The sequence below is a fragment of the Parus major genome, chromosome 4 (assembly GCF_001522545.3).
Source record: "Parus major isolate Abel chromosome 4, Parus_major1.1, whole genome shotgun sequence".
In the NCBI taxonomy this organism is placed as follows: Eukaryota; Metazoa; Chordata; class Aves; order Passeriformes; family Paridae; genus Parus; species Parus major.
Window position 1 is genome coordinate 7488450 of NC_031771.1, and position 144179 is coordinate 7632628.

The 144179-nt window shown below is 37.8% G+C and overlaps 3 protein-coding genes and 1 long non-coding RNA gene across 42 annotated transcripts in view; 3 read left to right on the forward strand and 1 right to left on the reverse strand.

Moving 5' to 3' along the window:
• The window catches only part of JADE1 (jade family PHD finger 1), a 114878-nt gene extending 100042 nt beyond the window's left edge, over positions 1-14836 (forward strand). For 12 of the 13 annotated variants that reach the window (XM_015623808.3, XM_033513936.1, XM_033513937.1 and 9 more), the window contains 7 exons: positions 1262-1449; positions 4573-4784; positions 5467-5634; positions 6166-6282; positions 8553-9083; positions 10634-10751; positions 11261-14836. In XM_015623808.3, the coding sequence (XP_015479294.1) occupies positions 1262-1449; positions 4573-4784; positions 5467-5634; positions 6166-6282; positions 8553-9083; positions 10634-10751; positions 11261-12162 (2236 nt within the window). In that variant the 3' untranslated portion in view covers positions 12163-14836. Of the gene's footprint in view, positions 1179-1261; positions 1450-4572; positions 4785-5466; positions 5635-6165; positions 6283-8552; positions 9084-10633; positions 10752-11260 lie in introns of all 13 variants that reach the window. The other variant, XM_033513940.1, reaches the window with a different exon arrangement.
• A 2035-nt stretch (positions 14837-16871) lies between these two features.
• SCLT1 (sodium channel and clathrin linker 1) lies at positions 16872-47004 on the reverse strand. 3 transcript variants are annotated; one of them, XM_019006240.2, is made up of 21 exons: positions 46735-47004; positions 44888-44955; positions 44192-44244; positions 43265-43334; positions 42362-42417; positions 41871-42003; positions 40999-41121; positions 39158-39223; positions 37300-37370; positions 34764-34854; positions 34502-34593; positions 33729-33906; positions 32662-32760; positions 32060-32131; positions 31303-31377; positions 30667-30812; positions 30196-30388; positions 28654-28850; positions 20469-20547; positions 19201-19375; positions 16872-17400 (listed from the first exon to the last, which is right to left on the reverse strand). In XM_019006240.2, the coding sequence occupies exons 2-20, from the start codon at positions 44939-44941 to the stop codon at positions 19208-19210; spliced, it is 2016 nt and encodes a 671-aa protein (XP_018861785.1). In that variant the 5' UTR covers positions 44942-44955; positions 46735-47004; the 3' UTR covers positions 16872-17400; positions 19201-19207. The 3 variants fall into 3 exon arrangements, with proteins under 3 accessions (XP_018861785.1, XP_015479304.1, XP_033369832.1); XM_015623818.3 differs by having other exon boundaries at positions 16877-17400; positions 19280-19375; positions 46735-46998; XM_033513941.1 differs by lacking the exon at positions 40999-41121 and having other exon boundaries at positions 16877-17400; positions 19280-19375; positions 46735-46998.
• On the forward strand, positions 25418-28833 carry LOC117244323. The gene is made up of 2 exons (XR_004497175.1): positions 25418-25586; positions 28587-28833. It is a non-coding gene; the product is annotated as an uncharacterized LOC117244323 (long non-coding RNA).
• A 39-nt stretch (positions 47005-47043) lies between the features above and the next one.
• On the forward strand, positions 47044-102596 carry C4H4orf33 (chromosome 4 C4orf33 homolog). 25 transcript variants are annotated; one of them, XM_033513943.1, is made up of 20 exons: positions 47061-47372; positions 47944-48133; positions 49460-49520; positions 49710-49761; positions 49882-50081; positions 51093-51678; positions 52527-52626; positions 53913-54060; positions 60374-67598; positions 68955-69076; positions 70607-70685; positions 72983-73194; positions 84384-84561; positions 85960-86090; positions 86381-86486; positions 87738-99147; positions 99529-99751; positions 99927-100010; positions 100861-100934; positions 101501-102572. In XM_033513943.1, the coding sequence occupies exons 2-6, from the start codon at positions 47953-47955 to the stop codon at positions 51190-51192; spliced, it is 594 nt and encodes a 197-aa protein (XP_033369834.1). In that variant the 5' UTR covers positions 47061-47372; positions 47944-47952; the 3' UTR covers positions 51193-51678; positions 52527-52626; positions 53913-54060; positions 60374-67598; positions 68955-69076; positions 70607-70685; positions 72983-73194; positions 84384-84561; positions 85960-86090; positions 86381-86486; positions 87738-99147; positions 99529-99751; positions 99927-100010; positions 100861-100934; positions 101501-102572. The 25 variants fall into 25 exon arrangements, 5 of the variants coding, with proteins under 5 accessions (XP_033369836.1, XP_015479306.1, XP_033369834.1 ...); XM_033513942.1 differs by having other exon boundaries at positions 52527-54060; XM_033513944.1 differs by lacking the exon at positions 52527-52626.
• Positions 102597-144179: the final 41583 nt, after the last annotated feature.

Genomic DNA, 144179 nt, shown 5'->3' on the forward strand with positions numbered 1-144179 from the left:
TTCAGTGTCTAGTAAGGGTTGCCTTTTTTTTACTTCTTTCTAGCACTTAAATAAAGCCAGGACAGGGAGTTGTTTGAGGTCAGAGTCACTGTGCTTTTTTCTTCTGTGCCACTACTGTGGCAAGGTGCTGCCCAGAGGTTATGATTTCCACAGGGAGGTACTCCGGAAGGAATTTATGATAAAGAAGATTTGGAGAGCAGTGCCCAGTTTAAAATACGTTCTCTGTGAAGATGCAGTAGTCTGTAACATTTGAACACTGTGCAGTATGACCAGAATCAGTTTGGGCAGAACAGTTAGGCTGGCAAGGTCATTCACATTTGTATTTTTCACAGCACCTCAGAAGCTCCAAATTCAGCATTTGGCTCTTGCTCGCTTTTTCTCATTGTCTGAAATAAGCTAGAATAGGGGAAGCTTTAGGGATGTACAAGACTGAAATAGATGGAGGATTTACAGAGATCTCTTTGTGCAAATACAGCAGTGGCAGATCAGGGTTTCTGCTAGGAATTAACATGTTGGACCTCAGATGGGGAAGAATAGAGTGGGGTATGGAGGTTGTCCTGCTCCTTGTGGAGCTTAGGCTGTTCCCAGCAGAGACTTGTGGCAGCACAGAGTGTTGCAGTCTCCTCCCTTGTACCACTAGCACCCCAAAAAATCATCTCCAGTGGTAGTGCAGGAGGCAGGCATTTGGCAGCATGGCCTGTTGCTTGTGGAGGTACCAGGGTTGTGTTGTGAAGTGGGTTTCATGCAAGCTCAATTTCAGTGTGTGCTGTTAACTAAGAGAAAGGGCAATGTCCTCTACTGAGACAGCTGGAAATACTTCTTTTCTTCTTGAATGTCCTTGTGGTCAGTATTTTAGTTAAGCAGATTGATTTTAAAAAAGTCTTAGACCAGAGTTTAACGTGTATATATGGCAGCTGCTATGTAAATACAGCGTCCCTGCTTCGGCTTTAAACAAGGGTGAGTTTCAGGTAAGAGTAAGCACAGCTCTGTCCTCTAATATTTAATTTTATTTAGAATTCTGGCAGTGAATTGGATTTCTAGACAACTCCAGTTAAGTTCTTACAATACCACCAATCAGTTATGGCAGTGCATGGAACTGTTTTCCCATCTCAGTGGTGCCAGGTGATTGCCAGGATTGTTAGGTGGCTGCTGCTGGTGGTTGTTAGTCACATTTAAAAGTGAGTAAATTGTTTAGAATTCTCAAGAGCTGAGCCTCTTGGCAGCCTGGCACTCCTCATGCCTGCCTGCCTGTCTGTTTCAGAGTCGTGTCCGAGACAAAAGCCGTCACCTTCACGCGTCCCAGGAAATACATCGTTTCCTCGGGCGCGGAGCCTCCGGAGCTGGGCTACGTGGACATTCGAACCCTGGCAGACAGCATGTGCCGCTATGACCTCAATGATGTGGATGTAGCATGGCTGCAACTTGCCAATGAAGAATTCAAAGAAATGGGTGAGCATGAGTTATTTGTTGCCTTTTTTTTTTTCTTTTTTCTCTTTTCAAAGCTGGCAATCTTATGAACAATTTCAGGGAGAGCAGCAGTGAGAAGAAATAGTAGCGGTATGAGGAGATAAGTAATCATATGAGTTGGGGTAGCCATGGGAAAGCAGACCTGGATGTGATTAAGCCCTATGATAAATACCTTCATAACTCCTGTGTTGTATCTGCTTAGACTTGGTCAGAATCTGGTTTTGTTTTGTTTTTTTTCTCTGCTTTCCATCTCACAAAGTTCTCAGTTTGCCATCTTGGTTCTCAAAGGGAACATCAGAGACTAGTTTTTCCAGGCAGTCCTATTTATTTATTTTTTGATTAATCACAAATGTCTGTCATCAGCTCATGGTGTTCAGTGCAGAGAAGGCAAGACAGTTGTTTGGCAGGTTCAGAGAATCTGTGCCAGCTGAGTGGTGCAGGGAATGGGACAGTAAGGAATTCCTGCTCTGATTTATTGGAGGGAGCTCCCAAGTCTAACTGTGACTGTGTGCTGTAGTTCCAAAGCAGGAGGAAGAGCTGTCACAAGGGGAACTTTTCTGCAGGGTGGGTTGTGTGTGGGAAAGGATGGGGAGAGGGGTGAACTGGAATGTTTTCTGCGTAAAATGAGTGCTTCAGGAGAGGGCTTCAGTGGAACTGAATGGGATGTAAGTCAGCACAGAACTTGTACCACTTTGTTTGGCTGAGGGAAAATGCTGTGCCAGATGGAAGAGGTGTGGACAGGTTGGTGAACACTTTTGGTTTTTGTTTTGGTGCTGTGGCAGTTCCCTGCTTGGGGTTGCAGTTCAGTCAAACATGTTTTACCTGGCAGTAGCCCATAGGTGGCACGGCTGAAGAACTGGTAAACCTCAAAATGACCATTTAACTCTATTCCTCCTTTCTAAACCAACACATGAAAGAAACAGATGATGTCTTGGCCTGGTCTCTTATCCAGGCCTTTTTTCCAGATCTCACATTAGCTCTGCTCAGGTTTAGTGTTGGGCTTAGAGGATTTCAGTTTATGATTCCAGAGTTTAGATTACCTGTCCAGTTATCTTCAGGAGAACAGCAGCAGGAAGTTCCCTTGGATTTCCTCAAGGGGGAAAATATACTTTTTTATTGTTTGGTATCCTTCTATCCAGTCTGTCTTTTTCCAAAACCAGATGAGGGCTCCTACAGTGGGGTGTGAGCAGCACAAGAGGGGCAGATTTGTACCTCTGCAGGGAGCCCCATTCTGCTACACCAGCATAACCTTTAAAGGTACATGCTGCACATGGCACAGTGAACAGCTAGAATTTGTTGGCTCTTACGTTTTGGTGTAGTTTCTTGCAGTTTGTTTGCTCTAAATCGTTACCCACTCAGTTGTGCTTTATGCAGAGGGAAGGAAATGCTCCTGTTAGTACAAGGCAGTGTATTTGGGGTCTTGGAACATGCACATGGGTGCTTGGTCAGACACTGCACACTACAGATATTACAAATGGGCATTTGAAAAGTGAGCTACTTCCTGATCTGTACCCGGAGCACTTCCTTATGGCATCCCTGCAGCCATGAATTCCCTGTGTTTTCTTTGATCCCTGTAGGACTGCTTCAGGTACTGAGAACATACAGTGCTTCTGTAAAAGAATGACTGAACAGGAGCTGCAGCCCCGCTTCCCTTTCTCTAACCCTTGCAAAGGCACAGGCAGTCACATCTCTAAGGGCCGCTTACAAAGTGAGAGCAGATAGAATCCAGTTTCAAGCTGGTGTAAAACCTGTCATCATCTGCTTTGCTGTTGCAGCAATTCTGGGTTGCAGGGTAAAATCCTTTCATCAGCAGGATTTTGGATGTTCCCTCTTGCTACTTTTCAGCTGCTCAGTTTGGGTAGCATGGGATGCACTGATCCCTGCTGCAGGGATTTACCTGTCAGTAAGGGAATCTGGAAGTACTTTTGTGGAGTGTTTATCTTCTGATCTGGAGGAGCTAGAAAGGTTTTTTTTATTCTTTGTTTTGTGGCATTTTTGGCTCAGTTTTTCACAGGGAGAGCTGAAAGGAGAGTTTACTTGTTAAAACATCCATCCTGAGGTTGCCATCTCCTCTCTGTCTCTCCTGGTTTCAGCAAGGATAGAGCTAATTCCTTCTCAGTAGTGGTTACAAGTGCTGTGTTTTGGATTTGTAATGAGAATGGTATTGATAACACACTGGTATTTTGGAGTCTGTGGTTATCCTAAGTCAAGGGCTTTTTTTTCCCTGTGTCATGCTCTGTCAGTGAGGAGGTGAGCAAAAGGGAGGGGGCATAGGCAAGAGAGGTGACCCAAACTGGCCAAAGTGATACTCTACATGATGGAAGGTCATACCCAGGATATAAACTGGGGGACTTACCTGAAAAGGGAGGCCTTTCTATTTCAAAACAAATCTGAATTATAAAATACCACAACATAATGGGTCTGTAGCTGTGTGTCATGAATAATTTTCTGATGGATGCTATTGGAAATGAGAAAATTTCAGATTAGATACTACATTTAGTTATTGTCCCAGCTTTGATGTTGCGTTTATTACAGCTATGTTTTTCACTTTTAAAAATAAATTAATTGAATGTTGTAGCAGGGTCTGATGGAGACCTCAGTTGGGATTGGATCCTTTTGGGTTGGAACTTGTGATAAATCAAAAACTGTTGCTAGAAACTGCAGATTTGCTCCAAGTATCACAGCAGATTTTGTCATTGATTTTCTCCCTGTGTCCCATCACTTTGGGTTCAAAATACTTTCAAATCTTTCATCAAAGGGTTAACATCTGGGTGGCAAAATTGGAGCAAAAGCCATAGCTGGTGCTGTCCCTGAAGGAGAAATGAGAACAGGACCAGGAAGCCAGAATCAGTCTTGGAAAATTTTTCTTATGATTTGAATGATTTGAACACTCCACTTCTGTTAGTTTAATAGAGTTATAAAACAACTTTGCCATTTTTTTAGTTTCCCTGGTTTATGCTGGAACAGGCATGATGGTCTAGGAATGAAATGTGTCTGTGTGAGGATTGGCTGTGTCTCCTCAGCTGTTAAGAAAGAAGGTGGAGCTGTTTGTGGTGATGGTTGTCACTCTTTTCTTTAACTACATGGACAACTCCTGTTTTCCAGGGATGCTGGAGCTGGATGAGTACACCATGGAAAGGGTGATGGAGGAGTTTGAGCAGCGCTGCTACGATAACATGAACCACGCCATCGAGACGGAAGAAGGGCTGGGGATTGAATACGATGAGGATGTCGTCTGTGACGTCTGTCAGTCTCCAGACGGAGAGGACGGCAATGAAATGGTGTTCTGTGACAAATGCAATATTTGTGTGCACCAGGTATGGCAGCAGCAGCATCTTGGGTGTTAGCAGAAACTTTTCCAAAAGGGCAATCAGTAGGAACACAGGTGGGGTTCATTCCAGGTAATTTAACAGAGAACCTACTGAGCCATGCTAAGGAAGCACTACTGTGTGTCACCTTTCTGTGCTAGTTCAGAAGTTTTCCTAACATAAAAGAGGAGATACAATTTTAGCCTGTTTCCATGGATGCTTCTTACTCTGGCAGGTGCCTTCCCACCAGCCTGTCCTTCCTTCCCAGCTCTAACAAGTTTCTGTTGTCACTCAGTGTTTGGAAAAACTTCTCTGCTGAGCAGGAAACATATTTTCTGGCATGTGTTACTTAGCTGCTTTTGTACTAATGATAAAGGACTAGGCCTGTGACAGCTGTAAATACAAGTGACTATCCCACAAAATACACAGAGTAAAGTTGGTATTTCCAGACCTGTAGGGTTTCTCTGGTCACATCAAACCCACAACCTAGGTGTATTAAAGCTGATAGTGATTGGGATAGAGGGCTCTGTAAAGATGCAATCTTCTGAAAAACGTGCTCCTAATTAGTTGCCATCCTGCACTTTTCCCTCACAACCCTTTGAGGGTTGTGAGAGGCTGTGTGTGTAATCTGCCAAGAAACAACGCGGTGTTTGCTTTGTTCTCTTTTCCCCTGCTGCCCGTGGGGACGCAGGCGTGCTACGGGATCCTGAAGGTGCCCGAGGGCAGCTGGCTGTGCCGGACCTGCGCGCTGGGCGTCCAGCCCAAGTGCCTGCTGTGCCCCAAAAAGGGCGGCGCCATGAAGCCCACCCGGAGCGGCACCAAGTGGGTGCACGTCAGCTGTGCTCTCTGGATTCCAGAGGTGGGTGCTGCTCCTGGGATTCTGGGAAATAAACCTCCTTAACGCATTGTTCAGCTTAGAAATGGAGCATAAAAGCTTCTTGGTTAGGTGAAAAAAGTCTGGCAGGGATGATGCTTTACCTGTAAGGAAAGTAATTAAATCCCCTTTGTCAATCAGAATTAAGCCTTGGAAAATGAGGCCTTTGCTGCTGGCAAAGCTCATTTAACAAGGACACCAGATACCATTTCACTTTGTAAACGGAATGTTTCAATCTGACAGAATTCCTTTGGGTTCTCATAGTCAAAGTGTTCATCCTGCATGATAATCTTAAATCGGTGGCCTTCACCTTGAAACTGGTTTGTCTGTTCACAAAAGGAGAAACTGATTGTTTTCTTAAAAGAGAACTTTAGATCCTTATGTAAACTGAGGAATTTTGGGACACACTAAGTTGCATACACACACACAAGGAATTTGTCTTCTTTAATAAAATTGTTTCTCTTTTCAGTTAACGCTGTCATAGTCACTCCAATGCTTTGATGATTTTTCTCTTAGGTGAGCATCGGAAGCCCTGAAAAAATGGAGCCCATCACAAAAGTTTCCCACATTCCCAGCAGTAGGTGGGCACTGGTGTGCAGCCTGTGTAATGAAAAGGTTGGAGCTTCTATACAGGTAATTTCACCACACAAATATCCACGTGCTTTCTTTTGTCTGTTTATAGTAGATAGGAAAATGTGTTACTGGTTGTTACTATGGACTTGAATGACCTGATCTGCAGCAGAGCATTTTAGACTGGGCAGTGTTGTTTTACATGCATTCAACCAGAATTTGTATTGCATTGTTAGCTGTAAGGCACCTGTAGATCCTTTGCAGTGGAAAACCACTCAGAAATATTAAATAATCCTTTTCAGAATCATTTTAAACTCTAGAAAGACTGAGAAAACATATTACCAAACCTCAGAATTTTGAAAGAGGAGACACTGGGACATCAGTCCAGAGTTTGATCTCCTTTACTTGAGAATAAATGATGAGGGAGTGTGAGGACAAGTGACCCATTTGGGGCAGGGTTGTGCTTGTGTAGAAAAAGACAGTAAGACGTAGCTTAGCAATTGTGGTGATGTTTCTCATCCTCAGAGCACTTCCAGCAGCAAAACAATCCTCAGGAAGCTCCCTGAGACAGAGAGGGATGATACTACAGTCTCCTAAGGAGGTTGAAGTAGTGCTTTTTCTTCTGGGGCTGGCCTGGCGTTGCAGGCTCCACGGTGGTCAGACCAGCATTAAGACACAAAAATTGCTCAAGTCCTGCACTACTTTTAAATTAGTTTATATCCATTTCCCTTTTCTCCTCTGCCCCAAGTTATTTGATTGAGGCTGCCAGGAAGAGCTGTAAACCAGAAACTCAGCAGTAGTTCCGGTGAAACCTGTCACAGTCCAATTCCATGTGAGGAATGCATGAAATAGTTAAGTGTTAACTAGAGAAAATAAATCTGTCCACAGCATATAAATTTTCAGCCATAATCCCTCCTTGCAGAGCCATCCCCTTCCTCTTGGCTGCTGTTACGTAGCTGAAGCTGTTTTTGTCTGTTCTCCAGGCCACCTTCTGATATGTGCACAACAATTAGGAAAAGTGGCAGCTGGAAGTGTGTGTCAGGCTGGTCAGGGAGCAGCTGCACTAAACTGGGAAAAAAAAGTCTGTGTATTCCCCCAGGTTCAGCAGATTTCCTCCCAGTGAGACAGGCTTTCCCCTCTTCTCCCAATAAAACATGAGCTGCAGTAAGAGCTAATTACGGCTAAAGCACTTCTCTGTACTACCCTGTATTCCAGTTGGGATGCTCCTGGCCTGTTTGTGTTAGTTGGAGAGGAAAGGGCAAAAGATGCTTTAGTATTTTTTAATTCCTTTTATATGTTGCTTTTATTAAAGATTGCTCATTTGAAACCTTTGCAGTTTAAACACTGCCATACCTTTATAAGCCATCTGGCTGCTGAGTCAACCTGAGCAGGAAAACCCAGAGGAGATTTGGCTTCTTTACAAAGCACTGTATAAACATCCCAGTGCACTGTGTTGCTCTTTCAGGGTCGGTGGCTTGGCTTAAGCATAGTTTTGTTTCCTAGTTAGGAGCACCAATGCTCCTTTCCATTTTAAATCCTGTTCACCAGAGGTGTGAGTGGGTCTAAACACATATGTATGTGTGTTTGTGTATATAGATATATTTATATGTATTTAAACCTTTCAGCTGGTGGCTGGTGGTATGATAGCATTTTGTAAAAGGAAATTAAATATCATGGAAATGAAGTGCTAAATCAGCTGAACTAGTGCCCATCACTCTGTGATGGCTGGGTTCACTGAATAGGAAGAAAAATGACAACATTTGAATTTCCTGTTCTCCTTCTCTCCAAGGTGAAGTGACGGCTGCACTCAGTGAAGTAATGGTTGACAGTGATTTAATATTTGACATTATAAAATTAGGATAACAGGGGAAAAATTCCCTTTGGTTGAGGCCTTTTGGATAGCATGGGTCCAGGTGCTGGGAAAGATTAATTAAAGCCTCAGACTGGCCTGGAGCCACCACAATGTTTTTTTCTCCCCCCCTCATGCCGGCACAGTCCGAAGGCTTTACTTCGGGTAACAGTGCTGTACACAAGTGGCTCTGGTGTCAGTAGGAGTGTTCCTCTTGTGGCTTTCTGTGCATGGAATAGCGTGGTGGGGCTGGAGGGGGAGGTGAAACACTCCAGTCCCTCTGGGCCACTTGATCCTTGCCTGGCCTGAAAGCGCTAAGTCATAACCCTAATTAAAGAGAGCAAGGAGAAGCACATGCAGCTTAGAATTGGAGAGTGGTGACAGTCTTCTTCTTCCAAAGCAGCCCTGACTTCTCCAGTAATTTTAGGCAGTGTAGCTTCGTAACTTTATATTTATTTGGTTAATTGTAGTTTGTTTTCTCTAGTGTTCAGTGAAAAACTGCAGAACAGCGTTTCACGTCACCTGCGCGTTTGACCGCGGCTTGGAGATGAAGACCATCTTGGCAGAGAACGACGAGGTGAAGTTCAAGTCGTACTGTCCCAAGCACAGCTCCACCAAGAAAGCAGATGCTGAGACTTCGAGTGACAGCCCAGGGCAGGAGAACAGGAATGGGATTCAGGACACCTCTCTTCCTGCCCACATGGACCCTTTCCACAGCATGGATCAAAACCAGGAGGAGGCCCACAGGGTCAGCCTCCGCAAGCAGAAGCTCCAGCAGCTGGAGGATGAGTTCTACACGTTCGTCGAATCTTTGGAAGTGGCCAAAGTGCTGCGGCTGCCTGAGGAGCCGGTGGAATTCCTTTACCAGTACTGGAAACTGAAGAGGAAATCCAATTTCAATAAGCCTTTGATTACCCCAAAGAAGGATGAGGAGGACAATCTGGCTAAACGGGAGCAGGATGTTCTGTTCAGGAGGCTGCAGCTCTTCACGCACCTCCGGCAGGACCTGGAGCGGGTAAGCCCGGCACTGCCTGTGCTGGCCACAGTTAGCTGAGTTCCCAAGCTATGCTCACCCCGAGCTCAGCTCAGAGCTGTGCTGTCAGGCAAGACCATGAGCACTAAATTTCTCCAGAGCACAGCAGTTGCCCTTTGTACACAGAGGTCAGTCACGGGGCCAGCGGGTCTTGGTGTGTGGCATTCAATCACCTGTGACTGGACTGTCGTGTTTTCGCTTGTGCTTTTTTACTGATTAACCCTGATGGCTGTACTGCAGGCCCCGGCTGAAGCCTTCTCAGCCTTTAAGGGCTTTCCATGCTCCTTTCTTCCGGTGAAAAGGATGATGAAACTTAGCTTGATTTGCAGCAGATCTGTTTTTCATTGGCATACCAGTGTAGGATGTTTCCCTGGACTATCTGTGTAGGTTTGGGACGTAAATGATGTTTGATTCATTTAGGTTTTGAATGTTTGGAGAACAGTTCAGTAGGATCAGTTTGATGTTTCAGTAAGTACATCTGATCCTGAATTCATTTCTTTTTGGGGATAATTTAAGAGCTCTTAGAGCCAGAAAGAAGGCTGAAATTAGTTTTTCATGTCCCTACAGCACGTGGCTCATTTAGGCCATGGACGAAAGCTGGCTCAGGAGGTCCTACCTCAGTAACCTGTAGGTGAACCAGAGCCTTTCTTTCATAATATTATCTAATCTTTAAATCAGGACAGCAGGTTGTCATGGACATACTGCATCTCTTGTTAAGGATCCTGATGCCTAATTACTCTTATAATGAATTGCTGTAGTTTTTCTTTTGAGTTTTCTCCTAGTTTCAACTCCAGCCCATGGTCCTTTTGTAGCTGTTCAGATGGCCCAGATCTTGGCTGTTACCTGGGATCTTTTGTTCCTGCTCCATGTACTCAAGCATTCTTGTCATCTTCTCTTTCATCAGCTAAATCATTAGAGTTTGTAACTATGTTCCCTAGATCTTAAATTACTCTGTGCGTGTCCTTTCCATTTCTAAATGTGATGTCGAAACAGGATACGTGATTTTTGTAGTATTTTTAACGTTTTACTACTCTGTTCCCACTGATTGTTACATTCAAGATAATTTGGATTTTTAAAAAAGGGCCTTTGCAAAAGCAAACACACTTGTTAGGTTTCTCCAGATCAGGCCACAAGGGCACCACCTTGTACTGAGAGGGAGGAGTGCATCCACCTGCACTTCTCAGTGATTCCCTCATCTGGGAATTATTTAATATTAAATACATTCAAGGATTTCCAACATTTCCCTAGTTTTTGTGTGTGACTCGGGTGTTTGTAGAAGTTACTTCTGAGCTGTGGTTCTCCAAATCAGAAGGAATAATCTGTCAATTAAATTGTGCCTGTCAATTCAGCAGATGATTTGTCAGTTAAATAGACTGTTCTCTGAGGATGGCGTTGAAGGTGGTTAAATTTAAATACGCTACTAACTCGTTTAAATGGTGTATAGTTCTCCAGCTGAATTAATTCAAAGCACATATAGGGAAATATCCTGGGAATACAATTCCTGTAAAACACATCCCCTTGCTGTCTTCCAGGTGCGAAACCTCACTTACATGGTGACGCGGAGAGAGAAAATCAAGAGATCTGTTTGCAAAGTTCAGGAGCAGATATTTAACAGCTACACAAAGCAGTTGGAACAAGAAAGAGTTTCAGGTATGCCTCAGTGTTTCCTTCCTCATGTTAGACCACAGGGACAAGGTTTGCTTACAGGCTGTGAAGGACAAACAGGGCCTCATTTGTTCTCATTTTATTCCTCAGGAAGATGAATATCTTCAAAATTACTGCAGTGGCCAGATTATCCTTTAACTGTTGAGTAACTAAAAAACAATGTTTTAGATGGCATCGGTGAGATCCACTTGCTGGTTGCTTTTTGCCTCTGTCTCTGAGGAGTGTCTGTCTTAGTGGACAGAGTAGTGCTAGGACTTGTCTTTGCTACAAGCATGATTAGGTGCAGGTAGAGGAAAATAAAAACCACACAAGCAGGATGTTGTGAAATCATGACAGCCACAGAGCTGTGACCTAAAAGTGCAGGACAAGCAGCCAAATGCCCATTTCTGATGTGAACATGTCAGGCACGAGGAGGAGAGTTCAAAGAGGTGCATTGCAAACTGGTTATTTACACAGCTACGGAATTGCTTGACTTGAGCTATGCTTCCATGCAGGTGTGCCTTCCTCCTTCGCCTCCATGGAGAACACGGTGTTGTTCAACAGCCCGTCGCTGGGCCCCAACGCCCCCAAGATCGAGGACCTGAAGTGGCACTCTGCGTTCTTCAGGAAGCAGATGGGCACATCTCTGGCCCGCTCCTTGAAAAAACCGCTCAAGAGAGACAGGGTAAGAGACAGGTCTGGGAACGACAGCAGATCCCTGCTGAGGCAGCCCAGCCCGAGGGAAGGAGGTGCAGATCCAGGCAGCTTTTTAAATTTTGACAAGACCTTTGCTGAGACACGGATTGTATCGGCACAGCAGAAAAACGGCGTCGTCATACCAGAGCACAGGAAGAGAAGAGACAATCGCCCGCAGTGCGAGGTGGCGAAGGCAGAGCTGAAGGAAAAGACTTCTAAACACAACCACAAACTTCTGAGACCCACAGAACTCTCTCAGAGGCAATTGGAAAACAAAAGGGCTGTGCACCACTCCGGTGGTAGGTCAGCGCCTGGCACTCGGAGGGATATAGTGCCTAAATGTAACGGGGGTCTGGTCAAAGTAAACTCTAATCAGACAGTAGTTAAAGTGCCTACCACGCCCACGAGCCCAGGGAAAAACTGGGGCGGATTCCGAATTCCAAAGAAGGGGGAGAGGCAGCAGCAGGGGGAGAGCCTGGAGGAGGCCTGCCGCCAGAACTCCGGCTACCCCTACCTGGGCGTGGGCAGAGTTCCAGCCAAGGAGCGGACAAAAAGCAAGTTAAAGCCTGACAGCGAGAACGATGGCTATGTCCCCGACGCCGAAATGAGCGACTCGGAGACGGAAGTGGCTGAAAAGAAGTGCAGGCAGCAGAGGCTCAGTCCCAACAGCAGCATCGGCAGGAGGACAGACATTATCCGGAGGAGCATCCTGGCGACCTGACTGGGCAGAGGGACGGGGTCAGTAGAGTCACTGCCTACAAGCCAACTCCACCTTACTCATCGGTGTGAGAGAGGAGCATTCTTAGACTGAGATACAGACTGACAAACTGAAAGCCCATATTTTTCTGAGTTGTATAAATATGTTTACACGCACTTAAAGCTGTTTTAAGCTCTTTTGTTGTTTTTTTTTTGTTGGTTTTTTTTTTTCCCTCCTCTGCCCCCTCCACACCCCCTAACCCATTCCATTTCTGTGAGAAGTTTGAGTCTCCCTTATTTGCAACTTTCCTGAGTAAGCAGAGAAGTGACGTCATTAGTAAAACAGGAGTTGGGATGCACACAACTCACAAAAATCTTTTAAAAGGGGCTAGGGTGGGTAGGAGGAATCGGGCTGTGTTCATCCTTTCTAGCTAAAAGGCACTGGAAGTTTTACTCCCTTCCCCTGACTTCTGGAAAAGCACAAGCTCTTAATTTAACTCATGTGTATTGAATGGAGGATGGTTGTTAGACCATGCTGCAATGCACTGCACTGCTGAATCCCATTACAAATGCTCCCCATCCCTGGGCAGGGGCAGCTCTTTCTCCTCTCTTTGCAGAATGTGTTCTGTTGTGTTCAGTTTGAGCGCAGGTGGCAGCTCAAACCCTCCCTGTGCTCCAGAGTTTACATGTGAATGATGACCAGGCACAGGCACGATGTTGCACTTGAGGAGGAGGAGGAGGAAGGGATAGGGCAGGGCTTGAAGGACTGGGACTGACACAGAGGATGTTCCCAAATGGCTCAGTTCTGAGCAAGGGGCAGGTGTGGGGGTTCCAGCACTCCATGGAATAACCTGTCACCCATAGTCAGGCACCTGCCTTGGGGAGTGTGATGACAATGCCAGACAGAAGTTTTCTATGGCACTAGGCAGGAGGAATTCCCAAAGGCCACCACAGATGCACTAATGATATGTACTGAGAGAGTCAGGCTTATGACACTAAAAGGTTGCTTTAAATGGAATGAATATATATTTTTAAATACGATAAAATGCAAAGGCAATACATTGTGATTAGCTCTTTACAGTCAAGCAAAGAAAAAACTATTTCATTCTATTATGGACTAGATTTGATGGAAAAGGGAACTCGTATTCTGATTGTGTACTTTTTTAATAATTGCAAGTGGCAATAATGAGTAAGATGTAAGCAATAATATGAACAGGTTGTGAGATACCGTTTTGTACCGAGTGGAGCGCACGCATCACCGTGGAGCGTTAGGAGCCTGTACATTTTGGAATTTTTCATAAATGTAGGAGAGGTATGTACTGGTGAAAAAGTTTTGGCAGCAATGTGGTAACAGAGAGACAGGCATAAAGAACCTCCTTCTCCTTCCCTTTCCCACTCCCAGCCTGCTGTTAGGGCATCCACTCACCTTGGAATGTCTGACCCTTGCTCCCCGAGGTGGGAACACTTGACAACACAGAATTCCCCTGCAGCAGGACTGAGGATTCAATCAGAAAATAAAAAAAAAGGCTTAACACCCTATCTTGCTATGCAAGTTAACATTATCAATTAAATATTTCACCAGAATGCATCCCTGTTTTAAAACTCAGAAGTCGTAACCTTTTGAGGAAGGGGAATTTTATGTAAGATAATACACTTTCAAAATCCTCTTGCTGGTCCCAAAAAGTCAGAGTAATTGGCATGACTTAGAGAGGTGAAAGGCAGGGCACTGGTGACTGAGGTTACATAGTCACTCTTGGGGTGTGTTCAAAGTATAAACAGCAGACAGACAAAAGGTAAAAGCCAGCAAGTTCTACTCAACATCTAGCAACATTCTCCAGACAGGCACTGGTATTTTCCTGAAGAAAGAAGCTCATGACCACACAGGAATTGTCAAGCCATAGTTGGAATACCCTAAATTTGGATTCTGAGTAGTAAACCTTTAACCTCACACCCCCTGGACAGAGGTACCTTGTTAATTTGCACTATTATGAACACTAACGTTGTGCAGAGTGAATGCCTTAGCTGCTTTGTCCCCTGGCACTGAGGGCGAAAAGCTTTGTGAGGTTTCCAGTGGAGCTGACCCCAAACCAAAAAGGCTGCGGTACGACCAGCTCTGTAGGTTAGTTTTGTCCTTGTGCTTAGCCCTCAGCAGGAGGTGTTGTAGGTACTGCAGTGACAAACCCACCCCCATGTTTTACTGGGATTTGCTGGATTTCTGTTTCCAAGCGTGACCTTTCCTTGTGCTGACTGACCAAGAGATCTTTGATATGATCCGTGTGTTCTGTCCAACCGTAGGCTAGTTGAACGTCTGTAGAGTTGCCTGGAATGCCATTTGTTAGGTTATAAACTCACACAGATCTAAATGAAGGGTTCATGTTGTGTACAAATCTTGATTTCAGAAGTTCGAGACAATTGTGATGACATTTGTAAAACTTGTACAGATTTTTCACTATGTGCCTAGCTTTGGTGTCCATTCAGCTGAAATTAAAAAAAAAAAGGTGCATGAAGAGAAACAGAAATAAAAAAGTATATGTAGAGATGACTATTTTATATTACATGGCCCAATCCTGTATTTATTTTCTCCCTTTTTTGAAGTATTTCTAAAGACCTAGTTGAAACAGCTGTATTTTTTGTTAAAATATTCCGTAGAATTGTGCCTTTTGTCTGTATGTGAATAAATGCTGTACATTTTTGCAGTATCCTTGCCAGCAGTGGTTTAGATGTCCCCTTGTATTTGGGTTCCTACAAAAACTTCACTGCAATGATCTGAACAGCTTCCATGGATTATAGTACAGGCATCACCATGCACACCACAGCTCCAAGGTTTTGTATGTTTTTAAGGTTTTTTAAACTGCTTGTTACTGACAGCTGTGCCCATCCCATCAACAGCACACTGTGGTTTTCCCCTTGGCATCCTCAAAACATTTCCATTGGTAGACAGAGGATGTCCTTGCAAAGTCCATGATCTCTGTACATTCCTGGAAAAGGAACATGAGGTTTGAATGCCTGGATCTTTGGGATAATTAATCTCAAAGTTTGTTCACACTCAGAACTGGCTGGGGTCATGCAGCACTTGGAGGAAATTTGCTTCTATAGCAGGATTTCCAGGAGATGAGGATTCCTCTGAACTCCAGATGCAGAAATACAGAATGGACTTGGTGCTGAGCTAGAAAAGGCAAGGCAAGGCTATGAAAGGAGACACTGAGCAATCCATCTTGAAAAAAACAGATCTCCCAATTTGGGAGCAACATGGCAGCAGCCTCCTCTGGATGCCCCAGGGAAATCAAAGGAGCTGGTGGGTGTATGATGAGCTTCATGTGACCAAATTCTGTTTGTGGTGCCATGAGGCACACCAGGACAGAAAGAAACCTTTTCCTTTCCTGTTTCATCTCAAATTGCTCTCCTGTCCCTTCCCTTCACCATGAGGTGCTTGTGTCATGCCTGCAGTTCCTGTTCTGGCAAACAGCCACTGGGTAGGAGCTGCACCCCAAGGTGAAATGAATATACCCATAATTAACAGGGAAGCATGCAGGTGCCCTTCTGTGCCTCCAGGAACAAATACTCAAATACTGGGAGCTGCCTGCCCCTTTCCAGCCAGGTTTCACTTCACAGCCAGAGCCTGCCTTTGAGGAGTGAAGGGGATTAATGGCTCACACAAAATCTTCCAGGTGGCCTGTCATCATCTCAGCTGTGCATTATGCAAATGGCAACAAGGTGCCTGGTACTTGCCTGCCTCTGTGTCACACTGCTGACTGATGAAAATCTCACCCAAACAGACACTTGGAGCTTCTGAAAAATGTATCCACGTTGTTTTGGAGAATCTTCGACATCTTTTAACTAAAATTGAGATTTACAGAGTGCAGTGGATACAGGCATCTATCACTAAGAGAAAGCAACCTCTGTAGGAATGAGTGGCTTTCCCTGCAGCAAGCAGGAATTGTTTCTGAGGGTGTATCCATCTTGCAGGCTCTACCTGAGCAGCCAGATTTCAGCAGGCAGCACAAAGTCTTGCTTCCACAGGGGGAATCAGCCCTAGCCCTGCTCTGTCCTCTAAAATGCAAATATGGTGAAGATCCACTGCCATGGACACACAGGTTTATTAATCCAGATGAGATATTTCCATCAAGCACTGGGCAAGCACTACCCAGCAGCTGAATGAGAGGTTAGAAACCAGAATTAGACTCTTCACATTTAAGCGGAAGGACAAGCAATTATGTCAGTTAAGGCCAAGATGTGAGCACTTCAGGATCAGTTAAAGGCCTATCAAATGCTTGTAATACATGCTAAAAGAAAAAAATGGCTTTTGGCTCTAATTGTAGAATAGCTATGACATGTCTCAACTGTCAAAAAAGCCCCATGTTTGTGAGGATTCCCTCATGCTGGCAGCTGTAGAATTGAAACCTGCTATTTCAAAAGGCATAAGGGGCTGGATGACTTCACATTTGTGCAAGTTGAAGTAAGAGAATGAAGTTCCCAGATATGTCCAAACCAAGGGAGCAGACCAAGAGAACAGCAAGGAAGTGTAAAATAATTATAAAATTAATAGTACATTAGGAAGAAAAAGCACAACTGCAGGAAGATTACAGAGCTTAGAAATGAGCTGAGTAGCCATAGCAGCATTTCCATTATTACCTGTACCTTAGGGGCATCAAACCAAACTGAACCAAATTCTTTACACTGGAAGGCAACGGAGGCATCATGCAGCTCAAACACTGACCATCAAAAGAGCAACTCTGACGTTCATGATATAATGAGTTTAATTACAATTCATAAAGGATCTTCAAATTGTTCCCAAGTTACCTGCACCATAAAGCAAAATTAAAGATACTGACTGCATGTGAGCAAAGCAGAGATGAATTTCAGTTTGAGTGCTGCCTACTCCCTTCCCTGTACACAATCTTGTCACAGTTGGAGCTGGAGGATTTTAAACCTAAAAACCCTGAATGTGCCCTCAGCACTGTGTGAGATTTTTTCATTTGCTACATTAAAGGACTTGAATGACAATATTTTGCAGTCTTCTTCCAATCTTTATTGTGCATACAGAGACAGGATCTTCATCTCCTACATTTCTTACTGGAATAAACCAGAATTTGTTTTAAGTTTTACAAGCTTTTCTGTTCTTTTGACTGTAGTGCTCCAATATGAAGTTTCTCCAGCAACCCTCCTAACTCCCAACGTGGTGAATGATAAAAACACATGTTTAAATATTTTCCAGATCCTTCAGGGAAACAGCTTTTTTATTCTGTGTAGATACCAGGCTGAGCTGTAATGAAACACAAACAGATGATAGCTCCTTAATAATTCTTTGTAGGATCAAAGTAACAGTACAACTTTCATACTGAATGTGTCATGGAGGAGAGGGAACAAGCAGAGGCAGTGTGAATTTGGGATGAACAGCAGAATTTACAATGTACTCTGTGGATGACTACTGCTTTTGTCTTATTTCAGATCCCAGAGAATACAAGATGATAGGTAGCAGGAATACACTTTAAAAGACACCTACAGGATAGATGTTTTAAACTTGTGCAAACATTATCCTGTAGTTTTTAGGTTTCTTACTGAATCACTATTATATCAGAATAAGCTAAGATTTAGTCATTGAAGTGACCACAACAAAAGTGTAATTTCTGGGCTCCCTACTAGTCCATCTCTAGTCTATATTTGATAAAATTTTACAGTGAAGGTGGAATATGCAGTGAGAACACACAAGTCAGAAAGCAGCCCTCATATTAGGAATAGAGAGAATTGTCACTCTGAATCTGACAGAATTCACACATGAACCTTCTGGGGCCTAGGAGAGAATAAATACCCAGAGTCAGAAGAGGGGACATCCTTGCAGCACTGGAGACCTTTAACAGGGACACTGCCTGTGTGTGTTTTATTTGGGGTGGAGAGAAAAAGGAAGGGGCTTGGCACAGCAGTTCTGAAGTCACTACAGAGCGGCCAAGCCTCTGCAGTAACCTCTGACACGAGGGCAAGGCAGTTCTGAAGACTGGCAACAAGATCTGGGCAGCATTTGGGCTGCACAACATCAACAACATCTCTGTTATCTTTCAGAGAGAGAAAGATGTTCCTGGTGAGGAACAGCCAATTACCAATGTTTTCAGGAACAGCAAGACCTCTTCCTCTATAGGCACTGAAGCCACGAGTTAATTCCCTTGAAATGTGACATAAGCATGTTTGGGTTTTTATGGGAAGACAGCATCTCAGAAGCATTAAAGCTAAACAGGTCCACATAACAAACAGGAGGTTAAAAAAAATAAATTCCTCTTTCAGAACAAATCTTCAGCAGCTGAATAGACCTTGTCATGACAGAGAGCATTTAGAGCCAGGAACCACAGCTTATGTTATGACAGCTTGGCAGCTATGCCCATTTATTCACTGCTGTTGGGAAAAAAAATGCCATTTGTCCTAACTGAGCAATTTAGGTCAGCCAAACATTTCCCCTCTGCAGCTCACTGGGGTCACCCACACTTACAAGCTGTAATTTGAAAATGGTTTTCCTAAATCACTGTAAAAAAAGCAGGAGGCAGAAATACCATCTTTAATTAATAGGAGGTCAACCTGAGTAATGAACTTCTTGGCAAAAAAATGAACTCAGTGTATAAACCCCCATGGAATTTCCTTGAAGTTGTACAGCTTGAACACTATGGAAAAACTGAATACTGAGAGGGATACACTCTCTCTCCTTTAGCTCTCCAATGGCCTGGAAGGAAAGAAATAAGCATTTCCTACCCTGCCTGCACAACTTTTGCCATTGCAGGAGCTGCTGCAGCCACTGGTAACTGCAGCAAGTGCACTCCAACAGACCTGCTCTGTGCAAACAGGAGCTGCAGTTAAATTTAAGGGTTTTGTTTTTTTGTCTTTGCTAACTTGTCATTTCTAAAGCTGGAAGTGCCTGTACACCTTCATTCACACATTTTGAACCATGCAGGTTTAATTCATATCAAACTGGTTCCCACAAACCTCAGCTGTCAAATATAAACATCCTTTTGGAAGGTGACGTGTCCAAAATCCAAGCTCGTTAAAATCGTGTGGGTAATAATGCTCATAGAATGATCACCTCTGCCTCAGGAATGATGTAAAGTGAGTACTTCTGCATATTCCATGTGCTTGGATAACACTTTCTGTGAGGTGGGTACCTGTTGGGATGCTGTGGCTGCTCTCTGTTCTGCCTGGCTCAGCCGCCTCTGAAGCCTGTCAATGTATTCCCGATATTCCATCATCAGCGTCTCATCCTGTGGAAATGGAACCTCTCATCACAATGCCAAATTCTTTTTTACTGAATCCACTCATTCTGTAGCAAGAAAGAGCTTAACACAAGAGGAACACCAGAAGTGGAACCGTTTTCCCCTTACAATAAAAGCCTGAGGACAAACTGCTGACACCTTAGAGAATTTCCAGCTCAAATGTGACATCATCTGACTTTTCCAATCAATCCAAAGGGGAAGTTTTAGTCATTTCACCATTTTGAAACAAGATACATAAAGGCTGACATTTTAATTCAGGTTATTTAATCCACAGAACCTGACAATGTAAATGTTTTAGCTATGCTCAGAAGGAAGAGGAATACAGTAGATAAAACATATGGGATGATAAACCTGCTAGAGAGCGCCTCTGTTCCCTTCAAAGGGTCTGTAAAAAGCCTTTCTTAACCAGCCTTTACTCACAGAAATCTGTTCTTGCATCATTTTTCTCCTCTAAATAACACCACAAAAAACACAAGACAGAAGGACTTATCCTGGATAGAACTGGATGTTATCCCAGATTTATAAGGCTGACAGGAAAGCCTTTTCTAAAGTGGCCATTAATTATTGAACAATGCACATTCCAAAACAACCCTGCCTTTAATCTTCAATGGATAAAGCTTTTAGCCAGATGCATATGTGGATACAGAATGTAAATTCTGCATGCACAAAGCATATGGAGAACTTGGTGTCCCTGTGTATGTCACATTATCCGTAATCCCAGTGTGCCTGCTCCTGTTTAGAGGATTCCAGGGATTCACAGGCAGAAGTAAGTTCAGAAAGATTTCCTGAAATTTGTCCAGACTTTCTAGATTAGTCACTTAGAAAGACAGAAAGATGATTCCTCCTTTCACTTTTGTAATGTGAGAGTAAAGTTCATTTGTCTTATTGCCATTGGAACATGTCAGTCAGCAGGGAACAGTGAGGTTTCCCAATTGCTACTGACTATCCCTGTCAAAAATCCTTAATCCTTAATTTTCTCTAACCAGTGTCATAACTCACCTAAATAGTTTTCTGCTAAGATTTTAGTGTATGCACATCAGGTTGTAACTGAAAGTAGCTGTCACATCAGTCATTATCTTACCTCAGTTACCTTCTCATTTGCTATTTCCAGCTGGGAAATGAGCTCCTGGCTACGGAGTTTTTGTTGATGCAGCTCACTTCTGGGAATCAGAAGAAAAGATGCTGATTAGCAAACAGTAGTATTTCAGTCATTGGAATGTAATTTCATAGATAGTTCTGTGAATTGTGAGGCTTATGGTGGGTTTTAATTACAGGGTTACTCTTAAAACACCCATTTCAAAAGCACCACACAGCACTTCTTCATGCTGTGCATTCAAAACTGTGATGGCAGAGGAACAAGATGTATTTGTTGGAATCAGCAAGACCTTGTCAAGAGCACTTGACATTTCACAGGGATTTTTTTCCTGTTTATTGAATCTTATTTTGAAGGCAGGGTATCTAGTATACAATAAGTATAAGCTGCATTTTGCACAGTAAGTTCAATATTGAGATTAAAATTCTAATTAGTGTTCTATAACCAGACCTCAGTGTAGGCGTTTTTAAAGGTGCTTTGAAGTACCTAAAAATAAATCATTCTATACTTGTGAGACAGACAACAATGTGACACTTATAAGGAAAAGGAAAACACCACCTACTTCAAAGCAGTCTTTTTACTTTTATACTGAATGAGTTTTAGTGATCCTCAATTTACACAGTATTGAAGACAAAAAACATCTGGGTTATGACAGACAATCTCTGAGCTAGTGACCAAAGGAAACAGTCCTTGCCTCCTGTCGTCACAAGAAGAGGGATGACTAAAGACACAACTCCAGTAATTTTGGCCAGAGAAAGGTACAAATCTAAGTGAGCTGCTCTAACCTCTGAGCAGTCTCTACCACCTCACCTTAAATGCTCTACCTGTTGCTGAAACTGCAAGCACTGCAAGGGAAGCTATAAAGCCTTTACTCTTTTAGAGGAAACGGAGATAAGGGAGGAGATTAACCTCAGATCTTAAACTCTGCCATTTTAATGATGACATTTAGTTCTCAACAATAATTCACTGTTGTAAACTCAGTAATTTGATTTTATAAACTTTTAAACTTAGTACTTCATAGAAGTTTGAAAACTGATATATGGCACTTGAAATACAAGGCTGCAATGCATCTGTAACATCAGGTCACCACTACATCTGGTGAGGAGTTTTCACTCACCTGTTCTCAACCCACCTTCTTAACCTCTTTCACCAGTCCCATGTAGATATTTACAAACACAGTTCAACAACTTTGAACTTTCATAGAAATGAAAGTACATGGGCAGATATTTCAATGATGTTAAACAGTTAAAATCATAGATTTTAAATATAAAATATAGATCATACCTGTTATCACATGTGAACACTTTTATATAAAGAAAGAATTAAAGATGGATTAAGATTGCAGGATCAAGACAGTATGTTAGTATGTAACACTATTTTTGTAATTTATCCTCTGTAATTAGTATTAAGCACCAAATGTGGCATTTTCAGTATAGGAGACCAATTTTTAGGTGCCCTAAAAATCCTCAGTTGCTAAAAGAAGCCTGTCTGCTGTGCTTGTGCTGAGGTGTGGAATTAGCATGCTTTGCAGCACAGACCATAAACAGAGTTTAGGGGCTCATACACAGCTGTGATCAAGAAGTTATTTTTATAATGAGATCACACTGAACACATATTTAAAAGGAAACAGTTTAACCTTGTAAGCATAAGGAAATGTGATGGCTATTGAGCTAGACAGTTGATTCATTCTGAGTGTTAACCCTCCCCCCAAACACAACTTATGAGATCTCAATATTAGAACTGAGCAATAACCCCAAACTGCTGGACAATTAAATCAGCCCCCACTGCACATTGTCTTTGCTAAGTGAGTAGGAAACAAAAGGTGAGCTCCTAGCATTTCAGCAGACGGGTGATAAATCCACCAGCTGCAGCAAGTACTTTCTGCAAAGCTCTTATGACAAATATAGCATGTGCCAGCTGTTTTTTTGGTTGAATTATACTATAATATGCTTCAGTTACTCTTAGTAATTATGAATTTTGTATACTGCCAGTACCTGCAGCTGTCTCTCATCCTGTTAATTTATTTTTTTTTTAATGAACATCTTAAAATAAGCAGCTTTGGCTGCCAAACATTACACAAGTGCAGCCAAGAATAATGTTTCAGAAAAAGAGGCAACTTCTTAATCTCAAGATGCCACACAATTCACTGCATGTACTGTACAGGATGTAGGGAAAAGGAGAAAGCATTCATGGCCAACACTTCATATATATTGCTGCCAAAAAAGGCCATTCCTCAGAGGCAGACTCTTTTCAATCACAGAAAAGATAAAAAACTGAGAACTCCAAATCCCACACATGCCTACTGATGAGTCAGGGACTCTTAACTATGACAAAGAAGTGTGTCAGAGGGAAAAACTGGAACAAAGACACCCAAAATAGCTGCAGTCAGATGGCTTAAGCTAAGCAAAGTCTTTAAATATAAAAACAATATATCAAGGATTCCCTTTTGTTAACTACTGACAATTATAATGCAAATGACTATTAAGGAAATGAAGCCATTCTGTATAGTTACTCAAATAAATGGGTTTATGCTACAAGTGTTTTTTACTCCCCCCAAAAGTTTTATCTTGCTACTAGACAATAATGACAGATGAATAGGATTATTAATTTATTAGTTTGTTCATACTGTGTATTGTTACTGCACTTTATTACATCAGTAATTAAAGAGTTCAGGTTTTAAAGCTCCTCAAATGCAATGTTTCATGGAAGCAAACTTACCCTCATCATTTAAGCTGATGTTTACAAATTGTTTCATGCTTTCATTGTTTAGCAGAAGAACAAGGCTGTGTATACCTATTTCTACCCCTATTCAAGCTAAACTGTACCTAAACTGAGCAATCATCCATGTGTCTGACAGGCCAAAGCAATATCCGTGCCAAAGTGAGAGAACCATCCATTTCCTGTCAGGCTTTCAAGTCAGAGGATCGACCTTTTTCCCTGTCTGCAGTTCTCCAGATCTACTCCACTGAAGGGCATTCAGTCATTTGATTCAACATAAAACTTGGATTATCCGTGTCAATCTTATTCTGTTCTCTGCTCCAACCAGAATTGTGTTCAACAAAAAATAAGCTCTTGGTGTTAGCCACTGGTGCAGAGTCTGGCAAGGGTTTATCTGCTTACCTGCAAAATTCTCTGTTTACCCCAACTCCTCATTTCAGGATAAGGACATAAAAATCTACAGAAAATACTGATATGCTAATGAGATGGGAGTAACCATCTTTTGTATTCGTGCATTCATCTACAGACCTGTAAAGGTGGGCTTTACAGAACAAATGAATCATCTGCCCTTATTTTTAAAACTTGCATACAGTCTGTCACTTCCATTTTATCTGAGCAGATGCTGGCAGATTGAGTTACCTTGGTTTTCCCTGAATTCTGCTGTCAGAACTGTCTCTCTCAACCCTTCCCATTATACCCTCTGTTCTGTTTTTACTGAAGTTTGTTTCCTTCCAATTTACAAATTTCCTAAACATTCTTTTGGTATTGCTGATTCCACTTTCTATGAGCTGTCATTTATTCTTCTCAGCTGAAGTCTGAAGAACTGCAGAGCTTTACACTGATGCTGTAAGGTAGCAACAGCAGTCTCAGCCAGTCTCTTCCCCCACATGTGGCCAGAGGAACCATTCTTCTGGATTACAGTGCTTCAGTAAAAGCAAGAGCCTTTACAAACTTGCCCATTCTTTCCTCACTTCTTTCAAAAGTAAATTCCTTCAAATGAAGACAAGAAAAGTAAAAAGCTGGAAGCACTTGATACTGATTTTTCTTACCACAGATGTCAAAGACATCTTAAAATTGAATGTCCCTTAAGTTTTTGGGACATTCACACTGAGAGCCAAGAGCTTTACAACTGCAAGCTCTACGCCCTGTAGGTCAGCAACAACAGCAATATGGATTGCTTCTAGTTCTCACCAAATTCTACACGCACTTGTGGAGAAGTGACACGGGAGATTAAAACAGCTTTTTCAACATTAAATCTTGATTTGGTTACTTGTAATTGGACAACATTCCCCATATACAGGAAAAGGGGGAAAAAATCAATTGGTAACTCAGTATCAGTTAAACTAATGAACATAAAATACTTAAATTATTCACCAAGACTTAAAAGCTCTTTTCATATCATGAAAGGTTACATTTTGAAATAAGTTTGACAGTTTTATAAAATTTCTACACTTCTGTGTTCCAATTAAACCCCTATAAAGAATGTGAAAGATGATTTTGTTTTTTACAACTTTTTATAGTGATCACTCACTTTATGCCCTTTTACTACTATTTTAAAATCGTTGCTGTTTAAGTTCACTTCAGTACATATCATTAGAACTCAAAGTACACTTAAAACGGATTCAATCAGGGGTCAGCAGAGCAGTTTGGTTTCTGACTCTGCCAGAGTAGAAGCTGTGGGAATAAAGGGAATAAATTTGGCATTGAGTTGTTAGCCATGCTGCCAAGGGCAAGGTTTGTGTTTGGTATGGTGACCCATGTCACAAGGAGCACTGACCTCCTCAGTTGCCTTCAGGCTTGACTGGCACAAGGACAGTGAAGCAAAACTGGCTCCTTGCCCTTCTGCAAGGCAAAGATGAGGTCTGTTACCAGTAAATTCTCCTTGGGATGCATGCAGCACCTTAAGATGCTCAGAGGGAGGACAGCTTTTCTCATAAATGAAGACTGCAATAGATTTTTATGAAGAAAATGGTGTAATTTAGTCTACAAGTAGGCACTGCTTCTGAATTCCAAGTTCAGTTTTATCAGCAACAGTTACATGTTTAACTTGAATAAGATACAAAGGTCCTGAAATGCACAGAACCATTTTCAATGAAGCCTGGAAGTATTAATTTCGTTATCAACACTTCTATCTACAGGGATCTACTAGACTCTTATGTTATTTCCATTACATGCTTTACCATTACAGGTTGCAAAATTTACTTCTTCATTTTTTTCAGATCAAAATTCCCCTGACATTCACTGTTGCTTCATTCCTGAGAATTATTTAATGCTTCCTTCGTGCATATGGATGGATACCACCTCACCAACAAAACACTGACTTAAAAAAAGACTTAGAACATGACAAATGAGCAGCACAGAATGTGGAAAAGTTAGCAGCTGCTGCTGGTAAGTTTAACAAAGAAGCCAAAATGTTTTAGGCACCTTCACATGGAGAATGAAAGCAATGAGGACAGAACTGAAAAACCATCATGACTTTCAGACAAAGGAATGGGAAACACCTACACTAACAAATGGGACACTGAGTCAGTGTTTACAGGAGCTGCACTAACAGCAACCTCCTGGTGAAATGCAATCTGAAACCCTTCCCCCATACATATGGATAGGACTTGGTCAGGAAGTTTGTAACTTCCTAAAAACACTCAGCTATAAAACACATTGGCATGCTGCAAGAGTAATGATTCTGGTTACAAACTGTATTTTTGTAAAAAATTAAATTCTGCTAATTGTCACCAACACGTCCTATGCATTTGCTCACGTATTTACATGGATCCTCCTTTCTCTTGGACCCCACCAGAAGGCTTGGTGAGACTATTTCCTGCATTAGCCTCAAGAAACCTTCCAAACAGAGCTTTTAATTAACAATAGATTAATTATTCTGATACCAGCATCAGTCTGTTATTTTGTGTTACTGAATTTTCCCTGATAAATGCATTTGCTGGAAAATTTTTCTGCTTTTTCAATAATCAGCAACTTGATTTTAGTTCCCAACACAGTAAGAAGCGATTTGCTGCACTGTACTTGCACTCAAAATGTTATTGTGAGAGATGAAAAGAAATATGATAATTATTCATTTATAGCATAAGCAAGGACTTTTGTGCTCAATAACTACTATTACAATGTAAATTCTGGAGCTAATTTTCATACCAACTGCATTCTGCACTACACTGCTGAGTGGCAATGCATATAAGGTGAAAAATAAGCTGGCTTTAAAATTTCCAGATAATACTGATAAGGATCAGTTAGAATACCTGTCACCATGATATCAGAGCATCACTGCACAGATTTAACAACAAATTCCTGATGTCAGTCTAAATTACAGCCTTCCTGTTTCTATTGCCAGCTTCCTTGCCAGGTAGAGCAAATGCTTTGTAAAGACTTCTATTTCTAGCTTATACAGTATGAAAAAGCATAAATACACAAAAAACCATATCATAAAGTAGCTGACTTAGCTTTTAGACTTGCACCAAAATATCTACTGAAGTCACATAAATAGGGACATTTTCAAAATTTACTACCCATTTTTCATCCAGGTTCACAAAGCAGACTTCCTTCTATTTTCTGTCAGCATTTTGCTGTGGATAAATAAGGTCTAAATCTTTTGGTCTTCTGTAACAACATTTTAACACTGAACAGTAAAGGTTTTAGAGGGAAAACAGCTGTTTCACAGACAGCTTTAATTATTTTGGAAGTCTGCAATTTTCCCCTTTTAATTGGAACTTGCTGAACCACATCCAGGATCTAGTGATGAACCTAGATGCTCAGCTGTGAGGTTTTGCATTTTGATTTACATAAAAAAACCTACGACTTTTAGAGCTAAAATTTACCTTAGCATGAAAGATTGCAAAATAATTTTCTTCTCCAGTTACAGCATTTACAGAAGAAGCTAAAGAATTATCAGTAAGAGCCAGCTAATTACACAAAGTGAAGCTGTACCACTGAAACTGTCTGTAAATCAGCACATCCTCCAGTGTCTCACAAAGATGCTCAGTATCGATGTTTTCTGAAAGAGACTTTTCCCTTATTTTAAAGAACTGTTCAATAATAATCTTTGCAAAATGCAGTATGTTTTAAGGGAGAATAGAGCCAGCCTGTATCTGAAGAGATAAGGTAAAAAACCCAAAAAACTGTAACTGTTTACTTAGGGAAGGTAAAGATGAGCACATACTTCACTGCAAAGATGGACATCCAGGTTAAGAGTAGTGGCACGGTAGATTTTCCTGCCTTCTGTTTAGAGAGCTGGCTTCTAATTCCATTCACACCACTGGAATTCTGACAGCCAAGAAATGCCAAGTTATGCTTCAGAAACTGGAACTACAGAAATTGCATGGGATACTGGAAATATGATTGAAGCTGAGAATATGTAAGGCATTACATTAATAATAAAACATGAAAAAACCCCAAGACTACCCCAAAGGAAATGAAAGGTAGGATTCACTGCTTCCCAATTTTAAGAGGGAAAAGCTTTGCTTCCATGTTAACATGACAGTAAAACAACTTCTAAAATCAGTCTGAGCAAAGAGCCACCTGAGTGCATCACTAAGTGATTAAAGGTTGCTTCAAATTTATCAAGTTAACAGAGCTGCACAACCTGAATTTTTGTTCTCAAACCCACTGAAAGACAATGCAGTGTTATATTCCTTTCTAACTACTTTAATTTTAAATAAATCAGACTTATGAAATCAGGCTTCCTGTTTTAGCAGTTATTGTTGACCAGTGTGTCAATCTCCTCCAATTTTCATCCAGTTTTGAAGAGGAGATCTTGAGGACAAACTTCTTTGCAGTTCTATAAAATACCAGGCTAATTTAATCTCAAATTAATAGTATACTTGAGCTAACTGACAGTGTTTCCTGAGCCTAGAAATGAAATAAAGCATAGGGGAAGCTTGCAAAACTGAAAATATTCTTATATTCTGCACTGCAAAATACAAGTATCAGCCTAGAAATATGGATGAATTAATGGTATTTTTTCTTAGGAGAATCACACAACCCATTTTTATCTTCATTTATAACAGCAGCTGCTCAGAAGAGAACATTAGATGTACATTCCAAGAGGTTTTAGTCCAGTTTATATTAGACATTTGGAGACTCACTCCACAACTGATGTTATGGCTTTTCTGAAGAGTACAGAAGTTCTTATAATTCACAGTTAAAACTGTCTAAATTGAGTGTGCTGTATCTTGAAAGAGAAAATCCAAAGTAATGTATTCCACTTTTTGTCATTACAAAACCTCATGCATTATCAACAAGGTAATGAAACAGTGAAAGCTTTATTTCAGTGCTAACTTCACAGAGAACATCACAGGTTCTTTTTAGATGATTCTTTGTTTTGCTGCAAGCACATCTTTGGAGTCTGGATGGTTTGATCTTCATGGTATTTCACCACAGGTCTACTGTGACACACCAAACAGTACCTGAACCACACTTGGCAGAAGGGGAACAAAACTGCACTTACTTCAGCTTGCTGATCCTGGCTTCTGCAGTTTCAGTGAGTTTTTTTGTTTCTTCTTTCCACCGGTTTGTTGCTTTTTGCTGAGCTACTAAGAGACGTCTGAGCTCAGCAGTGGATTTGTGACTGGTGTCCTCCATCTCCTTGAGTCGAGCTTCATAGCCATGCTCTTTCACTGCATGCTCATGCTCCATTGTACTTATCTAAAAAAAAAAACCCAAATCCAGTACAATCAAATCTCTCATATTTTACCTTTTTTTTTAAAATTTGTTTTACAATGCCCGAGTTAAATTTATAAACATTTGCATGTAACATACAATAATTAAACCTCTCATTATATACTCAGAGATACGTGTTCCCAAAGCCAATTTAAGCAAATAGGACAACTGACAATAAGGGATAATGAGCTGTGTATGCTTATTTTTGTAAGTAATCTTTATTCTTCTCCCTTGTGTTTCCTCCACAGAAACAAGTTTGTTCTTTTTCATCTAGCTAAATGTGTTAGGAGTTTCTTAACTGTATCTGCAATCCTTTGTACATCAGAGGGAAATGAAATCAAGCAGTGAATCTTATCGTGACTATAAGGGAAGCCTGTCTGATTAAAAATGAGACAGGCAAAGATTTAGTAAATGCTTTCTATGCTTCATATCCACTACCTCTCTGTTACAAGATTCTGATCCTTTGTTTTAGCAAAAGGTTCTGGACTTGGTCGAGTCCCTGTTCAATTTGACAGCTTTCTTTATCTTGCAGTGCTAAGTGGAAGCCAGATTTGTGCTGGTCCCCATTCACACCCTGTAAAACTGCCTACTGAGGTTGTCTTCATTGCTCCAGAACCTTAAATCCCCTTTTTTTGGTACCTTCACACTGCAGAGGGGAGAGTACCAACTTTCTATGCTCAGAAATCACATCAAGGATTAAAGCTGTTCCTCCCTCCAGAAGTCAGTGGTACCATGAATTTGCAGAGGTTACTACTGATTCCTTATCTGACCTGCAGCCTGCTCAGAGGCATTTAATGGAACACGTTCACAAAGAACAAACCAGCTTTCAGTTAATAATCTTGTTTGCAGCTAAGCTTAGAGAAGGACTTCCTCTGTCCAGAAAATAAGAGCCAATGCTTGACAGCCACACTATTAAATTATTTATTAGTTAAACACTGCCCTGACAACGTGGTGGACACACAAGTAGAGGAACACTCTGGGCAGAAAGTCAGACAGACAAAGATTTCTGACACATTAGAGACAATAAATAAGTGAAGATTGGGAACTGCAATATTATTTAACCTATTCATCTTATTTAAAGCAAAGAACATTTGGGGTCTTCTTCTTTTAATGCACATTAAAATACAATTTAATTAGCAGAGATTGAGTTACCCCACGGATTCTGAGGACACACAATGCGACAATAAAATTACTTTTAAGCAGCAACCAGGAAGCATCACTGAAACTCAATCTTAGTTTAAACATTTAATGCTTTTTTTCTTAGAATTGCTGCCTTACTAAGCAAATATTAGTCTTACATTACAAAAGATAAACCAAACCCAAAACATACCTTTATTTTAGCTTTTTGTTGAGCCTCTACTGCCAGTTTTCTCAAACCATCCATTTCATTTTGCAATTGTTCGTTCTCTTGCTGAAGTTTTAGTCTTTGTTCACTGACAAAGGCACTCTTTTCTCTTTCTGAATCCAGAGTGCTTTGCAATTTACAGATAACTTCCTGGTAACGAGATTTCTCTTCCTCAGAGCTAGAAGAGAAGGAAAGTCTGGCTTCAACTGAAGAACTGAACAACTCCTGAACCAGAGAACAAAAGATATAGACTGGGAGCTATGCACAAATCGGCAAAGAACTTTGTCATGATGATGGAGTTGATAAAATCAACCTTACTTTTGCAATTATGGTATTTTGATGTCTGCTACTGAATAAAAAGGTTTGACAAAGCCCTAATACACTGAACAGTTTAAATAGTCTGAAGTAATTTCCACTGCTTTCTCTTCTTCTGTAAACAGCTGTGACATCACTTACTTCATTTCCAGTTGTTTCAGTTTATTTTGTGTCATCTGTAGACTCCGCTGAAGGTCATCTTTGGCAGCTTCTGCAAGTAAATACTTCTGATGCAGTTGCTCGAGCTTTCTACTGTCAGGTTCATGCTCTCTTTGTTCCCTGTAAATCTGAAGAGTAAACTTACATGTGAATTTACTCCTTATTGCATCCTATTTTCCCATGATTTAAAACAAAATTGAATTTCTAAAGTTGTTGCTGCCACTTGAAAAAGAGAAAAGTTTCCAAAGATCTGGTCAGACATTTATTTTGTTTTCTGTCTATTCATCCTAACTGGAATATGTACCAGCATTCTTTTGGATTATGTTAAACATCTCTCTTACTTTTTACATGTTTTAAAGAAGTTTCTTTTTCAGTTTGGTGTTGCTGCTTTAAAAGACCTTCTGATCTTTTAAAATAGATTAAATAAACAATAAATTAAAAATAGAATGCAAACAACCTTGAAGTAAAGATATGAAAATTACAATCAAGAAAATCTACTCAAAAAATAAAATAAGAAATTAAGGGAGAAATACATGAAAAATGGGAAAAAAATCTATGTATTTTTCCTTCTGTAAAGAGATCTTAAATGTGATGTAAAAATACATACAATTGCCTTACCTTTTCAAGTTCTTCTTCCACTGCTCTCTTTTCTCTAATGATTCGTTCAATTTGACTCTGTTTTTCTCCACATTCCTTTTTATAAAAATAATTTTTAAGTAAGATTTAATAAATCAAAATAAAAATTCAAGAAGTGCTGAAGCCAAACCCTGCCCAGAGTAAATGTAGTTCTTGCTGCTGCCGCGGGTGCATTTGAATGTATTCACCTGCTCATTATTTTCCCTATAGGATCATTCAATATACAGATCAAGACATGTAAAATGAAACCTTTTTTAAAAAAAAATTAATGCATAAAAAGGTGCATAAGCACCAAATTCTTTTGGTCACCTGCATCATTTATTGCAAGTTCCTGGTTCATTCAGAAATATGATGTCTATGATTCACAAACTTTCTCCTGGGATACTTCATCAGCTTTCATATCAGCTTTCTTTTCTACACACACAACTCCAGATAAGCATGGAAGGCTGAGTTTCAGAGTGCATCTCTGAAATAAACAGGGATAATTAAGAAGTGCCATCACATGGGAAATATTTTCTAGAGCACAGATCTCACTGTCGAAATGCCTGTGAACTCATCTCTGGAGACATGCAGGATGTAATGTGCTACATAGTAACAGAGGACTGTCCTACACAATTACTCATTATTCACACATTGATTGACCTAAAATACTAAATTCCAGTGGAAGTATTTGATCAGCAAAGCCTAGAAGTTTTGAATGTTCTGTTACTGAGAATATTTTTATCAATCAACTCCATACCATCTGAAGAGCTGAAACTTCCTCTGTTAGCCGAGAAACCTGCATGTTACATTGCTTCTTTGCAGTGTCTACCTGTGACCAAAACAAAACTACAAAATTAGTCCTACAAACTATTTTTCCATCTTGCTTTTTATATATATATATATTTTTATTTTTTTTTTCTTATACATCTATTTATGTATGCAGTGTATAGGTGGTGCCGGTATATAAAGCATGAAAATACCTGGGACCACAATAACTGACAACTCTTATGACATAAATATTAGAAGAATTATTATTATCAATCCATACTACTTAAACTGAGGGGGTTTAGGAGAAAAAAAAGCACAAATGAAGACACCATGAGTGTCATTCACATCTTCACAATGCAGCCTTCTCCATACCAGTACCTGCAGAGACACCAACAGTTTTGGTTTTTGTTTAGAACACATATCTAGACAATAAATGCTGAAGAGGATGGTGCTATCAGCCTGCTGTCTTGCCACTTATATTATCCAAACTCTTGTGAGAAAACTGCTTGTGATGACCATGCACCAGCAGTACGTTTTCACTCTGAGGAAAGCCAAACAATCTTCCCATTCTTTATAAACATCATAACTTACTTCCTTCCTAATTCTTGCAGCAGTATTTTCTGCAAGTTGAGACATTTCATCCTGCAGTTTTTTGATCTCTTCTTCCTTTTGTTTCTCCCCAAAGAGTGCCTAGAAGAACAAAAGAAATATGACTGATATTTCAGTGCACCAAGAGAAAAACCCACACTACTCAAAAGACACCTTCTTTTCCATTTTACTTTGGAGTAGCTGACACCGAGACTCAGTAACACTGACACTCAAAACATGTTGCACTAAATGCACATTCTTGTAAATCAGAACCACACAAAGAGTTAGTGTCAATAAATGCCTTTTTCTATTGGGACTTGGAGATTTTGGCTGAGCATGGAATTTTACAGAAGAAAGCACAGGAATCCAGAGGAAAATTTCTACCTCAATCTCATACAGGGAGAAAAAATTTAAAACACAAAGTGTTAACAGAAATGTATATTAACATACATTATTTTTTTATTCTGTTCATTAATGGAACACTTTTTATTTTTTTCTTCTGTTCATTACATTTTCTTCCCAGTTTTAATAATTCAGGATGTTTAAGCCAGAGCAGTAAATTAAGAACTGTCTGCTTTGTTTTGGCTCCTTGAGACATATTTTTATATCAATATTTTTGGCATAAATGTTATTCCATGATAGTTTAATAACACATTGTATATAAAAAGTTTCTTCTAAGGCCTCTTCACATGTCTAGATTTCTTTCTTGATGACTCTCTATTTTCCTTGTCTCCTATGTCTTGCCTTTAACAGTTACAAATTCATAACAGAACTTCCAATTTTTTTTTCTTACATTAGTATTTGGTAAGAAACTCTGAACTCTTGTCAAAAACTTTGGAAGATGTATATTTAGGTACAGTGTAATCACCATTTAGATGACCTTCATCCAGGCACTCAACATATGCTTTGTTTATGAAGTTTATACTGTAGGACAAGTCTGAGTGATGTGTGGTCACAACCCAGTTTGCTCTCTATGCATGACTAGTTTTAGCAGAACAGACATGAAAGAAGCTACCTTGTGTATCCTAAATATCCTGATTTCTAGGAAATACCTTCATCCAACGACTTACCTGACTTTTTTCTAGGTTAGCTTCTTCTAAGAGCTGTATGCAATCTTGGACTTTTGCAACAGCATCATATGTCTCACTTTCTAGACTGGCAGACTTGGCCTGAAGCTCTCTAATCTGTTCCTCCAGGGCTACTTTTTCAGTTCTCAGTTGTTCAGCATCTTTAACAGTCACACACAATCTACAAGACAGCAGAAATTTAACAATGTGATGGTTAATTAGGACACTAATCCATTCAAACAGAGCTATTAGTAAGTATCTTTTCCTAAATTGCTCAAAATTGCATTGTTATCTGCTTGTTTTTGGATAGAGTATTTTGAGTTTGATGATAAATCAAGTCCTAGAAAGAAAAAGAATTATAGGAGTTAACTCAAATCTCTAATCTCAGAAGATCCTTGGAAGAATCCCAGTGATATCATGGGATACATCACTGAAAACGTTCTCTATTAAAGCAGAACAGAACAGCCCCAGAAGAAATAAAGTTTTCTTCTGTGGAGGAAATAGAGTAATTGGACAAGGGCAAGGAAGTTGCAGTCATAGTTTTAGAGAAAGAAAAGCAGTGGTAATTTCACAACAGCTCAGGAATTCTTATTCTTATATGATTGTCAGTACTGGCAGGCATGAGAAAGGACAAGAGAGCCTCAGAGGGATCATCAAAAACATCCCTTTGTTATTTCCTAACATGTTTGCCATAAAACATACAAATGACAGACTATTTTTGTAGAGTATAATTTTTGCATGTGTCCTGTTAGTAACACACAGTGAGCTCTCTTTACCTTATTTCCAACTGTTTTATACTAGACTGCATTTGCTGCAAGCGTTTGTCAGATGCTGTTTCTCTCTCCTGGGCAGATATCCTGTCTTCTTCCTGAAAAGAATGAAAGTATTATCCAGACCTGACCTGAGCTTCCCTGAACAAAATAAAGATATAATCACATAGAACAAGCTAGGTAACAACTTGCAGTTAATTTAATGTCAGCATTCAGAAAATGACTGTCCATTTAGTTGCAACAGAAATGATTCTTTTCTCCAGAATACCTTTCTCTCCAATTGGCTGTGAAGCTTTTCTTTCAATGCCATTATTTCTTCAAGCTTAGCATTTGCTACTTGTGCATCTCTTTTGGCTTGCCTGTATATAAAAAAACCAGTTATTATAGAGGGGAAAAAAATGGCTCCATCAAAATTTTGTCACAATGGCTGTGAAGAGTAGAAAATTTCCACAATACTGTTCTTACAGGGCTGCAGATGTTTCCCCCTTCTCCTTCTCACTATGTGGCACAGAGAGAGGAATACCAAATTCTGAAAGTCCTGAAAACTTCACACATTATGAGGAAGGTGCATGCATTGGTTAAAGGAGCAGGAGTAGGCAATCAAAAACTTCAAGTGATTCAATAACTTAGGTATCATTCTTAGGTATAATTAGTCATAGATACAAAATAGAGAAGTCTTTTGCAGAATTAAACTTCACTTTTTAAAGCAACAGGACTAGGAATTTAAAGAATCACTATACACTTCTGATGTTCTTTGTACTCTGAACAGTTTTCGTGGGCTGAAGGAGAAGAGGGAAAAGAAAGGAATAGTTAGTGAATCATGTTAATGACTAATGGCTCTTCATCCTCAGTAGAAAAGTCTGTTGAAAAAAGCAACCCTCCCACTCTTCTGACTTGGGAATAGAAAGACACAGAGAGCCTTCACCTGGGGTGTAACCCAATTATTCAGGCTGCATGAGGCTAAATTTAAAAACCAGTGATTGACTATCACAAAGGTAAAAGACAGCAAACACGTATTAGATTAGCTCATGCAAACTGCAGCACAAATAGTCATGAAAGAACCTGGAAAACATTTCTTACTTCTAACAATCAACTTCAAGAAAATATTTCTTCTAGAAATACTGATTTTGAATTAAAGGCATAAAAGTCAAGCATACTGTACCTACATAAAAATCTTAAGTAAAATATACATAATCCAAGCAATTTTAAGCAAATACTTTATTTCAGCCCAATCAACTGGAAAAGTTAATTTGGATACAACTTCTTTAAGAAGCAAAAACTACAATAAAAACATTATTCCTAAACACATATTCTTCAGTGTGGGTCCAAAACTTTGACTTTAGTCAATCTTTCTCCTACAATAAGTAAATTCAGGGTGACATTAAACTACCTCCTGAAAAATATTTTAGAAGTGTTGTAGAACAAAATAAAAACTCAAAAGGCAGCATAAGAAGGGAAAAATAAGAAAACACACAAATAGGTCATAGAAATCAGAACACCTTAAGTATTAAAAATGCATTTTAACAACCAAGTTGAGATTCAGATCAAATTCAGAGGTCTGCATTTTACAGGCAGCAAATTGATTCTAGAGATGCAGCTTTTGTTCTTTACTGTATAATATATCCTTAAACTAATCTTGGCAAGTTAACTCTGTTTAAGAGCTTCAAGATTCTGAAATGCAGATCCATGCCCTAGCTATGCCAAGTTTCTTAATTTGTGTGTTGTATCCAGGCCATACAAACCTAATTTAAACCTCAATCCTCTAACACACAAGTTGGTTTTTTTAAAAAAATCTACTTTTGCATTCCTGACTTAGTACTCTATTACCATAAATCACATAGAACTATTAAAAACATCCCAAAGGATTATAAGTGTCTGCACCATATGCTGTATAATCCATGCAGACTACATCTTCATGTTATAGAAGCAACTGGTGAAAATATCCAGACTTCTTGGAGAAACACTGCAACACTTTTTAGGGCTAGATAGAGCTGCTGCCATTAACTTTGGGAGTAAACCACTGTTTTCAGGGATGCAAGGACTTTAGGCTGATCTGAGAGGAAGTTGAGCATAATCAGTGTCTGCAATTAGAGATGGATAATGACTGAATTTCTTATTTTACTCTCAGTTCATAAATCCACTGTTGAATGAAATAAAATTTTAATTTGACATCAACCATCACTAGTTAAAAGAGTAAACAGACACAGTAAAATGGCATTGAATAGACTTCAGCTGTAAACACAAATAATCATGAAATAACTTTCATTATTTAATATAATTATTTCATATATTATTTCATATAATTATTTCTCCTTTTCCTTGATATACTACAGGAATGCAATTGACACTTCTTTTACCTTTAACTTCCAGAGAGCCTATGGTTTAGAGCTCTTTATTGATAAGGGGTGAAAACAAATTTTATTAAAAAAATTAAAACTTGGAAGCTTGTTTGAACATTTGAATTTCAGAACTGTAATGAGTAACCATGTAACTAATTGGGTTTTGAGGACACTGTATTCTAAGCCTATCTTCAGAATCAATTGTGATGTGATACTGACATTTTTTTCTTCTTTTAAATCAAAGGTCAAATGTTGACTGTTTCAGGGAAAAGCTGAATAAAACAAAACTAACTGGAAACATGTTAGTGTCTATTTGTTAGACACTAATAATATCTAACAAACTTCAGAGATAGTCACTGAAACCATTGTAACTATTACAAATTAGCTTGTAGTACAACAAGGCACACACAGCAGCAGATTAGGAAAAGCTATAGAAAAGTTTTTTTTAATCTTCCTGGTTTATACCTCAGTTGCTTTCGTAGCTTCTCTAGATCCACATCTTGTTCTGTCACAGTTTTCAGAAACTGCTGATTGGTCTGTGAAATAAAAAGATATTTGTAACATGTTTGTTACAGTGTTGAAAATGTTATACATTTTACACATGCTTTACACTGAGATAGTCAAGATGACTACAACGGCAGCACTCAAAATGCACAACATTCTCCTTTGCTCTCCCTCTCCTATTAATTGCTAATGTTCTTCTTGCTTTTTTTGACTGTTGCTAAGAATTGTTTTCAGGCACTTCCTGCTGCTAGTGGACACGAATATGAAACAAGGGTTCTTTATCGCAAGCAGCCGAGGTTTAACTTCAGGAGGCAAAAAAACCTTTATTTCAGGGTTTTCAACCATTTTTATAAGGTGTTCTGATACAGGTGAACCTGATTGGTACAAGGAACTACACCTCTCTCATCCCACTGGTGGGACAAGAGAAAAACACTCTCAGAACATCCGTGTCATTGCTTTGAGAACCAAAACCTTATTTACACAACCGTCCTTGAGAGAGAAAAGTTTCCCAAAAGACTTTGCTGTGGGAAACAGATCAGCCACTGAGAGCCTGAAACTCTCTCAGGTTCAGAAAAATCATGTCCACAACTTCCTACTTCTAAAATATCTATTCTGAGTGCTAACAGCTCATTTCAAGACCCTTACGGAGTACCCAAAGTAAAAACCCCATCTTGCCTGCCCACATTTATTATTTTGGTTTCATTAATACCAACAAAATGTCAGATGAAATGAACTCAAATAATCAGAGATCTTTCTGCAAATTTCTGCAGTTTACTTCAGTTTTTACTACCCTAAATATTTTAACATCAGCAGTGAACACTCTTGCCTCAATACTGAATCTCATTTCCAGAGCATGCATAAATATCCTGAACAATTCCAACCTGAGCTGTTGATAAAACACAACTGTTTTATCACAATAAAAAACGTGACTAATTAATGTGACTCCTCACTTCCTATTTTTCAGTTTGTTAGTTCAAAAAAAGGGCTTGCTGCTTTATCCCATGACATCTTCATCCTTTTGGTAACAGATGGTGCCAAATGTTTTTTGGATAATGCAAACAAATGGATTATCTTAAATATTGTCTTAGTTCTTTTCTCTGATGTGAGGAAAAAAATTTCAGTGATAAAAAAACCAAGAATGGACTGTTAGAGTAGGTTAAGAGTGTTTTTGCACTCCAGTATTCAAAACAAACACTCATAAAAAAAAATTAAAAATAATCATACAGGAATCAAAACCAAAGCTGCTCAGTCAAGAACTTCACTCCCTCTTTCACCTCAATTTTTCAGCAAAAAGCTACTTGACAGTTTCTGCTAAAACTGCCTGTCAAGTTTGGAAGGCCTAGGCTAAAGCTTATTAACTAAAAAGTCTCACAGTGATGTGGATAAAGCTCTCGAAGGTTATTAGAGCTCAGAAAAATGTGCATAAAGGTGACAAAGACACTCAAGACAGCAGTACCAAAACAGGAATGGAAAAAAATGTGCCAGAGCTACCACATGCAAGAGGGCATAATTTCAAAAAATGTTTCCTTTGTGAAAGAAGTTTTTGAATGTGTGAAGTACACTAGCCACATACTGTAATTCAGCTGAAAGTGTAGAAGAAAGAGCTCACAGAAAATTAAAAGCTGCCCTCTCAACCACCTTGACTTGGTGTTTGGAGTTCAGGAATAAAGCCATCACTGCTCCCTGGCTGCTGGAGAAGTTTGCAAATTTGAGTGACACCAGGTATGTGTGAAGACCTTTTTGCTTTGGCTTTGTAGTTTGAGAGTCTAGTAGGAAAATAAATAAGTTATTGGTTCACTGTTCAGAAGGTTTTACTCACCAATTCTATTTTCTCCTTGGCCATGTGCAGCTGGCGAGTCAGCTGATGAAAGCTAGTCAGTTGATCCTAAAAAGAGAATTCAGTTTCTTATAATCATTATAGTCAGAAAGAGTGAATAATTAGAAAGCTTCATAGTCAACTGAAAACATTAAAAAACCACCAAGTATACATGTAGCAGGAAATTCAGTGTGTCTTCATAGATTTCAGCTAGGTTGTTTTTGGCTGTTGACCTCATACCCCATAAAATTAGATTAACTATTGACCTATCTAATTTTCACTGGGTCACAAACTGCCTCCTTCCAAAACTCACATGCACTTATTTTCAAAACATGAGAGTACACATCAGCAGTGCTTTTAAAGAGACACACAGACTGTGATACTACTGCAAGCATTTTTGCTAAGCAAAGTAAACAGAGATGTACCCGTTAATTAAAAAAATGCCTGTTATGGACATTTTAATTTGCTCTTTGCCATACTGGATGTCTTGTGTGAATAAAAAACAAATAAAAAATGCTCAGTTAAGTTCTTGAGTCTCTGAATGTGAACTCTATCATTCTAGGAGAACTAGCATAACTCAGAAAAACCATCTGCAGCATGCAGATGTTTCTCTCTCTTCAGAGCAGAGACAGGACTTAAGTCCCTGAGCTGAAATATCTTCTAATTGTGCTATCAGTCTCAAGGCCAAGGATATGCTAGAAACCTATTCCTGACACTCCCTTATCTACTACATCCTTAGTAGGATAATAAGGACTACTATACATAAGGACCGCAGTCCTTATGATACCCCACCTCTCCTCCATGCCTTCTGCCAATTCTAATTCTACCTGATCTTACCAATTTCCATTTACCTCTGACAGCTGTTTGCTTCATTGAAAGCTAAACCTAAAATAAAAGTTTATTTAACTGGAGAGCTGTTTTCTCGGGAGACCAGTAACCTTTAAGAATAAAAGGCTGCTTAGCCTTGTTCCTGTCATTGTGGCATTAAAATGCACCAAAAATTTAGTTACTAATAAAAAATGGAATCTGGAAGCCCTAAACCCTCCATCAGCTACCAAAGACTCTCTGTACTCTAGTATGTATGTGATTAGAAACTGACAATACAAGACAAGAAATCTAACAGAAGAAACAGGAGCAGAAAGCTGGAACTACATAAAGATAAGAGTCCTTTTAACTATTCATTGAAGTAATTATGGAACTTGACAGAGTACAACAGCTGCAAAGACACTTATCCTGTTTCTCAGAGAAGATCACATTGCCAAGGTGAATTTAATACCACAAAAAATCAAAATCAGTGAGAAAATGTTTCTGAGGTGAGCTGAAGCTGTGCCCATAAGTCAAGTGTGTTTGAAAATAGAAATATTAAAAGAATTTGTAGGTTCTCTCCTAGAAATACATGTAGAAAAGTACATAAATACATCAAGTTTCTATTAGTTCTTCACACACTGAGCATCTTTTACATAGCTCATCAGAGCAGAACTGCTTTTCTAAGAATTTCCTGAAAGGCCTTCCCCAGACACAGCAGAAGAGCAACAGGCTGCTAAATGGAAGCTAGCATTAGGCAAAGACTAGTGAACTTGATTTTTCACCTGTTTACTTCTTTACTAAATGACAACAGGAAATGGTGACTGCTTTTCCAACTATTCAAACACAGGAGAACAGATAAAGAAAGACTTTCACTTCAGAATTCAGAAATCTTAAGCAACTTTTTCAGATGTTTTACTGTCCTGAAGATTTCCAACCATGCAATTCAAACACAGAATTATTTACATGCACATTTTGTGTACACATATATATGTGTATATAAAAAAAAAAAAAAAAGAACAAAAAAAAAAGAAAATTACATTCTGCTTTTTCCTCTCATTCATGAGAATCTGTGTTTTAGTCAGGCACTCCTGGTACTGCTGCTGAAGTCGATCGTGCTCCAGTGACAACATCTGCCAGCGCTCAACTGCTTGGTCTTTTTCCTAATTTACAGAACAATATTCTATTATAGCACATTTGCCTTCAGCTATCATTGTCTAAAAAGACAGGTCTTAACTTCTATTTTGAAGAAATGCCATTACCTATACTTTTCTTTGCACTTTTTTTAAAATTTAAATTCAAGTATAGAAAAATAGATGCTTGGAAGTTCAAATTCCACTTCCAGTTTTTTGCCTTTTTTTTTTAAGAGCTCAAACTTTGACAGTTCTTTAACGTAGGCCTACAATATAGATACTATTCAAATAATAAAATTCATCTGTCAAATCCAACTTAATCATACACAACAATTGATATAATTTAATAAAATGAACAAAATTCGCTTGATTTTCAGGTTTAGATACTATTTTCTATACTCCATACTCCCTCCTCATATCACATTACAATGGTTTTGATTAAAACAACAAGTTACTGCAAAAAGCTTGAATTAAACAAAATATTTAATGGAGTTGCTGATCATGAGTTCAACATGCGGATCAAGTCAACTAGGTAAACTTATTGATGCAAATTATTATTAAAGAATATTTCATGAATATTCTTTATTGAATATACTTTATTGAGGAAACTCCTTTCTTGAGGAAAGGAGTTTCCTCAAGTTTAAGTAAAAGAGGGGCTCAAAACAGCCTCAAGGAACTCTGACCAAATGATTTCTGAATCAAGAAATAAAACAGGCTCCCCATATCTGCCAAGGCACAACAAGAGAAACAAAGCAATATAAATATTTAATCTCACACACTTGCTTTTCCAGCTGTAGTTGCTCTTGAAGGGCTCTCACTGTGCCTTCATCTGCAGGAATATCAGTTTCCAGATGCACAAAAGGAAGAGCCTCCAGTTGCTTCTCAAGAGGCTCTTTCAACTCTGCATGCAGCCTGAAATTCAGTGAACTAAGTTCAGCAAGGTATTTCTTTAAAAGGGATTGTTTTGACAACTGAAATACACTGTACCACCTGCACATACTACTTCCATCCAAGTCAAATTTAAATCTCTGTTCTATAAACAAAATGGACAGTTTGAAATAGTTTCACATCCAGTTCTTTTCGTGACATTGTAAAATCTCCTATACCTGGTGCTGTAATCTGTATTAAGCACATAAAGACTCTAACATTAGGATCCTGAATCTACTTAGTAGAAGATTTCAAAGATTTCAAGGTCCTAGAAAAAAAAGGCTTTTTAATGTCTAGAAATCGTGAGAAACAGCAGTAGCAACATGGCAGGGCAATTATTTACCTTTCATTTTCCTTGGTGACTTCTTCCAATTTTAGCGTCATCTCACCCATTTGTGCCTGACACAAAGACATGCAAGAGTAAGCACTCATTTAAGTTACACAAACTCTGGTAGCCCTGCCATCCTGTATTTCTGACTGACACTGTAAATGATGGACAATTTAATTCAGCATAATACAGCAAATGAAAGTAATTTCTTTTCTAAGGCAAGTCGCAGGATGCCACTTGAATTTAACAGCTGCCAAGTCCTGTTACACCTCAGCATTTGGAAGTTATTACAGACGTTAAACTCAACCTTTTGAAATTCTCATGGCTCCTACAGATTGATTTTTAATGAACTCAAGTTTTTAGGGATAGAGTAGATAACTCATCTTTCATGCTGCAACCATTTGACGAAAGCTTAGTCAAACTTAGTTTTAACTGAGGAGAAACTCCAGTTATATGAATCAAACTGGCTGTTTTGTTGACTAGTGCAAGGAAGCCGTAGTGCTTCTGCTGCCTTCTGAAACTGATCAAGCTTGAAGACTATTTGCAAAATCTGTATGACGGACAGATCAAACAAATTAAGTGCATTAAACCAAAACCAATGTGTAACTTCTGCATGAAGATCAGAAACCAAAATTTCTTTCTATGCCACAAGTTTTAATATCACTTCATTTTCAGTCGTGCCATGAAGCATTAAAAATTTTCATTTCATGTGGCTGAAAGGAGGATGGTTCCACTCCACCTCAACCCTCAGGATTACACTGTTGCAATATGGACAATCTCCCAATGTTTTCACAGAAAGCTCTCCATTCACCCCTTTGAGGCAGCCTGCAGTCTTTGTGAAACATGACAAAAACTAGTGCCCTATGTATTCACACCACTAAACGAAGATCCAGTCTGAAATGTTAGCAATGCTCATACCTGATAAAGCTGCAGCTGCTCTTTCATTTCAGCCACACGTTTCCCATACTCTGTGACTAGAGCTGACAAGCTAAGAAGTTGAAAAACATGCTCAGAATCAGTTTTGTAAATGCTGAAATGCTCTGATAATTAACTAGTTTTAAAGAGTCCTTAATCTAGAAGCCAGAACAGTCACTTTTCTTGAGTTCCAAGCTCAACATTCCCCAGAATCAAACGAACAAATTTAATCTTTTAAATAATGATCATTAACAGCAAGGGTCCTACATAACAGAAGTGGAACATATAATGGGACAGTGTAAATGACCATTAATACAACATTAATATTTCAAAGATTCACACAGAATCCCAAATATTAAAATAGATTTCATTGCTGCTTTCACATACAATAGCAGAGTGGCCTACAAGACAATGCAGAACAGTGTTGGTCTAATTCTATGCTTTTTTTCCCTCCTAATCTTTTCATAATTGATAGCAATTCTCTGAAAATTCTATATTAAAAGCTAAGAAGAAAAGCTGGGTTGTTTTTGTAAGAGGTTCATGATCATGAAACCATTTACTGATAGACAACTGTTAGTTTAAGAGTGTCAGAAAAGCATTTTTAAAGACATCCCCTGATCTCAACAGACAGCAGTTACCAATGGTATCCAGATCAGTGCAATCTCACCAGAACTTGTGTTTATTCTCACAAAATTTAGACAGGAGAATTTCTTCATTCATCTCTCATCCTTTAGTTTACAGCTTGTGGAAGCAAAGTAATCTAATTTCTGAATAAACACAATACCACCTAAAAACAACTTTTACAGTAACACCTCTACAGACATATGTCCACAAGAGCCAGTTCACCTGGATATTTACATTCCTATGAGCACATGACAATTTCCTTCAAATACACTTCAGTATTCCCACTTAGCATTGGGAATCTATTACCTTTGGTCCATCATCCTGGATCCTGATGCTCCATCACCAACATGGGAATGCTCCTGTAATGGAATAATAATCTACTCTTCAGTAATTGCACATACATGTAGGTAGACTTAAATTTTTATGTGAAACCCAAAACTGTCCGTACATAATATGCCACAGAATCACTTTCAGGTTTATGATCAAAAACCCTCGAGTGCTGGTCCAATATGAAAAAATAAGGATTTTTTTTTTTCCTGGACATGCTCTTATCTAAAGTATAATTACATCTGAGGGAAAATCAACACAGTCTTAAAAGAACATCCATAGATTTTTGTAAGTACTTGGTCCATTTCCATGCATCTCAGCATCAGGAAGGTGCTGAAGCCCTAGCTTCTGCACAAGCTTTCAGACAGGCTTATGGTACACCCAGCACAAAAAGTTACATGACACCAATCTCTTAGATTAGGGAAGATTATAAAAGTGAAAAAGTATACTAAATTACAAATCAAGGGCTCTTTCAAGGACAAAACATTTAGAAATGCACCAAAAATACCATAATTCACTGCCAGGGCAGTTTTTTTCTGCTGTTGCTATGTTGTATGATGGACTCAAAACAGGGCCAGACAACACTGAAGTGAGCTGTGCTCCATATTTGAAAATTTGTTTGTCACAAAACATCACTGAAAAAATTTTCACTACTCCCACTCCTGCATCACATACCTGCTCAGCAGTAGCTCTCAGAACCTCATTGGTTTCATAGTGTCCAAGTGCCATTTTTAGCCTCTTACCTGAAAAACACCACGTTTGAGAATCATGGCTATCATCTACAGGCCTCTGATTACACAAATGGGACTGGCAGTCAGAAACACTTCTAGAAATATAATGCTTTGAGGGGAAAAAAAATCAGCTTCTAAAATTATTCTATTTAGCACAACTGTTTAAAAAAAACCCAGGACTTCAAAAAACCTACAGGAACTGTAATAATAACAATAATAATGAATTCCATTCCTTTCATATTCTGGTTCCTTTAAGAAATATTTTTGATCTGTTTTGCAAGAATCTGAGTAACACTTTTGTAACTGGAATGGGTAACAGAGAAGAAAAAAGAATTTGGGAATGCAATGACTATGTTTTGATTTAAACAACTTTTGTCTATTTTTCTTGATACACATCCCATGATTCTTTTTAAACTTCTAAAGGAGGATACAGGGAAAAGACAGTGGGGATAGAAAGGTGACAGCAAAGGAATGTCAAGAAACAGGAAGGGGAAAGCTGCTGCCCTTACAAGACAAAGGATGTAAGTGTGAGATGCCATAGGTGCAAAAAAGGGACATATTTTAAGCCTCACTCACAGAAGCTCCCTTTAGACACTAAAGCATTAAATACATTCTGAAAAAAGTTTGGCATGTATCACAAAAGTATGGAATGGAATGGAGGATTATTATTTGTAGGTCTGGTTACTAAGACTTCAAAAAGCATTCAGGTAAAACTCAACTTTCTTTACAGCTACATATTTAACAAAACAAGCACTCTACAACATTAAATATAATACTGCTTAGAGAATCTTTTTTCATATATATTACAAATATTCAGTGTTTCAGAACTTTGACTTCACATTTGTGAAGCAAGAGAAACATCAGTCCATGTATCAGGCTCAGAGTAGGCCTAAAACAACTTAGGGCTCAGCTGACATAGAAGCCAAGTTCAAATCTGTCTTTTAGCACCTGTGAAAATGTATAAATTTTAGTCTGAGTTCTACTTAGATTCTAAAAACTTATAAAATAAGCTACAGCCAAAATAAATACATATGAAAAGGCAACATTCCAATATCTGAAAAAACATAATTTGTTCACATCACAGTGTAATAAATACTCTTGCAAAGCTCCAGAAAGACACAGATTTTTTGAACCATAATGACTGAGTTATCTCAGACAGAAGCATTTCAGCTACTGAAATCCTCGGAATCAGGAGTTGGAAATCTTTCACCTTTGGCCACCCAAAGCCACCACATGAAACTTGGTACCAGTGAAATTCTGCGGTCTGAGCGATGCACAGCTGCAAACACTGCATGCACCGTGACCTGGTCTGGCTGCTGTGCTGCCAAGTTTTCCTGCAGCACTAATGAGGGACAGTGACAATCCTCGGGACATGCACCTACCCCATCTCCAACTTACAAACTCGGCAGAAGCAAATCGTTTTGGCCAGTTATTTTCTTGGTGAGTAATTGAGATGTGCTCTGATTATGGCATATTAAGCTATATTAAACCCATCAAGAAACACATCATTTAAAATATCGGTTTTAGTCCGTAAATTTCACGAATAACTGGCAAAAGAGCTTTCAAGTGTGAGCAAAGCATTGGAAACGCCGTGGTTTCATAACAAGAGAGGCATTCACACAAAACCGCATGTGTTTCTGGCCATTACCCTCATTAGCAGCTTTTAATTACCGGTGTTTAGCTAACTAAAAGCATCACCCATGCAGTTCCTCGCTGCAGCGAACGCTGGGAAAGCTACGGAATACAAACCCTCACTGCTAAGGAATAAAAACCCTCGCTACCGACACTCACCCGGCCGTGCCTTGCTCCGAGCTTTCCCCAAACAAACTCCACGAAGCCCCGGGGGAAAAGCCGCTGGCGGGGAGGGAAGCGGAAGGCGGCGGCAGGAGCTCCCCTCACCCGCCGGTGCCCCGGTGCGGGGGCGGCAGGGAGAGCCGCCCCTCCGCTGCCTTCCCGCAGCCCCGGTGCCAGCACCGCCGCTTGGGAAGGACGCAGCCCCGCTACCAGCGGAGCCACGGCCCGCTCCAGGGCCCCGCGGCGGAGCCCCACAAGCGGCGAGGGCCGGGGCGGGCCCGGCCGCTGCCGCCCGCCCTCAGCGCCGGGCCCGGCCGCCAGCACCGCCCCGTCACGTGGGGAGCGGACGTGGAGCGGCGCTGAGGCGGAGGCGAAAGCGAAAGAAATGCCCGGTTATAAACTTTCCTTCACGGGGTGGTGGGTTAAAGATGGGCGCTGAGGCGTTTAAACTTCCCTTCAGGAAAAAAATCAGTGCGTGGCCGGAGAGGCAGAGCGGGGAAGCGGGAGCGGTGCGGAGCCCTCTGGGAGCTGCTGCCCGTCGGAGGCTGCAGCCAGGCGGGGACCGGCCGCTTCTGCCAGGGAACCAGCGATAAGAGGAGAGGACACAGCCTGAGGCTGCATCTGGGGAGGGTCAGGTTGGACTTTAGGAATAATTTCTTTATAGAAAGGGTGGTTGGACTTTGGAACGAGCTGCTCAGGGAGTTGGTGGAGTCGCCGTCCCTGGAAGTGTTTAAGGAAAGGCTGGTTTGCAGTGACTGCAAATGAAAGCTTCATCTAGTTGCTTCATTTTCTTGTGTCTCAGGCATTAAAGATTTTCCCCTCAGTCTGTTTTTCTGATGTTACTAAATCCTCTTCAGTTCATGTAGTGGAGACTGTTTTGTTTATCTGTTCTCTCGATAAATACTTCTGGTGGTTTTGGAAGGTATTTCTTTAGATGTATGTTTGAAAAGCCTTAAGCTTAATGAGACTGGAGAATCATTCGTAACCCTGCGGGTATAAAAACTATGAGAAACAGCATTTATGTAACTGTTCATTTAGTTTTTTTACAAAGCTAATCTGTTTCACTTCTGATGTCTAAAAAGAGGATTTGATAATTGAATTTATACCAATGTGTGGGTTTTTTTTTTTCCTGGGCAACCAAATGGCAGTTCGTGCGGAGTTGGAATCTGAGATCTTTGACAAACTTTCCTTTTTCATTTTTTGTAGTATCTCAAGATGGAATTTAGAATTAAACACACGTGGGATGGTTTGCCTGTGAGCCATGAGCCGGTTTCAATTGGGCTGAGGCCGGATAATGCAGGATTACTGATGGAAGTTCGTGCTCCTTTCTTTAATGACCCTCCAGCACCACCCGGAGAGCCAGGGAAACCTTTTGGTGGACTGTGGGACTATGAGGGTAAGTGTGACTCTTCTCCTGCAAACGTATCTGGCTTCTGTAGACCTGTAGACACCGATGTTCTGTATTTGATATGCCTGGTCTTTTTTAAAGAGTCTCTGATGGTTGGTTTTTGTTGGTTTTTTTTTTTTTTTTTTTTTTTTTTTTCCCCAAAAAACCCCCAAAACTGTAGTTCAGTGATCTGGGTTGATTTCAATAATTTTGAAGTTGACTTCCTGATCCTGTCAATAGTATATGCACTCAAACTTACTGTTTGGGTTACTGATATAACTCATTCACTATCAGAGGCTTGACATATTTGCGTATTGAAATAATTTTGTGGTGTATATATATATATATATGTATGTTTTTTAAATGCCCTTGTGGAAGGAGAAGTGAAATCCTAAAGATAGATTCTGTTTTGCTTTCAAGAAGTACAGGGTTTTAATTGTTTTTCAAAAAAAAATTTTCCTTTGAGGAATAGGAAGGTGTGAAACAAAGAAATTACGCCTCATGAAATGCAGTTCAAAATAATTGTACCCAAATGGAATAGGGAAAATTCTCTTAGTAGTGCTGGGTATTTTCTCCTTTCCTGTCCATACTGTCATGTTTACCCATTGCTTTGAGTAATGCAAGAATTGAATATTTCCAGCAGTTCTTCACTTCCTGATTATTGAGCTATTCTGATTCAAGCTCTCCTGAAATGGTATTAGCATCTCTTTGGTGTTACTATAGCACATATGCTTCAGTAAAAATAAATCATAATTCTTATTAAAGTTTTCTAATAGTTCTATTTGCTGTGAGGAGCACTGTTGTAAATTTACATGAGAAACACCACTGTAGTTCTACTTTGTTTTCCTGAAATGTGATTCAAATGTAATATGTGGCTTTCAAGTACACCTGTAACAGTCCAAAATATCCATCTACAGGGAAAAACCATTTAAGAGCTAAATGCTTTCTTTTTACTTGAGATTTAACAGTTTTAGTTATGGGGTGTGTGCCCTGCTCTGAGTATGTGATCCTCTTTCCCTTATTTTCCTGCTACATCAATGTAACTGTTTTCAAAACTGGAATTGCTAAAGCTAATAAAGTTAGTACAGTACTTTTTAAAGCTCTTTGTGATTGTAGCAATTAGGAGCTTCTGGAGTGGGATTTGTAGCACAACATTTTGAGTATTTGGGTTATAGTTTGTATATGTCAGTAGCAGGTCAGGCTCTGGCATGGCACGGGCCAAAACCCATGAAAATTGGGTTGTATTAATGGGAAATGAAGATCTCAGGATATTACAAAATAGTTAATGCAAAATATTGACAGCTTGGTTTTTTTTGTTTTTTTGTTTTTTTTCAGTTGTAGAAGCATTCTTTCTGAATGACAGAACTGAGCAGTATTTAGAAGTTGAGCTTTGTCCGTAAGTACAGCATTGAAAAAGTCCCAAAAGTTAATTTACACTTGCAGTTCTGATGCTTGTGAGATACATGTATGAGGGAGACTAGACACAGAAATTGTTTCAGTATGGGGAACATATGTATTTGTGGAGGTATTATGCACTAATAACTTGACATAATTTTAGGAAATTTGTGCTCTGATTCTTTGACAGCCATGGTCAGTACTTACTGCTGCTTCTTTCTGGCAGAAGAAAAGCATGGAAAGTAAGTGGCCAAGTGCATTCATAATTACTTTTTTTTTTTTTATTTACCGACTTTCTGATCAGAAGATGGTCAATATATTTTTTGTTTTTTTTTTCCTTTTTCTTTTCCTTCCTTTAACAGGAAGAACTTCCTTTGGAGTTTGAGGTGACCAGAATGAAAACCAAATGGGAGGGTAAAGCTCTTCTTCCCTGGAGTTATTTTCCACCATTCACTGACAAGTTCAATGCCTTTGCAATTCATGGCTCGGGAGAAGAGAGAAAACATGAAGCACTTTATCCTGTGCCTCCACACGAACTGCAGCAAGGACAGGAACCAGATTTGTAAGTGTAAAATGAGTTCTTCTGTAATATGGTTGCACTATTGTTGGAGTACTTAAAAAAGCTAATCTGGTTTTTGGATTGAGTGCCCCTAGTATTTTTATTATAGTACTTAGCTCTGGTGCTGTACTTGGTAGAAAGCAGTGTGGCACTGCAATTAGTGCTTGATTTACACATTAGATGTATAAAAAATGATGCATTCAGTACCATTGGTATCTGCTTTTATCACCCTCCTCATCTAAATCATGGGTAGGTTGTTCTGCTTCTCCTTCTTGACTTCAGCTCCTCCTGAAGTGCCATTTAGTGATAATTTCAGCCGCTGCATTTCCAGTAAATCTCTTCTGCTCCTTCCCTCCTGTTCTGAAAGCTTTCACCTCTACAGATGGTTGCATGCTATGGACAAAATTGAGAAGGCAGACTAAACTAAAAAAGTATAATTAAAGGATACCCAGTATCAATGGAAAAAACCAGAGAATTTGTATTTTTAAATTGTGCTTTGAGCCTGGTTTTTTTTCCTTTGGATGTGAGGCTGAGATAATCTGATAAAACCTGTTACTCCTGGGTATTTTGTATAAATGAACCAGCTCTAGAGGACACACTAGTTCTTACAAAACTTGTCACACAACATACAGTTATGGTGAGGTAGGGTAAATTTTAAATAAATTACCATTTATTGCCTTTATTTAAGAAAAAATTAGCTTTTTCAACTGTATATTTAAAAAAAAAATCTGAGCAATTGCTGATAAAACACATTATCAGTGTTCTGTGACATACAGATATTTTTATTTCTCTCTATTAAACTGGAGAATAGATGTAATACTTCTCAAGAAGGAATTCTTTTGTAGTACCCCTTTCAAAAAAAAACTCCTCCTTGTCTTTTCCAAATGTTGGTAGCAGATGAAATTGTGTGAAGAGACTGTTCCTTGCTGCTTTCATTACTCTGTCTTTGCTCTTACAGATTACTACAAAAGTAGTAAAATATTAGGACTTGGTTTATTTCTCTTTTGTTCGCAGTCATCGTTTGGAATTTTTCAAAGACTTGAACCTGAAAGAACTGACAGGGGAAGACTGGAAGCAGCCTGAATCAGATATATGGAAATCTCTCACTAAGTGAATGGATTGAGGCATAAATTTTTGTAATGTTGAAGTTGGCTGAAGCTGTATGGAAACAACAGCTTCCTCATTCTGAGCAGAGGTTGTAGGTACCAGATTAGCAAGGCTTTCCTTCGTGCTGAAATCATGGATCAGTCTGGAAATCTGCTGCAAAGCATGTGGATCTGTTGATTCTAAATGGATGAATGGCTTGTGTTTAAATCCATCTGGGTATGGAGTTTTTCATGTGTGCAAGGGATGAATCTGCTGCTGCCAGTGAAGGAGGAAAAATGTGCTAAAATTGCAGCTGTGTTTTCATGAGAGCTCAGAAGTCTGACAAGGCCAATACTTGGATTGAAATCTTCTGATTTCCAAGAGTTGCTGCATTGCTGCTGTATTTTCACTGCTGCTTGTTTGTTTGTTGACTGCTGAATGAGATCCTTATGTGCCTAGATGTTTTTGCTTACAATCAGGAGGAAGAATGCCTTGTTCAGGAACAGAGAAGAAAGTAGGTATCAAGGATTTTGGAAGCTCTGTACTTGCCTTGCAAGAGGTATAACACTGCCCTTTCCTGTCTGTTGCTGTGCCTGAAGTTTTCTCTTGCTTAATGCCAAAGAGGGAAATTACTCTGTCTCACAGATGTCTGTGTGGGGTTTCTAATGGTGTTTAGGTGCAGAGGATAGATTTACAAAAGGTTTTATGTATTTTTCAGGTGAAGTTTCTGGGACAAATCATGCTTAGTAAAATCTTGTGGAATAGTTGTGTGCACGCAGAAGTGGGTTTTTTCTAAGACTTGTCACATCACTTTAAGAATTAGTCTCAGATGTCTGAGAATTTTTTTTTTTGCATGCCACTGAGGGCTGGAGATACTCTAGGTGTATATTTTCTATGTATAGGCATGAGTCATTTTAAAAATAGTGAATATTCTTAGCTGGCAACATGTTATCCGTAAACCCTCAAAAGATTTACAAATTATACGTTCCTTTTTGTTATCTAGGATAGCAGTTGCTGCTTGATTGTGGCTGCTGATTTAATCTTAAATCATTTTTAATCTTAAATTAACTTAGAAAATGTGAATCTTGCCCACTAACCAGATCCTTGCTAGTATGCAGTAATAAACACATTCTGATAGTCCTATTTTCTTCGCTGTCTTTCAGCTTTTTTATGTTTAAGTTCTTCCTGAGACGCAAAGAAGGTGGGAATGTCCCACCTTTGTGGAGAATATCTCAGTGTGGTTAATACCTGAGAGAGAATGTTACTTTGCAGTTTTTGTGTAGCTTTAGATTCCCTCTTGTAGTTCTAGTTTTATAGAACTGTGCTTTCAGATTTGAAGATATTACACTTTTTCTGTGGCAGGCTTTGGCGTGTCAGTGCACTCAGCCATCCAATTGCTGTTGCTCCGTTTCCAATTAGACAATGTAGGTTCCTTGCTGTAAAGTGCCATCTGTTGAAAATTGTAAGTATTGTACATTCAGTTGTTTGGCTTCTTTTCTACCTTCTATCCATGTACAGTTTTCTATAGAATGGCATCAGTCTGAAATACTGAATAATTGAATAAACGTTGATTAAAGTATTATCTAGACATTGACATCTCAAAGCTGCTTAGAAAATTTTAGTCAAAACCAAAATGTCGTTTTGCAAAACTTTTAGACTGTATTTAAAAAACTTTGTCAAAAAAGTGTGTGCAAAGATTCAAAATGGGTATACTACTTTTCTCACAAAGATTGTTTTCATATGAGGAATGGTACTTTTTACCTGAAGGACAGTAAATAAAAATTTTTATTCATCTCATGCTTATTCTTACTTCAAACTGACTGCTTCAGATTTGATTTTGGATGTAAATGATTAACTTGGAGGGAAATAGATTACTTTCCCTAAATAAGTAATTTAAAGTAAAACCATTGTCTTTGCAGTACAAAATGCAATGCTAGGTGCCCCAGAAAATGGAAATTTTTGGACAGACTTTATTCAGGGCCCACGTTACAGCATGCAGCCGTTTTTTTGGTTCACTTTTGTGTTTCTGAGCTTTAAGTGTCTGTTTGAACTGTAAGTACTGGGGGCCAGTTGTAGTTTGTCTTTCCTGAACTGTGCCTTCTTTTTTTTAGATGACAGGAGGAAAATGACAAAACAAACTCTGTTCTGCATGATAATGATAGTGTGTTCATTACTTGTGAACTTAAACATGAGAACTGGAATTGTACGTGGCTCAGTCCTCCTTATAATGTCCGTCAGTCTCTTTAGGGCTGGTGTTTAAAAACATCTTATTTTGCATTCCCAAAGACCTTGTTCTTTATGCTTCTTGCCGCTAGGTGGGAGAAGAAGGTTGTCTAAACTGTGCCTTGGTGCTGCCAGCCTATTTATCCTTAACCAGATTCATTCCTTCTTGCTGTATACTTGATTTTAGAAAAAGAATAATTCAGTCAAGCTGATGGTGGCTTATTTTGATTTATTTGAGACATTTTTGTTGTAAGAAACACTTGTCATGCTGTGTGGTTACAGTTCTAATTTTTGCTTTCTTGCAGGGCTATTTTCAAAAATAATTTTTGAGACAAAATTAATTCAACAGAAGATAAATTCCATGAAGTGTCAGTCAATCTGTAGTGTAAAAGTAGTTTTGTGATGTTCAAATGATTTAAATGTTACTCTGGATTTTATTTTTTTGCAAATGTCTTGGATAGTCTCTGGCAAACTTTCCAAGAGAGTTGTTTTGAATTCTGAAGGAATTTATTTCTTTCAATACAGCCTGATCTGTGAGAGGTGGTGTGCCACTTCAAGAGTGAAGCTTCAGTGGCTCGAGCAACCTGCAGTGAAACAACATGAAACCTGTGGCTTAAGAGGGACAGAAAATTCTTTTTCTTCAATACAAAAATGCAAAAAAAATTTTTTTTAGGTAAAGAAAACTTCAATGGTAATGTGTGCTACTGGTAGAAGTTATTTGTACCTTAAATACAAAGCTGGAGCAACTTAGGCTGCCAGGTAACATCTAATATTTTGTGTAATGATCCTGCACAGTGGGGTTTTCTTTTGTATGCAAAAGCTCTTAACAGGAGTAAAATTTTGCTCATTTTTTGGTATACTTTAAAATATTTTTTTCTGATATGCCAAGTCAGATATTAGAGCTAGGAAGCTCTAATTTCATTCAGGACTGTGTACATTTTGACTGTTATGGCTGATATAGCTACTGCATTATCTGTTCTAGTTATTAGATACATGAGTGAGTTAATTAATATTTGTACTGCCCAGCACCATGATTATAAGTTACTGCTGAATGTGATGTTGAAGTACTAAAGGATGCATGCAGTTCCTTTTTTCCAGGCTGTTTTGTGGCTCTGAAAGGCACATCACAGGATGTTTTGTTGTGTTTTATATTCTGACCATGTAAAAATCCTTCTGAAATGTGAATGGCACAGTGCATAATTTGCTGCACATAAAATTTAAAAGTATTCTTTCCCGGTACCAGGGCAATCTCTCAAATAGAATTTATTGCATTTAATTATGTTATGTTTAGAATAATGCTGCTGAAATTTGATAGTTAACCTGTATTTATTTAGTTGGTGATTCCTTTCTTTTTGCTTTCGGTGACTGCTTTAGTTTGCTGCAGTGTCTGTGCTTCAGCAGAAGTACAGGGAAGTGCTTTAAGCCTGATTTATTTGCACAGGTTTGTGTAAACAGCTGTGCACGTGCTCATACAAACAGCCTCACTGAGATCAATACAACACTTACCATAAACTGTGTTGCAGTTACACCCTTTTCTGTCTACTTGTCTGTCAAAGTTAGTGTTGTCAGGAGAATTCAGTTCTATCCAAGCTCAGCCTGCTTGTTTTCATTATTCTGTTTCTAAACAAGTAAAAGCTTTGGCTGCAGGGGGTCTGTGGGAGGGTTCCCAGTGATGGATCAGGAAGCACTGTTTGTATCTGCACTGGCTATGAACATACCAAAATATGTTCCTGTTTCATTTTCAGGAGTTATGCTGTACACTATCACAAAGTATGTGTGTAAATACTCTCTGCCAGTTATGCAGCGTATTTGCAAATACAAATGTATTTTTAAATGTGATACACCAGAACTGACTAAATAGTGTTAAAATAGCTGAAGTAAACATTACTGAAGTAAAATTAAATTACCATGTCCTCACTGCTGTTTTAAAACCAACGCAGCTAGACTAGTCCAGTGGATTTTTTGGAATATGGAACAGATTCTTGTGGGGGAAGAGAAAGGAGTTTTCAGACATTACCTTTTTAAAATACAGAACTTCCCTCTGTAGAGCACATTTGTTGCCCAATTTAATCTTGTCTTTCATTTCATGAGTTAGTTCTCTTGAACTCAGTCTCTGCAGGCAATGAAATTTATATCTTGGTGCTGGTAGTAGCTGTCATAAAATTATTCATCTCTAATTCTAGGCAATGTAATTGGTTCACTTCTTACTGCTGAGTTTGCTTCCTTCAGCAAATGAAACAGTTTGGAAAGTGGTACTTTCTCCGTGCTTTATAGCTTATACAAGCCATGGCATTTATATTTAATCGCATCTGGCACTTTAAAGAACTGGTTCTTGTTTTAAAATTGCATATTACTTTCCTAAATGTTAACAGGGTGGGCTGTAACCTCTTATGCCAAGTATCTGCTTTAAATCTTTTTAATTTCAGCAAAATACTTAGCGGTTTCAGGGTAAGGGTAGTTCACGATGTCAGAAGACAAAACCTGTGGTCTTGTACCTCCTTAAATTCTTGTGACTTCTACAAGGAAATGTTGAGACTTGGTGAGAGGTCCCTATTGTCAGGAGTCTTTTGTAATTTCTGTGAAACAGCTTTTCGGAAACTTCAGAAGAGCACAGCTTGAGAGGTGAATTCTCTGCAGATTCTGCTGGGAGTGGGAATCCACCCCTGGCAGGTAGAATTGCCAGGGTTTGACTTTTTTAGTGGGAAGTGTTCTTTCTGCCTGGCAGGGACAGGTTATGTGATAAGGAATGCCCTTTGATTGTGAGCACCTGCTGTTAAGGCTGGGGCTGTCTTCAGCCCAGCTCGGAGCAGAGGAAGGTGATATTTCCCTTAACACTGTGCTGCCACTGCGTGCTTGAGAAGGTTCTGTGGACTCAGTGGGAGACTGACTGGAAAAGGTACATGGAAGAAAGATGAAGTGGTGGGTTTAAAGCACATAAAATCAGATTAAAGAAATTCTTTCAGCATAAAATAATTTGAGTTTGGGAGTGTTATAGGATAAGCATATCTGTTTCTTACTCTTTTTTAGGTTATCTACCTATGTAAAAAGGTCACTGGGGTGGATGGATTGTTGGCTGGAAACACTGCAGCTATTCTTGTAGCTGGAAACCCAACTGAAGGCATTTTTTTTAAATTCCCTGTAATGTTTTCTCATTACTTACAAGCTATACTAGAACTGTGTGTTAATAGCTAGGGGCAAAACAGAGTTCATTGCTGATGTTCTCAAAAAATCTCTTGCTGAGCAAAGGTAGTGAGAAGTGGAAGAAGAAAGCTGCCAGAATTCAGGAAATCGGGAAGCTCAGACTTTGCTGTTGTGGGCTAAGTGCAAACCATAAATGAAGTGGGAATGGGAAATCTCCACAAGCCTTGCTGGTAGCAGATTCATTCTCTTCATGCTCTCTATAATGTGAAGTAAGAGTACAGCATGAATCATAGAATTGTTAAGGTTAGAAAAGACCTCTGAGACCGAGTCCAGCTGTTAATCTAACGCTGCTGTGTTCAGCACTAACCCACGTCCCCAAGTGCCACGTTCACACATTTTTTGAACACTTCTAGGGATGGTGGTGATTGCACCACTTTCCTGGACAGGCTGTTCCAGTTTCTTGAGCTGGGCAGACAGTTCTGGTTCCTGTCTGATCACCCTTTCAGTGAAGTTCATGTATGTGTCATTCAGTGGTGTGTAGGATCATATAGCTATAGGCTAGAAATTAAGTATAAAATGTGTAAGGCTGCAGAATACTTGGTTACCTCTGAACTCTTGAGTAGTTGATGCAACAATGCCTTTCTGTGCTCCTTTATATTCTTGGATGGATCCCTTCAATCACCTCTGCAGGTTCTTTTGTCCTAAGGACAATAGGTGAAGTGCTACCAGCCTGTATATCTCAAATCACTGTTCAAACTAATGTCAATCATATTTCCTTATATCCTTAAATAGGTCTGACTATCTTATTTGTACTTTTAAATTGTTGATAAAATCTGTGTACAGATGAAGAAAGTGAAGTCTTCCTTGAGGTGATCTCATAAATCAAGCTCTGTCAGATTATTGTAGTAATATTGTTCTTTGAGAAGGAAGTGGAGACTATATTTTATCTGTTCAGATATTATTGATGAGATGGTCATTGGCATGAAAGATGAAGTCTTTGGCATGAAGGATGGTTTTGGATTTTAACTGCAGGCTGCTGCCTAAAAGGAGACATCTTTATCTTGCCAGTGCTTTTGGTTTGACATGTCTTTTTGAGCTCACAGTGGAATTTTTCAAGTCACAAAGTGAGTCGTTGCATAGACAAGGGGAATTTTTTTTTTATATTGGAATATCCTTCAGACCTGAGTCTATTTCCACATGTTGCACCTCTGAAGTGTCAAGACTTACTGAGATTTAACATTTAGTATTGGAAAAGAATGTCTGAGTTAATGAGAAGTGGATTTTATTTTTCTTTTTATTTCTGCACCTGTTTAGGTTTAATAGAGAAGTAAATGGGCTGCTTTCCATATTAGTTAGTCTGTGTATTTGATGCTTGTGTGAGGCCCTCCAGATTAATTAGAAGGTTTAGTCAATGATACAGGAAAGACTAATCACATTCTGCATGTGTTAGCTTCAGAGTGCCAAGTCTTTACTTTCATCCTCCTGAGTCTACAATGCCTGAAGTGCCTCAAATCCTGATGGCCTTGCTTATAAGATGTGCAATTTATCTGTTAAAATGAGGGCTGTTGCACAGACTCTGTGTCACATGCACTGACTGACTGCTTTGTGTTCACTGCAATGCGATCTGCTGAGTAAGTAACCTCTTTGGTTATTGACACCTTATCTCTCTGTGATTCATAGATGTGTTCTGAAAGTCCTCTGTAGTTTTTCAACAATATCTGCTTTTTTTTCTCATGAAATCTATTTTTCCTGATTAGCAAGACCACAAAAACCTCCTTAGAGAGGACCTTTGTCTGAAGATCTGTGCAACTTCTTTGTCTTTAGCTTGTGTATCATTTACACCTCAAAATGTTGGTTTAGCCAATAGAGCCCTTAAAAATTGCATTTCAGTCAGAAGAATTCTCTGCTCCATATGAACTTAATGAAACTTCTGGGTTTTTTTTGGTTTTTTTTTCTCTTGTGGAAAGATAATTTAATTAAAAATTGATACTGCTAATTGACAAATGTGATGATTCCTTTAAACTATTAAATATGTTGCTATTAAAGTCAGTTGTTTCTAAGTAGAAGTTAATGGCTAGTTTATTAGAGCTACTAATTGCCTAGTTTTGCAGCAGATGTAATGAATCTAATTATGGTCATAAAGACTGGATTGTTTAAAATGCAGGTATTATGCAAGATGAGTTTTTTGGTTTTCAGTAGCGGGAGACACTTTAGTGAACAAGTATAAAGTAAGGAATGTTTTTCCATTGCCTCTTTGAACATTAAGGTTTGAAAGTTAAAGTGTTAAACTGCCTCTGTCTTTTCTGACTTAGCTGTGATGTTCCCTAAGCCATATCAAGAGTAGAATTAATTGTGGATGATTGTGTGTCTCTTCAGCATCTAATTAGAACGTCCTAATTAAAAGCTGTTTTGTGAAGCCTGGTTTCCATTGGATTTGTGTTCCGTGTTCCCTGAGCCCTCCCACTACATTAGAAATCACCTAAGAACCTCAGGTCTTGTTAGAGGAGTTTGTAATTGCTGTCAGACTCTGATTTTGCTGAGTATCCATCACCAGTTTTACACAAGTGGAGACAATGGGAGTACATTTAGATTTTTTTTTTTAAGAGTAACTTTCTTTGCTTGTTTGCCTATTGTCACCTTTCAGTATGCTCTGCGTGCTTGCATTTGATATCCTATCAGCTTTTCTGCTGCAGGAGATGGGCTGAAGCTTTTTGCATTTGCTTAAGCTCCATTAGCACTGGTGGTGAAGGCTATTTTCATATCTCCTGGTGAAAGGTTGGCAGAGTCTCAAGTGATGTGTGGATCTGAAAGGCTGGGTTCAAAGCCATTGCACACTGGAAGAGCTCTAATTTTGAGAAAACAAATGATGCCACCTGTTACCCAGTCTGGAATGCCAATACTTGTTGGGTATGTCAGGCCCTAAGCTGCAGTGAGCCCCTCTGTACAGCACGGCCCTTTGGAATCAAGTTGAATTTGAAAACTGAAACCAGAAAAGTCACACCGACTTTTGCAAGAGGCATGGGAGGGAATCTGTGGTAGATTATGAGATTGTCATTTCAAATGTCCATTCCAGCTTTGTTAAATCAGCTCTGTTGTTCCCAGAAAACTCTGTTAGAATTACCTTGCTACAATGATTTGCATGTTGATTGGACTTAAAGTCTACAAGCATTTAGATTTAACAAAGTTTGGGCCAAATTCTGAGACTTCCTGAGCATGATCTGTATCATCTTGAGATTAGTAAGAAATGCAATCAGTATTCCAGTAATTGAGGATTTTTTAATTATGTAAAAATAGATGAGAACCATGATGGTAAAATTAATTTCTGTAATATCTCTTCTTTTAATGTTTTTCCTGATTTTTCATGTACAGTGAGGTTTTCCAATTGACCATTGCTGTTCTTTTCACCATCTTCCCCTCTGTGATCTTTATTTCCTTTTGGTTTCTAAAACCTGTAAATTGCATTTAATTTGTTTTACTGTGCTAAAATTAAACACTGAAATGATGCCCTTTGAATAATAACAGGATACCTCTGTATCCCTTGTAAATTGACTCGGGTTATCCAGTAAACCAGAAAACTGTTCTGTATCTCTTTCTATTCAAGTTTACACTTATAACTCTGTGAAATACGGAGCTGATTTTCCCCTAATGATCGTCAGAAAGTCCAACCTCACTGTGGCACACTGTGCAGAATACAAACGTGTTTTTTCAGTAGCTCAGCCTTTCAGTTAACTGCACAATTAATTAATGTTTTTAGAGTAATAGAATGTCTTTCCCAACAAAGTACTTGATCTCATCTAAAGGTGTGTTTTGTTTTTTTTTTTTTTTTTAATGTCCTTTAACCCTAGATTTATCTGGAGGTACTTTTGTGCATGTCTGCAGCATCTCATGTCTGTGCAAACACATCAAGTGAACAGAAGAGAAGCCCACTACTCTTAGAAGCACATAAATATTCTTTGTCATCCACCACTTTCTGTCCTAATGGGTAGCACTTAGGTTGTTGCAGGTATTGTAACACCTAACCATGCAGTAACCAAGGCTAAAGAAGAGAGTAATTTTCCTGATTTATCTTAATGTTTTATATTTGTCTGTAGTTAGAGAACATGGGTGGACAACTTCATGATTGTCCTTTGTTTTTAATGGGACTTTGAGAGAGCTGTAGAAGAAAAAAGGTATTACCTTTATCAGCACTGTCCATAGTAAGAGTGAATTAAACATTTAGAAGCAGTTATCTTTTGGGATGGTAGTGGGTTAGACATGGCTGTCTTGACCCAAAATGACTCACACACTATTTTGTAAGTTTAACACATAGGAAAAAATTTATACCCTTGCACCAGTGTTTGATTGAAAAATCAGTGCTTTTCACTTTGAAAAGTTCAAATGGAAATTAAAAATGGAAAAACTGATGGTACCACTTAGTGCTTTGAGAGAAAGCTTTCACTTCTCACTTTATATAGACAGGGTAGATATAGGTGAAATGGGAGGAAGAAATTCTTCACTGAGAAGTGGTGAGGCACTGGAATAAGTTGCCCACAGAAGTTCTGGTTGCCCCAGCCCGGGAAATGTTCAAGGCCCTGTGGGATTGGGATTTGAACAACCTGTCTGTGACAGAGGTGTTGGAACGAGATGGTCTGTGAGATCCCTCACAACCCAGATTATTCTGTGATTCTATTTCCATTTGTTCATTAAAAGCATTTGCCACCTAAGAAGAATGAATTCTACACTATTTCATGTGAGTGAAAGAATGTAAATAATTTTATCCAATACTTAAGGAAGAGACTAAACTGATTCAGGGACCTGATTTGTGAGGAGGAACAAAGTTGTTTTTTTTTTTGTCAATAAACCAAGATTGGGCTTTAAGGCCAATCTTAAAGGTAAGTTTTTATTCTTTAAGGTAGGTTTATTTTCTTTTGACTTGAATGTGTTTTGGGTTAAACTGAGAATGGAATGTCATCTGCAACAGGACCTTTCATCTAATGAAAATACAGAGCATCCTTTGTAAGTTGATTATTTGCATACAATTACAAGGAATTAATGTTTTAGAGGAAGTACAGAAATTATATACAAACAACTGGCAGAGAATATATATTTAGCTGTATTCCTTACATGGGGAAAACCCATTGACTTTGAAGGTCCAGGGCTGATTCACAGTGTGCAGTGGCCCTGGTTTCAGAACTTGAGCAATGTTGTTAGAGAAAAAAAACTATTGTGGGAGCTTTTCCTTCATTTTAGGCTTGTTGTTTCCATAGTACCTCAGAATTTTCTGGCTGCCTAAAGGACCCTAGGTGGTCTCTGGTTTGCTCTGTTAGAGCACCATTTCCTACTCAGTCCTGATCAAAAAACCATATTTATGCTGCTTAAAAAAATTAGTATTTTGATGTGTAGCTTCCTGATTGATGGGAATATAATAGAATTTACATTTGTAATGTTAAACAATATTACTATACAATTGTTATTCTTCAATACTGGTTTGGTTAATGCAAATAAATTCTTTATAGTTATTTGCTACACTAACTTAAGACCTCATTGCATTTAAAGCAAAACTGAATTTTGTTGCCCTGAAATGTGGGTCAGGGCACATATACACAATACACAGCAGTATTTGGCAAGATACGTATGAGGCCTGGAGTACTGTGGTAGACTTCCAAGTGGTTTCATATGAAAGCCAGAGACTGAATTCTGGTTTCATCCCATCTAAGAGAATTAATTTTTTAAGTGGAAATTGTTAGTGAAACTCATAGCATTTGCTTGCAGAGTGTTTTCCCGTTCCTTGTTTTCATCACTAATTGCCATTTGGTGTATTTGAAAATGTAAAGTCAAAAAAGGAATCTGGGATTGATCTAGGACCCAACTGCCTTTCTATTGTGGATGTAGAAAAATCAGTTCCTACTGTCAAGGAACGACTAAAACTACGTGAAAATAAACGTCTGGTTGAGCTTGTTAAGTTGTGTTGTCTCACACTGAAAATTACAGTCAGGCAAATGTTCAAGTTCTAAGGGGCTACACTTGAATACTTCTTGTGTTTTTCATTGATATAAATTCTGACTGCAGAGGGATAAATGAGGTTTTAAACTTCTCTTCTTGGGCACAAAGAGCTTTCCAGAAACGTTCCCTTAATGGAAAATATTTGAAATTATTTTCCCCAATCTTCTAAGTAGAGATGGTATTAGTATGAAAAAGCTGTAGCTTAATCTCTCAAATTCAGGGACATGGTTGTTCATGTTCTGTTACTATCGTCTCCAAACCCATGATTTTTGTGTCTATTTCAAGCATTTCTTATAAAGTGACTGCTAACAGCTTACCTTTTCTTTAACTATGGAGTAAAATAATTTTCCAGGACATCAGATCATTTTGACAAACATGATTTTTGTTTTTCAGTAGTCAAAAAAGCTGCTACAACTCCTCCCCTTGTAGGAAAGGACTCAGACCTTTGTAACAGCTACAGCTTAATTATAGCCATGATGTACCTGTTCCCTTTCAATACAGATTTTGACTTTGCAGATTTTCATGCAGTGTGGTTCAGGGTGGCTCTTGGGAGTGATCTTGGGACGCTGTTAAAGTAGATTATTTCCGGTGGCCAAAAGGGAATTCTCTCTAATGAGATTTTCCGAACCATGGAGAGACTGCACAGATTCCTCACTGTTTGTAACATGCAGGTAGGAATATAATGGAAAACAGGATGACAGTGCTTATTCTGGACAGTCTATACTTAAGGTTCATGGTAATAAGTTAACTTTCCATAGATCCATATGGATTTTACAGAATTATATGTTCTGGAGTGTTTCAACTTCCTTTGCTCTAAATAGAACCTTTAGGATGAAAATCAGTAAAGAACAAACTGATTCAGAAACCATAAAATATTACTCCCTGTTGTGGTTTAGGAATACTGCTCTGCAATTTAATGCTCCCTCTGAGACTCTCTAGACCACAAGACTCACTCACTCCTCACTCCTATCATGTTTTTAGTAACTTGGTTTTAGGGAATGATTTCTGTAGGTGGCTGAAAAGAGTGGTTAATAGTCAGGCTTCTTTCAATTAGAACCAAAAAATTTGTTTAATTCTGAGCTTATTATTGCTGGATGTTACTCTATCAAAAAATCAGACACTGGCATTACATTACAGGTAATAACCCAAGTGATGGTTGTCTGTTTTGCTGTAGTTAGTTTAGTAGCAACTTTTCACTGTGTTTTTGATCTTTCTCTGCATTTGAGAACCCTGTCCTGGTAATGTTGTAGGTCACTAACAAGAAAACCCCCAAATGGTAACACATTTGGACAGGTTACTGGATTGTCTTGTACACTCTGGTTTGGGCCAAACCTTGACATGGGCTCAGGACACTTGTTTTCAAGTCAGCTGTGTCACTGAGGGTATCTTGAAGTCTTTGAGAACATTCTCTGAATTCTGTATAGTGCCACTTTAAATGTAAGTTCAGGAACTTTAAATGAAAGTGTGTTAAGTTTTCTTTGCAGAGTGTTATTTAACTAGAGGGATTCTGGATTAATTTAGCAGCCAGGTCTGTTCTCTCAGCCATAAGCCATGCTGTCAGGGAAACTTAATTACACTTTAAGTGGGATGCAAATGAGTTGTGACACTACATCATTTCACATGAAAGGTTCATTACTTACATTAACTGCACAATACTCTCTCCTAAGCATAGGGCTCATTGCAATTTCTCTGTTTTTTAACATGGTTATATCTGACTATGGCTTTTACTTTTAATGTGTCTTTTCCTACTACATGTCCTTACTTAAATCGTTTAAGCTTTAAGCTGTTGAATTTATTAAATGACTTGGACCTGAGTAGCATAGAAGATACTAAAATAAGGCCTTTAAAGTATTCCAGAAGTCTCACTTTGAAATTATTTGTCATCTTGTGAGTTTTCATGTGTAGCATATACCTTGCTATGACACATGCTCTTTAGTAGGGATGTACATTTCTTCCTTCTTTCCCAGAAAGATTAGAAGAAAATAGATGCCATTATTCTTAGCAGTTCACCATATTTGTCAAGTCACAGTAAATCATGATGGAATGAAATATCTTTCTAATGACTCAAAGTTATGTGACTTTGATTCATGGATGGTCATTCTCAAGTGAGAAAATAAGATACGGTGATATGTCTTAAACTGTTACACCAGCTCCACAGTTCCTTGGCAGGTTTGTACCAGTTGTTCCTATACTGGTGAAAAAGGTCAACAGGACAGCAGGTGGAAGGAGTCTTGAGTGGTCTTGGGGCTTATTCTATTACCAATAAATTTATTTTGTTTGCAAGTTCACACTAAACTAGATTCTAGTTAAACCCCTTGTTGCTGATTGAATAGAGTCTTGAAGGCAAGACTCTCAGGTACTTTCAGCATTACACTGCTAATTTCATAATTGCCAATCCATTTACTAAACCCCATTCCATTTCACTGAATTTAGTGCTTGCGAAAAATGCTAACGTGATACCCTTGAAAATACCTGGCAAGCATGTCTGTTGCTAATTCCTGTGGGTTCCTGAGGAACATCCTGTATCCCTGGCTGTGGAGGGGGAACCAAAGATTCTATATCAGTGCTTAAACAGGCTGTTGTCAAAAGCAGAGCTTTAACTAAGCCTTTGGTAGCATCTCTCATCAGTAGGGGCACTACGGACCGGAGTGTGACTCTTCCTCAGTCTTATTTTCGTTATGACATTGGGAAAAGTGATACCTGAACAAGTTCTAATGAAAGATTTATTAGGTCTGCAGTCTACCTCAGTTCTAATTTTATGCACCTCCGAAGTATGGCTCATTAAGTGCACTGCTGCAATTTTAGGAAGGGTATCCACGTTCGTAAGTGCTGTTTAGCATGCTGCAGTGGCTCCAGCAACAAAATAACCTGCTTTTCCTTAGGGAGACTTTGGGTATCATCATGCATCTCTTAATTTCACCTCTTTCCCTTCTGTTAAATTAGAACAGAAGGGAGACCTTATTGCCTTCCCACTAAGTTTGAGACAATGTGGTTTTGTGAAACTTGTGAGAATGATTACCCAAAATTCATGTGCTGCACTATTTTAAAGTATGAAAACTCATTTCTGGGCTGAAAACTGGTTCATATATAACTACAACCATACCAGCAACAAATTTTGATCTTGCTGCTTCTTTGAAAATTTGTCATTCTATGAATATCCCTTTAGTTGTATAAGGTAGAATGCATTAGAAAATGAAAACAAACCTTTTCTGAGGTGTTTACACTCTCTGGTTAGGTTATATGTTTGTGGATATACGTATTCCCACAGGTTTAGCAGTCTTAAATTAAGCTGAGTGAATGGAGAATAATATGATGTTATGAACTCTGTACTTACGACCTAGAACTTGTTCTTCACAAAAGTCACACATGATGCAGTTGTGTGAATTATCCAGGCCAAGGAAAAATCTGGTTCAGAAGCTGTGTTGAAATGTTCCACAGGTTTTATTTTGGTTTTTTTGGTTTTTTTTTTATAAGGAGAAATAGAGACCTGCAGCTGCAGGCAGCTAAGGCTTGTGACATCAACTCCTTCCTGCAGTGCAGTAAAACAGAATTCATATGGAATCACCAAACAAATCAAAAACCAAATGGGATTTTTAGTTCATAGAGAACTTGCTTCTCACAATTGAACAGTGTTTTGGTATTTAGGGTGAACTGGAGTTTTGAAACCTTCACTTTTTTATAGGTTGATGCATTTTTCAGAAATTTTGAAAACTTAAATAACATGAAACATCAATTTCCTTTAATAACAGACCTTAAGAGCTGAAATACTCTGAAATACCAAGATTTGCATTTAGAAGCTTTCCAGAGATTACCTTGTTTTTTGCAGTGAAAAGGGACTTATGCTTGATAGTTATAAAACTTTTTTGGTGTTATCTAGCATCTTCTTAGTTTTAAATAATAATCAATGAGTTTGTAACCAGAATGCTGTTTACTGTGCATTCCCATTTCTGGGAGCAACCTGGCTTGAATGGCTGGTATGTACCAGGCTGGACTGAAAAAGGGGTTGTCCAAAGTCTGTAGTTTTCCTCTAAGTAAAAGGAAAAAGAGCAGAAAAGAATGTGGAGGCATAAGGAGTAACTATGAAACCTGGGACTTTTGAGGAACATTTTTAGATCCCCTTGTTCTCTCCATTAAAGCAGTTCAGTTCTTGAATTCTGTTTTGTAATAAATCTAGTTGGTTTTCTTTTTTTTTTTAAATTCTACATCAGATTATTATTTATTTGTGCTTAAGGTACTAAAAATGCCTTTCCAATATCTGTGAGAACAGAGCTATTCCAGACAGTGCAACTTGCCCAGTGCATTAACAATACTTGGTTGTCAAACATTTGCCCTATTACCAATTATTTCTGTGCAAATCATTAGAATTTCTGGACTACCATGGGAGAATAATTGCTAAGAACTTTTGAAAAAAATGTTGATTTGTAGTTTCAAAAATGAGTGGGAAATGGGTTGGAATAATCTTGAATCCCTAAACTTGTTTACTTATATTCAACTAGATAGTGTCCTAGAGGCCATTTGAAATGTTTTGGCCTGTTTTATATGCTAACTGCAAAATATTGATAGAGAAGTATTCCAGTCTTATTTGATTGTGTGTAATCTTGAAGGGGGAACAAGACAAGTAGAACATCCTTTATGAAAAATGAAAGTCAAGACTTGGAGAGCAGCTGTAGAAATATTCCTAAGGAAGCACATTTTGGGGAGAAAATGGACTGTTCTAATATAACACTAACAAAATAGGATATCTAGCACTACTGTTCAAACAGAATTGCACAGAATTAGAAACTCAGTACAGCTGTGGAGTAGTGTAACACCTGAACAAGTTCTGGGGAATAAAAAGCATACCAATAAATCACTTGTCATTGTAAATAATAGAATACTGCATCAATTTCTTTCAGCCAAAGTACAGGTTCTACAAAAACTGCTTTCTCAAACAGTGTGATCTTACTGGAATATTCAGCATTGACTTCCATAGTTGCTGAGGGACAGAATTCCAGGGAGTAAGGGATCTTCAGTGCACTCTCCTGTGTGATTCTTTTTCTCAGCTGCCTGTTCCTGCTGTCTCTGTGTCTATGGCTTTTGCTGGGTGAGGTGAGTTGTGAGATTTTAGCTTTTGCTGTAGTGGCCTTTCTAACTCATCCTGGGTAGGGTGGGCATGAGTAAGGGGTGGCAAATGGGAAGAACGTGTTACTGATAAAGGTCTTGAGGCAAAAATAGAGCAAGGAAATTATTACAATTATTTCAGGCACAGCAGTTATGAATTGGCCAATTTATTGCTTACAATGTGCTTTTGAGATTGAAATATTTTTCCTTTTCCTGCAGTTATAATTTCTGAAAAAGATGCCGTATTATTTAGCCGCAATAATGATAAGAACACTTGAAAGACAATGAATTTTAAACTAATGGAAAAAAAAATTACTTTCCTTGAAAAAAATAAAATGTTGACTATAAATATTATTCAAAGTGTTCTATTGCAAGTATTATTCAAAGTGTTCTGAATAAAGGAAGTGTGGTGAATGAATAACTTGTCTTGCTTTGAATAGTAAGCTGTAAAAATCACAAATATTTACATTTCAATAGAAGCACTAGGGTACCTCAATGTCTTTACAACTAATTGTCTGTAACTGGAAATGCTATTTTAAAATAGCCTTTATAACTATTATTTTTTCTGCCGTGAAATTGCACAGAAGGTGGGGAACGTTACAGATTAAAAGTAAATTGCAGGAGACAGTTGAGACTAGATATTGCCACCATTGTATTTATTGAGCGGTGTTTTATGCTAAATTGGTTTAAATAGGACTGTCTTGGGACCCTCATCTCAAAAAGATTTAGCCTGAAATAGGAGTCGCACTATGCCCACAGTGGCCACTAATTTAATTTTTTCCTTTGTGGCTTATCTTGATCTGGATTTTTTTTCCATGTTCTTTGACATCATGAAATTTATGCCTGTGTTCAGAGAATTCAGAGACTCTGACCACCTTTTGCTGCAGTGGTATGAAATTATAACTTATACCCCCTTGGGATTTTTGAAGTTGCTGTACTCTTAGGAACATTATTTATAAAGCAAGGCTAAGAAAGGATTAAGTCCTTTTAGCACAAAGCAATACTGTTACCACTCAACCTCATGTGATGAGGACAACATTTAAATGTGTCAGAAACTGGGATTAATTCTCCACACAGGAGACTGGAACTCTTATCTACATTAGCAGTGTAATTAGCAGTCCCCTCACAACAGCAATGTAAACCATAAAAAGAAAAGGTTTGCATTTTGTGTTTCACCAGATGAGACAACTTACCTGAAAAAGAGGACATTGATGATACTACATGGTAATGGAGTATATAAACTCTGCTAGGGCCATATATTCCAGAAAGCCTGTTACCCTTTAATCAGGATGGCAGAAGCATCTTGATGTCCTTAGAGAATGTAATTGCCTTTTGCTCTTCCAGCCATGGACACTCATCTCACGGTGTGCCCGTTTTGAGCAGTTCAGTGCATCTGTGCTGTGAGGTCTCTGACAATATCATCTCCCTCCTAGAGGTGCCAGTGAAAGCACAAGGAATCAATGAAGGTAACAAATAAACAGCATGTGGCTGATGCATGACCTGCCAGTCAGAGTGTGCAGGTCATATTGATGGTTTCTGGTGGAGGATATTGACAGCAGGAGTCTGCCTGTGATGAACGTCTAATTGGGATTATGTTTACATGGGAAGCTTATAGCAAGTTTACAGGAGTGAGAAAAAAGTGATCTAGCTTGCTGCTGTTAAATAAAAAAAAGATAAAGTATTGTAACAGAAATGGAGTTAATAATGTGTTCCAGAAATCTGTTTTAAAACTCAACAGGCTATATGAGCCTTTTATTTCTGTTATATACAGGAAAAAGAAGTTGGTGTGAATAACAGAAAATTGTATTTTCTTGTGAAGTCTCATTTTATTTACTATTTTTGTTTCAAATTCTACCTTTTCTTGATTTACAGTTTGGTTTTTTTTTTTCAGTGTAAATTCTAACATTTACAGAGCATGAAAAAGGAAAAAAAAATAAAATAATAAAAGCCAGAGGAAAATGATCCCAAAAATCCTTGTTACTTCATGGTTTGAATTTCTTTTAGCAGACTCACCCTTTTCCCAATGTGCCCTGTTGATGGCACATATCACAGCTGATATGCTGTGACTTAGCATAGGTTTTCCTTTTGAGTAAAATAGATAAATGTTAAATTTTAGTATCTTCAAAGTGTCAGTCTTTTTAAAGGGATTTTTCAGGAAATGATTATGTCAGTCCTAGGTCCCTGAGCAGTATTTCAATATATGCTACTGTGGATTGATTTTCCAGGCAGCTGAGTCCTTACTCCGAGTGCAGTTCTTTTATTTTGTGATAATTTCTGTAGTCTTTCTGAAATATTCTGAAATATTGACATAGAACAGACTGTTTTCTGCATTGGGGGTCAAATTTTATCAGGTTATATACAAATATTCCACTGAATTTTTATCTTCCTCTCACCCTGCTCTCCTCAACCATAAAGGAATATTACATTTACAGTGTACAAATTAATAGCCACTTCAAATTCTGGTCACATAGGAAAGCTAGTGAATTCTACCTAAAATAGAGGAAAAGTAATTGAGCCTTTTGACTTCCAAAAGGTAAGTGTAGTTCAGCATTGTTGTAAGCCCAGTGAGAAACTTTTCTATGCATTTTTATGGCTCTGATAAATTTGTAATGATTGATTGGTACAGGAAATCGATGGAAGTCATATTAAATACTTTTTCTGGCAGGATTATTGCAAAGCAATTTTAGAAGAACCCAGTGAACACACGCCTCACCTTAAGCAACAGAAGTCTTTATTTAATAAATGTAAGAATATAATAAAAATGGAGTCAGCTTACCCTAAATACCGAATTTTTAATGATGCTTGGCAAAGCGCTTGAGCTTTGAGCATGGGAAGATGTTTGTGTTTGCATTGCAGCTTGCCATCTCCAGTTGCTTTGGCAAGAACCAGGCAAAACGTGGTTTGTGCTAGTAAGGTAAATTCTGCACAAGTCTAATGAATTACAGACCCTGCTTAAATGTCACTAAACTTGTTTTTGTTACTTGTATGGTGTAAAGTACCTGTGCTGATCTTCTCTGAAGAGAAAGAATGTGGCACTGCATAATCCAGTGAGTGGCACAGCCCATTTCTGCCAAGGTGTGTGGTATGTTCATTTTCCCCTGGCTACCTTTAATCAGGCACAGAAAAACCTGGAATATAGATGTTAGACAGTGGAATTCATCCTGTACTTTTGAGATAGAAAGGTTCTTAATAATAATGAAAGCCCTAATAGGTTATGGCCTAGCTTTCACTGAATCTTATTTTTAAATAAAAATTAATTAATCACTTTGGTGAGCTTTCCTTCAGGACTGTAAATGATTACTTCAAAATCTTATGTTTTCTGATGACACCAAAATATAAAGTAGATACTATTTCTGGAACCAGCCTGTACTGTTAGCCTTAGCAAGTTCTGAATCCTTTTACTTTGCTTATATTAAGCGGATATTACTAATTTTACAGTGTCTTAAAATAATTTCTCCTGGTCTAATGTTAGTCTTAATTTTAGGATGAATTTTCCATAGTCCATGGTGTACAGTTCTGCACTGTGACACCTCATTATGGCTTTTCAAAGAATGAATTTCTTAAGGATGCCTGATACTCCATCCACTTGAACCTGATCCTCTCATTAATAAAAGAGGAGAAAGATAGGGCTGCTAACTTCTCATTGTAGAGAATTTTGAACCTTTATAAAATTGCAATTATTGCCTGCTAGTGAGGGTGTAGGAGTGTGCCTTGAATCACCTAGCACAGCTTTAAAAAATAAAAAGAATCCTAACTTTATAAAATACTTCCAGCTAAAAACTATCTTTTTAATTTTTCTTGTCCTGGAATTAGGGGCAATAATAATCACAAAAGACTCTGGAATGAGGATCTGCCATAAATTTATTTTTTTATAGGATTTCCTCTGTAATTTAGCATGATGCTAAACAGGCTATTATTTTAAAGCACCATGTTACTTTTCGAAGGAAGGAGCATCTGTAAGCTATTCTGACACCTGGGATTGTGAATGGTGTCTGCAAAGAGAGTTTTGGGGGGTTTCCTTTTAAATTGAAACCAAATCCATGCTTACAGTTTGAAATATTGCACCTCAGAGCAAAATAAGTTTTGGTCGGTGACAGGTTTTTTAAACATCTAGACTGAAATCCAGTGAATCCTGGAGGTGGCAGCAAAGTACATGCAAGGGAAGTAAGAAGCATAAATGCATTTAATGCATAAACAAGTGAGAGATTTATGTTGCTCTGCAGTGCTGCTGATGACTTTGACTAACTGCATCAGCCTCTTCCAGCTTCAAATGACAGTGCAGGTAAATAGAGGTTTGAAATAGAGGGTTGATATATTTATCTATTATTTTTAAAATTATTTTGGGTTTACTCCAAGTTCACTGAATTCCCACTTCAGCATATCCATTTTTAGCAGAAGATATGGAAGTTTGCATATATTTCCCTTTCTTTTCCAGTATCATTACAAGCAACTAAGACAAAAAAGCCCTTTTGATTAAAATTTTTCAGTTTTGTGTGCCAATCTGGCACAGTTCAAAACCTATATTCATTAGTCTGCCTGCATTTTTTTTTTTAAAGAGCTTTCCTTAATCTGGAAATATAGGTATTTCAATCCCTCTTGGTTTTTTATGCCTTCAGCATTCATAATGGTGTGATTAACTGGCAAGGTGATTCATACTCTAATAATGGATTGCAAAGGACATCATATTAGACGTCCTATGAGGCCTCTTTACTCCAAAGCATACACACAATAACGCCCCAGAGACATGAGTTATGGCTGCTGCAGCTGGAATAACAAGAACTGTGAGTGCTGGGCAGAAACATTATTAAAATGAAAGGCAGAAAACCCATGGCTGCCAAATTGCAGCTGTTGGTTTCAATGTTAAACTTGTTTGTCAAAATACTGTTTTGTGGAATTGGTAAAAGCTGCGGCCAGAATTTTCTACAGGGTGGCAGCCCAAAGCAGGAAACTTCATTTTAGATCTGTCTAAATGTTTAGAGTTTTTTTTTTTTTTTTTCGGTAAAAAATATAGTGTAACTTTTTGCAAGTGCACAGCTGGCTTTTTTATTTTATTTTATTTTTTTAATGTTTTTATTTTTGTTTTAAAAAAGAGGCCTGGCAGCATGGAGCCATGGCAGCATGGACAGCATAGGCAGAGATGGAGCAACTTCTCAGTTCCCACTTCACCTGTGTGTCTAAATTCCAGCTTGTGTGAAAGGCTTCAGGGGATCAGAAGATGTCATGTTGAGGAGAAATTTGCTGTTTGGTCTCTGTGAAACAATAAGCACACTAAAACACTTTATTGAGTGCTTACTGGAAGAGGGAAAGAGGGGTGCATCTGCCTAACATGAAAAAACAAGCTTTGAGGTATTGCTTCCCTCCTTTCTTTTCAGTGATGAGAATGCTGGAATAATAACTTCATGGAAGCAGTGAGAGTGGAGCCAGCACAGGTGTGTGTGACAGGGAAATGGGGTGTGCCCTACAACTGTGACATCTGTGCTGGAGCTGCCCTGAAAATCTGCAAGGAAGCCTGAAAGCAGAGCCTATTCCCTGCAATGGAGGGGATCAGTGTCCTTTTCCAATGTCCATCTGTACACATCCAAAGGTATTCCTAACACTTGTTTGAAGAGGAAGGAAGCAGGAAGCCTGGCAGCTTTCTGGGGTTACTAGGGATGTGTAATGGAAAGGCTGAGCAGTTGTGGAAGATTTTGCCAGGCAGCATTTCTTTCCTACTGAGCTAAAGAACGTGCAGCAAAGCTGAATTGTATCTCTACTCTCGTGTCTTCCTGTCCAGTGTGTGTGGCAGCAGCAGTGACAGCGTGGTTCTAAACTGTCCCTTTTGTGTCAGGTGTGACTGAAGTAGCATCTCTTTGCTACTCTTTCCCCATATACAGCTTTTTGCACTACTTCCTATTTTATCCACCCACTGTTTCATCCAAAGATAGCTTTTTGGTGAAATAAAGGAATCAAAAACATTATTAATGCTATTTTTACATATGTAATGGTGTGATACAATAACTACTGTGATATAACACGTAAAAATGTGGTAGCTAGTGTGCATGAGCAGCAAAAAATCCCTGTATTTTAAAAATACCAAGGTAAAGCCGTTAGAAAAGTACTTCAGTTTAAAGTTTGAATTTTTATTGTTTAGGTGATGTCACAGATGGGATGTTTATTAAAGAAGCCCTGCTGCTGAATCATGAGGTGCTGAGAAGTCCTCCTTGCTTGAGGGGTTTAAGGTTGCCTGAGGTTTAAGTTTTCAACTTTGTCCCTCAAGTTTTAGTGACAGCAAGTATATATATATATATATATATATATATATATTTAAGATATAAAAGATGAATTCCTTATTATGGCAAGTGAATAGGCAGAAGATCTTAATCATACTTACTACACAATATAAAAGCTAAGCCACTATAACATAAAATGGCAGAGGGCGCTTTATTAAAGCAATAACCTTAAAGCAAGAATATATTAAAGTCAGCAAAAGAAACACTTGAGGAGAGATTTTGTTGTATCTCTCCCCACTCTGTTTCATGGAATACATCTTGATTATGCTATTTCCTTCATAATAAACTGTTAATCTGTGTTTAAAAGAACTAAACCAACACTACCATTTTTCCGGAAATATGTATTTCAACTAAATTGTTCATCTCAGGGAGACCTGTCCTGAAGTCCTGAGAAGTGTTATTGGTAATAACTCTTGTAATTGTAATTGGTATTATATACCATTTAGTTTAGCTTATGTGATGTTTAAGATCACCTAGAGCTTTTATAACAGGTCGTTCAAATCACTTTTGCTAAATCCACTTGGAAGTAAGATTCAAATTAATCCCAGGCAATATTTTACTGAGGATTAAAAGATATTTCCTGTCCAGCCTTGAAAAGAGAGAAGGAGAAAATTAGCAAATTTTTCTCAGATATAAAGTCCTGCTATTTAACATTATTAATGAACAGAACTGCGAAATGTGTTCAACAAACTAGAAATTTTTGTGAAGGATTTCTTTGTTACTAGAGGTTATACTTGCATTCAGGTTTTTTTTCCTTTTGTTTAAAGGTGACCCTAATGGTAGATTTCAGCTTCAAATGCTTTCAGATTCACTGAGTTAACTCACACCTCCTAATATTTGAGGAAGATGGCTTTCATGTTTTCTCCCTTCTGAAACTTTTTCTGGCATCAGGATGTGTCAGAATTACCTTAACAATTTCTATGCTGGAATTTGATATGCAGCCCATGAAGTAGCTCTGTTTCACATGCATCTGCATATTGTGAAGATCCTGTGACACTGTTCCTTGCTGATACATCTCATCATTATTTTGAAATCCACCAGATTCAGTTCCTCTCTTAATTTCTCGGCGATGAAAGTTGCTTCACTGCAGTTTTATTGCTCATTCTGTTGATGTGTCATGCTACTAAAGAGGGTCGAGGAATATTGAGAAGATGATATGTTCCAGAGCAAATGAGATGCTTAATTCAGATGGCTGCAGCAAATCTCTTTCATTGTGCCAATCACTGGTATTTGTACCATCTTTCTAAGCAACGTGGCATGTGGCAAAAATATGTCTCAGTGATCTTTTGGAACATATTATCTACCCAGCCTGCCTTCAAGGAAATTAAATTCACACAAAAAATTTCATCCTCCAGTTTCCAAGACAGTGACTATCAATCAAAGTCACTGCCTCTTGGTTATCTATGCACTCTCCAAAAATAGAGACGTTTTTAATTACTATTAAATGCTTGCCAAGCATGGACATAGGGGGAAAAATTGGTCAGTCAAGGTGCAGTTCTGGTGGATACTGAACTGTAATCAGAGGACACTTGAGAAAAGTAAATGAAATAAAATAAAATTAGTTAGAAAAGCAGAGGTAGGAAAGAGTATTTGAGAGGGGAGCAGAGACTACTTTATGGTCCTGTGTCCAAGTTCCTTTCCATCTTGTGGTCTAATATCCATGCCTGTAATTACACTGTTGGTGTGTTGGGAAGGAGGCCTGCTAAAAATGTTTTTAGATTACTTTATTTTGGAGCCTTATGGATAACAATGAACACAGTTGTCAAACTCTGCTTTTCATTAGTGTTCTTTGCCCTTTTGTCTTTTCAGCTTGAAGTACCTTGGGTTGCCTAAGTAGGACCAGATTGAGGCAAAAGCTGGGTTTAAACCAAAATATAATTTTTGTTTTTTGTGTTGCGGTTTTGTTTTGCTTTGTCTTGTGCCTTTTTTTTTTTTTTTTTTTCTTTCCTGGCACCTTCATAGATTTAATAAGAAATTACACGGGTATTTGGAAATGAGGAAATCAGGTCAAGTTTGTATTTAAGGTTCTTATGTCTAGAATACCTTTGCTCCAACTTTTACCACTTGAATTGGGTCCTGCAACATGTCCCTACTCTGTAACAGAATTGAGTTTTATTATCCTGTTTGAGAGAAGTTGATTTCCATCATCTGCCTCCTTTGTTGCCATGAGGAAAACTTGTGGGATAGATAGATGGGGACTATGGGGATGTGTGACATTTCAGCCACAGTTGTGTTTCACGTGCAGGTTTTAGGATTTTTTACTTATTTTGTGTGTAACTTCTCTGTGTCTAAACATTCAACTTAAATGAGGTGGTTAGATGCTCAAAAGAATTGGATAAACAAATATTAAATGAAGTTATAGGAAAACAGCAGAAATGGACAGCAAGATGTGTTTTGAACACAAAAATATATCATTTCCCCATTCATAGAGCGCTGCTGAGGTAGCTATGGAATGATGCAATAAGTTATACTTCTTGTTGAGAAAGAGATATTAAATGTAATTGAAAAATAACTGAGGCATTTGAGACTTTGCTCTTTTGCAGTTTGGAGCAAAATCAGATTTTGGGTTGTAAAAGAAGTCCATAAGCATAATTCAGTGATCTGAGAGGGTGATAAAAGACCTTTTGCTTTCTTTTTTCTAGGATAAATTACACTCAGATGTACAGGAATGTCCTTTTCTAGTTTGAGAGTAAATGGATTTGTATAATAAACATTTCTGTAACATTCAGCTACTTTAGCCCAGACAGCTCAATTAGGGCTGTGCAGTAAAATACAGCTTCTGTGCACTTTGTGAACACTTAATGTGACTGAAAGCCTGTTAGCAAAGAAATCTCATACAAAATAGGTCCTGTCAAGTGTTTAAGGAAATTGAATTGCCATATATTTAACTCATAGATCTGAAAAGCAAGAGATTTCTGGATGCTTAGTAATTTAATTATTTTGTCATATTTGACTTCTCCCATTAGAGCCTCCTTTATTCATTATTTTTAATATATTAAAAGCCGTGCAAAATGGGATAGAAGTTACTCACGCAAGCTGACAAAGGTAGGAAAATATAAAATTAGGCTTGGCAAGTTTTTTTTCCTTTCACAGTCATCCATAAAACCCAGTCTCTCAGGTAAGTGATGGGCTAATGCTTTTCAGCCAAGGGTTTCAGCCAAGTTTTTGAAAAAGAACACATTTCCCTTCATAAAGCTTTTAAAGAGTGTTTTGATTGTAGAGAAAAAAATACTCTGTTACATTTGTGTAGCATTTTATCTTTAGCAGACTGTAAATATATGTAGCATAGTTATACTTAATCATAACATATTCTTAATTTTTCCCTAAAACACTCTAGCTGTTGATGTACAGTTGGGCCAGGAATTACTGCTCTGCTGTAGCCACCATTCCACAAATGCAGGCTGAGGTTTGCTTTTATCGATGTATTGCATGGTTTGCTCTGGACAGAGAATCTCTGAGATGACTTCCTCATCTTTACTTTCCTGACAAAAAGCATCTATTTCCTTTATTCACTGGTGAACAAATAGGTGGCTGCAGTTGTGTAGCATGACATTTATTGTGGAATGGGATGGAGTGCCCTCTGGAGATGGAGATTTCTCCATACTGGCTCCAAGGACAGCCTAGAAGTCTTGCTTAGCCTCTTGGTCTAACTTCTGTCAGTCAAAGGGAGAAAAATCAGCCCTCTCCTTTCACTTTCCACCGTGAAAAACTCAAGGTTTGATGTGGAAAAATACAGATAATGCTGAAGAGATGCTTTCAGCCATAACCAAGGATTTGGCCCCTCATTTATAGAGTAAGTATTTCAGAATAAGAGTCAGATTGAACCTTTGAAAGAAAATAAGAAAATACATCATACTACCAATCCTAGGAAGAGTGCATTGCCTAGTTTAATTATTTCCCTGGTGGAGGTGAAGATGAGATTCATAATTTGGTACCAGTTGCTTACCTGACAGGTGGAGGGCAGAAAATGAGGTGAATTTTTGTGTCACCTGGTTGAATTAAATAGACATTTAATTCTGAAGAAAGGTTTGGGCAGGCAGGCCATTGTTACTATTTCAGATGAGATTTCTTCCCAATATTTTGAACGATAAAAGTGGAATGATAATTTGCTGTGTCCTTATCGCTGCATATGGTGATGGTTTGCCATCAAGAGACCACATAGTTAAAGAGATAAGATACCTGTCATCTATCTTCCATGGATTTTACACCAGTGAAAGTAAGAAACAAGAGGACTCATTTTTGCTAGGAATCAAAGAGCCGTCTGCAGGCAGCCCGTGTTACGATTGCCATTGTAGCACAAACTGTGTCTAACATGAGATGGATGCTCAGCAAGTGCTGATGATAGTTCATGCTGGTACAGTTTGAGGGCACCAGATCTGTCTTGTCAAAGTGAGAAATTGCTGTTGGCTCTAGGGCAGAAGGCAGATAGGAAAATCAAAGTTTGAGACGCTGTTTCAAACCAGTAGCACTTCCAAATGTGTTTGCTATTTACATTTTCTATTTCACAAACAATGGGAAAACAGAGAATATTTTGGCAAATGTAGTTTTTTAGAAGGAAGGTCAAGTGATTATGAATGCACTTATAATTTTTCTCTTTTACTGCACAGCAGGGAAACCATCAGCAATTCTGAGTGCAAGTAAATATTGAAATGCTGCAATTTGCTTTTGAAGACCCAGTCAAATATTTACTGTTGTATATAGCGCCCAGTTTTCCATTACTTGCCTCATTTATTGACTGCTTCAATTATACATCGAGGAAGGTGGTTTTGTGTTCCAGTAAGCAGTTTAAACCTTGTCCTGTTGGAAATAGTAGTTGAAGTTTTAAAGAAAGAGATTTTAAAACAGGATCAAATAAGCTAACCTGCTGTCTGGTGGTGCTGCTCTGAGCCACTGATGCTGCTCTTTTGCTAGTGAAGCTTGGTTGATTTACAATAATCCTTGTTTCCTTACAAAGCTGTGGACACAGAGCCACTTTTTCTCCTTAATGAGTCCACTTCGCTATGAACATCAAGTAGCATTAATGATTGTAATGATTTTATTACAATTAATGACAATTGATCTTGTTCACCATGTTCCTGAATAAACACTTGGGCAAAGTCGTTCCTCCTTTTACGTGCAAGTGCTACGGGCAAAGGTTTTAAGGGAAACCTAGGGAGCCTTTTTACTGCTGGGCCTTTGTCTCCAGATGCAGGTATTTAAATGAAGTTAGGAACAATTGTATAATATAATAATTGTATAATTGTTATGATGAGGTCTGCAGAGGGAATGGGAGCTCAAAATGAAGTTAGGATAAACAGTTGGTGGCTGCTGTACAGTTCATAGCTCTTTAACATGCAAATGGTCTCAATTAGCTGGGTAAGGTTCTTCTGTTTGATCCCCTGGTATGTTTGATGCTGAGAGAGAAATGTGTGTACCCATGTTATTTTTATCTAGTGGAGCAGTATTTGATAGTCAGGAAGAGCCTGGGCCTTCCTGCTACTCGAGTTTCAGCGCTATGCTGATACACCCAACATGAGAATGTTGTTTTGTCAGCATCTCTCTCTAGTCACTCAGGGGAGGTGAGCACACTCCAGAAGTTATCCTTTCCTTTGAAGACCTGAATTGCTTCCTGCCACTGATCCCTAAGGATTATGGTGGGAGCTTATGGTTACTGCACACCCACCTTTGCTGCCTTGGTTGTGTGTGATTAATCTCAACACTGTAAGATTTGCACAGAATGATAGTCTCCTCTCTAAATGTAACATGAAAATCCCTGGAAATGCATAGTATTTCCCAGAGCTTGATGAAGATGCTAGCAGAATTTGCAAAGTAGCTTTAATTTGAGACTTAATTTTGCAGTTAATCTAGTAAAGGCTCCCTACCATTCTAGTAAAGACTCTATACCCTGAAGCATTTCCAGAAAGCCATTATGGATCTTGCAGTTGAGACAGTGAACATTCCTTGAAGAAGCTATTGAAGGAATTGGCTTCCTAGAGTCTCAGAATGTAAAAAAGGCTTCTTTCATTTATACATTTATGAGTATAAACTGATGTACAGGTCACTGAAAAGGAAAGAAGCCCCTAATTTTTCTAATAGGACTCAGCTTGTAGAGACCTGCTATCAGAATCAGAGCAATGAAGAAATAAAATTTCACAATTGAAGCAGATAATAATATGGAAATAGAAGATAGGGAATTTATTGCGGAGGAAAGTAAAGTTATACAGACACAGATTTGGTCCATTATTAAAGGAGTGAGAGGAATATTCAGTGCAGACATCCCTTTTCTGAGCTTACAGTGTATTTTTTCAGATATTATAAGTGTTTAACAAAGTTTACACTGCAATAATGCTTTAACCCCAAGCACCAACATTGTGCCTTCCTAACAACATTCCCTGTTGACCCTGCAGATTTCTTGGCAGGAAGCTAATGGAGAACTAAAGCTGCCTTTGGAATAGCACTGACTGCCCTCACTTGCCCTCCTCTCCTGGAAAAGCATGCCAGTGGGGGCCGAGGGATGAGGGAGAGCAGGGGGAGACTGACATGCTTCTGTGCCAACTCCTTTGTGCCACTAGGGCAGAGTTCCTGTTCAAAATTCAAGCCCTGCTAAGGTGGCTGCTGGAGCATAAACCCTTCTGTAGCTTTCACAGAGCCTAATCACAATGATTTTGCATATAAGTGATTTCTCTGATGTTTTTCAAAAGGCAGCGTTCAAGTAAACATACTCATTCCGTGGAAACAAGTAGAACAGCCAGGGAGAGAGTTTTCTGTAAATATGTATGAAGATGGTGCTGCTTGATAATACCACCAGATAACTGATAATTTTGCACATAATCATCGCTGTCACCGAGCTAAACAAAGCCCTTCAGAAATTAGATGAGCAACTGCTTCATCATATCAGGAAATATTGCTGAAATACGAGTGGTAAAGGAGGCTGTGATTTTAAAGAGAGCGTTCTATTAGGCCACATATGTAGCTGCATTCAAAACCTAACCATCCAGATGGAGCTGTGTCACTCACAATTGTGAGACTGTTAAAAAACTTGATTTTTGAAAGCAAACTTCTCTGTTTAAACTAACAATCTTTCCTTAAATATAATTGGTGAGAAGGAGTGCTTCAGATCGCTTAGAGGATGACTGGCAAGGGTCTCAACAAAAAAAGGGATTTAATATTAAGTGACAGCATGAAAAAGCTCATTGGCAATGCTCAGTCTGCTAATTACTGGAGGGTTAAGGCACACCGAGGGAAAAAGCAAGAAATAAAATCCAGTCAGTCAATCCAAGCAGAAATAAACAGAAAACTATCTTTGTGTGTGTGTGTGTTTTTAGGTGCATGTGACAAAGAAGGAGAAAGGGCAAGGAAAAAAAGGAATATGGCCTGACAGCAGGCTTAACAGCACTCAACAGTACTTAAGCTTTAACTTAATTTAATAAAGGAACAACACTTAACAGCATTTAGCTCAGCTTACAACTTAAACTTACTTACAGGCCCAGCTTCCTTAGATATCTAAATAACTTAAACATCTGAGAGAGCAGCATTTCCCCCATGGTTTGCTATGGGAATTGCACACGTGTGCAGAGACACAAAGAGTCACTGCAGTGCCTGTGATGCACCACCACAGTAATACATGTGTTTTACAAACCTTTGGATTTCATAGTGGTTTAGAGTCCTTGAAGTGCCTTTAGGAAGTTATGTTAATGGAAAAGAAATTTTCTACGTTTCAGACATAAAAATATTTCATGTGCCAGTCATCTCCAGGATTTTTTTGGGTTTTCCTTTAGGAGGGCTACTGGCATGTGTAAGTGCGTGTGTTTCCAAGGCTTGAGCCTCTCAGAACACAGATAGGAAAGAACCTCAAAGCAGCTCTGTCTAAAGCATGTTCCTCCCCTCCTAAGTGAGAGCTGGATTCAAGGTAATATTTTTCTGACTGTTGCTGTTATAATTATGCAGGTTATTTATGGCAATACATAACTTACAGTTCTTATGTTATATGAAACATGAACTTCATTTATTTTTTGGTTGCTGAGGAACACTTAAATTCATATGGAAGCAAAGATTATTTTTTTTTTCTTCAAAAAGCATTTATTTCTTTGCTGAACTGGATGAGCCAGTTCTCTTGACATCACTCAAGCTGACTTGAAATAGAATATTGAAAAGAAAACCTCCAGGATTCCATGTGCCAGGATTAAAGGCAAAACAAATAATGCATGGTGCAATCAATATTAGAAGGAAGTGTTTCCCTTGAGACTAGGCCAACAGCAGAGAGATAGAGTTCAATGTGCAAAAATGTAAGCTTATTAAAAGTAGAAGAAACTAAATAATCTTGGGAATACCTGCTAAGTGGAACAATCATCCAGCACACTGATCAAGAAAGCGGCTTAGGGATTATTGTGGAAAAAAAATGTTGAAAACATGATCTTATCGAACTCGGTTTGAGTAAAATGGGGAAACTGTGTATTAGGTTGTATTAGTAAAATGAGAAAGCAGAAGATCAAGGAAGGTTACTGTGACCACTTAATCTAAGCTACCAATGTTGCTGAACACTTTTATTATAAAACCTCCTCGTGGCAGTTAAATATATTTGATAAGGTGGCCGAGCAGGCTGTTGAAACCTCCTTTGGTTAGTCTGTCAGTCTGGTTTGTTTTGTCATCCAAAATGGAAATTTGTTCTTCCAGTGATTTGTGCTTCAGGGAAGTACATTAGGCTTGTTGCTGTTTTCCAGCCATAGCTGTATGAATAAGGATTTCAGCGATGTTGTCGACTTTGATTTTTATTAATTAAATTATTCTGCATTTTAATCTGGATGTCTAATTAGGTGTACCCTGAAAATGTAATTTCAGTGTTTTACCATGAATGGGTTTGGTTAATTGATCCTACCTGGTCACTTGTGTTTAGTTCCACTTCTGGAAAATCCCTGCAGGATAATAGCTGCAGAGGAGGTGAATGTTCCAAACTGCATTCTTCCTCTGTAAATGTGTAGTAGGTAAGAGATACAGAAAAACACCTAATTCTAACTCTCTGTTATGTAGTTACACTAGATATTTGAAAAATGCATGTATGATACATTTCTTCACTTATTTCAGGCTGGCAGCTCTTACTGTAGTAGATGTCAAGCACCGCCTGTTTTATCCTCATCTCTATTACAACATCATTTGACATTCTGGGATATGGCTCTAGAAGCATTCAGAAATGAATAAATGAATATATTATTATTATTTTGATACAGATAGCATCAGTCTTTTAAGGAAAGGGGAAGCAAGTTAAACAGAACAATTTACAAATTGGCAAGGAAAACAAATAAACAAAAAATAAGAAAAAGCTCCCTGAAGTTCCCAAATAAAGTGGCTGGGCTGACCTCCAGCAGAGGATGCTCAGCAAGAGCTTGCATTCCATCTTCATTTAATCGCTGTTGCTGGTGTCATTCTGCAGAGCAGAACTGGCTTTTGAACCAATTGCAAAACATCACAAATGGATTTCTGACTCAGGGAGGTTTGTGCAGATGTCGCCAGAGGATGTTCTGTGAAGGAAATTAATTACAGGTGTTTAATTTCCCATCTTCCCCTCTCATGAACAGCTTTGCATTATGGCCTTTGCATTATTGTCATATGGTAAACTCGGTTCTTTCCCATGGCTTTGGAACAGCACCTGCTTCTGTATCAGTCATTAGGAAATGTGAAACTCAGCAGACAGGAGAGGAAAGGTATTTTAGCTTTGTAGCATATTTTTGCATCTTTGATGGAGATGCAGCACGCAATATACGGCCAGAGTGAGAAATAAAAAAGCAAATTGGAGAAATAGACATTGAGGGAGCAGTGATTGCTGTAGTATTTATGCATGGAAGAAACTTTTTATCTGTAAATCTTATACCCAGGAAATTCTGAATTATGCAAGAGAAACTTCAACTGTGGGAGCATTGCTTTAGCCCAGATTGAATTCAGAGTTTTCTGAAATGATGTTATGGGCGATGCAGGCCAATATCAAATATGGTTAAAACTCACTCTGTTCCTTCCATCCTCAAAAAATAACATTTTTTCGAGGGGCTGATTCTATTCCAGGCAAACAGTGGCAAACTAATGCAATCAGGATATTACTGTTGTTTTTTAACACCAGGAGTTTTATTGTCCATTATAGACAAAGGAGGAAAAATGATAATGTTCCTTCCTTGAGGGATTGATTATTGATAGATATGCAGCAGTATACAAGTTACTGAAAGAGGATAAAATATTGAGGATTTATGTGCAGGGGCCGGTGGGCAGCTTGGCATGAAAAGACAGAAAGAAATATGTTTTCCCTAAGTGCTCAGAGAGATGACTGGGATCAGAGTCGCCCAGAGATTTCTTGCAATTTTTGGCCTGACCATGGGGCTGAGGGCAGAGCTAAGGATGGGAAAGGATTTACCAGTCCACCCTGTGCCTGATAATCCTAATACAGGGGTAGCCTCTTGCCATTTTGAAAGCCTGTGGGTTTTTTTGTTTGTTTGTTTGTTTTGTTTTGTTTTTTTAAACAGAATTTGTGCTCCTCTTTCAGAGCTCCTCGTACTTCTAGTCTCAGGAAGTGAAACCCACACTTGCCCCAGCTCCCTGACCCTATCTGCCTCTTGCCACTGTGCAGGGCATCCTGCTGCCTCCTTTCAATGGCAAAGTCCTCAATATTCCCTTCTGCGAAACTCAGAGCCCTGCAAGCACAGTGCCACAGCAAGCAGCAGGTAAAAGCAGGCATGCTAAGGAATAATGTTTAAATTCCAAACAAAAAGAGGAAATTCCTAAGGAAATTCCTAAGGGGGAATAGGGAATGGAAATGTAAGGAATAGGGAATGCATAAGGGGTGGTGCAGATACCCATTTTATCCTGGGGTACTGCTTGGATGGAGATTAAGTATATACTTTTAATAGACACAGCCTCTGACTGCACTTTTATTTACTTGTAATGTTTTATTCAAAACCATGTTTTCGGGACTTGTCCTGTTGGATCCCAGTGACTGTGCTTGAGGTAAAGAAAAAAGCTTCTGTGTTTCCCATATTTCACAAGGGAAGTACTGTCTTTTTAGATATTGTTTGTAAGACTTGAAAAACTGCAAAGGCTGGGGGAGCATGGAAATAAAGAAGATGGGCTTTGCCCTTATAAAGTGTATCCAATGCCAATTTTTTTTTTTTTTATATTGAGTCTCATAGAAAAACTGGGATTCTCATACTCCATATACCTCCCACTGCTACTATAATCTGTTTTTTACTGGGCTACATGAGAATGGGGTCATGCCATACTGTGTTTAACAAACTAGGATGCTATTTCGAGAAAATTCTTCCTGACTCCCTCCTAGGATTCGTTTTATGTAGTGATAGATTGAATTGATACATCCCTATAAATACTATCTCTTACTGAGACACAAAAAAACTGCAGGTAATACTCAAAATTTATTTTCCTTTATCTCTGAGTTCTACTGGTTATTCCTGAAACTTCACAGTTTTACTTCCAGTGTCCAGTCTGGATTCATTTAAGTTTATATAATTTTTTTCTCCCCCCTTGATGGTTTCCATTCATACATCTTAACCAAAATTCCTAATGTCTGCAGTGCCTGGCAAGTATGTACTTCTTGCAGCAGAATTAGAAGTTATCTTTTAGCATAAAATATCCATTAGTCAAAGGCAATAGTATACAATGCTCTTTTGGTACCAAGTTATAGAAGGCCCTTGACACTTATTAGTTGTTAATGTGATTTAGAAGAATAGTACCATTCCATTTTCAAAATCATTCCTTCTTTTTAATTTTTTTTTGCTATTGTAATTCAGTTTTTGAAAAATCCTTGAGTGTCTGATTGCCTATGTTTTGAGCTGGTTTTGTGTAGGGAAAGAGTTTTAGTTTCTGTAGCAGAGCATGGGATGAATTAAAAGGACAGTGACTTGCTATGTATTATTATATTATATGCAGAGGCTTAGAAACTATCCTCAGCATTATTTAAAACCATGTAATGCTGTCATTGTAATGCTTGGGCCTATCAAAGAACTTAATACAGGAGCAGATTTCCCCTGGGTTTTATTTGCAGAGGAAAATGGAGAGAGAGGAACTTCAGTAAGATTTGCATCTTAAAATTCTGATTCTTCTTCTAGGCCAACCTGAAAATGATGTGGTGACCAACCTTGCATTGGATTTTATGATGTCATTTGCTGTTGTTCTGTTTGTGTGATTTTTTGCTTGAGATAACACATATGCTGTTTACAACTCTTTGATGGAAGCCAAGGTATGTACCCTTTTTTAGTTAAAAAAAAAATTGCAAGTAGAGCCTGGGACTGATTTCAATATAAATTACTCTTTTTTCTGCTTCTGATTGTATGTTCACATATTGTGTTTCCTCTAGCATGTATTTTTTTTATCCCTTGAAGACTCAGCTTGTAGTGGGAATTATCTTGGTTCAGGTCTGATTCTGTAGGATTTCTGCAAGACGTGATATGTTGGTAGTGCAGCCAATAACCCATGAACACCACAAATTATAATAATCACATTCTAGTCCATGAATTTTCTATTTTTCAGGAAACTGGAGCTTCTGACAGTAATTTGTAATCAGCTTTGTGAACGGTTGTAATTAGACATTTGGAAAATGCAGCATTTTGCTTTCACTCATCGCTCAAAGGAACAGGTGACTGTAGAGAAGAACCACCTTGTAATGGTTCTGAATTACATTTAAGAGTTATTTCCTGTTTAATTCTTCTTAATCTAATGTTATTACTTTTTATTATTTTTGTATGCTTACTTGGGTTCAGTTTGATGGATTTCATGGACTTGGTGTGTCTGATTGTTCTGGCTTCAAATCAAAGTTAATTTATAAACCCCTAAATTTTCAGTGCTGTTGTGTAAACGTACATGCCATACAAGCCCATATCTGTTTCCATGCCATGCATGTGGAGCTGAAATGGATTTGGTATCTTTATCTTTTGGCCATGACTGCTTCACTTGCCTTTTAATCTCTCTCTCCAGGATTTACAGTGGCATATAAATTAGTTTCATGAAGCATTGTGAATAACTGCCATTAAAAAAAAAAAAAAAAAAGTGGTCAGAAGAAACTCTCTTTTATGGTCCTCTTTTTTCCCTGTGTGGAGCTCCACTTCAGCCCTGACAGAGAGCTTCTTACTTTCCACACAAACTCCATGGCTGGAGAGGTCTGTGCTGCAGTGCACTGAATACCTACATTAGGTTAGGGAATGTGTAATGGCTGAGTTTCGACAGTGCTCAGTGGAGAAATCTCCCTGTAAACTTCTGTTCTGAAGTACCAAAGTATAGAATCCAGGATACCAGCCATAATATATGATACTAAACATGTTTTTCTGATGTTTAGAAAAGTTATTTCTTCCTTTTTATCCAGTTTTCTCCACAAATCCAGCCTTTGTAGTGCAAAAGTAGTACACATTTACTGTGTGTAGTACACATTTATTGTGTGTAGTGCACATTTATTGCATGACAATAAATCTCTTCTCTCAAAAGGAATGATTTACAGGAAGAGCTGAGAAAGTGAAGGTATTCAGATATTAATGGTATGATAATTTCAGCCCACATCAGTGTAGAAGCCTGGGAGACTTTATTTAGAAAATCGACATTTTTAGATTTAGTTTCTACATTTTTGAGTAAAATACTCATGTTTAAAAGGCATAGGTTGAAATCCAGACTATGAAGACCACTTCAGTTACAGAGTAGATATGAATAAGATTAAAATAATAACATTTCTGTTTGGATGCAGCAGCACAAGACCTTAACACTGTGCTGCGTCCAGTAACATAATTGGACCATGAGAATTTTGGAGGAAAGAAGCTGTTATTAGAAAATCTAAGATAAATCCTTGTATTTAAAATATTTAAAATATTTTCCCCTTTTGTTTTCTAAAACTTCTATTTAGGGACTTCAGTTGTGGTTCTGGGTTTAACTTTCCTCCATGCACTAGGAGAAATTTGGGCTTATTTAGTCCCAGGTCATTTTGGCATCTATCACAAAGGTAAATGAAAGTTTGTAGTGTTGCATGCTCTCTACGTAGTGTGCAACTAGAAAATGACAGTGCCTGTTAGAAATAAGTCAAACTGTCAAAACTAAACAAATTAATATTGTCTCCTACATTGTAAAAATGCATTTGGTATATATCAAAAATATGCAATTAAAAATATATAATTGAATAAGTTTTAAAATTAAATTATATAAAAATATATTAGGAAAAGGTATTTTACTCATATTGAAAATATATTCACAGAGTGACATCCTATTTTCTTGCTCCTGGGAGAATTTTAACTTTTTATATAGAAAACCAAAGGATCATTGATAAGCTTTCATCTATTGACAGTATTGTTAAAGGCAATCACTGAGATGGGGATTTGGGTAGTTTTAGAGATGAATGATGTGCAGTTTTAAAAAATGCAAATTCTTTCCATGTTAACAGCTTTAATAATAAGAGTAAGATAAAAACCTTAAGTCTTCTGTAATGCATGTCTGTAACAAAAATTATAATTTTGCTTTTTTTTTAGTGTCATACAAAACTGAATTTACATTTGAGTCCTAAACCACAGAAGCTGTCCTTGTAACATCAGAAAACAGTGCACATGTTGCAGCTGTCCTTAGACTGGATACAGGCCTGTAATTAATTTCAGGGCCTTTTCTTATATCTCATGCCTCCAGAAAGAGCTTTTATTGACTTCTGAGGAGCAGCAGATTGCAGAGTGTTGATCCACTTTGGTGGACTCTCTAGAGTCGCTTCTAAAAATGAAGATATTGAAACTGAAATGACATAATACCAAAATTTGTAAATCAAAAAAGTTTTGACTCTTTTTGTAGTGGAGCAGGATTATCTATATGTAATAGTTCTCGTTTTGTGGTAGTGGAAGTTTAAATATCTGTGCCTTTTCATTTGACTTACATGTATTTAGGGATTGGTTTGCAAAAAAAAAAAAGACATCTTTCTGAATAGAATGAAGAGTAAAAGTTGGTCTGACCAGGCTACAGACAACCTTACTGACTCAAAATTCAAATGTTGGAAGTGTAAGATCTCTTTTTTACCAGATATTTGGCACACAGCTTTCAAAAAGTTTTTTTTTTTTTGCCCCAATGTTTTTCTTACCAACCCAGTAAAACATCTTTCTCAAAATATGCTGTAGGACTATGTGAACTACTGGATCAAATCTTCTGTAGAACTCACTTTTCTCCAGAGTCCTTATAGTTTGACTGTGTCTTACACAATGCGTGGAATAAGTACTTTCCTTTTCACCTCCTGCTGGATTGCCTGTAAAAAAGCTGTTATCACAAAAGCAAAGATTTAAGGGCAGAACACTGGCTCTGGTGAGAATATAGGGAGGAGCATCACTCTGAGGCAGGCCTGGAGGTGCAATCACTCTCAAAGTCTCGTTGCAGTCCCCCAAAGTGGCTCCTATGAAAGTTGCTAGAAACAGACTTGCCTGGGGGCAGTTTTTCACAGCCCAAGAAGGAAAGGGTAAAGAACTCTTCTGTTTTCTTTACTTGTCTGTTTTCATGCACAACTGTTGCAAAAAAAAAAAAAAACCAAAAAAACAACAAAAACCCAGTCAGTTGTGAGTCACACCTCTAAGGATGCTGTGTGTAAAAGCAATTTGAGCAGTGGGATCCCAGCGAGCTGCAGTATGTACTCTGACTCCTTCAAGGAGCTGAATCCAAAGAAATTACACAGCTTGTCCCCTTGCCTCCTCCCCTCAAATCAGCTTAGAGTGGTTAAAATGGTTGCTCGGGGAAATGCAATAATTAACAAGATTTAATAAAAGAAAATCAGCGGAATATGAGGAGTTGATATTCTTTTTTTTTATTCCTATATAATATCAGATAATAGTGAGAAAGTGATTACATTTTAACTAAATGAATTAAACAAAGCTCCAAAAACGTAAATTAGAATTTAACTATGCTATTAAACCCCAATTTAATTAGCAAGCCATCATTACTAGATAATAAAGACCTAATACAAAATGCACAACAATTTCTTGTATACACAGGGTAAAAAAAAAACAAGCGGTAAATTCCACTGAGCAGATGACTTTCTGTTACATTAGTAGAGGAAAAAAATGCTGAATGGATGTTTTAGGACATAATGAGGATGAGGAATTAATAGAACGGTTGGACAGCCCAATTTTAGCCATAAATGATTTTATAGTTAAGGGAAGACCTAGGGAATACCAGGATAAAAATATATGCACTTGATTTTCTTGGCATTAAATTTTTTTCTGTGGCTGAAATAGCCAGTGAATTTATAGTATCCTTAAGCTAACGTGCCTTAGAATTTATTCATAATTTCAGAAGAAAACAGTGAGTTGAAGGCTTCACCGACTTGTGTGTGCCATAAGAACACACAGCTTGGGTGTATATTAAAAGGTGCTGGTTTTCCTGAGAGAAAAGCAGTTTCAGGCTGGTTAATGCGTTTTTGTTTTGCTGGATTTGCGTGCTGGCTGGGTAGAACCTGCCTCAAGTTCTGCAGATGCGAGCGGACATTTGGTCTGCAGTTTGCCTCTGCTTTTGGTTTTCTCTCGGGTCTTAAGCTCGTCTGCAGGACATGTCAGGAAGGATCAGAGTCTTTGTACTTCTTGACGCATTTTAATATCGTTGCTGTAGGCAGAACGTGCCTTGGTGGTGCAGCCCAGTGCGGGATTTTTGGCACGGATGGGATGCCAAGAGCCAAGTCCTGCAGGAGCTCCCAGGAATACATTTCATTGCTGTTTCCTCATGGCTGAGATATGAGCGGTGCCAGTAGATGGCAGTCCCGTACTTTGCTTCTCGTCCACCCACAGTCAGATGACAGAATTATCCTTTTAATTTTGATGCAATGAATACTGTAGCTAAAAGAAATGCTCTTAGCTTGATAATTCCCACGGTGGTGTTTTCTTCTGTGCCCTCATTATCAAGGTGCCGGCAGGAAGTTCCACCCCTCTGCTTTCTCCTCTGCCTGATGCGAAGATTCCAACTTTTACCTTCCAACCACGTCTGTGTGCAACTGAGAGCAGGTGTGTGGAAGCTGCCGTGTAGCCTGTCCCCGTGGCACCGGCAATACTTCATAATTTATAAGCTTCGTATTTTAAAACTCATTCTGTCTGAGTAATTTTAATCACCCTACCTGCAATTGTCCCTGTAGCATCCTGAGGTCAGGCACCCTCTCGCCTGAGGGGCTGCCTTGTGTTGATGGCTGAGGGTGAAACAGTTCCATGCTCAATCACAGAAGCATAAGGAATGCAATTTGTTGTTCAGGCCCAACTCGTACAAGCTGTTGGGCACACGCACAACTTCAGGCAAGTGAGTTGGAGATACTCATGGATTAAGCAATCTGTAGTTTTACAGGGTCTTTCAGCAGGATTGGGGCGCTGTTTGTAAATTGGTCTGTTGAACCCTTCAGCGCACTTGGGACGTGCACATCCACACTGTGGAAATGCTGAGTTAATGTATTAACACATATGACTGCATCTGGGGGAAGAATATACTGATATCTTAAATATTTTTCTAATACCACTTCCCATTCTGTCTAGGTGTGACTTGAGACAAGAGGCAAAGCTGGTGATGTGTATTAGTTATTCACTCTGAGTGAAATTTTATTTACATGGAAGTGTTACTTCTGAAACCAGATGGTCAACACCAGAGACCAGTGAATAGACCTGATGAACTGATATAATCAAGGTCCAGGTTTGCCTGCTTTTTTGGCTTTGCCTCTCCCTGAGCTGTTTTAACATTGAAACTTTAGTTGGCATTAAACTACCACTTCTGTGTTTTCTGAAAGATTAAGAAAAAGCTAAATATGGGCTTAAAAAAGACACTGTCAGGTTACAATACATCCACAGAATAATGCTGAGAGAGTAGGCTTCATAACACCAGTAAATTCCCTATTTAATGTTGGGGTGGATGAGAATGTGCATAGATGTACTCTGCTGTACTGCTCCTCGCTGCTGCTGTGAAAGCATCTTAATCTGAAAAAGGAGTAAGATCAACTGCCCCCTGAGTTATATCATATCTAACCCTGTAATTAGTGGTTTGGAAACCAAATGGACTTCAGAGTGCAAAAACCACGGGGATGTTTTAGCTCAGAATGAAGGCATTGTGCAATGTATTCTTGCTGGTAAGATGCCTTTACTGGTGTAACGAGGAAATGCACAACTGTAACACAAAGGATGATTCATTAAAAACCAGGTGGCCACCCATAATGATAATGGGCTCTTGCCAAGCAAAATAAATACCAATTAAGATTCTTATGAATTATTTAAACATAAATTCCCCCCCTCCCCAGTTAAATTCTAAATCGAGTCTTAGCTTTGGGTCAGTTTTATGTGGAGATCTGTAACCCTTCTGAGCTGTGCATGCACTCATTAGCTGCAGGCACATTTGCACATGTGCTGGATTTCTCTCCTATAGCTGCCAGTCTATTAAATAAAGACCAGGGTCCATTCTCAAAGCCTTGCTGCTTTGTTGCCTCCTATAGGAATGTGCTTTTTTATGTTTCTAAAAGGTGTCTCGGCCCAAGGACTCTTCCTCAGGTTTGAGGAAATCACCAGCTGTTAAATTAACAGTGATGAGGGTTGCTTTTTATTTTTCTTTGATTTCAGGCAATTAGTATTCAATACTAATAGTATATATATATATATATGTAGTATTATATACTAATACTAATAGTATATAATAACAATAGTCTTATTATCCACAAAATTTTAATAAAATTTGCAATATTCCATGTGTGTGTGTGCTGCCAAGATCTTCTGGCAAGAAGATCTTGCCAGAAAATGAGCAGCCTTTTTGGCTAAGTTTCACTGGTTCTTTCTGTCAGATGATGCTGAAGACATTAGGCACTGTAGAGTCTAGGATCAGTTTGACTGTAATGATTTGTGAAAGAAAAAAAAACAAAAAACCACAACAAACCATTACTAGTAATATTTAGCTATTAAATGTGAAGTTCTCATAGAGTATTTTTGGTCCAAACAAAATTTACATTGTTTGAAGTAAAAACAGAACCTGTCTTTGCATGAAAAGTGTGTGTGTGACTTAGAAATCATTGAAGAACAAAATGCTCTGCTTTTTCCCCAAATAAGAGCAGAGTAAGGCCTTCATTAGCTCTTTCTTCCCCAAACATTTCTGTGTTTGGTGCTTTACTGGGGTCTTTTATTTGTTAATAATTTTCTTGTTTCTCTTAAAAGTCAGTTTAGTTGCACTGTTGAGATTTTAGAATGTGCTCTTGTCTGGTGCCTCTTCCAGTGGGAGAGGGGTGTATCAGAGAGGAAATGTGTTCAAGTATTGCTGCATTCTGTGGGTACTCTGGCCACTGCTATTGGTTTGACAGCCAGAGAAATGTTTGTTCTCTTTTTCTTAGTGAATTCTGGAAGGTCTTTTTCCCTTTCAACCTTTCTGAATTAGATGAAGGAGGGGAAGACTGGGGAGGCAGACAGGCTAGAATGGAAAGTTAATCAGAAATCAATCTTGTGACAGTTATAACTGCTACTGCTGAGTAAAATATTCAAAACCAAAAAATTCTCACTTTTACTGGCATGGCATAGAAAGTTTGGGGTCAAAGTACCATTACCAGTGCTTGGAAGCTCTCAGTAGTACAAAAGTTGCTGATATAATCCTGACAGCTCTGGGATTTTGCATTCCTTAGTAAATCCTGTCTCAGATGTCAGGGATTGGATTTTATTTTTCCCTATTCCTCTTAACAGTGTGTTTACAGGATTCACAACAATATCTGAGGATTTGTTCTTCTTGTAAAGCTGGTAAGAGTGATGTGGTTAATCTTCTTCACTGTGTTCCAAATGTATGCCCTGTTCCTCAGACTGCCTCAGTAAGTATTTGGTATTAACCAATATACATCTCCTTGTTGTCTTCTTTGCATCCTACTTTCCCAACTCTGCTTAATTTTTGTAATCACAGTGATACATGTATTATGAATGTCGCTTTTATAGTACCTAATCTAGTGTGGTATTAGCATAATCTCCTTTAATTTTTATGTTCTTAAATATCTTTTTTCTTCCCTCTTTTTTAATATGAAAAAGACCCAATTGGACAAAAGTTGAAGAAATTCAAATGTTCTTTTTAGTTCTTTCTTCTGGCTAGTGTCCTACCATACAGCAGCAACTGCTGAAAAAGAAGTGCTGGCAGGAAGGCAGCTTTTTTTAGAGAAACCTGAGTTTATTGCACACAGTTGTCTCCATTGAAATGTTAAAAAGCAGAGCTTTTCAGCAGTCACTTCCCTGTCCATTGAAAATCGAGTTCCCTCTTCCTGTTATTTTATCCATAGATTCAGTATCTTACCTTTTTTCAAATTGAATTTCGTAAGCCACTTACCTGCCCATGATTTTAGTTTAGCCAAATCCATGAGAATTTTATTGCTTCCCTATTGTGTATTTGTTGAATCACCCATTCCATGTGATCAGCACATTTCATTGCTTTGCTGCATTTTCCCCCTTTCATGCTGATAAAGTAAACAAAATCAATACTGATATTACAGTACTCCACAAGTCAGCTTCTTCCACTTGGGTCTGCCTGTAGTCAATAAATACATTCTGGCTCTCGTGTGCTCGCTGGTTTTTATGCTCCCAAGCACCTCATCTCTTATTGTCTCACATATTAAAGTGAATACAGGGCAATAATTTGCAGCAATCATGAGAAGTTGGAAGCTGCTTAGAGTCAGGTCTCCAAAAAAAGGCTGAACAAAAGGTTGTGGCAGCCCTTTAAAAAGCAGAGAAATTTAGAGAGGTTATCCCTAGAGTTTAGTTGTAAAGAACAGAAGAGCATACCTGTTCCCTGTTTATTTATTCCTGTCTCCATATTATGAGGCTCTTCTGTATAGCACATATACATATTCATGCATATATATATATATATATATATATATGATAGGACATGATGATATTGGCTATTTATGAGTATGATTGTTTGATTTTAATATCAATTGTCATGGTTACATGCCTCCATGGTGATATTCTGTCAAGGTCAAGCTCCAGACACTCTGTACTAAGAAGGAAGGTTCCTGACATTTGTGCGAAAATGGCAACTTTTAACTTCGAGTAAGATATAGATTTGTGGTTAGTCCTTGCATTGATCACTGAAGAAATTAGGCTCACAACATCAAATTGCTGCTTTTGTTTTCTACAGAGCAGACCCAGCCTATTCTTCAGAATATTTAAAATCAGTACAAAAATAAACATCATACAAATCATAAAATATTGCATTGCAGCAATGTAATCATGTTTTACCTGGCATTTAATAAGAAGCCTACTTAATTCAAGCTCCAGCTCAAATAAGAATTCTCAGTCAATGAATCTATGAGTAAAGAGCTTGTGGAAGAAGGAGAAAGATTTATGTATGCCTTTCTTTTTGCTAAAATGAATGAAAATATCTAGCATGAATAAATATGTTCTAGGAATTTCATTTTGAGCAAGAATGGGGCCCTCAAATAACAGTTACCTTTAAGGAGGGTGTTTGGACTTGTACCAGTCATTTTACCCACAAAAAAACCCAAAAAACAAAAAACCAAAAAAATTATATATATATATATATATATATATATATATATATAGAGTTTCAGTGAAGAAGAGAAAGTCTGGAAGCCAGGGGAAGGAAGCATCAAGATGTGACATAAACTGATTATACTCACACTGTAAAGGAGTTTTATTTATGTCCCTTGAAATATAATATTTTAAGGCAGCCTTCAGAAAAGGCTGAGAGATCCATATCTTCACGAAGCCTATCCTATTATATCCAGTTGCAAGTACAAATCAAACAGAATTTCTACAATGCCCTTTGAACTCTACAATAAATTCTAGACACAGAAGAGATGCTATCTTTTAATTTTCACAATATGGATGTTCTCTTCCCATCTATAACAAGTTGATGTACTTTTTGCCTGATAGCCACAAGCCAGTCTATTAGAAATAATGCCTAAAATAACTTCTAGTGTAAAATATACTGGATGAGGTGCTGGTTTTCATGTTGCAAGCATTACAAGCTGAATTTATTTGCTTCTAATAAAAGAAGAAAGCAAAAAAACCCTGTACTTACGCTTCACTGGAAGGAGTTCTGTGTCTGAAACTCTCTTGGTTTTGATGTTTATCTGATTTAGTTTTAATGCATTATTGCTATAGGGTGAGCTGTTGTTCTCTGTCATTATTTCAGGACTGTCTTCAAGGTCTCTGGACAAGGTAAGAAGCAGGGTAACAGCAAAAAAGCCCAGTCTAGCCTAAACCTCTAGTGTTTGCACTTTCATAGTTACTATTCTTGTGGCTATCATTCTCTCCCTGAACTGCACGGCTTAATTGTGCTTGTCAGCAAAAAAGAAAAATTGTTTTTTAAAGGTGCACTTGAGTTTTTCCTCAGGACAAGCCTCTTGGCTGTACTCACTGGCAGAAATGCCTCCTGCATTTTGCATCACATTTGGACTGGGAGATCCATCCAGTCAGGCATCTGATTGAGTATTCTGTGCTCTGTTTCCTAATATTCGATTGAAATGTTGGATTCCCTCTCTTCATAAACCCATCATTCACAACTACTGTGTTCTTCCATCCAGGAATCATCAGTGTCAGCATTGATAGGAACAAGAAGACTGACAGCCACCTCACTGAAAGCAGTTCTTGGCTTAGAAAACCTAAATGTATTCAGTGTATTTCAGTAAAATTTCAGTAAAAAATCGATATAATTTCCATGAAAGACTGGGTTTGAGGTACCATATTTAGTCAGGAAATAAGATTAAAAATAATTTAGATACTGCCTCTTATAATTGCACAATACACCGCATTTAAAATATATTTAACCTAAGTTTAGCTACCATTATAATTTTCTGTGCGCTATTAAGTCACTACTGCTGCCAAAAGTGGACAAATATCTTGCACTGAGCACATAACCAGCTAGCTAAAGGAAATAACCACAAACTAATTTACTGTTCTGTGTATCTTAAGATATTTCAGTCCAATGGAATTTCACGAAGGAAGCAAACACAAACTATGCTGTAATATGAGAAATATCCTGGCTGCCTTTTTTACAGTCAGACTCACAGTCCTCAAGCAGGTCTTGGTTTTGAAATTTTCAGAGTCAGAAGACGGATGATTGCTGTTAAAAGTCCCACACTGCTCTTTAATCAGAAGGTAAATCCATAAGTGATGGAGACCAAGAGCACCACAAGTCACTCTTGAGTGTTTCTGTGACACAGCAGTAATGTACCCTCCATTTTGAGGTTCATTAATGACACGGTTGTATTAGCTTCTGGCTGTATCTTAAAATAATTCCTTTTGTTCCAGATGCACTTAGCCAGGTCATGTCAGCTGCTTTGAGATTGTAATTGGATTAGCTGCTCCCAGTGAGGGACACTTCTCCACTTTTTATAGCAGCTGACCTGTCTCATACACTGAATGGAGTCCTGTGGCTTTTTGGTGAGAGACACAGTAAATTAAATCAGTCAGATTAAAGTAGACTCTTACTAGTAGCGTGTTCTGTGGATGCCTCCTGATCTCATATAAAACATGAAGGAAATAAAATTTTATATACTTGAAGGAGTAAAAAAAAAATAAAAAAAATCTTACCCTGTATAACATGTTCTTTCTTTCTTTCTTACTTAATAAAGACAGCTGCCAAGGACACAACATGTTCTTTAAAATGCAAATTCTTTAGGAATGAAATACCTTTCTAAAAAGATACCTCTTCAAAGAAGCTTCTTTGAAACAAAGCTATACAGACACCATACATAATTTCAGGGGAGCTTATAAGTGAGCCTTAAAAGCTTTCTCCCATGATTTCCATGGAATTCATGGTAGATTGTATCCCAGGATATGCTATTTTTGTGCAGTCTACTAAAAATTGGTTTAAAAATTAATTGATACAGTGAATCTGAGTGGAGTTCCTACTTCCCCCAATATCAGAATGGAAATATTTTGACTAACAACCTCTCTTTCAGAAAACTGGCTGGTGCAGATTCTCTCTAGATGGCAGTGGAGCTCTTTCAATAATGATTCTGCTTCCTTCCCCCACCCTCTTTCCATTTCTTCTGGAGACTCATTTTTAGCTGTATTGCTCTATGATTTAACAGGGCTTTGATGCTGTGAGATGTTGGCGGGCACAAATCAGACTTTCTTTTCTAAAAGGATAATATACTGCTTTTTCAAAGTCAATTAACACTTAGGGCAAATGAAATGGGGAGAGCTAAAGGTCAATTACTAAAGGATGGCCACAGAAATTTTTCTGGTTTACACAGCATTCATCCAGGGATTGCAGATCAGTGGGGAAAGAAAGGAAATAGTAATTAGCTCATTTGATTTCTTGATGGTTACCAACAAGATAGTTAAATACAGCTTATCTCTTTTATTATTATCAAGTGTGACTGGTGCTAATAATCATTCTGACCAGCTCCAGACCACGCTTTTTCAAGGCATTGCACCTCCATCACAGTAGCTGCGAGGTTGTTGTGACAATTTGTGCACCAGGCAAAGGTTAGCAGAGAGAATAGCTTTAATACCTCAGGTTTGGAGTGGAGTTAGTAAGCTTTGTGTGTAAAAGAAATATTGTAGCTGGGCAGTTCAGCTATTAAACAAAGAAGGGCATTAAAGGAAAGGAGACTGAGTGGCTTTTTCACTGCCATTCATCATCCTGTTTAAAACAAGCAAGTAAGTTAAAACTTGGCCTTTGGAGGTCTGTGGTGCACTTTCATTGGCTAACCACCAGCTTAGTTTTCATGTCATGACTGTGATGCTGTTTTACAGGTGAACCACTATGGATTTAAAGATTTAATCAGACAGGACTCCAGCTGCTTAGATTTATCTGTCTTCATGTTGGTCATCTGAGTCACTCTGGCATAAGTGATGCAACTGAGTAGTATAAACCACAAACATTTAAATCATTTTCAGATTGCCTTGTTTAGAAAAGTGAGGCTTGTGTCAAGAACATGCAGATTAAAGGATCCCTTCATAAGAGTAACAGTAACCCCAAATTTAAAGGACCATTCGTAACAAAGTGAGGTAGCAGATTACTCTCTTGTCAGCTTAATGGTGGCTACACATGAAAAAGGCCAGCCTTGAGTTTGTGCTGCTTGTCTTTTGTGTGTCAAACAGCTTTCCAGGTAAGACTCACACTTAAGATTGCAGTCAAAGTTCATTTCTATCTTTTTTAGAATAATTCTGCTGAGTACAATAACCTTTTCCTTTGTGAATAAGGAGTTTGTGTTTGCACTTACATGAAAAGAGAAAAAGGCCAGTGTTACAGGCAGCAGGAGATTATTTCAGGCCTGACTATTCAGAGGGCTTTGCAAGACCATGGGAGCCAGGCAAAGCATATAATGAACAAATTCTTTTGAGGTAAGTTATTATTTGGGATTCTGAATGGGTCTCTAACTTGTGTGGGAAAATACACTGTGTTCCACTTGCATGTAGGTAGTGACTCACCTGCTAGCTGTCAGCAGTGTTCATTCCAGTGTCTGAGACAGCAGGAGAAGTAATACAAAGTGCTGGACCTAGAAGTCGTGCTCCCTTGTTTTCTGGTGTGTCAGAGAGGCAAACCTCTCTGCAGCAGCGAGTACATGTGTGTAGTGCACTGTCTGCCCTCACTACCTGCTGCCTGCAAGCTTGATCCTTTTGTTTTCAGAGCTCAGCAGCTCTGCTCCCCAGCCGCAGACACAGCGGCACAGCGCCAAATTTGTTTCCTTGAGTTTACAAAGGGAATCTCTCCTCTTCCTGCAGCTACAAACTATATCCCACTTGAAGGACATATGTGAAGTTTTGTCACGGCAGTGACTGCTATTTTGTTGATGCCTGAGCTAGCTAGAGAGGACAAAGGCTGCACATTGGTTTGCCTTGCACAGTCCAGCTCAAAGAGAGACGTTTTCCTGGCAATTATTCATTTCACCCTGCTGCCTGGGTGCAATGTTTTCCCTGGACAGGCTTGCTGCTGGAAAGTTGGCAGGTAGGTACTTGTGTCTGTGGAACTGCAGGGCTGTTTTGGCAATGTGTCTGCACACAGCAGACACAAAATTGACCAAATTTCTGGGCAGGTTTTATAGCACATATGATTTAAGTGCTTCTGTGGTGCATCTTACTCTGGTTTCATGTTTCTCTTGTCATACCTACTTATCTTGCAGAAGGTTTATTTGTGGCAGACAACATGATATTTTTGGATTGCTGAACACCCAGGAAACGAGGGCAGGTTCACTGAGCACAATCAGGTCAGTTTACTGTGTCTACAACTGATCTCAAATGTAACAGAACACAGTGCAAGGAACACACATTGTGAAGAAGTCACATTTGTCTTGTTCCAGAAAAACAACAGCTTTGCTGAGGTGGCCTCAGTGTTGTCACTGTAATCACCCTAGAACAATTTTGGGGAGCAGCCTTCCATGTGTGAACCATGTTATGGCAATACCTGTTCTATTGGCAAGCAAGAAATTCCAGCAGTGTGCCTGTAGATATATATACAGGGAGATACTCTTTTCCCACAGTTAGTAGAATTGTGAGACTGACTCCCCTTCCTCCCCTTTATGAACTTACTTTTGTTCTCCATTGAATGAGACAGCATCTATCCTGCACTATTAAAGAAAAAGGAAATTTGGATGCAACTTTTGTAGTCACTGCTTTGAATTGGTAAGCTTGTGAGAACAGCTGTTCTTTACTTCAGCAAATTCAGGAAATGCAGAGATGAGCAACAATAAAAAAACCACAAACCCTGGGTGATCAAAAACAGTCTCTAAAGCTTTGTGTGTAATGTCTTTCCATCTGAGCCAGCATCCATTGAAATAAATGATAGCTCCTTTTCTCTGTTGTCGACAGAAACTGCTTCAGGCAAAATTGGCAAGGTATGTTAGACCACAGTTTCCCAGTGTGTAATGTTTTAGGGAACTCACTCTCCCACCCAGCACACAGAGGGTGAAATCCACTGTTTTACATAGAGTAAGCTGGTGAGAAATAGATAAACTACAAGTTTTTAAATTATTGGTATTGATGTACAGAAAGGATTAAAACATGAAATCTTTCCTTACGAGCTGCTGCTGATTCACTTCAGGCAATCTACCTTAACAGATGCATAAAACCCGGGATGGTTTATGGCCATTACCGTTTATGACTCTTCATGGTCCTTCTCTTCACCCACTCAGGTCAGAATCTTTCAGAAAACGTGTATTTTATTCTGGAATCCAAATAGTCATGTAGATGTAGAAAAGTGATTGATGATTTAAAAAAAAAAATAAAAAAAATCTGAAAAAGTAATGTATTTGCACTCCTTGTCTCCTTGATCCCTGGAAATAGGGACATAGACCTGAGCTATGAATGTGTGTTCATGGGATATTTCTTATATTTCAGTATTTACAGTGGACTGTAAGGAAAATGAGTGTAAAATAACAAAATTAATATTTAATTTCTCTTAATTTGATAGAGGGGGGTTTATGAGCTTGACAAGGCTCACTAATTAATTTGCTCTTCTGGTTGGAAAATATTTCTTCCATTTTTATTCAGGCTATGAAAGAAGCAGAATTTTTCTTCCTTGGAATATGCTCCCTGGTGTCTCTTGCCTCTTATAAATAGAATTATTGGAAAAGGATATCAGTGGATGATTGGAAATTATTGTCTGTATGTTTTGGTGGATATTGGACTACTGTGGTAAGGTCAGTAGGAATCAAGAAAGCACACAGAATTTACATCCTTTTTTTTTTCTTCCATGTAGAAGGAGCCTTGTAGAAGGGTGGTTCTTCAGGAAGCTGTACCTACAGAAGACTGAAGCAGTACAGCTTTGAGGATGGAGGAAGAGAACATCAAGGACTGAACATGTTTATGGAAAGTGTGTTTATGGAGAAGACTTTTGGTAGTTTATTTTCCTTGGACTCAACTGCAAGACTGAAAGGACAGACTTTCTTTTCCTGATGTTTGTCAGACAAACTTGAAAAAGAGAAGAAAAAGGGAAGAAATTTCAATGTGGAATTTCCTGGAAATATTTTGTCATCCTCACATGATGCAACCACCAGCAGTCTGTTCTTTTCTGTAATGAATGTGAATGTAAAGGGGAACTGAAGACCCTTATCTGCTATGAAAGAAGATTTGAATAAAAAATGATTTTTGTCTTTTGTTCAAGTCAGCCCAAGAAATGGTTTTTAACCCATGTGGAAAAAAACCTCTTGATGTATTTATATGCCCTGTAGCTAAGAGAACATAAAATATTATTGGAATTTGGAGCAGTTCGTTAATTACTCATGAAATTGAGTTCACTGTGAGCCACATATTGAATGATGCTGGATTTAGCTTACGTAATTTATATAGGGTTTATATCACATCCCCTATGGAATAAGTATTAAGCAAGGGAGTCAACTGTACCTTCCTTGTCAAGCAGATACAAGTTAGTTTCAGAGGGTGAAATATTGTATTCCTAAGCCACTGAAGAAGAGATCAATGGCCTTCTTTCTTGACAAACTTTAGAAAATCTGTGAGGTAGTTCTTTTGTGTTACTCTTAGCTGAGTGTTACATATTGCATCAAGTGTTAGAAAGCAAATTTTTAAAGGGAGGAGCATTTTTCTTCATTTTTTTATAATACCATAAAGACTGATGTGCAAGAGAATATAGATTATGTCAAGTCCTTTCAGATTCAAAATTTCAATATTTTCTTCTGCTACAATGGTTTAATTTAGAGGAGTCTTTTGGTAAGGGATTTGTATCTCTTTAATGAAACTGAAGAGCATGAAATGTGGTTTCCCTTCTTTTAAATGAGGCCAATTTTAGAGAAATAAAATGAGACATGAATAAATTGTTGAAGTCACAGTGCATGAAATTAAGAGAGCTCTTGACTATATTGGCAACAAGTTTTCTCTCTAGTGTTTTGATGACCATGTAGCTAAGTGGTTGTGGGCTAATTGGGAAGAGTTGGTTTTGTTGCTTTGTTTTGTTTTGGTTCCTATGCCTTTTACAGATATATTGGCTTCAAGTTATTTTGCAGGTTCTATGGACCTGATCCCACAGAAGGCAGGTGGAGCCTTCTGGCTCCAGCTAGGTTTTCTGTGTATAGAAGCACATGCTTTTTGATTTAAATATCCCCCCTTGCAGTCAGGTACCTTGAAATCAGCAGGGCTTAGACAAAAAAGACAAATATTACTGCAATACCTGTCCTTCCATACCTCCCAAACTCATCTTTGCTTCTTTATTTTTCTACCCCCAGCACAAGGAGGTATATCAGGTCCTGAAAATTTTCCTTTTCAGGATTATCCCCCAAGAAGAGCTCTACTTTTTCTGAAGTCAGTCACAGAACACTCTCAATGTCCTCTTGCAAATTTTACACTCTTCCATGTCTTCTGGAGTTTCAAGAATGATAGAATTCTGCAGGAAAAGAAGAGAGAGAAATTCAAAGGATTTTTGAAAAAAGAGACCTAAAAAAATAAAAATGAATAAAATCAATCAAATTCAATTAAATTCAATAGGGCAAACAGTGAGAAAGGGAAATTAAACATTCTAAGAATGAAAACCAAGATACAGTAAATTTCAAAATTCTACCTTTTTGAACTATTTTGGATTTATTTTTTTAAATGGAAAAGAAGTCCTGATTTTCTGCCACCAAAAAAGGGGAAAAAGAGAAAGCTAAGAGATTCTTTAATGAATAGAGCACTAATTTTGAATGAGTACTCATCAGAACACAAGAGAATTCTAGAATTTTTGCAAAATAGAACATTTCTCCTTTAAACAACATTAACAGGTGTCAGGTTTTTTTTGAATTGTGACATTTCCTCATCCATTTAAAGCTGGGTGTGTGTCTGAGCTCTGTTTCAGAAAACTAGAAGAAAAGTTTCATATTCTTGATCACAGTCAATATGTGATTTAGGAATCCATTATTATTAGCACTATATTAGCAATATAATACTGCTGTTGAATTTCACTTACAGACCCACTGACTTTAGTGCTGTGCTGCTCTGGGATCTAAATATAAATCTAAATCACAATTTCCCTCAAAGCAAAGGGAATATATTGATTTAACCAACTGAAGATCTGGCCTCACATGCACACAACCATATATATTTAAATCAAAGTTCAGTGTCTCTTGTGGGACTCTGATGGTTTTAGAGATGTATCTCCAGCCACAGTTATATGGCTACACATTTGTCTCAGTGTTCAGCATAACAAAGATTTCAAACTTAAATTCTTCATGAACCTGGTCTATATTGTTTTAGTGGAGAGGATGGGAAAAGACTAACTTTTCTTGGTGAGGGTGGAGGGGGAATCTCTGAGGTATGTAAAGAGTGTGTCAGAGAAGAATATAATTTGTTCCTCTAGCTTAAACATCTATCAGTGTAAGCCTGACTGTAATGTGGTAACTAAATGGCAAATCAGAAACCCCTGTCAAAAATGCTCAGTCTTGGAAATTAAGTATCACTTCATGTAAGAGAAAAATGATGGTAGATCGGAAATACTGATGCATAAGAATGGAAATAATTGTGATTTCCATGAGAGGATTGCCAGTTTGCAGGATTTAAATTGCATGCAAACTGGATTTTACATCTCTAATTGAAGATGTGTTGCCTTAGAGGCTTGACTTGACATTGACAAACTTCAACAGAATACAAAGACAGGAAAATGGGCTTTTGTTTGCCTTGAAAGTGATTAACAAACTCATACTGCTATGTTCCTTTTATTCCTAGGAATGCCAGTGGGATGATAAGGTTACTTCTGCGGGAGATTAAAGGTGCCTGTTACACAGCGGTTGTAAGAGGTACTGAAACACAAACAGGCCATGCAGAAGGACTCTGATTTCCCAGAGAAAAACCTCTTATTTTCTAAGGTTATAACAACTACAAAGGAGGTTTTTTGAGTGATGATATTCATCAGGTTTTCTTTTTAATGAATAAAATTAATTTATTCATTCTAGAGAATTACAAGATGTCTGATTGCTTTTACTATTTAAAACTTTTTGCTCATTAGATTAGAGGTTTTGCATGCATTTAGGAGAGCTTCATCCTGTATAGACATAATTTGGGAATAATATCATTTTTTGAGACCATATAGCAATGTTTAATACTTATATTACTTTATTACTTTATTACTTATGATATATATTGCTGATTAATGGATTTCTTCTGTTTGTTTTCTTTTCTCAAGGACCCTCTATATTTTCCTTTCTCAAATATGTACACAATGCTGGGCATTAGTTAATATTCAAAAGGCAGAACAGATTTCTTCTACATCTGGTAGGATCACTTATTTTTTTTTTTTTCAAAGGAATCATTGCTGGGAGATAAAAGATGATATAATTTCTAGGGGATAAACACTTCGTCAATAAGAGTTAAGGCATGACATAAGAATATAAAAAAGGTAGTGTGAGTTCTAAAAACAGGGTGCTGTTAGGTCAAGGACATTGTCCTTTTCATATGGATAAGCCAATGCTGAGTTGTCTTTCCTGAAGCTGGTTTTCAACAGAGTCAATATTTTTGTCTTTGTCTTTAGATGCATGTGAAAGAGTATCTTACTGATTTTTATTACTGTATTATATATTTATTTTTATTGTAGAACTATCATTTGGTATTATTTTGCTACTGATTTTTATAGATAAGCAAATTACAGAAACTTTTTCAATAAAAATGAATGCTCATATTAAGAGAAGCATAGTCTCTCCTAGCCTGGGGGCTGGACGTGCAAGAATTACTTTCTGTTCTAGGTCACACATTCAGTTTCTCCTGTTTATTTGAGAAAGGCAGGACATCAGCCAGAAACTGCAAGGTAACCCAGATTTTCAAGTGGCAGTTTTGAAAAATGAACAACAATAATGTGTTTTAGAGACCATGGGATGATAACTGGTTAGGGGGTTTTCTAGAGGATTTTTTGTAATAAAGATATTTTCTAGTCGTGACTGCAGTCCTGAGATTTATATTGATGGTTTCATCACCTTGTCTTGTCCCTCTTCTGGACAGGGAGAGAAATATTTGTTGCTAGAGCAGACGTGTAACAAAAAGTAATGTATGGCTGATTGCTCAGCACATGCATTTTCACCTGGTTGTAGCCAAGGATGAATGAGTGGGTTTTTTGTGCCGTGTCTAAAGAAAATTTGCTTTCATGAAGTGTCAGAAACAGACATTCTCAGGATGACTGTTCAGTTGTGGGGTGCACCAACAGGGGCTTCAGCAACCGAGCTGTCCACGGGTCTTATTAAATCCTAGGGACTAAAAAGTCTCAAAGAACCTTGTTACAGTTTGATGAAGGTCAGATTTTTGTCTTCTTTACCTGAACTCGTTTTCACTATACCCTGTGTGTAATCCTGTGATTTCTCAGTTTGCTGAGCCTCAAGTATGAGTAACCCTTAGGTTAAACATACTTTATTTTTATAGACTGAGCTCCACTGAAGTATTTCATTTAACTATAAATGATGAAGAAAAGAAGACAAAGTTCTGGAGCAGCATCCCTTCCTTTGTCAGGGCAGCACGTTGTGTCCACATCTTTTACTGTTATTAAGCCATATAAAAAAATCACTGAAATAATACTGTGAGTTAAAAAAAATAATCTTAAGTTGTTCAATATGCACATAAAGATTATATTATTATATTATTTTATCTATTATATATATTATATATATGCTTATTTATTATATATTATATTTACTTATATTGTTTCATGCTGCAAAGACTTACTGTAAGTACAAGCACCCCCTCTAAAGTGAAATACTATTAGAAAAGATACTTGTAAACTGCATAAACAGGCTGTATTAAAAAATGAGAATATAGATGCAAATAGATTGTCTGCCAGCCTCTCACAGAGGAAACCATGAATGTTACAGTCTCCATACTGTAAAACAAATCAAAAAATAGCACAGTGCATTCCATTTCTTGAAAAAAAAAATTGTTTTGGCATTTTTTTTGCCTTTATGCATGCTTTCAAAGCACAATAAGGGAAAATGAAATTTATTTTGCCCACAGGTAATAATCCAAAGACTACTCTTTTTCTTCTTAAAGCTCTGTCCAGGGGTGACTTTGTGATGCTTGTACCCCAGCTGTCTGTTCTGTTTATGCTGGATATTAAGTTCTGCGCCTTTAAGACTGGTTCCAAGAGCATAGAGGGGGGAGAAGGACCGTGCAGTTGGTTTGTTTACTATTATTAGTTTTTTTTGCTTGTGAATACTTTGCTTGTTAAAGAAACAGTTTTTTCCACTGTTCTTGAAGGAGGTTTATCTCCCAAACAGGTTGGGGGAGGGGCCACATGAATTTGCTTTCTGGAAAAGGTCACTTCAGAAGCTTCTTCCCAAAATTTGCCCTAAACCAGGACAAGCTCCTGCAGGCAAACAAAGAGAGATTGTCTGTAAATATATGAGATTTCCTATCAGCAAATTTTGAGATTTTGTATATATTTATCCAAATAAGGAAAAATTTATACCTATAATAGTTTTTAAAATACTTGATGTTTCTTTAAGTAATAATTTCTGAGAACTGTTGCAGTTTTAAGGAAAAACCCGTCAAATACAAAAAATAGCAGGATAATGAAACAAGAATTAAGCACCTTATAGAAATTTTCCCATTTGATTGATGTGCTACTCCTGCATCTACAGCTTAGCATATTAATCACAGATAACACTATTTATAATCTAAATTATATTATGATAGGTTGTTAGAGTGCAAGGTGATGATTTTGTTGAGAGCCTTACTTTTTGTAAAAATATTTGTTTTTATAAAATATCCTGATTATGGGACTCTTCCCAAGAAGGTAGAGCTAAAAAAACCCCTCTAACCTCTTTGAAGGAAATGGATACTTAAAAAATAAATAGAGAGAAATTATCTCATCCCTCCCCATTCCTAGGCTGGATTCCCTTGCCTCTGAAGGAAAACATTACCTTTCTGAAGGTAAGAATTGAATGTGTGCTACTTCCTTCCCATTCCATTTGAAACAGTAAATATTGATTTGTTACTTTGGCACAACTTCATTTAGGTATACATTTTTTTAGCTTCTTTGAAAAATAACTTTTGTAATGCAGAGTCTTGCCTGAACATAATTTTTTATTTTAAATTACACAAAGTTCTTTGAAGATTTTTGCTGAGTTGTTCAGGACATTTGAGGTTAATTTAAAAAAAGAGGCTGAAACTATCTGGTAGTGGCTTGTTTATTTTTTTCTGTTTTGGAAATGCAGATGATTTAATTTCTGTTGGAGACTCTGCATGTGCCAGGTTACATACATTATGTTGGTACTTATTACAGCATGTTAAAAATAAAAGTTGTTTCACTTTGCCTCAGCTTCAAGATTCAGCAAATTAATTATAATGCAGGTCACGCAGAGTATGGACCTTTGAGTGAAAGTATATTTCAGATAGAGAAAAAAACCAAGCCAGTAATTGGAATCCAATTTACCATGCATTGACCTCAGCCAAGGAATATATTAAGTCACTGTAGCAGGGTAGCACAGCAAGATCACATTTGTTTGACATTTTGGCCAAGTCTGACAGATGTTTTCAACCTGTTGTCAATTTCAAATATATTCTAATGAGTTTCAAGTGGCCAGAACTCCCCACTGCAGATGTCATTGTTACTGAAACCATGATAAAAATCCCTGGGGCAATGACAGAATGGGAAATTCTTTTGAGTAAATTGTGTGTCAGAAGAAATGCTAACTAGTGCCACAAGTGCTATTCCAGAGGATGGTCCTCACCTTTTCAATAAACTGAGCTGATACAAAATCAATTTGGTTTGTGGGAATTCCCCAAATTATAGAAGTGTTTGATTCTCAGAAATAAAGGTGAAATTTCATAAGAATTCTTCAAGATTTTCTGCTCATTCTGGTTTCTATGCTACTCAGAAAAAAACATTTGTGGAACAACCAATTTTTTTCTGTTTCCACATCTGTGTCTGGGTAGGATGTAGAAGCATATTGACATAGAAATAACAAGAAATTTTTTATAATGGGCTGAGAAGAAATGATGTTGACTCTTCAATTGCAAGAGTATGGTGGAGTTAAAATAGATCAAGTTGATCTATCAATAGATCAAGGAAAGCTGCTCTTGGTAGCACTGATGTAGCTGGGCAGGAGAAATGCATTGCAGAGCAGATCAGTGGCAGGACCGAAATACAGGAGGATACCTAGGATGGCAGTCCATTCCATTCCTCACTCTGATAAAATTTATTGAATTCTCTGCTGGGTAAAGGACCAAACCAATGTAAATTGAGTTTTGGGCAAACCCAGATTTAGTAGATTATCGTGAGTAAAAATATAATATAGTATATTACAGTATAAAACTGGGGGAGTGACTGAGTCTTTTTATTGCAATAATCTCTTAGTTTTCCAGCTGGCCAAATGAATATATTTTTCCCTTCTTTCTAGCTCTTCTTTTTTGCACAACATATACAGTGTTAGAGATCTATTATGCGATAGGATCTATTTTGAATTTTGATGTATTAAAAATTGAGTATATTTACAAGAGACCACTTTGTATGGTGAATGGAAAAGCTCTTTTCATCTGTTTGAAACAAGAGCATGTTTATTCCTGAAAAAAGATAAAATTTGAACACAAATCATTATTATCTTCACTGGTCAGCTAGATGTGAGTATCATTATGTAATTTCACTAATTTGTTAACAGCCAGACCAAAATACCATTAAATTTTGCAATGAAGTCCCAAAAACAGGTCCTGGAAATTCATCATTCAGACATCTATTAGTTTATCTGTCAATTAAAGTAATACTTTAATTCATGTATATGTATTTTTGAAACAAAAACTTTGTTCAAATAAAGCTCTGTCTGGGGAGGGTTTTGCTTGTTTGTTTGTTTTAGTATTTTTGGTTTTCTGTGTTTATTTGTCACCTGAGCAACTCATACAGGCCGTGAAAAACTTTTCATAATAGACAGAAGAAAAGGTTTTGGAAGGATGAACCTGTAGATTCTTCATTAATAATCTTTGTTGTCATACTGGTCATGGTATTTGTCAAATGGAGTTCAGTATTGACCAAGGTATCACATTCAGTTTTATGTAAGTTGCTTGGTATTGAGCATGTTCCAAAACATCCTTATAAAATGTAAATAGGTCACTAACAGTGCTACCTAGAACCTCTGCCTGCTTTAAAGGCTGTATAATGTCAGGGTGAGGAAGAAGGAATTTGTTGGGAAGAGAAGGTGGCCAAAGCACATATTGGTTTTAGGGATTGCATTTAAAAAAGGTGCCAAATTTTATCTCTGGTTTGCCAAATAAACCAATACCTAAATATTTTTTCAGAATATTTTTACTAATACCAAAACCACACAAATGCATTTCTTGCAAAACAACTTGAGTAAATGTCTGGGATGTACCTAAAATTATAATATATAGACACTCAGAAGGAGAAAAGCATTCAGACGAGAGTTGGAATTTGTTTCTCATATATCATGGCTATCAAAGTGGACACCAATTTATCAAACTAATAACTGTGTAAGTATAGAAGGATATAATTTAAGAAAATACTATATATTTTATTGGGTGATCTAACTTCTATATTAGATATCATAATGTCACTGAAAATTGTTCCTTAAACCAACCTCTTTAAGAATATGGCCCTTTGGCTGTTGCTCATGTCAAGCTTGTTTAAACTACATAACTCATTTTTAGACTTTTCTTCTTCCATCATATTATATGAAGCACACCCTATTCATGGCTGGGGAATGTGAGAATGAGAAGTACATGACCAGAGGCACTACATAAATCCATGACACTTCTTTGCAGCCAGCTACAATGGAGAAAGAAACAAATGCTGAAGCGGTCACAGCAGGTTTGGAGGCAAGAAGACAAACGGAATCAGTGCTGTTTCCAGATTTTGATATTCTACTGTATAGTAATTAGTAACACCATTCATAGGTAATCACAATCTATCTAAATCAAGTACACAGCTTATTACTTTTTCTTCAGCCCAAAGAAGAAAGGACAAATTTCCAATCTTTTGAATGTGTTTTACTGCTCTGTTCACCTGTTCAGATTCTGTTAAGTTGTCTGGAAAGCTTGCATAAAAAAAAGCCAAGTTGCTTTTTCACCACCATAATTCAGGAACAGTATATTCTGACTCAGTTGCTGTGAAAGCATATCTCTGAGAAATTCAGCATTAGAAATCTGGGTTCATGTTTTCACTAGAATAAACCACACTTTGTGCTTCTGCTTATAAGAAGAAAACCCAAGCATTTTCTTGAGAAGGCCCTGTACTTTTGAAGCATGTGTTGATTAGTGGTGGTGTGTCACCAGCTGGAACTACTTGAACTAGAGAGCACTTTTTATTTTTCCACTCTCCTTTGGTAATTGGCAAGTATATTTTCTGCTTGTAATCAATGACTTTTATATTCTGAGTAATATTTTTAAGTAAGAAGAAATATTATAGCAGCTAGAGAAGATACTGATTTTAAGCAGAAAATACCCTTTCCAAATGCCACTCTAGATGACTGAAATAAAAAGAATATCTGTGACATCACTAATATGGCCAATAGACCTGTCACTTGGTAAAATAATGAACATGAGTAAATGTGGTTCTTAATTTTTCTTCTGTATGAACCATGGCACACAGACAAGGGTAGGATCAAAGGAGGCGTCACATACAGAGACCAATCTTCTGAGCTAATAAGTGGAAAAATCCTGACTGGATATTGTATAACAGAGCACCAGGAGTTCTGTTTTGTTTTAGGAAGAAAAGTGGAATATCAAATATAATTTTTATTATCCTGAAGCCCAACAGGTAGTTAACAGCCCATAGATAAATATGTGCTGCTGTACAGTTCTAGTACATCACAGCTGATGTTACTTCAGTTTTTCCACCATGGTCTTTATGAGCACCATAACCTGTATTTCAAGTGGTCCTTGTCAAGAATGCATTCTTTTAGCTACTAATGGAAATGCAAGATGAAGAGTAATGGGAGGAAATTTCTTGGAGGTACTGTGTCCAGCTGAGAGCCTGCTCAGTTAAGTAGAGGTCAAGAGAAGAACTAACTTTGTTCTGGTTACTGCTTTTTTTCATAAGTGCTATCTGGCTGTAATGTATCTTTATTATAATCCAGAAGAACTAAATATAATTTTTTTTAATGTTTATAAACTTTGCTTTGTGAAAGCTCTGGCAAAAGGAAAATGAAAGAAAGATTTCAATTTTTTTTTTTCCTGATGTACGGCAAGTTTGGAAATATCTTTGCATTCTTGAGGAAAAAGTTACTTTCTAAACTGATGGACCAGCAGTTTCTAGATTAGTAATGTGAACTTGTCCAGTGACAGTCTTATTGTTCTTACAAATTCCAGAAATCTCAGAGGAAGTGGCTAGAAAATTATGAGAGGTCTCACTCCTTGAAAATTATGAGGCTCAACATCTAGGTTTTACTTAAGTAGGCCTTGAAATCTGCTTACCAACAAAAACACCAAAGTGACCGCTTAGCACCTTACCATGTCCACAGCCTGGTTGCTGCATTTTGAAGTACTTGAAACACAAATGCCTTACCTCCCATTTCATTCCCAAGAGCTGTACATCCTGCAGCTGAATCTAGAAAATATGAATATATAGGAACATCATAGGAAGAGCTGGTGGTGAATGCATGACCCCCCTGTTCTCTCTAAAAGATATTTCTGTACGATTTTAGGGCTCTCTTAAAAGATTTTCTCTGTAGCCCAACCCTCTATTTAAAAACTGCTGCTGCCTAAATTTTATAAGAGGGAGATCCGTGAGAACTGGACTGGTTTCCCTCTCTGCAGGTGGCCCTGTGATCCCGCTGAATATTTTATGAATGATAAGCAGGAAAAGAAATACACTGAGTATATACAGTGAAGGAACTGCTACATCAGCCTCTGTCCATTCAGAGGTACTTCTGCGAAAAAAATGTAAAATATAAACTGCAGCCTATTGCCAGGCATTATTATAAATTTTAACCTGTGATGTGTAACTGAATTGCACAAAAAGAAATCTGTCACTGTGTCAGTGATCTTCTGTGTGAACAGCAAAGCTGGAATTTCCAATTAGCATTGTCTGCACAGCTGGAACAAGATGACTGACAAGGGAAGATGGAGCATGCATGACCAATGATGATGTTTTGTGATCTATAAATGTTAGTAAACCTCTTGTAGCTACTGAGCCACTCCTCTGTTTGTTGTTGAGAAGCTTCAGTGTGCCTGCTCCTGTGCTTGGCAAAGATCTTATCCTCTAATCACACAAATATTTCTGGTTTGTTTCTGTCCTTAATCTGAGGCTGGTTTCTAGGAAGACATGACCTGATGCAGACGAGGTTGCATCTCGTTGGAACGCCGTTTCTTTTTCCTGTGAGTGGCTCTGCGCCCTAGGAAAACTACACAGGTGCTGCTTACCATGGAACGTATTTAACCTTATTTTGAAGACTTTGTTGGTCTAGAATTTATGTAGTATATCAACAGAAGAAAACAGGCCACCAAATATTTAGGAGAATCAAAATATTAATACTTATGGAAGTGAAATATCCTGCCTTCTTTGGCTCTCAGTATTAGAGCCTTTGCAATGAAGTTAAAGTAACTCAATAGAGTAAAGCTGGCTCATGACATTTCTTTGCACTTTGTTTGAAGCAGAAGGCTGATGAGCATTTGAATACGTGACCATCTCGGATATGTAAGTTTTAGAGCAAAGAATTAATGATGTTTTATAACCTCAGTGGAAAGAAGCTTCAGTAGGCTGTGTTGAAAAACCCTCTTTTGATATTTGAAAATGGAACAGCCAAAGAAAGATTAAAAAAAAAAAAAAAAAGGCTACAGGCTTCATCTTGCAAGCTTTCATAGAAAGGTGAGATGAAAGAGAGCAGATGGATTTATCTTTTTGCTTAGCAGCAAAACTACGAATCATATTCATATAAACAGATCTCTCAGCCAAATATAGCTTGACAGTAATTCTATAAGATTTATCAAGTCAAGGGAAGTGATTAGGTCTGATGTCAAATAATATGAAAATAGGATATCTCATGTGATTTCAGTATTTGAGACTTGAGTCCATTAAATAAAACTTTCTGATGAAAATGCTATCCTGTGTTGCAAAAATTTTCATCTTCATATATTCAAACTGCTGTAAAATTCTTTTACCATTCAAATTCTCATTTTCAGTAATCTTAAATATTACTGAAATAATTTTTGGAGCACAGATAATCTTGTGACTTTGAATTTTTATTTAATGGTCAAGGTAAATTTTAAGCTTTTGAGACAGTTTTCTTGCATAGAAATCCAAAAAGGTCTGTTCTACATGTTAAGGGTAAGTTTACAATAATCTCTTGAAATGCAAAAGCTTCAGACAAAAAGCATGGTGTAAGATATTAAATAAGATGCATCACAGTCTTGCTTTTGTCTTTCTGTAACACCCAAAAGTAGGTCTGCAACGCCATTAAAAACAAAAAAAAAAATTGAGGCATTTCCTGTTTCATCAAGGCTCTCAGATATAATTAATTCGAATGAAATCTCTCTAAGCCTCTAAAATATCTAATTTCTGTTAACTGAGTTCTACAGACTATCTGTTTAAATGGAGCTAGGTTCCCATGCACTGTGTCATACAAGCTTCTAACTCTTCTTGAGTCAGTAGGAACCAGATGCCTAAAATGCTTTTGTAGATTAGACTCTTAAAGTTTTTACTATATATAGAATTCAGGACTTAATTGTTTGCCTAAGTCCTGTTTTTATGAGTGATTTAAAGATATCTTGAATGGAAAGACTATAAGACACTTGCCTTCTCAAAATCACATATGTACCTAAATCCTGTTGATTTTACTGTAAGTTGGGTAGGTAAATGATGTCTGGATGTGATTACTTTTAGATTATTCATGCTAGTTACCAGCACATATTAAATAAGGGATGTGTGGAAGAGCTTTATTGCTTTGTTCACTTGTGTTATCTCTCATTTATTATTGGTAATATTGGTATTATTGGTATTATTTGTATGTTATCTCTCTTATTTTATTATTTCTTGTACTATTTAAAGTACAGTGTACTTCTTGGAAATCTTTCCATGGTTTGTGTAATGTTTGATTCAGCTGTCATATGTCTCTGAAATGATTAATTGATAGCCCAACCCACAGCACCAGAAGAGAAAGTTTTTGCTGATGAGCCTGGAAGATCAGGCCTAAACACGCAGTGTGCAGTGCTAGGGAAGGTGTGCTGCAAAATCTCATTTACAAAAACATGGCAGGTGCGGACAGCTTGTGCACAAGAAGAGTATTGGGCACGCCAGGGAAAAAAACTTGCACTAAAACCAATAGAAATCTACTTCAACTATTGTTGTTGAAGTCCACAAACTCTACAAACTGATTGCCCAGGTGCAGGAACTCTAAGAAACTTTTTGAAAGGTGAGGATTTTCTGATCTTTCAAAACCAAGTCATGTTTGTTAAGCTTGAAGCTGATGACTGTGATTTAGCAGGAAAGAAAAGGGTACCAAATCTGGCAGGTTCTTTCTAATGACACTGATCTCAGGCAGAGTAATCTCTTTCCTAGTTATAGTGAAGAATAAAAATCAAGAATTTTTATAATGAGTATGAAATCTGTGGCAACATGAATAGCATTAGTGATGCTAGGAGTGTCTTTAGGGAGAGAATGATTAATTGCAATCCTTCTCAGTGACCTCTTTCCCCATGGAAAACTGTGTTATTAAATTAGATTTTCATGGCCTAGGAATGGTATTCCCCAGTTTATTGTTTGCACTGAAACCCTCCAAACCATCCTGGCCAGAGCCAGGATACAGATAGGAGCAAATTCCTCTGAGCAGGTTTTCAAACCACACTTTCAGGCTCTCAGGGGAATGGCATTTTTCAAAGCATAGGTGTCAAGTTATGTTCCTTATCCTTAGCTAGAGTTCTGAATCAACCATATAGATGTGCTTCAATTTAAATCTTACAAAATTTCACAAAAATGTTTCTTTCAGAAGAAATACAGTGGACATGGGTGAGCTTTTGTTTTCTGGGAGCATATTATAGAATATTTACTATTAGATATTGTCTGAGAATTGTATGCTTGGCTGACACAGAGAGAAATAAGTGGGGTGGAGGAGGGTAGGAAACTCCCTGAGAACTTGAACTACATAGATAACAAATGTTTTATTAATGTTATGATCCAGTTATTAAAATTCTTACAGTGATGCCTCTGCCCAAATTAAGGTGCAAATGAGTCAAAATGGCAAAGTCAGTAGAGCAGATTTTTATTTAACAGAAAATTGTGTAGTAAAGGGAGATAGAAGGAGGGAATGAGAGTACAAATGGATATAGCCACCACCTGTTGGATCCCACCACTTGATGTAATTTTGATGTCTGATAGTCTGTGTCTCAACCCACCAGAGGTAAGGAAAGCCCACCAAAACACCAAATTTCCATGGTTTATATTTGCTCAGGTTCAGCTGAGGAACACCCACATACCTCCCTTGGGGTAGGGAGTTTCACACTGAGTGATGTAATGCTTTGAATCAGGAGACACTTCAGGATTATTTGATGGTCCTTGATGCCTCCTAAGACACCACAGCTGCCTTTCATGTTAGCAGTTGAGTCAATTATGCCCTATCAGCAGATATTAATGATTCAAGTACCTCACAGGAAGCTTTCTGTGTTATGTACCAAGAAGTGAGGTGATCCTTTGTACATCTCCTTGAGGATACCTGTATTTTGTTGGTTTATGACATTTTGGAAAGACTAGGATAAAATCATGATGTTAATTGTTAATGATGTCTTGACTGAAGACAGAGCCTTTCAACCAAGGCTGGGAATATTTGAACACAAATTTACCAAGTTACTCAGTGACACAATCTTCTTGCTTTATGATGTAGGTATAAAAGAACTTGAAAAACGAATGCTGCTTTTTTCTTAAGTACCTTCAATTGTACATAGAAATGTAGATTTGTCACTTTCAGAAGGATAGAAATGTGAATGAGTGACAAATGATCTTAGTAGAGTTTATAAAGGAATAATTAATGGTGCATTATGCTGAAATGAATATGCGTGTCAGGCTGCAAATGCGTTCACGGAGCTATCTTTTATCTTCAGGAACGTCTTTCATGGTGTTCTGAATATGGATGATGAGTACTTAGATCAATCTATTTTGTTGAAATTTAAACTGCTTTTGTTTCTTTTATATATATGTGTGTGTGTGTATATATATATATATGTATTTATTTTTTTTGAATATGTGATATAATCACTAAATTAATTTCCTTTTAAGTGAATTTTTACAAATCTCATTTTTATACATGCCATAATAATTTTCCAGAGATCAAAGACTGTGATCATTAGTTAAAAGTCTTAAAGGCTTTGTGAATTCCAGATGATGCAAACAGTAAATGAGGAAGTGTTGGTATTTGTCAGTGAATTATTGGCATTACAATATATTGTCCCAGACTTACATTGCTGTAGATATCTCCTGAACTGTAAATTACCAATTTGATTTAATAATACCTAACAGCAGATGTCAAAGATAAACAGCTGTGCTGATAGAAAACTTTACTTTGCATGTTGATCTCTTAGAAGTCCACATAACAAAACTATTAACAGCTTAGTTTCTGTCTGCAATATAGAAACCAGACTTTGAGTACCTGTTTTGCAGCATGGTGACTTTGCAATACCAGTAAATGGGTTACCTGCCTTTGCTTTTTTTCTTTTCTTTTTTAATTTTATGCTGCTATTCTTTCCAGTTGTCATAGAAGAATGTGTTTCTCTTCTTACATCCCCTGCAGTAATCTGTTAATAACAAAACCAAAAAGGAGGCCTGTCATTGGTTTACTGTGTTGTGTGAAAGTAGTTGTTGACAGGATACACATCTGCTGCCTAAAATGATGGTTTTTTGGCAGTCTGACAGCTCTTTAATTCTTGTCTCCTTAAGCAGTACTGAGGTCCTCTGAAACATTATATATCAGCCAAGTTTTGAATCCTTACAATATGGTTGTTTAACATGCCCATGGTGTCGTTTGTCAACTATTTATTTAATTTTGGGATTTTAGTTTTATTTTAATACTGCTTGACTACATTTTCAGAACTTCTACGATCAAAATCATTATCCAGGGCTTGGTTAACATACATGTCTTGCTGTGGAAGGTATCATCAAAAATATGTTCTTTCATGCATTTCTGGTGATAGTCAGAAACTAATTCATGTGACAGAGAAAATGTGCTGGTCTAGCAATGTGTTGGTCTGTCAGGATGATTTTTGCTGTCAAGCTTTACTTGGAATAAATATATCTATAAATGCCCTTTCGATGAATATATAAATTCACCTTCTATTTACATTTCCTAAAAGAGTTTGAAAAGAAGCTAAAAATAAGTAATTGTTTTTTTTCCATTTACTTGCTCCCCTTTATTGTTTGCTCTTTAATTTGTATCTGTTCATGAAGCTGCATTGCTTCCCAATGTTTACTTGTGAGAGATCAATATATTGATCTATCATATTTTGGAAAGCTACCTTTTGAACCATGATTTATTTTTGCTTTTTAAAAACTGTATGTTTGGGTATCACCTTGACTCTAGGTGTGCTGAGAGGACACAAATTCAGCAGGGTAGAATGAAAGATATATATTAATTTCTGAGTGGATGCAATGTACTTAAATTGTTGCTCTTGCCTAGGTGGTTTTGTGTATTAGAAGGAAAAAAAAAATGGACAAAATGTATGCGAAGAATTTTCACAGCAGATATTAATATTGGGAAAATTCATCAAGTTTAGTTAACAGGTCTGTTTCTCTAAGATCACTTTTTGGTTTTCATTGATTTCCTATAAGACATGCAGAAGAAAGGGCAGAGGAAACATGTAATCTAATCTAATGTGGCAAGACCCTTTTGGAAGAGACTGAAACTGATTTATTTAGTGTAAAGGAAACATAGTTGTGTAGAGGGTTTTACATACAGTAGTAGCTTGAACAGGTCTAATTTTGCTGCTAGTTTGGCATCTCTGTTGAAGTGTAAGTCATCTTAAAAAATAAAAATCCCCAATTTTTGTCTCAGTGGAAATCAGTATGTTGAAAGTAGATGACAATGTAATCTGCAGACTGATAGATATTTTGACTCAGTGGAGATCTTTAGAGCGATGAAGTGCAAGAACTTAAGAAGCCAGAGTGTCTCCCTCCCCACATGGCATTATGAAAGAAAGGAGGATAATTCTGAAGTGGCCTACAGTGGTAATTGTATGATATATCAACAGATTGAGATGTCATGTAGCAGCTCTGCTGAATTTAAGCTGTTAGTATTGCGTGCAAGTTTTTGACTTTTCTTGGAATATGAAGAGTGAGAATGAGATGGCTAGGTGTCTAAATCACATAAATGAATATTCTGTATGTCACTGCTACAGATAAAAGTCAGTAACAGCAAATAAAATAAGTGATCTAAAATAAAAATTTAAATCAAATAATCTTTTTTTATCTCTACTGACGACAGTTTATTAAGAGCGTTAAAATAACAGCATGCAGATCTTGTGGAAGCATGTTTCCACAGCAGTACAATAGGGAGTGCCTTGCCTTTTTTCTATTTACTGCTACCAGAATTTAAAGCATTACCCTGCATCCTTTATTTTGGGAAATTTAGCCCATGGAGTCTTCAGCATCTGAAGAATCGAGGGATATCTGCAAACTGTGACCAGAGAAATGACAGCTGACAAAAGAAAGGTGTCCAGCTGCAAGAATTTATATATTTATTTTTTTTAAAAAGGTCTTTCTGTGTTGCTGCTCAAAGAATTAGTTTTATTTCCCTTAAATAAGATTTCTTTGACAAGATATTTTCTTGTCAGGTGTGCGCTAGCCAGAGAAATTAAGCTGTATTCACACTTCTGACCTTGTATCTGCTGTTTAAAAGGTGCAAGTTAAATGAAATTTTACACTTCTTGCAAAGGTTTTAAAAGTTTGAGAAGTACTGAAGTGCAAATATTTTATTTTCAGTGCTTAGCATATGTATCTTTATTAATTGATACAGGGAAGCAAATGCCTTTTAACATCCTTTAGTGATGCAGGCCCAAAGATCTTTATCACTATTTTGATCCCTGCTGATGTCCTTTCCCACACACTCTTTCCTAATCCATTAGGATTTCACAGCCAAGAGATCTATTTGGGACTTTATTGACAGAATGCTCTCTATCACAATACAAATTTATGAAGTTCAGCTATGAAAATGCATTTTGTTAAATACAAATTTTTGACATTTATGGTTGAAGGAAAGGTCTGTTCTAGAAAACAGACTGTTGTTTTGTGTCTTCTGTCTGCATATGGCAGCATGCCTTCTCTCAAGGAAAAGGCTCCTTATCAGGCCATGTTTTTAAATTTACTTTTGTTATTTGGCAATAGCTCTGAGTAGCTGAACCTTGAATTTGTGAGGCTGGTGTCTCTCTCTTTATTGTTTGGCACGAACATGTTTTGATGAAGAGTATTGTTTGACTGAAACTTTAATGAAAGACTATTTCAATTTTTGCTGTGTTGGTTGCTTGGCAAAATGTCAGCATGAAATCAGAAGTTGAGGCATATAAAATAGCCAGCCTCTTTTAAGCCAGTGGTATACAGTGGGTCACATTTAGCAATGGCTTAGCTCTAATTGATTCCCTGGAAATGCATTTAAGTTTAAGTTGGCTCATTATTTTAAGCTAAACCTGTGTTATTTGCATAGAGAGCATGGTTAGGGTTTGGGGGCATGTAACCGCTGTATCACAGTTAATGAATGATGTAGAATGAGGTTCACTTGCCAAGATTTTTTAGTTTTTTCTTTTTTAAATTCTTCCCTTAGGGAATATTTGCTAACTGTGTTGGAACTTTAAAACCCAACTCTTTTATTTGAAAATTCTGGTCATCCCAATAGTGTTCAGATTGTGTTTTATCAAGATTTCTTCAGTTTTAGGAGGTGGATTTCATACAGTCCCTTAAATTTCACTATGATCTGTGTGGGAAAACATATAGAGGGACATGTTTGGGAATCAGTAGCACAAGGCCCATAGTTTATGATCCCTTCTCAAGTCATGAGATGATTAAGAGCATGGTTACTTTGTGACTGTTATCAGAATTATGTAAAGATATTTAATTTAAAATAAGTAGTATCATTATATAAAATGAGAAGGATTGTTTGTACAGCTACTGTGTTATGTTTATGGTTTTTCATTCCCATTATTACTAAGTAATTATAATTTGTTTTCTTTTAAATGACAATGTACCTGTCTTTGTAGCTTTAAATGAGATGTTATTTGAAAAATTGTAATTTAAAGTATTGCCAGTGTTTTCATCAGGGCTACCAAAATCACGTTAAAGACAAATTACAGTTAGGAGATTTTTTTTTGGTGGGCTTTAATACTTTTTAAACTGGTCAGAGCTTCATCACTAAATGAGTAAAGGTAATGTAAAAATTCTGTACCCTACTGTGGTGATGGGTGAGGAAATAAAACTGCCTGTCACCCTGCAAGTATTCTCCTGCCTCGATTTGGGACATTCCATGTGCTGCTCTCTCTATTGAAATGAATTTTTTTCTCTGGCTAATGGTCCTTGCCTTATGGGAGCAGAACCAATAAATAAAGAAGCAATAATGATGTAAAGATGTTTAATAGCACTGAAAGGTCTAAGAAACCATTGCAAGTGTGCATGCCAACCAGACATTTATCAGAAAGAGAGGAGTGCCTATATATAGGGCACAGAATTCTGGGGAACAATAGAAGTACAAGTTTAAGAGACTCCTAATTATCTTTGCTTGTATGTACTATTTATTGCTATTTGTCACTTCTGTATTTAGAAGTGTAAATTGATATTATTGAAGCCATATTTTGTAAAAGATGAGAGAAAACATTTTTTTCTCATAATTGCTCTTAATGCTTTAATATATTATATATATTATATATATTATATATATTAAATAAATTGAAAATGCAGTGGGATAGCACCAGCCATCTCATTGATGTCTTTTGATTTAAGAGGGAAAAATTACCAAATGTGCAGTTATGATAGTGGACAGAAAAAAACTCAATAAAAGAGTGAGACAAGCCCTTTCCTCTGGAAAGAATGGAAATATGCCAGTGGAATTCCTGGGACAGGATGTTACCTTAGGTGTACAGGGTATGTTTCAAAATTCTGTCTTTTACAGATCTTTTACAGATCTAGACTAGAAGCGCAAAGCTTAAGTTTTTGATATTTTCACCATGCAAGTTATGGGTGTGTCTATGAGTTTATGCAACAGTTCATTTGTGAAAGAGTTTTGAATGAGAAGATTAATTTAAAATAATATTAATTGTAAATAATGTAGTGTTCTATAGACCTGAGCTTGCTAGGGTATCTATTTTCTGTTCTGAAGCTGATAGTCACATGGCAAATGGAGTATTTGGTGTCAGAGATTATTGCTTTGCTTTCATATTTCTGTCAGATTTTACTTATGGCTTCTGAACACAATGGCAGTTGGGGTAGATACCTTTGCTTCCCTTAAAAAAAAAACTATGCAAAAAAATATCTCCATATCTCCAAAAAAAAAAAAAAGAATTATCTCCATATAAACTATATCTAATAAAGGCAGAAAAATTCCTTCTTAGTTCTCTTGTGTTCTTCCAGCCTTCCACTGCCCTTCCCTTCCTGCCCAAAACCTGATGTATGTATCAAGATATCCAACACTTTTCTATATATCTCAAGGAAAAAGAGAGCAGTTGTGCAAAATAGGCTGGGAACCTGTAGGTTTCTCCTGTTTTTCTTTTCTCTTTGTTTCCTTATGATGCAAAAAGTTGAATTTTCTTTAGAGTGACTAAAAAATTATTTAATAAATAATTCTTAAAGGCACCTGATGTTATCTTAGATAAATGGCCTGATAGACCTGAGAAAACTGTCTAACTGTCTTGTTTTGAGACAAGGTTTATAACTAGGTAAAACTGGGATGATCTTTGTCCTTTTTCTTTTTTTTTTTTTTCCTCCTGAAACAGCTTCTGGGCTTTTAATGCCATTTTTGGGTGGCTGACTTATACTCTTGCCCTGTTATTATGTGTAAAGATTTTTCTCTTCTCCAAATTGTGTGGAGTATATTTTGTAGGCATTTCTCATGCATGAGGAGCTTCTTTGTGAATGACTTTTGAATTAAAATGTGTTCATTTTCAGCGCTGTTCTAAAATTTCACTGTTATTGCACTTCTTACCATGTATTATGATAATGATGCTTTACACTCTTTTCAGTGCAACTGTTTCAGATAAGCTCCTTATAACTAAGAGTCAGAGTCTTAGTGTTTATTTGTCTTTTGCAGAGTTATCAGATGTTGTGTATTATTTAAATTTTTTTTTTTTTTACAGAGAGCTTAGAAGAGCAGTGTTCCTAGGACAGTCACAATTTCAAAAGTGTATAAGTGGTCAAACTCAGATCTAAATTGTACAGATTAATTTCTTTCCAGTTATGTCTTTATTATTTGTCCATGGGGTTGTGATAATTGTGTAGTGTCCTCCCAACCATCATGAAAATAAAACATTGGCATAACTGGCATGAAAATTCATGAGACTAGAACATTTTCAAACTCAGCAACTAATGCTCTTTCTGCAACCAAACAGTTCCTACTCTTTGTGCGAGCCAGTCAAATTGCAATGGAGTTCAGAACTGGTGAAGAACAGAACTAATTTCGATGTCCTTGCAGTTGAAAGTTCCCTGGACCAGGGTGTCTACAGACTTGCTCAACATTTACAGAACAAGTAAGAATCCTCTGTCTCTTGCATTTTTCCTACAGAACAATTGAAAATTTCGGAATGAAATATTCAATGCTCAGAACATTGTCTAGTTTTTGGCTCTGTGGGGTTGAAACGAGTCATTCAAAATGCTGGCAACATCAAAAAGTCCTGTCTTTTTGAAATTTGTATTTGAAGATATCGACTGAGGGAAGGAGAAGAGAAAAGGTTTATTAGGTGTACTGTTGGTTCTGCTTATCAGGTTCAGTGCAATCATCTATTTCCTTTGACTCCTGTGTCCTGTCATCTGAATTCTTAGCCATCCATTGGCTCTAGAGTTAAACTATGTGTTTTTGATCTATGCTTTTTGTTGCAGCTGTTCCATGCCATGTAGAGTGGGAATTAAGCCCATAGGTGTTACCGAAACAAAACCAGAAAACAAGGATATAAGAGGGGAAAAAAAACACCCTCATATTTCATGCAGTATGCTTTGGAGTTGATACATGAAAGTGAACTGCTCCCATATGTTCTGATTGAATAACTGGCAGATGATATCAAAAAAGTAAATTGAAGAGGCTTCAGGAAACCTACATCCTTGTAAGGAGAAAAGCAATACAAAAGCATTGAGTGTCTTTTATGCCAGATAGTTTAGTGTCTAAGAATTTAAAAGTGAAAAAGGTAAGACAAATGGTATGAAGAAAGGGAATTTGTTTGTTTCAATCATGTTTGACTGTCAGAGTTCTTTAAATCCTTTATCCTGCTCAAAATATATAATCATTTGTTTTCTAGCGCAGGGAACATGTAAAATCATGAGAGCTTATTGTAATTTTTAATGATTTGCAGCTCATTTACCTATAGTATAATTAAAAATGGTGTTTGAACTCTCTTTCTTATGCTCTCAGTAAGGACACGAATTTGGAGCAAAATTTGCATAATAACATTTGCTTTTGTCGATGTTCAGAGCAGTAATATAATTAAAAAGGTGAAAGGCTTAAGAGATGATGGTTCATAATGTACTTATTAAAACTCTGATTAAAATAAAATGTCTGGGAAAAAAGGATTAACCAGCTTTGGTGTTTCGTTTTTGATTTTTCTCATTATGTGTATGGTAGCAGATGACTCAACAGTGCTGTAAGAGAAAAAGCACTATAAGCTACTGCTGCTTGGGCAAACCTATTCAACTGGAGTTTTTAACAGCTGTTCCCAAGCTTCATTAAGGCTCATTATAAGTTGTCATGTAGCAAAGAACTTATATTTTCGGATGATCTGTGCACAGCAGTGAAGATAAAAGTCTATCTTAAGGCTGCACTAAACAGAACAGAAGATGGTACATATTAAAAATAGATTACTGAAATTCCCTAATTAGCTAGCACAGCCCTATAAAAGCAAAGCACAATCAGTGAGTTTTAAAGAGGGATGGGGAGGAACAGCTCATCTATGGATGGGCTCTCAGGCTTGAGTCTGATAAGCTCATTAATAAAAATTATTTACCAATTATCCTTTAATAATATATGCATACTTAATCACATGCTCACGTGCTTTTATTTCCCCAAAATCTAATGCCTAGATGGTCTGTTAAGAATTATTGCCACATTTGTCTTATCTGACAGCAGAAAGGGCAGTCAAATTTTTGATTGAAACTCTGCAAAATATGTGATTCTAAAGTGATACAGTCCATGAATTTAAGTGTAGCATCTAAGCAGGGCTTCAAATGTGAATACATCTGACTTTTGGAGAGGGTGGAGTGGGGAAGGACAGAGACAATAACCATTCTCCATTAATAACATTCAACGTTATAACAATAACGTTCTCCATTTTGCAGCATTGTCACGTAGGTTTCCATGTCTCATTTAGCCTCCTACAAATAACTAAGAAACATTTGTCCCTCCTGTGTTTTGAATGGTGGGGGACGTAAACCTTTTGAAGACAGTGAATACGTGTTCCATAAAAAGCTTAGAGGGGGCAAGATCAACAAAATTACTCCTCTTGAAGAGAAACGGTGTGACAGAAGACTCAGTAATACTCTAGTTGTTTTAACCCACTTCACTTCCTTGATGATGCTCTGGAACATGAGGATAATGCCAGTCATTTGCTAAAGTGATGATTCAGTGTGAAATCCTGATTCTTTTTCTGCATATGCTGCCAGCAAGTGAAAGGGCAGGGGGTGAACGAGACAGGGAGTCACAGGACAAATTTCTCTCTAGTGAGTGTCCCTCATTCTTGAGCAGGATCAGACAAAAACAGACCTGTAAACAGATTTTTTGCAAATGCTTCTGCAAGTCCAGCTGGAAACCTGATCCCTCAGTGTTTTGATATTTACCCAGAGATGTGCTATTTTTTTTTTCAGTCTGTTGTTTTGGTGTTAAAAAAAATACGAACAATCTCTTACTTCATAAGAAGAATATCTACATTTTTAAAATGAATTTATGGTAAAAAAAGAAATATTCTGGATAAAATGAATCTTCTGCTCATGGTCTGTGACACAGACGATTGTGTAGCAAGAGCCTGAAAAGAAGTATTTCCAGTTCTGCTGTTATTCTGCTTGTAATGCAGTAATACTTACATTCAGAGTTGGGTTCTGATGGGAATAGAAGTTTGTTAATGTTAATTTTCATAAAAGAACTCCTCCTCTTGTTGCAGGTGTTTTGTTTAGAATTTTTCAGGTATTTTCTAATCTCAGTACTCTCGGTGCCCGTAACTTGTAATGGATATTATGCAATAGGTAATTTCATTGCCTCTGCTCATTTCATTAAACCAGTATGTTATCCAGTATAATAAATAGGTTGTTCTCACTAAGGAGAGATCACCAAAGGGGCAGAATGACATCTTTCAGGGCAAGACTGAAATGCATCATAGTGCCTTCTGACAATAAAGGCTATTAGAAACCAGAGCTACCAGTTTCATCTTCCTCTTCACAAAAATTTGCCCCAAATTATAATATTCAGTAAGTCTAGTGGGTGGAAAAAAATCCTGAAGTACTGTTTTCCTTTTGTGCAACTAAAGCTGGAGGAAAACAGGTTCCTTTCTTTTTGGAAATGATGCATGGTGGAAAGTCTCTCAATGAGAAAAATACCTGAAGTGGATAGAGGTGCTGAAACATCAACCTGACAGCTGAGGAGAGCGTAGGGATGCAAGGCACAAAAGCTGAAAGTGCTCTGAGGAGAGGGCCTAAAAAGGTCTGGAGGAGATGGGTAGAAATTTCCAGCAGGAAGATAAAAGGACACAAAGAATAAGAAAGCACCAAGTCAGAGGAAGGGCAATGTATAAATACCATCAAGGAAACTTTTATCAAAGATTGCATGAGATGGGGAAGGCTGGAAGGGAGAAAATATGAGAGAAGAGACAAAGACAAAACAAATATCTTGTTGTTCTTGAAAATACATTCAGACAGAAGTTGCTTCATTTATAAAGAATCTTCTCCAGGCAGTTAATTAGCTTTGTCAGTCAGCTGTCGTAAACCAGATTATTGAACTGTTTCATATTTGAAATTCTTTAAACTAACGTCTTGACATTGCCAGTAGGTGTGTTAATAATCTGAAGACATGAGAAGAATTTATTAGCTTTGGTGTGCCTGTCTGTGAAATGTAGTAGAGAGTTAACTTCATATTATCCAAACACAACTTGAGCTTTCTCCTGAAAGGTTCTAATTGCATTTTGAAAATGCTATTAGCTTACTTTGAGGTGGCAAATGGCAGTATGATCGTGTGGGAGGCTGTGTGTACATAATAATGCATCCTTTTGGAGCAAATGGCAGTTTCATGAGTGCCACACTGCTAAAAAGAAGTTGAAAAATGGAAAGAATTTGTTTTATTATTTTCAGCTAGTAGACTCCAGCATTTTCTGACATGATTTGAGGGCAATCTTAAGCTGTTTTGATTGCTGTCTAAATGCTGAATTAGGCTGAAAATCTGTTGTAAGTATTCATATGGATTTATCTGTTTGGCATGGTGGTTTTTTTCCTCCCAAAGTCTTTATTCACAATAGCCCTGTGGATTTCGACAATACGTATATTTTACAGGAATATCTGTGTGTGTGTGTGTGTGTGCAGCATTATTTATTGTTTAAATGTTATTTCCCCTAATTTCCCTTTTTTCCAAACAAAGATCATGTAGTCATAATTTTTATTTTAAATATTCTCATCACCATGGACATTTCTGGTAATAAAAAACCCCATATTATGTCTCACATGAAGTGTCTATGCCATCCAAATTGAAAATTTTTAGTTTTTTCATAATTCAGAAAGTAGTGTCCCATCCCATCTCTCTTTATGACTATACTGACTTAGTCCTCTAGACAGGCTGGTCCCTGTTTCCTGTGCTGACTGCCAACTGCTTTGGCCTTTAGTCCCTTTGCTATATTAGTCCTTTTTAAAAGAATTCATTAACTTCCTCTTGCTGCATTTTATTCCATTCCATTCACACACTCATGTGGTTGATGTTTAAGTCTTGTCTCATTTGTCTTCTGAATCTTACTAATTTCTCTGTTCTGCTGATTTCTTCATGAGAAAAGCCATCCCAAAGAGACCTTGTGGTCCAGAGGATGCAAAACATATGGAAACCCTGCTTAGATCCTGCAACTCCTACAGCATGTCTAGAATGGCCTCATTCTTCAAGAAATTTACCTCAAATAGTGAGATTAACTTAGATCACAGTGTAGCATGTACAAAGTAATGTTTTTATGAAGACTTGTAAGTTGCTCATATTCACATTTCTCAACCTCCTGACCATGCAATGGTCACAGTGCAGGAGTACACTGTGACCCAGATTTTCTCCATTCCCATTTAACAGAATCCTCTCTTCTATTTCCAGTGAAATATTTTGTCATACTCTAACCAGTTTTATAGTGTCTGATTCTTGAAGGATAACGATGTAAAAATGTTATGAAGTTTTCCTTTTATGGTCTCTAACTTTTCCTGGCAGGTGGTAGTATTGCCTGTAGATCATTCTTTACAAAGCAAGCAGTGCATAGCTCTGCCAGCTTTATCACACTGTACTTCATACTCATCTCTGGCCAGCTTTGTACAGCCACTTATAATTAATAGTCTCAAAGTCTCAGCTGTGCATCTAACATTCCAGACTTTAATCTCTTATCATCCATCTTACCTCTACTTACCTTGCAGGAGTAATAATTAACCCCTAATTTTCTTTTTTTCATCCCTTTTTGACAAAGTCTCTTATCTTCTATCTTTTGAGTTTGTTTTTTTTTATTTTCATTTTGAGAATTTTTGTAAAATTCCTTGTCCTCCTCTCAAGTTTTTCTCTACACATATCTGTCCTGTGTCTTGCCTGCACACCTCATTAGCTTCTGGACTTTGATCAATGATCTGCTCAGTTCATAGTTGTCATTATAACCATCATTATAATTTTTTACCGTATTGCCACTGATTTCATTTTCACCTGAACAAACTTTATAATTACCAAGTATGTAACATTAGATTGTAACATTTAACATTAGATGTTGTGCATTGAAAAACATCAAATGTTTTGAATATTTCATTTTGAAGGGAATAATAATAATAATAATAATAATAACAATAATAAAAATCTGTGCTATAGAAAATAAGTCTTAGAATACTTGTAAAAATATCAGCAAGAATTACACACTGATATTTTAGAAGACTTCCTTGCAAACTGAAGATTTGTAATCATAGTGTTCGGGGAAAAGGACCAGTGATTGCAACTTGGTTCAATGAACTGTCATGCAGAATTTTTTAGAAACTTCAAGGAGTCTAAGATTTTATTCCATATGTTTTAAAGATATTTTCAATATCTTGTGTCACTTTGCACCTCAGCCTGGATGAGAAATGGTAGTATTATCCTGCAGAAAATGTACCCCTGAATTTCTTCCTCTGGCTAGAATTTTAAGGAAAGATTAAGATAAAACAAATTTTTAGGCTTCACTTTGCCTGGAGTTCTGATTGCCCAAGTTTAATGTTAATAATTTTGAAAAAGCTTGGTCTTTCGTTTCTCTGACCTTGGGATTATAGCAATAGTGGTCACTGTTACTACTGATTTATTTGTAATAAATCAGCAATGCACTAATGAATTACACTTTGTTGCCTGATGTCAATTCTTCATGTGAATTAATGTAACTTGTATGAATTCTTGGTCTTCAACACATAGCTTGGATTTCTGTCAGGAAGAACCACTTCAAAATTAATCGGGCTTTTCTAACAATTTTGATATTATGATCTCAAGTATAGTTTATATATTATTGTAGTAGTTAGTACATATAATTTTTATGGTCAAAACTGGTAAGCTTTGCCAATGTAGGTCAAACTTCTCTATCTTCAAGTGCTAAATCCCAGCAGCAGAGTAACTTAAATGTGACTTTCTCATATGAGAACTTCATACTGCAAGTGAGATCCAATGAGTCTTAACCTGAACAGAAGAGTGATTTGAAAATAGTGATCTACATTAATTCTAATACCTTTCAAAACCCACTATGCTTTGACACTTGGATTTATCATCAGCAAGTTAGCCATGTTAGTATTATATACTAAATAGACAGAGAATTTGAAAAATTGTGGGTTTTTTTTGTTTAGATTCACAATGTTATATCTGCACTTGCTGTCAGCCTAGGTTACACTGGCTCTGTTACCAGAGTCCTTCACTGGCAAGGGACTAGATTTACCCTACTGTATTTTTTAACTGCCTTGTTATAATAACTTTGCTACAAAAGTACCACCAAAGAATTATCTTGAAACATGGAGACATCATTCTTAAGGATATGACTGCTAAATGTTTGAACATTTCAAATCCTTGCAGACCTACAGAGAGCCTGGGGGTTTGCTCTTTTTCTTATCTCGAAGATAAGATTAATTCTTACCCTAAAAACTGTGATGTTTTCATATTCGCTTCAAAATAATCACTTGAACTTACAAAAGAGATTGATATCTCCAATAATGAAGAACAAATACTAAAGCTGATTAGCATTTCTGTGAATATTTTTAAATCTTGTTCATACCTTATATTTTTATTCTTATTTAAATAGTTTTTCATGTAGAGGAAACATTTGTTCCAGTGCTTCAGTAGGTATTTTTTGTGCATTGATTTCTTTTTTCCTCCCCTCATGACTTTAGTTGAAAGACCCAATTTTGGTTTCAGGGCTTCAGTTTGCAATTAGGTCTTGGCCTGTTTGAGAGATGGAGTTGTCTAAATATATTCAGAGTTTCTAGATTATTGACATACTTTCTTTACTGATTCTCACAGGATAGTTTTCTTGTTTTTGCAGTTGTGAACAGTTCTGTTGCTAGAATAGTTTGTTGTACTATTTCTCATTGTCATAATTTTTTCACATGGGAACTCACAACCTAGAGTAGCAGGGTCTAAACCATATTTTACAAGGCCTTTCTTTTATAGTATCTCAACTTGTATGCAACACTATACAACATGCGTGGAAATGTGAATGAGGAATGTGTTTGAAAGCAAATATGGTTTTCAGGTGTCATATATACTACAGCGTTATTAGAGATAATCATGTCCATTTCATGTAATTCCTTCTGGGAGGATAACTTGGTGACAGAGTCTGGTGCTTTTGATGCTCTTGATCGAAGTGGAGCTCAGCTTTTTGTTTGCATCCTGTTTTGGTGCTTCCAATTTGTTTTTGCATTGTGTTGTGAAGGGTAGTTCTGAGGTCCTTCAGTTCTTGGAAAGCCTGTGCCTGCATGGCATAAACTGTGAGCCTGCTTTCTGGGGCCACAACTCTCCAGCAGCCTTTTGTACCCCTCTTGAGTCCACTGAATCAAAATGAAATAGGAACTTAATAATATGCAATTTCCCCTATGCTTTAAACACAAACGTAGCCATCTGCCTGACAGAGTAATGCTGATAGAATTCAGTGTACTAGGACATAAAAAGAGAATACTGTAGTACATCAAAATATATTCTCTGACTCAGCATGAAATTTGGAAGACTGTAATTCATCATTCTGGGGGAAAACCAGCTGATACAGGGACATAGTTGTGGGTTGTTTTGTTTTTGTTTATTTTTTTAAGATGCTGATTGATAACTCAGAAAACCTACATGTTTTAAGTTGCACATGTTCCTTAAATAGAGCTAGATACCAAAGGATGTACAACAATGTTTTGGGGGCTGGAAAAATTATAGAACTGGTGTAAATTCAGAGCACTAGGTACTGAAGGGCAGTTGTAGTAAATTAGGGTCTGAATTTATGGATGGAGTATAGTTTAGAATTTTTTTAATACACAGTTAAGGGTACAGTAAAAGTACATTAATATTAGCTACTATATGTAACTTTAAATTAAAGTTTAAAATTTCATCCATGTATATGTAGGTACGTATGCTAGAAAGATAAGTAAAAACTAAGAGATTTTTATAGAAAGAGAAGAAGCATACTAAGGAAGAAAATAGATGGTTTATCTGTACTATACAGAAATTATTGATGTTGTTTTTATATATGGAGAACAAAAAGAACAGAAGGGATGCAAAGAGAAAAAAGAAGAGCGTACAGAGTCTGGTAAATCACTATTTGTTTTGACATTTGATGTGAGCAAAAACTGTTGGAATCGCTCAAGCCCTTCAAAGATAGAAAATGAAAGGATAAAAGTTATTGATTCATAGTGAGCATAAATTATATAACTTATGAACCATGCAGATCAATATCAAGTGTCAGATTACATTAATTAATTTTGTGCCTAAATTACTTAGTGACAGATTTCAGAAGGCGTTCATTCTTCAGCAGGACAGAATATGAAGTCTTTCTATTTTCTACATTTCAATGTTTAGTTTAAAAGTTTTCTAGAGATCTGAATTGGAAGACCTCTTTGGAAGCTGAGGACATTAAAGGGGCCACAGGGATTTCCAGAATCATTCAGTTGAGGAAAGATCCCACTTTGGGTTGAGACATTACAGGAAGTACAGTCTGCAGGAGTGCATGGTGTGACTGGCATCACTGATTAGGTAAAAAAAACTGGCCTGGCAACCTGGGCACTGACACAGATGTGGAGAGATCCGACAGAGTTGCCTGGCTCAGATACGGATCCATTTTTCCTTTTGAGACCTTGCACTTCCTTGCATACCTAAAGAAGTAGTCCTAGAAATCAAACAAGAGTTTGGATATGGAGTCCCTGGACTACCCTAGAAAACGTTTTTGACCATTAAGCACCCAGCAAGTCTAGTATTACTGGTGCTGAACAAAACCCTGAGGCACTTGGCTGTAATGAAGTTGAAGAAGCACCTTGTGACTCCAGCTTTAATTGCTGGAATATGAAAGGAAATATTCTGAAATAAAACTGAGGCCAACCACAAGAAAAATATCTTCCAAGTTTTTTTCCATGTGAAGGATTCTATAAAATTGTACAAAAAAACTAGAGTGATAACATATATTAATTTGTATAGAATGTAAATGTAGGCAAGTTTTTCTTATATTACTCATGAAACAAAGACAAAATAATTCTTTCTTTACTTATTGTCCAAAAATCATAAAGGTGCTGAGGAAAGGGGAAATCCTTTTAAATTCCACAGTGTTTCCAACTTTTAATTGCTTCAGTGCTAAGAAAGTTATCCATGATAAATTTCTGTAGGTATGTATTAGCTTCACATCTGCATCATGTGTGATTGGAGAACATCCAGTTTTAAATATACAAACTCAAATATTTATGTTCAGTATTTACAAGGCTGTCACTTCTCTATTCCTCTTAAATCCTGAGTGACTGTATGTATATTTATTCTTGGCTAGACAAAACCAAACTGAAAGCTGGTTGTTCTGCTTGATGACTTACAGCTAGGCAAATCTGTATTGTCTTGGCTTTTAAAACTCTCCAGTTATGTAATTCACTGGAAAAAAATTCAGGTGTTTGAACAGATTGTTTACAAAACCTTATGTGAAGAGATGAGTGTTTGGGAATAAGTGAACTCAGTTTTAAAACTTTTCTTCAATCAAAAATCTGTAAATAGATTTTTAAAAGGGAAACACAACTAAATCAGCTCATAATCATGTGCCATTATGACGTTAGAATTTGAGAAAAGCATAGCATCCTGAGACACTGGGTTAAAATGCGTTAAGAATATGTATTTAGGTAGGTTTTTTATGTTGAAAGGAGTACATAATAGTAACAACTATAGGACTCTCACCGAATTAAGCAAACTACATGCTTAATTCCTGCCATACATGAAATAAATACTATGAGCAGTTTAGTATTGGCGTTAAGATTGTGTTAGCTAAATTTGTAGAAAGATGCCTCTGCCCGAATTAAGATGCAAATGAGACCATATGCCAAAGTCAAAAGTATGGGTGTTATTTAACAAAAAATGAGAGAGAGAGAGAGAAAGAGAAAAAAGTAGAAAAGAGGGGATGGGGACAGAGAAAGAGTGACAGAGACAGATTAAGTAGAAAACCTCACCTCTCCGTGGATGCCAATGGCATCCCTTGGATGCTCTCTGTCAGATCTTCTTGGTGCTGAGGGTTCCCCGCACACACGGAGCTCAGTGGGTTGATTCACACTTGGGCTGGGTGGGAAGGTGGCCCAGGTACCTCCCCTGGCAGGGCAAGTTTGACCCAGTCCCTTGCAGCAGACTCTGGATCTGTTGCAGCCCTTTGCATCATGAGCAGTGCTCTGCTGCAAGGCCTCAGCAATGAGTCTGGGGAGAGCTTTGGGGGCTTTGAAGGATTGTGGCACCTCCTCAGCTGCCCCTCACAGGAATGTCCCATGGATGTGGCCTTCCCAGGGTGGGCTTTTGACAGCTGAGCCAGTTTGTGTGAGGGAGGATGGGTGTTCACTGAAGCCTGTGACCAGAGATTTTGTGGCAGCCCCAGAACTCTCCACCTCCCCTCCTGGTTGTGGGGGAGTGTGTGCAAACGTGGCCTCAGCAGACGAGCCTGTGGGCAATGGCCTCCCCCAGTGCCAGCCTGGCCCAAGGTGATTTTCAGGACAGATGCAGGGTCTGGCTTTCTTGTGGGTACATTCTCCTGCCTTAGTCTTGTTTCCTTGTCCCTAGACCAGAGGGAATTGAACAATAGCGTCGTCACCTTTATGGTACCTCAGGTTGCACGAGGCAGCTGAAGTCCCAGCCCAAAGCTGCAGTCAGGTGAAGGAGGGTGGGCTTGGGTGGTCTCAGCCTCTTTATTCACTTTTGCTGTAATGGGCAAATCTCCCTCCTGGCAATGTCTGATCCCTTACCCATGACATTTCAGTGCCCCTGTGAGCCCCAGTGCCACACGACAGCTACCCCGAGCCCCACAGGGCCGAGGCTTGGCTTTGGAGGGCGGGCTGTGCGGGCCATGAGGAATTGGCCAGATGGACGCGGCCAGGGAGGTGCGGTCAGTGGCTCCGTGTCCAGTGGTGGCCGGGGAGGAGGGGTGTCCCTCAGGGAGGGCTCTGCCTTGGCCCCGGGGCTCTTGAATGGCCTGGCCAAAGACGCAGAGAGAGGACGGAGCTCCCCCTCAGCACGGGGTTTGCAGGGGACAGGAAGCTGAGCGGGGCAGGGGCTGAGGAGAAGCCCTTGGGGTGCGATGGAGGAGAAGTTCAGCGTGAGCCGGCAATCTGTGCTGCCAGCCCAGAAATCCAGCCCTGTGCTGGGCTGCACAGAAAGGAGCCAAGAGCAGCAGGTCTAGGGAGGGGATTGTGGCCCTCTAGTCCATTTTTTCAGACCCCTCCTGCAGCATTACATTAGTTTCTTGGGGCTCCAGCACACTAATGAATTCAGGGGAGATTGGTGCATATCTGCAGAAGGTTGATTCTTTTTATTTTTCTTTTTATCTTTATTTATTGGTTTATAGAAAAGTTTTTATTTTAATATTTATGTCACATTAGTTTTATATCTAGGAATGTTTGTGTTCAGGACAGTGGAGGAAATTTTCTTTTTTAATAATATCTTTTGATGTTGCAGGATGAAACATTTATCTGTGGTGTAGATGAGTTGAGTTGAAAAAGCCAGAAAACTGAGGGTAGATTTCATCTATTTTATCAGTAAAACAGAAAGTAAATGATCTTATTAGGGTGATAACAGGTGAATGGCATTGAAGAACCATCTTAAAATGGAGGAAGTCCAGATGTGGACTATTAACAGTTGCCCATGAGGAGCTGGTTTTTGTCCAGACTGATGAGTTGTACTCTTCTTGGCTTTTACTTTTGCTATTTTATCTATGACAGCCAAATGAAATTAGCCAGCCAAAACCTCTATCGGAGCTGTCAGGTCAAGGAGGACCTACCTGCTGATTTCTCAGGCATATGCATATTCCTTATCTAATTGAAAGTATCAACCTGTGTGTAGAAATTAAAATTTGTTTTGCTAGGTGACTAGGCAATAGTGCATATGGAATAGGGTGTTGCTTTTTAAGTCTGAACATCTTACAAAGATGCTGAAATACAGCTGTTGAGAGACAAGGCTCGTGTTAAGCACTTGCTGAAGTTCTTATCTGAACCAAGACATGGAGGCAACTCTTAAGATATAGCTGGTATTGAAGTTTTCCTGGCTGGTTAATAATTTGGATGTAGGTTGATCAGAGATTGGAGGTCTTTGTGTATGGCAGTTTTTTGTTCTCTGTCTTGTCTTGGCTAGTCAGAAAACTAAGATATATCTACATTTTCTATCTAACATAGGTAAAATTAAGACAGAAAATGAGAGGAGCTGAAAAATGACCCTCCATTTGGAAATGCCAGATGTGAGAAGAAGGTTGTGATGTTTACTCAAAGGATTTTCTCCTTGCCAAAAGATACACTTGGAAGATTAGATGTCCCAGCAGCATATGATTAGAATTTGTGATGGCATTTGGATGTCCCTTCTAGACTTAAAAATTTTAATGTTTCCTCTGGCTTCTTGTGTCATAAAATTGAAATTAGAATCTCTAATATTTTCAGAGTGACAGAAATATTTGGTAAACAACATTTTTGCAGTGAAAAGTCTGGGCTTTTGGTATTTTGAGAAGAATTATTTTTAGACAGTAGTCTGTGCCTAAGTTCATCTTTGAGAAAGATATAGAAAAAAATGGGGGAAATATGAACTGCCTCTTTAACAAGTGAACTCTGTCATATTAAATAGAATGTAGTGAAAGTAAGACCCAATGCCATAAAACAGAGATCTGAGGCTCGAGCTGCAAAGTATAGAATTTTCTACTCTAAATAAATTTGAAACTGTGAGCTCAAATACATACTAGCCTTCAGTTTCAGGTTCATCAATTTATGTATTTGACAGTAAAAGTAATTTTTTAATTGTGAAAAATTATAAAAGTCTTTTACTGCCTTGCTTCTCACAAAGCAGCCTCATAGACTTATAGAATGGTCTGGGTTGGAAGGGACCTTAAAGGTCATATAGTATTTTAGATTACTATCCTGATGAGCTCTGTTAAGAATCCGTCAAAATTTAACTAGCCCAAAATCATAGTTTATTACTGTAGCTAGTTTAAAAACTGGTAGGGTAACTCCTGACTGTTTCTAAAACCTTTTTTCTGTTTTTCTGCTTAAGAATGGAGTGCTATTGTTTGTTAACACTAACATGAAAAGCAATTAGAATACCTGTTCACAGTTTTTTATTGAATTTTCAAGAAAAACATATATTTGGTTAGGCTGATTTTGTTTCTTCTCACAGTTCTTAATAACTAAAATACTTTTGTTACTTTTGACGTCAAGTAACATATACAGGTATATTTCTGTTTTAAAACCTCATGGTCCATATTGTATGGCTTTATTTTATGTAGTTCATATAAAGTTCCTTAATAGGCTGGACACTGTCTTCTCTGGTAAGTAGAGAAAATTCCCAGTTGAAAAGGAAGATTCTTATGCCAACTAGGGGAAAAATGAGCCTTCCAGGAAGAGGAAAAGCAGCAAACTAAAGGGAAAGGTAATCACTTGCAACTGGAAAACCCGTTGAACTAAAAAAAATTAAAAAAATAAAAAAAATTTGGATAATTTGGCAATACATTGTAATGAGTTGAGTGAAGCATGCTTCTCTGAAGAGGGAAGATGGGTTCAAAATTTAACACTGGAATAGGTGTAAATGAAGACTTTTCTTTAGTGAAAATGCAATCCAGTCTCTCTTATTTTAAAAATTCATCTTCATTGCAGTGTTTTCTGGATTCCCTTTTGTAACAGAATGGCTTCTATCCAGGGATAGTTAAGTAAATTTAAAGAGGCTTAAAGACATTATTATCCCCAGGGGAAAATAAATATGTGCAGTAAAGACTGTGTTTCTGGTATGAATGTTATATAAAATCATCTCTTTTATATGCAGTGCCCACTGTAAAATTAAAATTGTGTGGTAAAAGAAATGCTCTCTTGGACGAAGACATCCTGCTTCCACTTCAGGAAATTTAATAAAGAAAGTAAGTCTTCAATCAATAAATCCAATGTGTGTATATATGTATATATGTATAGATGTAAAAATCTCTTAGGACAACAGTAAACCTAAAAACTTCCTTGGTCACGTTTGGGCTTCTAAACTGAAACTCAGTCGTTAAAATTTGTTTTCTCCACATATGGCTTACAAAGGCGACAATAGAGAAAAGCTAAAATGGAACAGGAAAAGTGGATTTCAAAAACAGTCCTCCAAAAGACAGAAAGGAGAAGCTCTCTTCCCTAGACTCACGAGCTGACAATGCTGACCTTGCAAGTTACTGTTTGGTTCCTTTTTTTCATTACTGCTAACTGATTACAAAAATTAACTTTAAACATTTATGTATTCTGCAGTTGCTATTTAGGTCATAACCTTGTAAGAATGACTTTCACAGACTAACTGCTGTATGTAAGGGAAGAAGGGGAGATGAAGAGGAGTTCTGAATTATTTTTTTTTTTTTAAACTTGTCTGATTGGGCCTCTTTTTCAAGAAAAGGTTTGTAGGAATTAAAAATTGTATTTTAAGTCAGGTTATTTTATTTCTTCAAAAAGTTATTCCTTGCCCTATCACTCAGATGTAGGGACTAAGCACATCTAATCACATCTTTTTCTTGTCTCTGAAATAATCAGCTATCGTCTGTTCCTTTTGAAATGAAGACCCTTCAAGTCAACACAGTATACCATTTGAATACAAACTTGATTTCTATGATGACTTTATGTAATCTTTCATTTTACTGTGCTCCCTTTCTTATGCAGATTAGCAATGTATGACTTTTTTAACTGTTACAGTATACATTGAACAGTATTACCATTCTTTCAGAAGAGTTTCATTTGGGATTCAGACGTTTCCAGAGCTCCAAGTGTCTTTAATGTGTTAATGCTTCATGTGTAAATGCTCCTTCTCTGCAATTGGTTTTCTTTTATTTCTTCCACAAAGTTGTTTTCAATAGTATTTTCAGTATCTTGAGAATGTATGAAGTATCTCATACTCACTTCATTTCATGTGGCAAACATAATTTTGCAGATAGAATTTTTTCCTAGTCTGGTCAGAGTTCTCTGAGAAATCCTACAGGGCAGAATTTTTGGACTCATGCTATTCTATATATGTATTGCTTTAAAGTTGTCATTGTGCAGAAATGTAACTCCAACTAGTTATTTGGGGCGGTGATCTTTTTCCACCTGAGCCAACAGCAGAGAAACAATTTCTGGCTTGATTAGGTGCTTACCATGACTTTGAAGTTGGGTGCTTGAGGACGACCTGTATTTATCTTGTGAGAAAACAGACTTGATTTTCAGCTGGCTCCCCCTGCCTTCTAAATAATGTGCTGGGCTCCATACTGATCATGAATGGCATCCTGAAGCAGCCCACTATCATGGTGCAAGACCTTTCAGTTATTTGATGTTCTGACTTCCTTTTCAGCTATCTTCCAGGTGAACCTTAGCCTCTTATTTGTAGATCTCTCATGGGGTTGATGGGAGGGGTGAGCTTAGTCAACCATGCCTTGGTAAGTCTATGAGTGATGTGACACATGGAGGAAAGAATTTGGAAAAGGGGAAAGTAAAATGCAGCTGAGAGCTGATTTGTACCTGCTGCTGATGGAAACATTCCCCAGATCAGCCACTTCCCTCCTGAAGCCAAGTGCTGCTGGTAAGGCAGATGTGGAACCTTTTTCCTTTGAGATTTTTCCAAAGAAAGAGGGTTACCTCACAGCCAGATGTTTGATTTCCTATGCCCTATAGATAGTTCTGAATGGGTGGGCTTGCTTGGGCTCAGCAGGAGGGCAAGACTGATAAATGAATTAGTAGACTGGATAGCTGAAGGTTATATGTCAGAATTCCTGTTATTGTGACTTCACATTAAGTATGTAGCTGAAACCTGAAAAGAAAAGCCCTTTAGTAAATCCACAAAGAATAGGGGAAGCTGTCATCGAAGTAATCCATTCAAGATTTTACACTTTTATCATGTTCAAAATGATATTTTAGGAATCTGATGAAAGTTTTTTTTATCTCCATAGTTCACATACTAAACATCTTTTTCCTTGGTACTGGAATTTTTTATATTTTGCTCATGGATATTGAGGGAGACATTTTTTTAGGGATATTAAGTGGTTGCTAACATAAAGTTGCATAAATGTGTGACACAAGATACAGCATAATTTCTTCTGAGGCATATACAATTTTTATAAAGCTTTTTAAGGAAAGAAATCTACTTGATTGCATTCCATAACTATGAAGTGTCTTGCATAAAATATCATAAACATAGAAACTTCTTGCATTAAAAGATGGTAATGTATGCACTTGCCTCTAGTGAAGGACACAGCTGTATCAATGGCATAAATACTACCTCAGTAAGTGTTAGAAGCATACTTTGAAAAGTGTAGTAGCTGACTAACATTATTATTTTACTAGTTTTTTGATGTAGGAAAACATGTATAGCAACTGAATGTGAAACTTGAGGAGGGGGATGAAATTTCACTGTCTATTGAGGTCTTGACGAAAGTCAATAAAGAGAAATAAATTCTTGCTGCTTTCAATCAAAATGAGAATTTGGTTGGCATGATTGTATTAGGGAACCTCCACCCATCCTGTCTGTTCAGGGCTGACAGAGAACTATCTAGAGCACAGGTGATTCCTTTATATTCACTATTCTGGGTTTTCTTGTGGGTAGTGCAAAGTTTCATCTTCTGATGCAGTTCCCCCTCTTTTTTTTTCCCTCTTCTCTCCTTCCCCCAAACTCCAGTAGGAAACTAGCTCAGAAGAAACAGTAGCTTTAACCTATAAGCAGTTTCTTCCTAATGTCTCTTTCCTAAAGGCACTGAAAGCAAAATTATGCCTTGAGGATGTTTCCAAGCACAGGAGTTGCTACAATGGTATGACCAATGTAGCTCCTCATTCAGGACTGTCTGGTATTTTCAAGAGATTTATGGCTGGAAGTAAGACTCTGACTGTTCAATTTCTGGCAGTGATCAATATCTTGATTATTTCTCTGGTTATGATAAAATAGCTTTACTATGTGAGTGTTGTTATGTTAAAAACCCCAAAATTACACGAAAGAGTTAAGTGGATAATTTTTCTGCTCTGAGCTTTTTTGTGTCTTTGGAACAGAGCAGTTCATAGAAATTGGTGGTGGTATAGTAAACTTTTAAAATATTGATAGCTGCACAAATAAATACTTTCTTGTCAGTTTTCTTCTTCATGCGGAGCCACAGAATATTCTAACCTGGAAGGCACTCACAAGGATCATCGAGTCCAACTTTTGAATGTTTTTTACATTTTCTGTACATTGCCCATTTCTACACTTTGCATTCAGTAACCACTTGATCATTTTATGTTGCTTGGTGTTATTTAGGTATTAGAAGATAATAAATATAAGAAATCATTGGTGAAATTCATAAATTAATGTCATACTTCATATTATAAGAATTTTGAGATAAAAAATACGCATGTAAACAGAGAGTTCTTTTAGTAGACATCCATGTGTCTTCTTGTTATTCTGACTCCCATTTAAAATTTCTATCAGATTGGATAACCTTTCCACTGCAGTTCATCAATATGTATTATTTAAGTACTGTACTTCTTATTTATACTGGAATGTATTCTTTCCATGGGAATATTGAGAACTATGTAATTAAGGAATAGCATTCAGGTGAATGACCTAGATATTTCACACTATACAGCTGGGAATAGACAAATAGTTCTCATGTTTTGGTGCATTAGCAAACAGAGGAAATAACCTTTTATGAGAATCTTTCATCTAAATCAGGTGAATGGATACATATCAATATTTATTGCAATTGGATGTAGCGGTTTACACTTGACAGAATACCATAACAATATTTTATTTAGAACAAGTCTGTCTTTGCATTGTCAGGATATTTTGTTTTACTGCTCTATGTGTCATCTTCTGAGATCCCTGTATCACATCAGGAGCTGGTGGCCTGGAAATCCTGAAAGCAATGGCAATATGTGACCTGCACCTGGAAAATGATTGTCTAATAAGACCACTAATGAAATAGGTTATCAAGTTTTCTTCAAAAAGGAAAAGGTAGAATGAAAAATGAAGCTAAAAGATGAATCAAGCCTTATAACATATTTAGATAAATCTGATGGCATAAGGTTACTGTGAATAAAAAGTAGGATAAAAAAATTACATTTTGATTTCCTGCTCCCCCTTCCCTGGGATTTCCATGAAGTCATGTGGTATATTTCAAATCATGTTTTTCAGCACAAAGCATTTCTATAAGGAAGATTTTTCCCTTTTTAATCAAGGAGAAATGAAAAAACTTCAGTGGAAAGCTGTGTACCCCTAGGCTAAGTTAGCTTTAAGAACAAGTTTACAATTGATGAACTTTATCAGTTGTGCATGTCTAGAATGTATGTAGTGCAGGTGCTAAGAAATTCTTATTTGTATTGTTAGAAATAAACTCAGATTTTGATACAATTAAGTGGGGTCAGTCTTCGAAACAAAAGAAAATTATTTTTTATGACTAAACAAAAGAAAATTATTTTTTTATGACAATTCAGCTGTGCCAGAGACCTCTCTCCCCCCTGAGAGCCTCACACAGACTCACTAGAACAAAATGGCAGCTTTTTATACCCTTTTCCAGCCACGGGTGATATCTGTCCCCTTTCCCACGGGATGGTTACTCGGGAATTAACATTCTCTCCCGACTGCCTGCTCTTCTGTCCCCTCCCCTCTCACCCTCCTCCCTTTTTTGGTCCTGTCTTCAACCCTGCCCCTCTCCTACTTCTCAACAACAGCCAACAGATCAACCAGAACAGATCCCAGTCATAAATAACAACAGATAGGGAACCAACAACTTCCATTCTTTTACTCAATAATCCTTTTTTTTGGCTGCAGCAAAATGTTATTTTGTCCCTCACAGCACGAGGACTAGAAAATGAATGGAATCCTGTAATTTAGCTGAACAAGTTGTTTGCAAGTTAATGTGGTGTAGGATGGTGGACATATAAGGGTGTACTGGTGCATTAGGTCCTTATGAGAAACCACACACACTCAACTCTTAAAGGGGATTAACTTCATAAATTAGACATACAGTACATTTAATATTGAAAAAGGTGCCAGTTCTTGTTTAAAAGAGTTACGTCCCTTATTGTATAATGGATTCTTTTGTTTTGTATGTGTTGGTTTATTTTGGTTTTTGTAGGGGATTTTTGGTGATTTTTTTATTGTTATTTTTGTTTCTTTGCTTTGTTTTATTTTGATTTTTTTTCCTCCCAGAAGACTGACTCAGCATAGGGACTGCAAGTGAAGATCCCTCTGATTCAGGTCTCAGATGTCACCCAGAGAAATAAAAGTAGTTTAAGATGTTTACATGGCAGTCTGAGAAGGGTCTTTCTTCCAAAACAAGGGGCAGTAGATTTGTATTTATCTATTTTGCAAGGTTCTGCTTCAATAACTTTTTGATGGCATCTTGCAGGGTGTTGTCTAATTTCATGATCAAACTTGTGTTCTGCACATGCTCAGCTCCTTGTTAGGATTTTTTCCCGTGCAGGAAGCAAAGGCCAGAGTTCTCAGCATCGTTTACAAACTGTGACACTTGGAAAGTTTCGAGGGCACAAAGTGAGGTACTTATGAACTATGGAAAATAATTTAAACAGGTGTATATTTATCTTCAAAATACCTATTTGCTACTTTAATATTAGGTAAGGCATTTTTAAATCACTTTGAAGGTTCATGCAGTTTGGATTGTTTGGAGAGGTTCTGTCATTGACAGATTCAGGAATTTATGTTTTCCTTGCTTATCTCCAAATCCCACAAAGAGAACTTAAAATCACCCTCCATTTAGCTATATTTGACATACCTATTGACTCTTCACACTCTGCCTGCTTTTAGGAAGCTAGGCTTTGTTTGAACACCTGGTCCATCCAATTTCCTGCAGCTCCTGATTGTTTTTTCCTCTGTTAGTTGACCTGGGTAAGCCTTTAAGGCTACATAATAGGTGTCTGGTACAGATAAGGGTTAGGTGTTTTAATATTTGGTTGAACTGTACAAAGATGTGGTGAAACTCTGAGGGGGAAAGGAAATGTGTCTGTTCTTAAGTGTCATAGTACTTTATCTGCTTCACTTGATTCTGCAAGCTTTTTTTTCTCCTCATCAAAGAGCATGGAAAGGGTCCTCTCCTGAGCTTCCTCCAAGCTGGCCAGGAGCTGTGTAAGCCTTCATAGATGCACTAAGTCAGAGCATCAGTCCCATTGAAAATTGTGTTGTGAACCATGGCCAAGACACATTCAGGTCACTTCTAAGTGACCTGGTAACCATCTCTCATTTGCACAAGTTTAGTGTGTTTGAAGTCCCTGGACAGGCCGATAAAAAGGTGAAAGTGCAGTTGTGTGAGTACTGAAGTCAGCCTAAAAAATGTAATTATATGGTTCTGTTGCTTACCATGTTTTACTTTCCTATCCTCTTCCTCTCTTACAGCTGTGTGTGTAGTGCCTGTTGAAGGGTGGTAAACAGGTTCATCACAAGATTATGGATAAACAATGTTAGAATCTCTGCTGAATGAATTAACTTTATTTTGAAGCTAGATATTTAATTCAG

Excerpts from the sequence above, each read along its gene's own strand:
- C4H4orf33 (XM_015623820.3), top strand. The coding sequence starts at position 47,953 with ATGGAATTTAGAATTAAACACACGTGGGATGGTTTGCCTGTGAGCCAT. Across the intron at positions 49,762-49,881 it reads GCAGAAGAAAAGCATGGAAA|GAAGAACTTCCTTTGGAGTT; the intron begins GTAAGTGGCCAA and ends TTCCTTTAACAG. Across the intron at positions 50,082-53,912 it reads CAAGGACAGGAACCAGATTT|CCTGATCTGTGAGAGGTGGT; the intron begins GTAAGTGTAAAA and ends CTTTCAATACAG.
- SCLT1 (XM_019006240.2), bottom strand. The coding sequence starts at position 44,941 with ATGGCACTTGGACACTATGAAACCAATGAGGTTCTGAGAGCTACTGCT. Across the intron at positions 41,122-41,870 it reads AACTACAGCTGGAAAAGCAA|GAAAAAGACCAAGCAGTTGA; the intron begins GTGTGTGAGATT and ends TCTGTAAATTAG. Across the intron at positions 39,224-40,998 it reads ATGAGAGGAAAAAGCAGAAT|GATCAACTGACTAGCTTTCA; the intron begins GTAATTTTCTTT and ends TTCTCTTTTTAG.